Here is a 121,896-nt window from a genome sequence, read left to right as displayed (position 1 = left end):
AACTTTAGCTTAGGTTCATATGAGAGATTAAAGCTATGTTTTAGTTAAGCCTCATTTTTAAAGTGAGTTTGAGGAATGTTTCTTGAGCTTCACAAACTGCGTTGTTTTTTCTCTAAGAAATTATGGGATTTTGATTAAATCAACGACACATTTTTCTTCTTATATTTAATTGGTTTTGAAGCCATTTGGACAGTAACTTCCAGCTTCAGGAGCGTCAGTAGTGCGACTGTGGAGGAAAATATTGATTTATTGGCTGGAAGCGTTTGTGAGGCTTTTCTGCATCAGTCTCCGGTCAGCTGAGCAGCAGCTGTCCCCTCGTGGCTTCCTGCTGCGTGGCTTTGCCCGGTGAGGCTGTGACGGGAGGACGGATCGCTCCATCCACCGGCTGCAGGGATGGCGGACCCGGCAGAGACTACCATCAAGGTGGTGTGTCGTTTCAGGCCGCTGAACAGCTCGGAAGTGGCTCGGGGAGACAAGTACATCCCCAAGTTTCAGGGGGAGGACTGTGTGCAGATCGGGGTGAGTGCGTGTCTTTCATCGATTTTATGGACAAAAATGAACTTTATTAGAAGCCATTCTCTGGAGATGATGGGGACGTGTTGCTCGACTCTGTTCTGGTTTCTAAATTCACAGTTTGAAGTAAAAAAAAAACTTTAGGAGTATGCGCGTCAGTAAGAAACAGTTGGCTCCAGTAAACACGTCAGAAGTAACTGATGTTCATATAAATGTGATTTATTCATTTTCTGAACGCAGAGAAATTTGCGTGATAAAACCAAAAACTTGCATTGGCACAAGCTTCCTCTGTGGACTTCTAAGTCTTCTTTGAATGTATCTGTGAGCTGTTTTGTCTTCTGTTCCATGCAGAGCATTTACAGTAATAGGTCACTTTATCAGGTGGCCTACACCTGCCCAGGGGCTTGTTAATGCGTATATTCAACCAGCCAATCACACGGCAGCATGTAGTCATGTGGACGTGGTGAAAACCTGAAGTTCAAGCTGAGCATCAGAATGAGGAAGAAAGAGGATTTAAGAGACTTTGAACGTGGCATGGTTGCTGGTCTGAGTATTTACTGGGATTTCCACCTACAACCATCTCCAGGGTTTCCAGAGATGGTCTGAAGAAGAGAAAACATCCAGAGCAGCAGTTGTCTGGACCAGGATGCAGCAGAAGACACACCGGGTGCCTCCTGCCAGCTAAGAACAGGAAACTGAGGCTACAATTCACACACACTCACCAACACTGGACAATAGAAGATGGAGAAACGTTGCTGGTCTGATGAGTCTCCATTTCAGCTCCACATTCAGATGCTCGGCTCAGAATCTGCTGGAAACATCATGAAAACATGGATCCATCCTGCCTTGGATCAACGCTTCAGGCTGCTGCTGGTGTAATGGTGGGGGGAGATTTTCTTGGCCCACTTTGGGCCCCTTAGTACCAACGTGGCCTGGTTTAACCACCACAGCCTACCTGAGTATTGTTGCTGACCATGTCCATCCCTTTATGAGCACAGTGGAGCATCTTCTGATGCTACTTCCAGCAGGATAATGCACCATGTCACAAAGCTCAGATCATCTCCACCTGCTTTCTAGAACATGACGATGAGTTCACTGGACTCCAACGGCCTCCACAGCCACCAGATCTCAGTCCAGTAGAGCAGCTTTGGGATGTGGTGGAACGGGAGATTCTCATCATGGATGCAGCCGACAAACCTGTTTAAGTGGTTGAGCTTCTTATTAATATCGTCTCCCTTTTCCCTGAACATCCTGTTTTTCCCCCGAGCGTGGCTCTTAGGAGAATTAATATTGAATGTGCGTCTTTATTCATTTCTGCAAACAGCTTTAATACCTAACGTGGTGTGAAGGGTAATAGTGGATTGTGTACAAATGTCTCACATTTCACATCATTTCCTTGATTTAATCTGGACTGTTGGTGTTGACGTTTCCCGTTTTTCTAGATTTAGTGCGTAAGCCTGGGTCAAAGTTGTTGTAGAGGTAGGAACATTTTCCCGTCAAGCTTGGTTTTTATAAATCCCAAAAGTTGACTAGAACTGGCGTACGTCGGTTTTTGTTCCTACGCCAGTTTTATAAATGATGCCACTGGTCTTAGTGAGGACTGGAGTACTAGGATCTACTTTCCTGGATCTTAGTGAGGACTGGAGTACTAGGATCTACTTTCCTGGATCTTAGTAAGGACTGGAGGTCTAGTATCTACTTTCCTGGTCTTAGAGAGGACTGGAGTACTAGGATCTACTTTCCTGGCCTTAGAGAGGACTGGAGGTCTAGGATCTACTTTCCTGGTCTCAGTGAGGACTGGAGGTCTAGGATCTACTTTCCTGGTCTTAGTGAAGACTGGAGTTCTAGGATCTACTTTCCTGGTCTTAGTTAGAACTGGAGTTCTAGGATCTACTTTCCTGGTCTTAGTGAGGACTGGAGTTCTAGGATCTACTTTCCTGGACTTAGTGAGGACTGGAGTTCTGGGATCTACTTTCCTGGCCTTAGTGAGGACGGGAGTTATAGGATCTACTTTCCTGGTCTTAATGAGGACTGGAGTTCTAGGATCTACTTTCCTGGTCTTAGTGAAGACTAAGACCTGGACTAACTGCGGGTGTCTGATGGACTTTTTAGGGAGACCTGTGAGGACAGCATTACAGTAGTCCAGTCTACTAAAGATAAACGTGGACCAGTTTTTTTAAATCCTGCTGAGTCACCAGTCCTTTAATCCTCCAGATGTTCTTTAAGTGATAACAGTCTGACTTCACAGCTGTCTTAATACAACTGCTAAAATCCAGGTCTGAGTCCAGGACTACTCCCAGTTCTGAGTCCAGGACTACCCCAGGTCTGAGTCCAGGACTACCCCCGGTCTGAGTCCAGGAATACCCCCAGGTCTGAGTCCAGGACTACCCCGGTCTGAGTCCAAGACTACCCCCAGGTTTCTGGCTTGGTTGGTAGTTTTGAACTTTGCTGTTTGTAGCTGAGAACAGACTTTTAATCTTTCTTCCTTTGGCTCCAAAAACTATTATTTCAGTTTAGTGTTCATGTAACTGAAGGAAGTTCTGGCCCATCTGATCTTTAATCTGATCCATGCAGGTGATCAGAGTCTGGATCGGACTGTAGTCTCCTGGTGAGATGGTTATGTAGATGTGTGTGTCATCAGCATAACTGGTAACATGTTTAGTTGTTTATTATTATTATCTCATACGATTATAACTGATGGTTTGATTCTAAACTCAGAGTATGAGAAGATATGAATGGAGAAGGAAAGAAACTAGTGTCTGACTGTAAGTGAACCAAAGGAATAATGTTTTGGAGCATAACATTATTATGAAACACAGGTATGTGTGATGGAGATAATTGGAACCTCAGAGACTACATGCTGGTGGCGGTGGAGTTGGGAGATGGTTAGGATGCGCCTGAGAGCCCAGATAAAGAAGGAGTTCCACACAATCAGTCTGAAAGGCGAAATGATGGGTGTAATATTTAAAGAATGAAGACAGCAAAATGATGGCCTCAGAGGAATCAACTAAAGATATTCAAACTGAGAGGAGTGACATGGGATTGTTTATCTTTACTTCAAAGATCTACTTTTCATATTCAGTCCTCTATGAACTGATGCTGATACGAACTGATCGTATTCTCTATACAACATGCAGTTTTGTGGTGGGAGTGCCTGATACTGTCATATTAATGATGGCTTTTCTTGGACCGCTTTATTAAGAAAGCCACATGAAGAGAGTTTTTGCCTCCGCAGGGCTGGGCGATATGGCCTGAATATAAAATCTCTGATTTTTTTCTAACAAAATCCAATTAACAATTTTAATTGATTTTTTTTCCTTTTCTCTCTTAAAAACATATTAAATTTATTTAAAAATTATATTAAACTTATATCTTTTGCAAGCAAAATGTGTTTATTTATTTATATGAATGAAGAAAGTAAATAACATAACTTTTCCACCAAATAAACTGCTTCTTATCTCGAGATGCAACACAACTGCATCCGTCATCTCTTTCCATCTGGATCCTTATCATACACGATCCCCTGTGGAAATACCTGCCCTGATGTAGGTGGTCTGGTACCGAGAGTTGGTGGCTGAAGGCTTCTGCAGCATCTGTCTCTGCAGTTAAATGCAGTGTGATTGATGTCTCGCTTCACTGCGTTCAGACGAACACCGTTCTGGTGTGGAGGGAAGGCTGAGTTTGCTGCTGACTGCAAAAGCTCCAGGAGAGCGTTTGCTGTGCATATAAGAGGGAAAAGTCCAGATTGTCATAAAAATAAGCTGTCAAAAACGGAAAATGACATTAATCGATGCATTGATTAATCGTCCAGCCCTACTCAGTAGAATAAAACTTCTGGATTTTGTACCTTCCATTAGCTGAATTTTTTTAAATGACGCTCAAAGTCCACACCAAATGGAGTTATTCCTTCTCACTATAGACTGAAAAGCCATGTTTGTAGTCCAGGATTTTCTTCCCTTGCTTGTCCACACTACAGTTTGATTTGGTCAGCAGATGAATGTATTTTGTGCTCTTATTCCACCGTTGTGGCATCAGACACCATTTTCACATGCAGTCGCTGTGGCAGCCACTAGAGGGCGTATGTTCTTTGGACACTAATTTCCTGTGTGATGCCTTCTACTGAACGAATGTCACCCTCTCTGCCACAGAAGCAGAAATCTTACCTAAAATTTCTGAAGACCTGATGCTGAAGTCTTAGCAGACATAAACAACTGGAAGCTCAAACTGGTGTTGATACGACTCATTGCAGGAGTTTTTACATAAAAGCAAGCTGAAAATGTGATGAGGAAAGATGCCATGACAAATGGGCAAGCTGTGATCATTCAAGTCTGTCTCCACCTGATCTGGTGGACTATAAATGATGGTGGACTACATGATCAGAGTAGTTTTGTGTTTAACCTCTAAGATAACTTCTTTGCCTCCTGTGAATCTCAGTCATTCCTGGTGCAGCTTGGGCCTTTTGCTACTCCATCCACAAATCAAGGCTTCTCCAATAATTTTCAATGGCCTTACCATTTGAGAATATGCTCTGTCATGTAAAACATGTGAAATGTAGAAATACCAAAAGCTGAAGCATGTACGTCCTAAAGAAAGTAAATGTTTTGACATCTGACTGGCTTTAAATGGATGAAAGCATGAGCTTAAAATGTAGAAACCTGAAGCTCTATGACGTCCAGTGGTAGTTTTAGAGTTCAAAAGCAAATTGGAAACTAAAGTGAAGATTTGGCAAGTTTTTTCTTATGGGCCCGACCCACATACTCAATTCTGCTGCTCATCCCACAAGCGCATTTTCCATACAAATGTGGCCCCATTTAAAATGGAGATAAACAGGCTTTTCAACAATGTAAGAAATATTGTTGTGTAATCCACCAAATATTCATCTCCTTACTTTTTGTGAAAACACAGGGTTTGGCTTCAGTATTACGAAATACTTGGTTTAAGGTTGGGATGTTTTTTGTGACACTGGGCTGGTGTAATTGCACAGTTTATTTACATTTATAATAGTTTTTGAGAACAATAATGAACCCTCCGTTTTGTATTTTGCAGTATAAGTTGAGTAAAAATGTACCCAGTGTTTCTGTCCCCACCTGCTATCTAGCTGGCTAACATGTAGCTTTGCCTCCTCTTTCACAGGGTAAACCGTACTACTTTGACCGAGTCTTCCAGTCCAACACAACTCAGGTTCAGTTCTACAACGCTGTGGCTCAGAAGATCGTCAAAGGTAAGTTCTGCAGCTCAAACCAGATGTCGTCTCAGTGGCTGCCTCACAAATACCCTGCAGACCCAAGGGAAACAGTTAACTGTGAATATGTTATTTGTTTCATGATGCAGATGTTCTGGAGGGATACAATGGGACAATATTTGCTTATGGGCAGACATCTTCTGGAAAAACACACACAATGGAGGTGACATAACGATCAGCTGTTCCCACCGAATGAAATGCTTAAAACAGTGACTAAAAGCCAGAGCTTCTGTACTGCCTTATACTTTTGTCTTCTTATTATCATCTCCCTAAGGGGAAACTTCATGACCCAGACATGATGGGAATCATTCCTAGAATTGTACAAGATATCTTCAACTACATTTATTCCATGGATGAGAACCTGGAGTTTCACATCAAAGTATGTTACACTGCCTCCTCTCTGTTTGGTGTTCAGCTTCACACATTACACGAAGTCTCACTCAGAGCTTTCTCTTTGCAGGTTTCATACTTTGAGATCTATTTGGACAAAATTAAGGACTTGTTGGATGGTACGTACAGGGGATTCTTGTAGCTTGCCGTTGTTTTATAGACCCCAATACAGACAAAAAAATATGCCGATGTTAATTTTCCTGTGCAGTGTCAAAGGTCAACCTTTCTGTACATGAGGACAAGAACAGGGTGCCCTATGTCAAGGTGAGACATGTGATTTCACAAGTTTATCTCAGCCAGATGTCATGCCTTTATAACTGACAATCAAAAATGAGAAACACAGGGACGCTACATGTACTGTCCCACCCTATTTACAGCTTAGCATTTATATGATCAGATGACAAAGTAAAAACGGATCTTAAGTCAGTTTCTCTTCATGTCTCCCTTTAAGACCATTATTCTGCAGGAATAATAAACCGTCTCCTGAGCTAATAAGTGTTTCTCTGTAAACCGACCCTGCTGTAGGGGAAGTGAACACAGCATTTCCTTGTAATGCACATGTGTCTCCAGGGGTGTACTGAGCGTTTTGTTTGCAGTCCTGAGGAGGTCATGGACGCCATAGACGACGGCAAAAACAACAGACACGTGGCTGTCACAAGTGAGTTTGCACACTGAGCTCCTCTCATGGGCTCAACCTCAGAGTCTTCTGACTGCCACCACACTCCCACCAGTCGAAACGCTGGCTGTGCTCAACACACAACTAAACAAGATTTCTTCAGTATTTTTAATTTAGGGTTCATTGGCAGAAGTTTTTTTAGCGTAGATGATGTTGCTTCAAAGTTCTGTATTTAAAATTTCCTGAATAAAACATCAACATGGTAAAATCTTAGTTTCTTGCAGCAACAGATGATCCAGAATGATTGTGTGGATGTGTTCTATGTGCACGTCAGACATGAACGAGCACAGCTCCAGAAGCCACAGCATCTTCCTCATCAACATCAAGCAGGAAAACACTCAGACTGAGCAGAAACTTACAGGGAAGCTGTACCTCGTTGATCTGGCCGGCAGTGAAAAAGTAGGACTCCACCTCTACGTCTCCCACTCCTCTAGAAGCTCAGAGTCCAGCTTCCTCATGAGAATCTGATGTTTCACAGGTGGGCAAAACTGGAGCAGAGGGCACGGTGCTGGATGAAGCTAAGATGATAAACAAGTCCTTATCTTCGCTGGGAAACGTCATCTCGGCTCTGGCGGAGGGCTCGGTGAGACTCCTTGGTCAAACAGAAGGAAAGGCTCGGGGCCAGTTAACAGTTAACAGGAGCCAATTAAAAATAAAAAACATCATGCAGTGTTTATGATTTACACTCTTAAAAGAATAGAGTGATTAATGTATGTTATCTTATTATGTCATAAGAAAATAACTGATCAGACGCGGAAAAAGTATCTGCTCTTAATAACATGTCAGCATGTCGATACAGCCATAAGCATTGTTTGTTCTTCTATTTACCCTAACCCTAACCCTGACCCTAGCCCTGACCCTAGCCCTAGCCTAACCTAACCTAACCTAACCTAACCTAACCTAACCTAACCTAACCTAACCTAACCTAACCTAGCTGCCTGTTTAACAGTGATTTAGGTGGCATAAGGAAGGCTAAGGGAGCTAACGGTGCTTTGTGTTGATACATTTGTTCTTTGAACAACCTGAAGTCTCAGTTTGTTGCTTCTTCAGCTGCTCAGAAACATTCCTCAAACACGTACTTCATACATTATGTACAAAGAAAAGCCATCAGCAGCTTAGCTTAGCTTCCTGCTGAATCTTTGTTATGGTTGGTCGTCATGCTGTTCTCCTTCAGATTCTGGATGCTAATACTGGAGGGACACATCCACACGTCACCATCACCCCTTTACACCTGACCCCTGAGCAAACCCTTTAGAAATTCAACCAATTAGAGGGCCCTTCTCCCATAAACGTATATTTTCAAAGAGAGTATTTGTTCAGAGAGCGTTCTCTCTTGTGAAATATTTCCATCATATTTGGAGTTATGATGAGTGCAGAGCTTATCTGGAGGTGTCATGGTTACGAAGGAAATGATCCACTTTAACATTAGGGTTGGATATTTAGCGTATCAGAGAGAACGAATCTGATCCAAAGCAGTAAATGCTAATCTCAGAAGAAAATCCGGCTAATTTCTTAACAGTGGCCAGGGACAGAATTTTAATTGTATGTAACATAACATCTCACCAGGCTTACAATTCCTGGTCCCTGTCCTCTGTCAGAGCTACGTACCGTACAGAGACAGTAAGATGACCCGGATCCTGCAGGACTCGCTGGGAGGAAACTGTCGGACAACCATGGTCATCTGCTGCTCCCCTTCCTCTTTCAATGATGCAGAGACCAGGTCTACACTGCTGTTTGGACAGAGGTATGCAGGAGCTTCTCCCCCAGACTATTAAATCACTGCCCATGTCAACATCTGAAAGGCTTTGCCTCTCTGAAATGTTCCTTCTACATCAACTTGAAAATGAGCTCATATTTTCCATCAGATTGTAAAATGTCTCATTTTTAACATCTGATATGTTGTTTATATTCTGTTGGGAATAAAATATGGGTTGATAATTTGTAAATAGCTGAATTCGGTTTTTATTAACATTTTGCACAGTGTCCCAGGTTTCCTGGAATCAGGGTTGTACATGTAGGAGGTCAGGTAGGTGGTAGATAAAGGACTTTGGCTGTAGAAATTTTGTGGTAATTCACTTTGAACTTAAACAAGATCACAATTTTTTCTCTGTCTTTAACTAAGGTCTGAAATCTTGTTAGGGGAATATGCAGCAGTACTTATCATCCACTCATTTGGTCTGTCAGTGACCTACAGCCTGTCAGATCATTCTTCAGTGAAACCTCAAACATCCTTCATTTGGTATTAAAATGAGCTTCTGGCTCTTTTTTCTTTCCTCTTTGTCACCAGAGCAAAGACCATTAAGAACACAGTGACTCTGAATGTGGAGCTGACTGCAGAGCAGTGGAAGAACAAGTGGGAGAAAGAGAAGGAAAAAAACAAGACCCTGAAAAACACCGTGACCCGGCTGGAGAACGAGCTGAACCGCTGGAGGAGTGGTGAGGACCAGATTCATCTGCTCCTTTATGTTCTTCTACAGCAGAGATGAGCAACTCCGGTCCTCAAGGGCTGCAGTCCTGCAGGTTTTAGATGTTTGCCTTCTCCAACACACCTGATTCAAATGAAGTGTCTCTACTTGTTGTGAAACTTCACCCAACCATGTTGACCCATTAAAATGATTAAGGTGTGCTGCAGCAGGAAACATCCAAAACCTGCAGGAACACCGAATCTCTACAAAGACTTTAACCCCATGTACCATGCAAAATACGCACATGTTCCCTTTACTGCCCCCTGCAGGAGAAAGTGTGCCAGTGGATGAGCAGTTTGACAAGGAGAAGGCCAAAGCAGAGGTGCAGGCTTTGGACAGTGCACTGAACAACGACAAGACAGCACCCACACCGGTCCTCAGCACCCTGCCTGGAGTCAAACTCACAGATGCAGAGAAGGAGAAGTGTGAGGCAGAGATGGCCAAACTCTACAAACAGCTGGACGACAAGGTGATGGCACTGCATGCTCTACATGTTGCAACGCAAGCATGCTCAAAAGTCAGATCGGTATCAGAACCCAGTTGATCTGACAGAAATACTGATTTAGTTTGCTTATTGTTCATTTGCTTTGGGCAGGGTTATTCAACTCAGGGCCACTGTCCTGCAGCTTTTAGATGTTTCCCTGCTCCATTAATTTGAGTCAGGTGTGTTGGGCCCCTGACTAAGACCAAGACTATGGGCATCAATAGACTGAGTTGAATAGCCCTGGTTTAGGGATACATGAGGCCTTCTTGGTGTCCTCCTTACATGTAGTACTTCTTTGGAACAACAGATGGCCCCACCTGCTTCTGTTCAGTGTTATTCTCAGCTTGTGAAAATGAAAAGTGATTTTTATATTTCTCTCTTCCTGCCATCCTCACCTTCCTCCAGGATGAAGAGATCAACCAACAATCTCAGCTGGTGGAGACGCTGAAGCAGCAGATGCTGGACCAGGAGGAGGTGACAGTACTCTCCCCCTGCCCCATGCTTCCCCCAGTCTTTCCTTCCTCAAACACCTCAGGGCTCCACAGAAATCAGTTTTGGTTGCCTTTCTGTACACCTTCTTATCTCCTTCTAAACTTGGATACATTTGACTGAGGAGCATTTTGTTTAATCTTCCTTTAGTTGTTAGGTTCTTCTCGCCGTGACCACGACACCCTTCAGACCGAGCTGAACCGGCTCCTGGCCGAGAACGAAGCCTCCAAAGAGGAGGTGAAGGAGGTGCTGCAGGCACTGGAGGAGCTGGCCGTCAACTACGACCAGAAGAGCCAGGAAGTGGAGGTCAAAACTAAGGAGTTTGAGGCTCTGAGTGAGGAGCTGAACCAGAAGTCTGTAAGCTACTAAAAACTTGATGTGTTTCTGAGACTGTTCAAGGTGATGCCACTCTGAGTCCTTTGGTAATGAGTTCTGTCATCCAACCAGAGCTCCTTGGCGTCTATCGACTCTGAGCTTCAGAAGCTGAAGGAGATGACCAACCACCAGAAGAAGAGGGTCACTGAGATGATGTCGTCTTTACTTAAAGACCTGGCTGAGATTGGCATTGCTGTGGGCAGCAATGACATCAAGGTTACTGTTTCTTTGTTTTTTTGCCATGTGGAGAAAAGGGTCGACATCCTGTTCAGCCCAAACCTACCTGCTCATCAGTGGAACTTCTCCCTGTCGATCTGGTCATGTATAAAATGTTGAAAAAGACTTGAGCTTTTGGGTTATGAAGATAAAAGCAACAGGTTGAACCAAGAGAAGAAAAAAACATCTGTACACAGAAAACAAAACATCATGCCTCTTACATAAAACACTCGAATGGTAGTCTTATTAATAATTTTCTAATATTTCCTAAAACAAATTAAACACTCACTACTCTGTCCCTCAGTCCAGTCTCTCTAATCATGGAGAACAAGACTAGAGAGTAATGACAATGAAAATAATAATTAATAAAAAATAATAATAAAACTTCTTTTTCAGGTGGACTTGGGTCTGGACGACCTGGATTTGCCTACTGTGGACCTCCTAGATTTCATCAGTTTGGACGATATTACCTGAAAGATTAAAAAGACTAGAAACAATAGAAGCGACAGAATTTCGGGGAACCAAACAGAAATGAAATGAAGGAGATTTTGGCTCATCCAGGACATAATGTCAGAAAGACGTTGAGGTTTGAGGCTGTCTGGGATCTGTAGGGTTTTATCAGCACATTGAAGGTCATTAGCATGAATGTTTGTACTAGCTTGTTAAACTAGCACCAGAGGGGTATTGCACGAAACCAAGATAAGGGATTAAGCCGGGATATGTTGGTTATCCTGGCTGAATTTAGCCCTAAGTCGGTTGCATGAAAGCAGCTCAAACTAAACCCGGCCAAGTTACTGTGGTGATTTATCCGCTGCAGCTAGCCTGCTCCAGACCAGGCTAACTGCTCAGGCTAAGATTAATCCTAGCGAGTCACCTGCATGTCCAACGTCAATTCTGTGAGGAATTAATGTGTTTTACAGCATGTCCATGGTCTTCCTAAGTATGGCGCGTCATTTTAATCATCCAGTATTAAAATATTACATATACAGTCACTGTACATTTAATCCAAATCTGTTCGTAATCGCAGCAGCCTTTTTATATGGATTCGAGTTGCAGTATTATTACTCAGGCCAAGTGTTATATTGCTATGCTAATGAAGACTGCTCGTCAAAGTGCTGTCAGAGGTTTTATAAATATGTGTTTTATTGCATTAATTGAGATTACAAAACACAGCGGATGAGGTTACAAAGGTTGAAATCTGTGACGAGGGCAATGTAGAATATATAGGTCCAACTCCCCTTCACCTGTTCCCTCTTCATAATGGCTTGCCCTTTTTCGGAGGATGTGCTGGACGAGGAAGCCCGCATCCTCAGAAGAGCATTCAGACGTGAACGAGTCTTCAGGGACACTATATTATATTTGATTGTGTTCCATGTGCAGTAGAATTGCAGTACTTTGTGTACCTTGTATGAAGCGGACAGTTTCTGTGGCTGGGACAGAGTCAGTTATTGTCCCTCCCTGGATCCCCTCCATCACTGGCCTCCCTTTATTTAAATGGAGGCCAGTTCCTCTGCTGGAGTCACATCCTGGCTTGGTGGGTCGCCCCCTGTGCCAGTTTATAGGCCTTTTTTTAACTGCTACAATCATACAGACATTGAACATGTCAGCAGACACCTCATCTATTCACCTCATTTGTTCACGGTTTTCTACTTTGGAGTCACTTACCAGCCTGCAAAATGTTCTTATTTAATTTTTACTTGCTGCCAGGTCCTTTTATGGCCAGACAGGTTTGTCCTTTATGAAGGACAGAAAGATAAAATAGATAAAAACGTTACATGAGGAAAATAGATTAAATGACACATTGTGGATAATTGTTTGAACCTAATCATACTCTACATTTCCTGAGTAACATGCACCTGCTTGTCACTCTTAAAGTATACAACAGTTAGTGGATTTGAAAAGTAACTCCTTTAATTGTAGCCTAATTATGACAGTTCCAGTGGAGCACTGTTTATTAATTGTACAGTTTTTGACCACTTACGCATTGAGCCGGTCGGCTATTGTCTGCCAGGCTCTCTCGCGTTCTTTACTTATGGCATTGGTATTGCCTTTTTTCCTTATAATATCCTTAACTTCGTCAGAGAACTCCGTCAGGAGCTGTTGTTCAGCGGCCGTGACGTAGGACGCGCGACTTTTATCCATTTCCCCATCGGTGATTCTGTGAGCGATCGCGAGGTCTGCTTCAGTATGCCGTGCACACGCACTTATCCCAACTATCTTCACCTGGCTTAACCTAGCCGCACCTTCTCATCCTGGCTCAGCAAACGTGCAACCAATTAAGCCAGGATAGGCCGCGCAAGCTAGGTCAAGCTGGGCTTGTTTAATTATCCTGGGTTTCTTTATTCTGGTTTCGTGCAATACCCCTCTGGTCCATCAAAATTTCAAAACAAGGTCCTCAAACAGAAGTAGTCCACTAAACAAGAAGAGTTACATAAAACAGACAAGCTGAAGGAGCAGAGACTCGCGCTTTTAGGAATATTACAGTCAGAATAAGCAGGCTTCATCAGAAAACGCTGGGATAAGCAGCGCATGTTGCATCACAGCTGACCTAGACTTAAAAACAAAGGCGACGGCACCAACAGAGCTAAACTCAGTAGAAAAGGAAAACACAGCTGTGGTACAGGGTCAGCAGCAGTTTAGTTGGATTAATGTCTGACTCCCAAAACCTGAAATATAAAACAGAAACAGATATAAAACCATAAAAAGATGTTAACTGGTGGGCCAAACATAATCTGATATGTTGCTGTATGATTGAACACTTGTTTTCTTGTAATGCATCAGCAGGAAAGCAGCGGTCTGATTGATGAAGAGTTCACCGTGGCCCGACTCTACATCAGCAAGATGAAGTCGGAGGTGAAGACCATGGTGAAGCGCAGCAAACAGCTGGAGAGCACGCAGGCCGAGAGCGCACAGAAGCTGGATGAGGCCGAGGGGGAGCTGACTGCCTGCCGGCTCCGCATCTCCCAGGTAACCCTGCTGAAGACACCGGATGCTGTCGCCATAGCAACAGTGTAACAGTCAGCTAAAATGTCTGATCAGCATTTTAGGAGTTTTTTTGCAGATCAGACAAGCTGTCATGGAGTTTGTGGGTCTGATCTTTCCTTTTGGTGTCCAGCATGAAGCTAAAATCAAGTCCCTGACAGACTGCCTGCAGAATGTGGAGCAGAAGAAAAGACAACTGGAGGAAAATGTGGACTCTTTAAATGAGGAGATAGTAAGGATCAAAGCTCAAGGTGAGCACTGCTCTCTTTTGCTGCCTGACATGTGAAACAAACTAAATTTTCTTAAAGGTCCTATATTATCCAAAACTCACTTTCTAAATGTTTTCTAACATCATGTGTCCTCATAGCCTGTATGAGGCCCAGAAAGGAGAAAATTCAGTTTCTTCTCTCACTTGATCCACTTTTCAGCAAATGTGTGCTCAAACAGGTGAGTCTGACATCTTTCCCTTTGTGACCTCATGAAGGGAAATATCCACTCCCCCAGTAGTGGATACTGCCATTGACACGCCCCCCGGCTAGCTGCGCCTGCTACTTTTGGAATGACTGAAATTAAGGACCAAGGCTGAATTTGGGGTGATACACTTTGAAAACAATGTAGCTGGACCTCTGAATCCCTTATGTTATTGAAAAAATATAAAATAAGAACGGGTTGGGGGAGGTAGTTGCACTGGGGGCCGGAAACCAGAGCAGCTGTGCTGATGGGGGGGCTGCTGATCTTGGGGGATGCCTGGTCAGCCGCATCTGGGTGAGAGGTGATGAAGGTGGCTGGGGACGGCAGTGGGGGCTGGATCTGGGAATCGCTGTTCTCTGGTCCGTCGGGGACACCTCCCACAGGGCATGGTGGGAGGGAGGGGGGGCTGGGGAGTGAGATTGGGAGGTTTGTATGCTGCATTTGTGTTTATACTGTGTGTGTGTGTGTGTGTGGGTGAGGGCGTGTGTGTGTTAGGATGAGCGGGAATGTGATGTGTGTTTCTGTGTGTGTGTGGGGGGGGGGGTCAAGTGCACCTGTGGGGGGGGCCTGGGCAGGCCTGCCGTGGGTCTGGGCTCTGCCACTGTCCTCCTCCCCATCCTGTCATTCCCAGTTAGGCATGTGTGGGGTTGGTACCTTCTAGGGTTGGTGGTGGCTCGTTTGCTGCAGTACCTGTATGGCCCGGTCGTGGGGGGCGGCCTCTCCTGGCCTGTCTTGCCCTGGGGGACCTCCCGGGGAGCGGGGGTGCCTAATGCCACTAGAGGCATCCAGAGGGAGGTTCGCTTCCCTCTGGACTTACATCCCCAGACCCCTCGTCTTTCCTGCTCTCTCTGTCTCACACACACACACACACACACACACACACACACACCCACACACACACACACACACACACACACACACATATGGATTTGGGAGGCGTGCATGCCATGCAGGGGGAGCGGAAGGGGGCCATTCAGTGGTCTCCTCGGGTACACCCCATGGCGGCTCACCTCTCAATTTTAATTACACTTAGACACCAAAACACAAGAAACACAACACACAAACAACTCCTGGGGGGCGTGTCATGCGGTGCATGTCGGGCAGGGCCACTTAGGTGGCCCCGCTCCTGGCTCATTGAGCTTGAGGCTCGCTGTTCTCTGGTCCACCTGGGACGTCCCCCACAGGGCATGGTGGGTGGGTTATGTGTGATGTGACTGTGTGATGGTGAGTGCTTGTGGGTACGGCCCAGGGGAGGGTGTGAATGTGGGGTTATATGGGGTGCAGATTGGAGTAGGTGGGGGTGGGGGAGGGGGTCGATGGCGCCCTGGTTCCCGGGGTGTGTGGCTAGAACATCGGGGTGTGTGCTGGCTCACGCTGGGTTGTTGTCTCGGGGGGCCTGGTTCTCCTAGGCATGGTGCGGGCCGTCTACCTTTGGGGGGTGGGGGGGCCACCTCTGGGTTTGTTGTAACTGATACTTTTTGATGCCTCTTGGGCAGGACTTCCTTCCAAAAGAGGTTTTTAATCTCAATGGGACTTTCCTGGTTAGATAAAAGTTAAATGAATAAAAGGAACACCCTGGACAGGTCAGCCAGTTAAATGGTAGCGACTCAGTACATTTAAGGCCTGTTTATACTCTATGCAAGACGAATATGGAGCATTTCATCCATCTTCTGCACCATTTATGTGAGTAGTTTGGTCCATTTTCAGTGCCCTTGTGGATGTAGTGCTAAACCACCATCTAACTTACACATGAAAGTATGAAAGTGACGTTTGAAATTTCATACCTATGTACAGAAAGGGAGTATAAATAGGCCTTAAGTCATGTGGACGTGGTGAAAACCTGAAGTTCACACAAGCTGAGCATCAGAATGAGGAAGAAAGAGGATTTAAGAGACCTTGAACGTGGCATGGTTGCTGGTCTGAGCAGCAGTTGTCTGGACCAGGATGCAGCAGAAGACACACTGGGTGCCTCCTGCCAGCTAAGAACAGGAAACTGAGGCTACAATTCACACACACTCACCAACACTGGACAATAGAAGATGGAGAAACGTTGCTGGTCTGATGAGTCTCCATTTCAGCTCCACATTCAGATGCTCGGCTCAGAATCTGCTGGAAACATCATGAAAACATGGATCCATCCTGCCTTGGATCAACGCTTCAGGCTGCTGCTGGTGTAATGGTGGGGGGAGATTTTCTTGGTCCACTTTGGTCCCCTTAGTACCAACGTGGTCTGGTTTAACCAGCACAGCCTACCTGAGTATTGTTGCTGACCATGTCCATCCCTTTATGACCACAGTGGAGCATCTTCTGATGCTACTTCCAGCAGGATAATGCACCATGTCACAAAGCTCAGATCATCTCCACCTGCTTTCTAGAGCATGACGATGAGTTCACTGGACTACAACGGCCTCCACAGCCACCAGATCTCAGTCCAGTAGAGCAGCTTTGGGATGTGGTGGAACGGGAGATTCTCATCATGGATGCAGCCGACAAACCTGCAGCAACTGTGTGATGCTGTCATGTTAATATGGAGAAAACCTCTGAGGAAGGTTTCCACTACCTGCTTCATCTATCACACCAGGAATTGAGGAGGTTCTGGAGGAAAAAGAGGTGCTACTCGGTACTAGACGTTTGTCCTGATAGAGTGGATGGTGGATCTTTAGTTTCACTAACTATTCACCAAATTATTGTCGTCTTATAGTGCAAGACCACCTTAGAAACACTCGCCCTGTGTGTTAGAAGATCTTTATTTACGAGGTAATTACACAGTTATTCAGTTACAGTGTGTGTGTGTGTGTGTAATCACTGCCTTGTAGAAATTAGCTTAAATAGAATTTTCCATGTAAATCACGTTTGGTTTCTGTTTAACAGCTTCATTCATTCTGAGCTCGGCTGTACGCTAATCAATGCTTCACTGGTCATTTCCTGATATTTTCCTGTTATTTACAGTCAGTTTTTTTTCTTTTAGCCACCGAGCACATGATAAATTAATTCACATAAATTATGGAAAGTACTTTCATTTTTTGCACTGTTGTGTTTTTTCTGCGTTCTTGCTACAACAAAATGTTTTACTTTTATAAATGTTTGTATATTTTTTTTTTTTTTTTTCAGTTTTACATTAACGACCATGAGTAAAGCCAAACGTCTTCTCGGCCTGCTGGAGGTTTTTATTGAACTAGCCTTGCTCTGTATGGACGGTCCACGCCTCCATTAATTTATGACACCTGGTGGGATATAATGCCTTACGTTATGTTCTCTGAATTTTAACTGTCTGATAAAGATAGATGAAGGTTTAAACATCCCCTTCACCTGAAACTAACAGTGAGTTCTCTTCAATCAGTAATGTATAAACACACAAAGTAAGGACATTGGTTTGTGTTTGATTATTTCTCTTGTTTTATAAAGCAGCTGGTGTGGTTTTATACATGGCTGGAAACCTTTACACTGAGGTATAACTTGCTTCTGTGGAATGAACAACACAGTTAAACGTGTGCCAAAATCTCCTTCAACATCCTGTTGATAGTCAACCAGTGTGGTTGACCTTCAGCGACCCCTGGTTGAGGATTCCCAACGTGAAATGTGACCGGGTGGGGGACCAGCATGAGGAGCCAACCTTTTATCGCTGTGTATGGATCTTCCACACTACTGAGGTCCTTGACAGTGGAAAACGAATGAGGTGTAAAACTGGTGGATATGTGTTATTTTTTCCTTCAAACTGGGAGAGTGCAGTCAAGAGTGAATCCCAACAGGAGAATATCGGAGGGACATTATTGCCCATTCCACACAGACACGATCCTTACCTGTTCTGGCTCGTAAAGGTGACTAATCAGGCTTTCCACTGACGTGTAATACAACACCATGGTATTAGTAAGGGTGATAAACAAGCAACTAAACACAAATTTCCTTCATTTCTGTGCAAGGTTTATGTAGTTAAAGTTTACTTTGGGGTTCTCCAGGTACAACAGACAGAAATGAGAGTTTTACTTTATCCTGCTCAAAATATATTTAATTTTCTCTGTTATAAGACGTGACATCTTTTATTTAACACAAACATTTTTGTGTGCCTGCAGAGAAAGTGAACACCATGGAAAAGGACAATGAGATCCAGTCTGCTAATGAAGTGAAGGTACTGTGACATGCAGCTGGCGGTTAGGAAGTCTGCTTTCAGGATTCGGCTGACAACACGTTGCTGTGTTTGCTGCGTTCAGGAAGCTGTGGAGAAGCAGATCCAGTCTCACAGAGAGGCCCATCAGAAGCAGATCAGCAACCTGAGAGATGAGCTGGACAGCAAGGAGAAGCTCATCACGGAGCTGCAGGAGTAAGCCGGCACATCTGTAGATACCTGGCTTTTTCTGTGGGGACGTGTGACCCGGTTGTGATTCTGTCTTTGGCGTCTGTGCAGCCTGAACCAGGAGATCACGCTGGAGCAGGAGAGGCTGAAAGTGGAGCACGAAAAGCTCAAGGCTGCCGACCAGGATAAGAGCCGCCAGCTGCAAGAGCTCATGTAAGCGCCCCACGTTTAGTCAGCAGCACAAACTCTTGTCATGGCTGGATGGATGTGCTCATCTTAGCTGTTTGATGCTGCAGGGTGCTGCAGGACAGACGCGAGCAGGCCCGGCAGGACCTGAAAGGACTGGAGGAGACTGTGGTATGCTTTATTTTATGATTACAATTTTAATCAGATTAATCACAGCTTACAAATCAGTTGATCATGATTAATCAACATTGGCAACTATGCCTGAAATACACTCCTTTTTACTGTATTATATCAACAGAAAGAAGCAATGCTCTCTTGGGGTTCAATATTACATAAAATCATGACCTTAAAAATATGTATCTCATCTGTGCCCCCCTTTTCCTGTTTAGTGTGCCACCTGGGTCCCTCTTCCCCCACCTGGGTCCCATCTAGGTCCCACCTGAGTCCCTCTTCTCCCACCTGGGTCCCACCTCCCCCACATAGGTCCCACCTCCCTCACCAGGGTCCCACCTCCCCCACCTAGGTCCCACCTCCCTCACCTGGGTCCCACCTCCCTCACCTGGGTCCCACCTCCCCCACATAGGTCCCACCTCCCCCACCTAGGTCCCGCCTCCCTCACCTGGGTCCCACCTCCCTCACCTGGGTCCCACCTCCCCCACATAGGTCCCGCCTCCCTCGCCTGGGTCCCGCCTCCCCCACCTGGGTCCCACCACATCCTGAAGATGTTTTAATGCTATTTGACCATATTGTGCCAGAAACATGGCATTAAATGATAAAAGGACTGAAAACGTGTCCTGAAAGATTAAACTGTGTTATAGAAGTATGGACTGTGTGATGGCATCAAAACATGTTTTTAACTACAAAAACCTTTCAGAGTGAAGAGGAAAACGGGTTTGTTTCGATCACGTATTTAAAAGATTACATTAAATGTGATGCTGACTAGTGATGGACCACAAGCATCAGGGATTAAGTCTCATCACCACAAAAACCACAAAGCAGCTACAGATCCTTCTGTCCTGGGGATTGACTTATAACCCTTTAACCTTCAGACAGTCACACAGACAGTGTGTGTCTGTGTGTGTCTGTCCACTCTCTTGTTTTTAAAATTACCTCTCAAATGGGATTTCTAATTTTGTCCTGCAGGCTCGGGAGCTGCAGACCCTTCACAACCTGCGGAGGCTCTTTGTCCAGGATTTAGCCACAAGGGTCAAAAAGGTAAAAAAATACTCTTACACTGGAAAAAAAAATGTAATATTACAGTTGCTTTCCTGTATTATTTCACCGTTTTTCCCTGTATTTTCAAAATATGGCGAAATACAATTAAAAAACAGACTGTCGATTTACTTTAATGTAAAATAACACGAAAAACCTGTAACTGTGAAAAAACATAAAATATTTAAAAGGAAATAGAATTTAACATAAAAAGATTTGTAAACAAATTTATAGTTAATTCAATAAAATTTCATTTAAAAATATTTTAATTCAAGTTTAATCCAGTTAATACTTTTTGTTGTTTTACTATTAATGTATTTATACAGTTAATTTATGTATATTATGTGTACGTATCGAGTACATGCAGTGTTGGCCTAAAGGTTTAGTGGTGAACTTGGGACTAGAGTACCTGGCGTGGCAACAAAGGTGAATCACTGTGGGCCCTTGAGCAAGGCCCTTAACCCCCAACGTCTCCCCGGGCACCAGGCATCCCACTGCTCCCAAAAATAACTAGAGATGGGTTAAATGCAAAGGACGAGTTTCCCAACTGGGCTCAATAAAGTATATTTTATATCAAATGTTTTGTTAGTGATATCATTTTATTGCATTAAACACTGACTAAACACAAGAACATTTTATAAAATTGTATCAATAAACCAACTAATAATAGTAATCATGTATTTTGTATTTTATTTAAGGGTAATTTAATTATTATTCATGCTAACGTCTTCCCTTAAACATTAAAATGCTCTGAGATCAGCTGACCAGATGCTTTTACTGCCAGACGGCTCCTCGTCTTCTTGTTTTTAAGTCTCATTTAAAAGCACTTTTACTCTTTGGCTTTAGAGCAAGTGAGTTGTTTACCCTTCGTGTACTTGTGTTATTTTAAATTTCTTATAGCTCCTATGTGGTCATTTATAGGCTTATTTGCACTTTGATTCCTGTTCTTTGTTTTTAATCAGTTTTTATGCTTTTTTTATTTATTGTACTTTGGTCAGGTGTTATGTTGTTTTTAAAGTGCTTTAGAAATAAAATTGTAAGTTAAAAGTAAAGAAATAAACTGCATTGTAATAAGTTTACCGTGATTATAAATCCCTGTCCTGTTTTTTACAGTATTTTTCTGGCTGCTGGAATATTCAGGTTGTTTTTTATTAGTCATATGCTTATTACAAACACAGCAAGGATGTTTGGATGCCAAACAACAAGGTAGAAATAGATGAATCAGACCATAAACTCATTCCAGGGTGAAGAAGAACCTGCAGATGACCGATGATCATTTTGGACGTTAATGTAAAAGACCGAAGCTCGATCGCTCGGACACAAACTCCCTCCTTCCCAGTTCTTCTGTATGGCTGAAGGAGCAGATCCAGTCAAACATCAGTTTGCTCCTAAGTCCCGGAGGTGCATTATCAGTGTAATCAGCATCATTTAATGTGTTTTGTGTAGGGTTTAGTCTGCTGTCTGATGTGTTATCACTAGAGCTCTGAGCCACAGCGTGTACTTGGAAAGAGACAAACATCTCCATATTTTTGCGCTTGCTGCACTCCATTTAATTTGCTCTGAGATAAAATTTTAATGAATCCAGGGAACGCAACAGACAGTGTCTGTGATAAGTAGGCCACCTGATTCTTCAGAGCTGTAAACGAGAGGCCCGAGGCCTCGGCGTGCCGTTCGTCTCCAGCCTTCAGCCTGGGAATGACGAGGTAAACAAAGGGAGACGGTACTTTTCCTGAAAGACAGAAAATCTGACCTGCTGTTACTCATCCATTCTGCTGCTTATTAGCTCATTCAGACACATATGAGATGCTTGTCACCACGGCTCGACACCAAGCTGCAACTACTGCAAATTAAATCAGCTGCACACAGTGAAAGTGATAAACGAATGCTGGAGGGAAGTGTGTTCATATATCAGCTTCAGCTCTCTGCTTTGCATGGACAGAATGCTCAAGACTCCGATGACACAGAGGGCAGCGCTGGCCAGAAACAGAAGATCTTCTTCCTGGAGAGCAATCTGGAGCAGCTAACCAAAGTTCACAAGCAGGTACAGCTGAGTGCAAACATGCCAGCATCTCTTAGTATGTCATGAGTAGAAGGGATCCATGTTTCTCCTTCTGTCTGAAGCTGGTGCGAGACAATGCTGACCTTCGCTGTGAGATCCCGAAACTAGAGAAACGCCTGCGAGCCACAGCTGAGCGGGTCAAAGCCCTGGAGGCTGCTCTGAAGGAAGCTAAAGAAAATGCAGCCCGCGACCGGAAGCAATACCAACAAGAGGTGGAGCGCATTAAGGATGCCGTCAAGCCCAAAAACATGGGCAGGAGACCATCTGCAGTCATAGGTAGGTGAAAACTACTGGACACCTGGGATCAAACTGAAGGTAGAGCGGGGTTGACTGTACACTGAAGTAAAGGAGATGCTAACCAAACACTAAACCTGAGCAAGACAAAAACAATAAATGTAGGAAAAGCTAAAATACCCAACAAAACAGAATCACTCAGGATCCACAGAAACCAAATCCTACCAACACAACAAAGAAACAGGTCCAGCAGTAACCGCTGGAGGCTGGATGTGGACAGAACCTTCTCTGTTTCCACCGAGGTCCTGCTGCTTCACCAGTTTACCACCCGACAATGTCATCAACCACTAAACAGAAAGCAGATAAATGGATTTTTCAATCTAAAACAAGGTGCAAAATGCAAATAGAACAATAGAATTCAATGATTTGCAAACCTCATCATCCCATATTCTTTCGTAACGATCAGATGTTGAAACGGAGACATTTTTAAAGTTTTCTGGAAAATATTGTGAATCTGATGCAGCAACACGTCTGGAAAAAGTAGTTCCAGGGTGATGTTCGGCATGGTGGAAAAAGTAGTTCCAGGGTAATGTTCGGTGTAAAAAGTAGTTCCAGGGTGATGTTCGGCATGGTGGAAAAAGTAGTTCCAGGGTGATGTTCGGCATGGTGGAAAAAGTAGTTCCAGGGTGACGTTCAGCACGGTATGAAAAGTAGTTCCAGGGTGACGTTCGGCACGGTGTAAAAAGTAGTTCCAGGGTGATGTGCGGTGTAAAAAGTAGTTCCAGGGTGATGTTCAGCACGGTATAAAAAGTAGTTCCAGGGTGACGTTCGGCACGGTGTAAAAAGTAGTTCCAGGGTGACGTTCGGTGTAAAAAGTAGTTCCAGGGTGATGTTCAGTACGGTGTAAAAAGTAGTTCCAGGGTGATGTTCAGCACAGTGTAAAAAGTAGTTCCAGGGTGACGTTCGGTGTAAAAAGTAGTTCCAGGGTGATGTTCGGTGTAAAAAGTAGTTCCAGGGTGATGTTCAGCACGGTGTAAAAAGTAGTTCCAGGGTGATGTTCAGCACGGTGTAAAAAGTAGTTCCAGGGTGATGTTCAGCACGGTGTAAAAAGTAGTTCCAGGGTGATGTTCGGCACGGTGTAAAAAGTAGTTCCAGGGTGGTGTTCAGCATGGTGTAAAAAGTAGTTCCAGGGTGACGTTCGGTGTAAAAAGTAGTTCCAGGGTGATGTTCGGTGTAAAAAGTAGTTCCAGGGTGATGTTCAGCATGGTGTAAAAAGTAGTTCCAGGGTGATGTTCGGTGTAAAAAGTAGTTCCAGGGTGATGTTCGGCATGGTGTAAAAAGTAGTTCCAGGGTGGTGTTCGGCATGGTGTAAAAAGTAGTTCCAGGGTGATGTTCAGCACGGTGTAAAAAGTAGTTCCAGGGTGATGTTCGGTGTAAAAAGTAGTTCCAGGGTGATGTTCAGCATGGTGTAAAAAGTAGTTCCAGGGTGATGTTCGGTGTAAAAAGTAGTTCCAGGGTGATGTTCGGCATGGTGTAAAAAGTAGTTCCAGGGTGGTGTTCGGCATGGTGTAAAAAGTAGTTCCAGGGTAATGTTCGGTGTAAAAAGTAGTTCCAGGGTGATGTTCGGCATGGTGGAAAAAGTAGTTCCAGGGTGATGTTCGGCATGGTGGAAAAAGTAGTTCCAGGGTGACGTTCAGCACGGTATAAAAAGTAGTTCCAGGGTGACGTTCGGCACGGTGTAAAAAGTAGTTCCAGGGTGATGTGCGGTGTAAAAAGTAGTTCCAGGGTGATGTTCAGCACGGTATAAAAAGTAGTTCCAGGGTGACGTTCGGCACGGTGTAAAAAGTAGTTCCAGGGTGACGTTCGGTGTAAAAAGTAGTTCCAGGGTGATGTTCAGTACGGTGTAAAAAGTAGTTCCAGGGTGATGTTCAGCACAGTGTAAAAAGTAGTTCCAGGGTGACGTTCGGTGTAAAAAGTAGTTCCAGGGTGATGTTCGGTGTAAAAAGTAGTTCCAGGGTGATGTTCAGCACGGTGTAAAAAGTAGTTCCAGGGTGATGTTCAGCACGGTGTAAAAAGTAGTTCCAGGGTGATGTTCAGCACGGTGTAAAAAGTAGTTCCAGGGTGATGTTCGGCACGGTGTAAAAAGTAGTTCCAGGGTGGTGTTCAGCATGGTGTAAAAAGTAGTTCCAGGGTGACGTTCGGTGTAAAAAGTAGTTCCAGGGTGATGTTCGGTGTAAAAAGTAGTTCCAGGGTGATGTTCAGCATGGTGTAAAAAGTAGTTCCAGGGTGATGTTCGGTGTAAAAAGTAGTTCCAGGGTGATGTTCGGCATGGTGTAAAAAGTAGTTCCAGGGTGGTGTTCGGCATGGTGTAAAAAGTAGTTCCAGGGTGATGTTCAGCACGGTGTAAAAAGTAGTTCCAGGGTGATGTTCGGTGTAAAAAGTAGTTCCAGGGTGATGTTCAGCATGGTGTAAAAAGTAGTTCCAGGGCGATGTTCGGTGTAAAAAGTAGTTCCAGGGTGATGTTCGGCATGGTGTAAAAAGTAGTTCCAGGGTGGTGTTCGGCATGGTGTAAAAAGTAGTTCCAGGGTAATGTTCGGTGTAAAAAGTAGTTCCAGGGTGATGTTCGGCATGGTGGAAAAAGTAGTTCCAGGGTGATGTTCGGCATGGTGGAAAAAGTAGTTCCAGGGTGACGTTCAGCACGGTATAAAAAGTAGTTCCAGGGTGACGTTTGGCACGGTGTAAAAAGTAGTTCCAGGGTGATGTGCGGTGTAAAAAGTAGTTCCAGGGTGATGTTCAGCACGGTATAAAAAGTAGTTCCAGGGTGACGTTCGGCACGGTGTAAAAAGTAGTTCCAGGGTGACGTTCGGTGTAAAAAGTAGTTCCAGGGTGATGTTCAGTACGGTGTAAAAAGTAGTTCCAGGGTGATGTTCAGCACAGTGTAAAAAGTAGTTCCAGGGTGACGTTCGGTGTAAAAAGTAGTTCCAGGGTGATGTTCGGTGTAAAAAGTAGTTCCAGGGTGATGTTCAGCACGGTGTAAAAAGTAGTTCCAGGGTGATGTTCAGCACGGTGTAAAAAGTAGTTCCAGGGTGATGTTCGGCACGGTGTAAAAAGTAGTTCCAGGGTGGTGTTCAGCATGGTGTAAAAAAGTAGTTCCAGGGTGACGTTCGGTGTAAAAAGTAGTTCCAGGGTGATGTTCGGTGTAAAAAGTAGTTCCAGGGTGATGTTCAGCATGGTGTAAAAAGTAGTTCCAGGGTGATGTTCGGTGTAAAAAGTAGTTCCAGGGTGATGTTCGGCATGGTGTAAAAAGTAGTTCCAGGGTGGTGTTCGGCATGGTGTAAAAAGTAGTTCCAGGGTGATGTTCAGCACGGTGTAAAAAGTAGTTCCAGGGTGATGTTCGGTGTAAAAAGTAGTTCCAGGGTGATGTTCAGCATGGTGTAAAAAGTAGTTCCAGGGTGATGTTCGGTGTAAAAAGTAGTTCCAGGGTGATGTTCGGCATGGTGTAAAAAGTAGTTCCAGGGTGGTGTTCGGCATGGTGTAAAAAGTAGTTCCAGGGTGATGTTCTGCATGGTGTAGAATCTCTTCTTCTAACATGTCTGGAAACATCTGGGAAGTGAGGAGACCAGTTGCTGGAGTTTTAGGAGAGGAATGTTGCCCCATTCTGGTCTGATGCAGGATTCTAGCTGCTCTACAGTCCTGGACCCTGGTTGCTGGATTTGTGCTTCCATCATGCTCCAGATGTTGTGTACTGGTGAAAAGTCTGGACTGCAGGCAGGCCAGTTCAGCAGCCGGACTCTTCTCCTGTGAAGCCATGCTGCTGTGATGAATGCAGGATGTGGTTCAGCATCGTCTTGGTCCAGAGAAAACGGCGCTGGTTCTGGATCCTGTTCACATCTGGCTTCTTCTCTGCATGATGGAGCTTTAACCTGCATTCATGGGTTTCAGGGTGAACTGTGTTCACAGACAGTGGTTTCTGGAAGTCTTCCTGAGTCCATGCAGTGGTTTCCAGTAGAGGATCAGGTCTGCTTTTAATAAAGATCACACCACACACAGAGATTCCTCCTGATTCCCTGAATCTTTTCATGATGTAGTATACTGTAGATGGTGGGATCTTCAGTCTTCACAATTTGGTGTTGAGGAACAAAATTTTAAATTGTTCCATGATTTTTACACTTGCTTTGTCTCAGATTGGTGAAGCTCTGTCCATCTTTACATCTGAGAGACTCTGCCTCTCTGAAATGCTCTTTTTATCCCCAGTCATGTTCCTGACCTGTTGCCAACTAATTTAATTAGCTGTCAAATGCTCCTCCAGTTACTTTTGGCTTGTAGCTGTTGCTTTTGCAGCCTCTTGTTGGCCCTGTTCCAGCTTTTTACAGCTGCCATCAGATTCACTATCAGCTCGTATTTTCCATGAAATTATAAAATATTTACAAAACTATACTTACTGCTGTAGTGATAGCAAGTTTCAGATGCTGGGAGTCTGTGTCATGAGAGGCAGAGACTTGTAGATGTGAAACTGATTTCTGTGCAGTTTGACCCCCCAAACAGACCGTTCTGCTGGTTTTGTTGGAGCAGTTTCTGATAATCACAAGGTTCTTCTCTCTGTCCGTACAGAGGAGCTCAGACTGAGCTGCAGACATCTTACAGATGGTGTTCTGTGTGTGAGTTTTTATAGACAACTTACATGTTTTTGTACAGACAGAATAAACTGGGTCCACTTTTCTAACCCTGCATGCAGCGTCCTCGGTGAAAGCATTCACGTCGATGCTGATGCAGAACCAAACACTGATTAAACATTTGCCATCGCCTGTCTTTCTGAACCAGCCAAACCCATCAGACCCGGACAGCTGCCGGGAGCTTCTCCACTGATCGGCCTCAACAGGTCCAACCTTATCCAGTCCATTAGAGGAGGAGGAGGAGGGGATGAAAGGTAAGAGAACAATTCACTTTGTTTTATTTCAGGTGAACTTGACACAGAAAGACTTTCCTGAATTCTGTTTTCAACAACTTGCAGCTGTGAATTATTTCTCTTTGTCTTCTCACTAACAGCAGTTAAGGATGCTGACAGACACCCAAACATGTAGCCAAGGCCCCCGATCAGCACCTGCTCCGGAGCTCCACCTGGAATCACAGAACAAATCTTCTGATGTCCAGAGCTGTATATTCTGTATATAAGCTGCAGCTAAAGCCGTGCATCTCCTCTCTAAGTAAACAAAACGAGTGGCTGTGTGTTTTTTTGCTGTTGTTTTTTTGCTGTCAGCAGCTTAGAAAGATGCTTTTATCAGACCTTGATGGAACAACCAAAGCTAGCCTCTGAAAACAAGGCTGAACTGTGGCCTTGATGTTCTAATCTCTGTTTCCCAGAAGACTCCTGGTTGACTGGTCAAAATACAAACCCAGTTACAAAAATGTTGGGACACTGTGTAAAATGCAAAAAATAATTAACATAAACAGCATCTCAGAGGTTGAAACTGAGACATTTCATTAAAAATATGAGCTCATTTAGAATCTGATTGCAGCAACACATCTCTAAAATGTTGAAACAGGAGCAGCAAAAAGCTGGAAAAGTAACTGGTACAAACCAGAAACACCTGGAGGAGCATCTGACTACTAACCAGGTTACCTGGCAGCAGGTCAGAGAGGCAGAGTCTCTTAGATGGAAAGATGGACAGAGTTTCACCAATCTGAGACAAACTGGCTCTAAACATTGTGGAACATTCATTTTCTATAGTGCCTAGTCCAGTTCAGGAGAAGCTGGAGCCTATCCAGCATTTAGCAGGTGAGAGGCGGGGTCACCCTGGACAGGTCACCAGTCCATCGCAGGGCCGACAGAGAAAGAAACAACCACATACGTCATCAGATTCACGATCAGCTCATATTTTCCATGAAATGATAAATTGTCTCAGTTCTAACATCTGATATGTTGGTTATGTTCTACTGGGAATGAAATATGGGTTGATGAGATTTTAAAACCATTGCATTCCATTTTATTTACGTTTTACAGCCCGTTTAAAATCAGGGTTGTATGAGTTTACAAAAATATGCTAAATGAAAAAAATACTGAACGAATCTTTGTTAAACTGTCCACGCTAACAGCAAAAATCTGTTCCATTACTGCAACTGTGCACCAACATTTGTACACATCTGTTTGTGATGTATTTATTTGCAACTCAATTGTTATTTTTTTCTTTTTTTAATCATTTAAGCTGCAGCGTGCTGCTTGAAATGTCTGTGCTTATGATGCTGCTGTCAGCTTCTGCTTATCTGCTGGCTTCTTCATCAAATCTGTTCCAGACATCTTCATTTAAAACATAAAAATAAACTTTATAAACATAAAATGTGTGAGATCATACTGAAAACGCCATCTCTGTGTGAGGGCTCAGACCAGGAACAGCAGGCAAGTGTAAATGAACTTTTTTAAAGAGTTCGTAGGTGCTCCTGAACTGATTTTCAAAGAGAATCTGCTGTAAAAAGTAAAGCAATTTTTCTAAAAGCACCTCAGTGAAAATGTATGAAAGCTGCATTATGATATGATGATCGAGAACTTGGTAATGTTGCTGTAGAACACTAATAGAAGTACATTACATGCTGCATTCACTTGCACTTGGACATCTGAGGTTTACCCAGGTGAGAGACGGTTTACGCTAATTACTTGTCTGAATTTGATTGCTCTTGGGGGGCGGGCCTGTCAGATTTTAGGCTGTCCCGTGACATCCCAGGCCTTGCTCTTGTTGGACTGACTGGAGAACCGAACTGAGGTATTGGACCAGGTAGTGTCCACAAACCACAAGGTTTCAGATGCCATCTATCAGCACCCAGTCTGACAGGGTGGGACAGAGATGGACCGCCATGTGCTGAGTTAAAGACCAAACCGGCATCAAGCTGCAGGAAGTGTACGAGTTTCCACTGGAGTGTACTTTCAACATACCAGTCCAGAAACGTAGATTTGACAAACTGTTGTAGAATCTATGTACTTTCTTCTTTTCCAGTGTCAAAGCAGGTGATATTCATTAATATAACCTTAAAATGTATAAACTTTCTGTTTTAATAAGATTCACCAGTTCATAACCAGACTCACCTCTCAGGCCTCTCCCATTAACCTCTAGTGTACTCCAGGGATCTGCCCTGGGGCCCCTTCCTTTCATTATCTACTGCCATTGCCTTGGCAATATTGTCTGTAAACATACTTTCCTCTGCTCTGATGACACCCAGCTCTGTCTCTCCAGTTACCTCAGTTCCACCTGCCCACCTTCTTCCCTGACCCACTGCTTCAGTCAACTAAAATCCTGCTTCTCCTCAAATTTTCTTAAACCTATCACTCGGTCTGCATATTTCCATCAGTGTATTATTAACAATTTCCTCCCCTCCCCTCCTTTACCCCCAGACCACCGCTGTACTTGTTCATTGTTCTGTAACTTCCTGGACCACTTCCTGTTCCCTTTTATTTGGTCTCCCTTACACGTCCCTCCATGAGCTTCTATTAGTCTAGAATTCTTCTGCCTGTATGATCACCCAAACTCCTTCTATTCATCACTGGCTCCCTGTAAAATTTCCGACTGTTTCAAAGTCCTACTGTAGGCCTACATGCTTAAGACTTTCCATCACCACTCCCCTCCCTGTCTGACCTTGTCACCTTGTCCTATCTCAGTTTCAAGGTACTTGAATATGGATTAGTGTGTGGTTGGTAGTGATGGGAAGTCCAGCTCTTTTCAGAGATTGGCTTCTTTTGGCTCGAGTCTCTTAGAAGAGGCGCATCTTTCAGCTTTCAAATAGCTCATTTAATATTGCTCATAGATTCTAATTAAGCTCAATTTAACAATTCTGAATAATTCTTTGCTGGTAAGCATTTTTTATGTTGGTGGTTTCCTAAAAACCTCATTTCAATTCATATTTTAATTAAAAATCACTATTTAATATTTCCAACATTTAAATGAACAACCAAACATAGAACCACAACAAACAAACAAATATATATATATATAATATAATATATTCTTCCATAGCGGAAGAAAATGGATGGATGGATGGATAATATAAATATATATATAAATTTTATTATATCGCTTTAGATTCTCTATTTTCTTTACTTTTCCAGACACACTTGTATTTTAATCGGGCTTCTGTCACATAATAGTCTTTTTTTTACTCGTGATTGGCTGTTTTTCCCATCAAAAGAAAGCCTGCTGCTTCTGAAGATGCTGCTCCCAGCTGGAGTTGATTCTTCCCGTTCAAAGAACCGGTTCTTAGAACTGACTTGACTAAGAATCTGTGAAACTGTAATCTCATTCCAACACCCCAACATGAGGAAAATACCTGAGAGTAGGGCTGGGCGATATGGCCTAAAAATAAAGTCTCTGATTTTTTATAACCAAATCCGATTTCCGATTTTAATCGATTTTTTTTTCTTTTCTTTTACAAAACATAAATAAACTTATTAAAAACATTCATTTGTTTATATAGATGAATGCTAGCAAAAATAAAGCATATAATGTCATAGCTCTTCCACCATATAAACGACTTCATATCTTACATTGAAATATGCGACACAGTGCATCCGTGATCTCTTTCCATCTGGATCCTTATCATACAGGATCCACTGCAGAAATAATTCCCCTGATGAAGGTTGTCTCTTAACCAGGGTTTGTGGGTTAAGCTGATTTCTGCATCTCGTAGAGAGCAGCATTTCTCACTGCAGTTATACGCACAGCTAAATCCCAGGCGTGAGTGAAGGGTCACTTCACTGAAAACCTGTCAGACAAACACCGTTCTGGTGTGGAGGGAGGGCGAAGTCTGCTGCCAACTAACTATGGAAAAAAATCCAGATTTTCAAAAAAATTAATCTCCAGAAATGGAAAATTCGATTTATCGATTTTATCGATTAATCGCCCAGCCCTACCTGAGAGCTTAGAGTTTTCCATTTTCTGGTGGCTTACTTTCAAAGTTCAGTGGTGCCAAACATTTATAAATAAATTAAACCCACGCAGAGAATCAAATTCAGCTCAGAGCGCAGTAAGAGCCGGCTCTGGGGAAATGGTAGTATAAAGAAAACAGTGTGTTCAACAGAGAAAATGCTCCAGTTACCGCTCGTTTAAAAGTGTGAGGCCCCGGTTTTACTCTGACAGCGGACACCGGAAGTGCCCCGCGCTTCCACCTGACCTGACGGCGCGCGGAGAGGCGGGGGGTTGAAGAGACTGGAGGTCTCTGCAGCGGACACAGAGAGGTGGGAAGTTTTTCTGGACGGCCTCTGCGGTGGACGCGGAGCACCAACTCAGCGGTTTACTGAGACGGTAAGTGCGCTTCGCCGTGGCGACGCCGCGCGCGCGGAGGTGAGGATGTCGCTTTTCTACTTTGTTGCTATGCAGGCTGCTGCAGAGCGGAGGACTCGCACTGAACCTGCGCCGCTTTTGTCCGCACGAAGCCTCTGGACTGCCCACAGAAGCAGCACCGTCATGTTTTAGTCTGTTCTCGCGCCAGCTGGGGAGGTAATTAAACATCGCGCGTGACAGCATCACTGTGAGGCGTACACCTCCGGATCTGATGATCCTGTACCTCCCGGTGCGTTTGGGCGTTTGTCCCGGTTCAGGGGTGGGGGCGGAGGAGGGGAGGTGGGGGTTCCTCCGGCGGGCCGCCCTGCCCTCGCTCCTGAATCCTCGGTGATGTCGGGTTTAGGCTCTTTGTTATGAACGCACATGGATTAAACTCCTTTGTGTTCCTGCAGCCTGCGTGGGGCTGAAGGGACCCTGCCCCCCACATATGTCCCCTTCCCTCCAGCCTCTCTCCGCCCTGATCTTCCAGCCCATTCGGACTGCTTGTTAGTGTTTTCACGCTTCTGCGCTCAGGCCGCCGCATGTTGGAGCGATGCTGCGTCTGCTCTGAATGAAACCGGGACAAAGGCAGATCCACGGCTAGTGGCTTCTCTGCAGATGCGTGCAGACACAAGTCCAGGCTGGGGTCTCTGTTTTAATCTGTAGAGTAGCTTTTTCTGACTTCTTCCATCCAGATCACAGCAGAGCCTCCTCCGTGGAGGATTCCTTCTGACTGACATCCAGCTCTGCTCACATTTTCTGTGCTGGAATCTCAGAAACGAGCTGGAGTCATGTCTTAGCTGTGTTTTGATCTACGGACAGCTTCTGTCTCTTTCTCAGGGTTTGATTTTTGCTTTCATCAGATTTCTTTCCAGTTTTGAAATCAGCTGTTTATGCTGGTGATACCTGTTGGAAGCCTCCATCTTTTGGATAAAAGTCTCCAGATACTTTAATCTTAGACAAACTCCTGCTGTGACAATATTACATCCTTGATGTGAGTTCGCCCAGTTAATGGAATTTCCTTCTGCCTAGCAGTGATAGTGAACTCCCCGTGAGCAGGTCAGGACAGTGGAGAACACCACCATAGGCCTGATATTGTGTGTGACTTCGTTTCTGTCACCTGGTGGTGTGAAGGCTCTGTGGAGTTGGAGATTTACTCTGAAAACTGGGTCGGGTGACATCCTGGCTGCAGCTTCAGTTGGACGAGCCTGGACAGGAGACACATGCAGAAACTATGGAAGATGCAAGTATGATGGTAACTATAACAATAGTTATAATAATGGAAACTTATGCCCACATTTCCATAAACTTTTATTTCACTGAATACAATATAAACCACTGATTTTTTTAGCTTAATATTCGTCCATTTTTCATGCTTGATTTTCATCAGACCTGCAACACATACCAAAAAAAAGGTGGATCAGTAAATTTCTTTCCTTCTAACACTTAAGAGGTTCTAACATCGAGGATACAATCTGTTCTTTCTGAAAACACATTTAAGCTGTTGTGAACAGGTCGGGACTGCAGGCTGCCAGTCCAGTACCCTCTTCTTCCTCAGCTTGATGTAGTAATGCTGCAGAATCTGGTTTTGCACTGTGTTGTTGAAAAATACGTGGACGTTTCTGGAAAAGATGTGGTCTTTTCCAGGAAAAGGCATCAATATTGGTCCATCCCAGATGCCTCCGAGCACAGAGAAGTTGACACTGACTCTGGAACTCTGGACCAGGTCAACATGCGGCATCTTTTCAGCACAGCTAGACGAAGGTTCACAGAGTAATCTCCTCTTCTTGTGGCTCTATCAGCTTTTGTTGGCTTCCTATTTGTCCTTTACAGACTGACATTCCTCCAGACTGCTGGTCTGGTTTAATGATGTTTGCTCCGTGGAGGCAGAAACATGTAAATCCCTTCCAATCTCTCTTTGAGGAACATTGTTTTTAAACTTTTTCTTTCCTCCTCAAAGACTCAGTCTTTCTCAGATGCTGCTTTTTGGGTCAAATCATGATTGTTTACATATTTTTGCCTCTGAGCTGCTCCCGTATCGACTTTTTAAAAACATGTTGCAGCCTATTACCAGTGGGATGAAACATGAACTATCTGGTCTGCGTTCTGTCTGCATACAGATAAAAGTGAAAGCAGACGCACATAATCGTCTTCGTCCACAGTGTCCCAACCTTTTCTTTTTTGGGCTTGTCTGGAGGCTCATCGTGAGCATCTGTTGTGAAGTCAGACGCCTCTCAGCGCTGTAAATCTATTCAGGGCTCGTAGCTGTCGGTCCGAGCTGCATGCATGTTCCTCTACACGAGGACGAGCCATGCAGTTCAGCAGCATGTTCTCACGGCTCGCTAAAAGCACCTGCTTTTACCGCCTGCACTTCCAGGATGTCAGTCCTTGCCCACTGCTATTTTAGGACGGAAGAGAGAGAATTTGATATGAGGGACCGGCGGCTCAGTGGCCTTGGTGTTTATTTAGGTTAACCGATGAAGGGATGCTCTCTGACAGACGGATCAATGACAGGCCTCGTCCCAAAACAAACCCTGCAGGAAAGGCGAGGGGCCCAGCTGCCTCCTGACTCAGTGTGAATGACATAGCAGGAAGATTACCTCCAGCTTTTAAAGGTTCCTGACTGCGTCTTGTCTGCATTAATGGCTCCAGACCGCAGAGGAGGACTGTAATAAAGTGACAAACGTTATTTTTGGATGCAGACTCGGAGGAAATGTAGCCTCCAGGGAGTCATTGTAGTCTGTGGATGGCGGGGTCATGCTATCCTCACCCACAGCTCTACAGAGGAGGATCAGGTTCCCAGCCTGGATGTCCTCAGCGATCATATCAGTTACCAGACCATCCGTGTTGGCTGATGTTTGGTAACTAGGGGGAGGAGCTTCCCTGCAGGGCCCTGTACCGACTCACTGATGGAGCGTGGCAGCATGTCATGCCATGTGAGTGCGTTTAGTTGTAGTGCTTTGTGGTTGTGGTAATAAGGTGAGTAGGAAGGAGGTTTAGACAGGCTGGTAAACGGTGAGTTCGATGTGATCCAGCTTGTTGAACGTTACTTTAAAAAATAGCCTGTGTTTTGCGTCTTTGGTCCACACCCACATCTCTCTGCCCACATTATTCTTTAGAAACCTTCACTATATTTTTAGTAAGTTGATTTGGAGAAATAAAAACTCCAGATTGAAGCTTCTGAAAGAGGAGAGCTACCATTCCTGAATCTGAACCGTTTTTTTGGTCTGTTCAGCCGGAAGAATTGAGCAGGCATCAATTAACCTCCCAATCAAACTGTAATTTTATTTTTCTGATTTGAAGTAGAAGTAGTAGAAGTAGTTCCCTTAGTGCAGTCATCGCTGCACCGGGGCCACTGGATCCACACTACTGAGCCTCCTCTGACGGAGGGGGTCGATGGCACCCTGGTTCCCGGGGTGTGCGGCTGGAACATGGGGGTGTGTGTTGGCTCACTCCGGGTGGTTGTCTGGGGGGGCCTGGTTCTCCTAGGCATTGTGTGGGCCCTCTGCCTTTGTGGGGGGGCTGGCTCTGGGCTCCTGGGGCCCTGGGCCCTTCGCTTGGGCTGGAGGTTACCGGCCACCACTGGGACCTGTGCCCCAAGGCCGTGGGGGGCTCTTGCTGGGGCTCTCCTCTGCCGCCCTTCGGGTGGGGCTGGAGTCGTCTTCGTGGTGGGGTGGCTTTGGTTGGTGCTCCGGGGCTGCTGCTGAGGACCCGGGCCTCTGGCCCTGGTCTGCCTCTGACCTTCGTAGAGGCGTGGTCGCATTTACACGATCTCACTCACCACTCTTCATCACTGATCACTCCTCTTCCTCATGCTCTGCATGCTGACAGTCACTGAGTTGTCCAGTGGGTTTTAATACTAAGAGATACAGCAACCAGATTATCATTCTGCTGCTATGATGCTGGTCAGGACAGGTTTAAAAAAGCAAAAGAAATGACAATATCTTTACGTCAGACAACACTGTCCCTTTAAAATCTGGGCAGACAGAAATTAAACGTCTTTACATGAATGTTAGTTTTTTAACATCAATGATTTATGTCAGGCCAGGTTCCAAACATAAACATTTCTTTAAATATAACATATTTTATACGACCCAAACACAGAAATATAACCCCATCCCATTAACACATACAGAAAGTCTTTCTATTTTATTCTATTCTATTCTATTCGACAGTCATTTAGCAGACGCTTTTATCCAAAGCGACTTACATTTGAGAGGAAGAACAACACAAGCAAGAATTCAAACAAGATGGACGTCATCATTAAGGGGACAGTGAATCAGCCCTGAACATAAAATTCTCAAAGCTCATAAACAATTATTAAAAGAATGGTCATGTTACAGAACAAGAACCTATATAACCTACGGCTGCTCGATTGTGGAAAAAAATCATAATGGTGATTATTTAAATGTTGAAATTGAGATTATAACACGAGAAGTTTTGTCACCGAGGCAGGGTGTAACACAAGCTTAAGGCTTCCTGTTTTTTAGAAGTTAGGGTTGGAACTCTACCAGAGTCTTTAGCTGAGGTTCTCACCATCATGCTGATACGCTTCATGTCAGGATTGCGGCTTCCTGGTGTGTGCACATATCTCATGCTCAGCCCCAGCTGACAGATAACATCCATGTTGTCTTTTCTCCTGCAGCCCAGCAGAGTTTCAGACATGAGGATCTCCTGAAGCCGGGGTTCCAGCAGTAGTTCCAGCAGTCATGGCTGACAGAGAGGGGCTGCCCATCGTACCGGGCCAAGTCTACGTAGAGGTGGAGTACGACTACGAGTACAAGGCCAAAGACAGGATGGTGACCATTCGTCAGGGCGAGTGCTACCTGCTGGCGAAGAAGACCAACGAAGACTGGTGGCAGGTGAGGAGGGAGGAAGGAGCGAAGGCCTTTTATGTGCCAGCTCAGTATGTCAGGGAGGTGCGGAGGGCGCTCATGCCCCCTCAGAAACCCGCCCTGAAGGCCAAGCCGACTGTGTTGGATATCTGCCGAGAGCCCAACGATAACCTCAACAGACCTCAGCCAGAAATGTCCAGCTTCGGGCGCCCGTCCCCTTCCTCCACCCCGTCGCCATCCTCCGACCGGGTCACGCCACCCGTCCTGCCCAAGGATGCTAACCAGAATGTGGGGAGTCCCCATCACTGCAAGCTGGTAGCAGAACTGGTGCTGCTTCACAACAACAACAACCATCACCACAGCAACAATTCTTCGTTGCCACGGATACGGGCTGATTCGCCGCCACTCAAAGCCGGGAACAACCCCAGCAGAAGTCCAGATGGTGAGAAGAGCTCCATCCTGAGCGAGCCCCCCGGAGACGGGCTGAACAAACCCCGGAACGACTCGGAGTCTGGAGACGAGCTGAGCAGCAGCTCCACGGAGCACATGCAGGTGAGTCAGCGCCTACCTGCTGCTTGTGTTCACAGGTTCCCTAAAGGAGCCGCTCATAAAATCCTCCGTTGTAAACCACTGAAAGGCCGTTCTCAGCCTGCTGCCACCCAAACAGAAGTTTTTATCTTAGGAGCCTTACTAAACCAGGTCTCCCTGGTTTCTCTTCATTTTTTTATCTGGGCCAACTCAGACCTTGTTTTATTTCTTTTTGCTATTTAAAGCATTTCCAGTCCTGAAAAAAAGGTGAATGGTTGCACATGCTGTTTTTGTCTGGCTTTAAAAGGTGGATGTTTTTCCAGGCAGCTGTTGCAGTTGGTCATTAAAGGCTGAATGATGCGTTCACAGTTTTGCCGTGAGAATGGGAAATTCTGGTACTGAGCTCTTCTGGTACATTTAGTAAAAGGAAATACCAAACACAACCATGTGGGTTTTCTCTGCTTTTTAAACCTGTCATAAAACCCCAGTTCTAAAAAAAGTTGGGACTCTGTGTAAAATGTAAATAAAAACAGATTTATAAATCCTGCATCAGACCAGAATGGGACAACATTCCTCTCCTAAAACTCCAGAAACTGGTCTCCTCACTTCCCAGACGTTTCCAGACATGTTAGAAGAAGAGATGCTACACCATGCTGAACACCACCCTGGAACTACTTTTTACACCATGCTGAACACCACCCTGGAACTACTTTTTACACCGTGCTGAACACCACCCTGGAACTACTTTTTACACCATGCTGAACATCACCCTAGAACTACTTTTTACACCATGCTGAACATCACCCTAGAACTACTTTTTACACCATGCTGAACACCACCCTGGAACTACTTTTTACACCGTGCTGAACACCACCCTGGAACTACTTTTTACACCATGCTGAACATCACCCTGGAACTACTTTTTACACCATGCTGAACACCACCCTAGAACTACTTTTTACACCATGCTGAACATCACCCTAGAACTACTTTTTACACCATGCTGAACACCACCCTGGAACTACTTTTTACACCATGCTGAACACCACCCTGGAACTACTTTTTACACCATGCTGAACATCACCCTAGAACTACTTTTTACACCATGCTGAACATCACCCTAGAACTACTTTTTACACCATGCTGAACACCACCCTAGAACTACTTTTTACACCGTGCCGAACGTCACCCTGGACCTATAACTATATAACATGCATTTAGTTTTATTTAAGTTTACACAGAGTTCCAGCTTTTTTGGAACGCTGCACAGGAAGGTGTGGATTGTTTTATTACACCCAAGGCTTGAGCTTTCAGACAGATAAACATAGAATTTATTTCCTCTGTCAGCTTGTCCTTGCAGACTGATAACACAGGCCTCCTTTCATCTGCAGCAGAGGTAGATCAAAGCAGCAGGAGGAGGAGATCTCAGGTCATTGGGAGTGTCGGTGTTGCTGCCTTCATGAGCCATTTTTGGGGCGGCTGTATCTGGGCAAGGTCAGCATGCTTCAAGGCTCCAAGTGCCGTTTGTGCCCTTTGTTCCTCGAGCTGCAGCAGCCTCCTCCACCACAGTGAACAAAGAAATGGGCTTGAATAGAAAGTAGGTCGTATCTGCCAAGAATCGGCCTGTACCCCCCCCCCCCCCCCCCCCCCCCCCGGTGGCCCCACCGCTGTGTGAGAAAGCATCTCACAGTTTGCTGCTTGAGTCTCAGATGAATGACGGTCAGCAGTTTGTGGGATCGGCATGTGTTGGGGCAGGAAAGCTTGTTTTCTCTGCTGCGTCCTGCCTTCAGTAAGCTTACATCAGCGTGGAGACTTTTGGAGAGCCAGAACCAACCAGAACCTTCAGATGAGTTTAGCACTGGCCAGTGGGCAGGTGAAGTCCACAGCCTGTTAGGGCCTCCATGGACCAGTTTTATTTGGTCCTGTCTGGTCTGTTGCCAGGCGAGTGAATGAGCCTGGAGAAAATCCAGTTCTTTTCAGACCCCAGCTTCCACTGCTTCCTGTCATCACCCGGGTGCAGCAAACTGGCTCAGCTGGAGCGGGCTGGAGGGCTGGGCGGTTCTGTTGTGTTGTTGGGTAAAGATTTATCCAGGCGGTCAGATGCTACCTTCTCTATAGAGATGCAGATTTAAGACATTTTATTCTTTGCTATTTTTGGTTTGCCTAGTTTTTTATTATTTATTTTATCCTGTAAAACTGCTTGTAAGCTCGACCCTTTTCAGCCGTCAACATCCAGACATTCCCTCCAACGGCCACCCCCGCCATCCCAAGAAGGTAAATTTAATTTTATATTCTATATATATCTAAACTAAACACGTCGTTTATCTCCTCTACATCACTCATTTCTTATCTCCGAGGAGTGGGTGTCTGGTTTATTTCCTGAAACAAGTTGTTGAAATACGCCGTCTTCCAGCATCATGTCTTGTTTCAGTGAAATTTCCTGGAGAGCCTCTCTGCAGACGCCTTCAGCTGCAGAGACACGAGCGGCATGTAAATGCATCTGCAGCTGAGTGGAGGCCGGCGCTTTCCTTCTGCCTGCCGTGTGGTCCTGCTGCTGGCAGCGCCTGCAGGATGAGGAGGGGAAGACTGGGACTGGGGGGAGGTTTGTGGGCCCTGATGGAGCTGCTCCTAGCCTGCTGTGGCATGCTGAGGGGATGGATGGTTTCACGTTTGGGTGAATCTGGAGATTAGTTGCGACTCGTGAGCCGTGAACTTTCGAACGGCTGCCACAGCAAGATGAATGACCTGCACAGAGCAACATTACAAGGTCATCGTTAAAGATGGAGGACGGCTTTAAAGCTGGACAGAGTTCTCTGTTTGCTGACTTGTGCAACAGGACAAAGGCTGCTGGTGTGTCTGGGCTGAGCAGTGGGGTGAAAATGCATTCACTCCCAGAAAGGTTTGACCAATTTACCGCTGCTGTTTTGGTGCAATGAATCAGATCTTTTTTGCCATATGACGTCAGTTTTCTCCCACGTGAAACTAAATGAATGTATTGTTCATGTAAAGGACATTGTTGTGGCTGCAGAGAAAGCCTTTTTGTCCCACACGAAGCTTCTGGAGCCTCCTGGCTTTACTGTACAGAAAGGATCTGTTCCTAAACAGTGGGGGCTGCAGAACTCTGCTAATCACACATGTTTCAGAGCAGAGTCTGAAGTTTCCTGCTTTACAGCCACCGTCCCAATCAGCTGTGATCTATTGAAGCACTTTAAGAAAGTGAACTGGTGAATCCCAGCAGACTGGCTGCAACTTCTCTCCCGTTCGACAGCAGGATCTGCTGAAAAGGAGGCCCCAGCTTGTTTTCCAGTGCATACTTTACATTCCTACCTTGAATCCTACACACAGACACACATAAAGGCAATGGGGCAGCTCAGTAGCGTCTGCTTTTGCCTCCCATGTGAGGCTGTGGAGGTTTGGGTATTCTCATATTAAACTTGAACAAACAGCATCAGCTGTGGTCATGTGACAGTCTGGCTCTTTGTCTGCCTGCATCCTTTCTGCTTCTCTTTCCTCTTGTCTGGGCTTCGTAGTTTGTCTCTGCAGCTTCCTGCCGAGGTGTCGGCCTCTGTTTTTATTTTCCTCTCTCCCACAGCTGTTCTGATTGCGATACAACAGGACGATTAAAGCCCACCGGACCCGCAGGACTAGCAGAGATCTGATGCTGACATCAGGTTCTGTGTTGAAGACCATCAGGTTTTTATTATTTCAGAAGCTGCTGGGATATCTAGGGTTTCCAGTACTAGCACGGTGGACCTTGTAAGGCGCCCAGTGAATGTATATTCCTCTGGTAATAACAGTAATTCAGTGTTGATGCATTAAAACAGTTTCTTCTATTCTCACACCAACTAAATGATTGTTGCATCTAACAACCTGCAGGGAATAAAGAAACTCTCCCAGGCAACGTTAGTTTGTCTGTGCAGCACATTTCATGTAGAAGACCGTTCAGAGTGCTTTACATGAAACATTAACAGCATCACAGCAGGAAGCATTAAAAGAAACTTTAGAAAGAAATAAAAGAAATAAAGATCTACAATAAAGTAAATAAAATGCAAGAAAGAAGTTCCAGTGTGAGGAATGAAGTTGTTTTAATAAAAGATAGAAAAGTTTTTAATCCTGAAGTTCCGTTCATATCCAGCAGGTTTTACCTGCAGCATGTCGACATGAAGCGGGTTTAAATCTTTTTTTCTCTTCCAGACGTTTGCCAGGTTCCTTTGTTCAGCTCACTGTGGTGTCCAAGGAACCAATAATCATCATTTCTTTCGACCTTTTATTGGATGCAGAGATTAAATTTCTCTTTTTAAATGAAGGTCCGAACCGACAGCAGCGAGATGTTTCAGATGTTTTCTATTGATCACGGTTCCGGTTAAAACCCATCCGGACGTGTATATGGAACTGGATCCAGGGCTCTCATTCTTACAATAATCCCTCTTTATTTTCCTCGTTCTTTATTCTTGTCTTTATCGATCACTCTGTACCACATCCCTAAAAACGAGGTCACATGAGTGAACGCGGACGCTGACAATGATGGACAGCACTGCTGCGTGCAGGTTGTCGGCCATGTTCCTGCGGGACCCGCTGACCACAGCGCCTGCTGTGATTAGACTGGAGGTGACCTGCCCCCCCTCTGGTTGTCATGGAGCTGTTTGTGTACGTTATGATGACGGGCTACATCAGCTGTTTAATGGTCTCGCTCCTCTGCTCGCTGTGGTTCACTCAGCCCTTCGCATGCTGCTTGCTGCTGTGAGGACGGCATGTTCCCAGTGAAGGTGGGAGCATCCTGCTGGGATGGGTACGCCTGCTCTTTTCGTTACTGAGCCTCCCTTCTCCTCCCAGTTCTGGGTCTGTCCTCCTGACTGGTTCCAGTGTGGTTACTGTGGAAGCCCCTGCTCCCTCTGGGGTGTTTCACCTTGAATCCTTCACATGGACAGGGCCAGCTGCTGTGTGTGCTATCGTGTTTGATTTGAGCATGTGTGGGTGGTGGTGTGTGGGATTTGTTCTGCAGGGCCACTCCACAGGTCTGTTTTTGTGTACAAGTGATGCTGCTCAGGGCGCTAGGTTACGTAACCGAGCAGATCCTTTTGACAGCTGCTGGTAATGTGCCCCCGAGCAGCAGCCCCAGCCCCGGTTGGGTCGACCGGTCGTGTTGTGTTGAGACGTTCGGGAACCCTTTTCCTTTACATCACTTTGCTGCTCTTTGGCTTGTTGAACTCTGTGTGTTTCAGTGCAGATCTGCAGCTTTTTGCTGCAGATCCGAGACGATATTTGCAGCTGTCTGCTCTTTGTGTTCTCCCTGCACTCCTCAGGCGAGCTGCAGCTGGATGGCAGCGAGTGGGAGGACTGCTAGATGCATCAGAGCGTAGGAGTCTTCAAGCATGAAGGGACAGCTGTTGCTCCAGTCATGGGCCTTTGCTGTCATTAATGATGTGGTGGCTGGGCTGTGAGTCTTCCAGAGCCCAGGGAGTCTGCAAACCTTGGTGATTGTTAGGACTGAAGCCGTGTCCACACAGAGGTGTATCTGCTGAGCTGTCTTCTCAGTTAGACATGTCGTACACAAACTTTTGAAACCAGGTCCTTAAGATTTTTTCTTCACTATTTTGCTCATGGCGCATGTCTGAGAAACGTCTGAGAGGCTTAATGTTGACAGTTACCTGAGCTTTGGTTGTTGGTAAAGGACAAGACTTGGTCATTAGCTAGTTAGTGAGAAGCCAGCTAACCTAGATGAAGTCACCCTCGTTGGATTTCTTTGTTTATAGAAAAAATGACCAAGGTGTGATTGTGGAGGACTGCTCACCAGCCGGTAAAACATGCCATAAAAAGGAGGAATAACATCAGATGTGTTTCACTGCAGCCTTGTGATGGACAGGCGTCTCGTCCAGGGGAGAGCAGAGGGATTTAGTTGGAATGAGACTTCTTTAATAAAACCTAAATACCTATGAGGAGTGTTCATGGGATTTTACATATTAATAGTGTTGTGAAATGAACGCATGATAATCTTTTTTCCCCTCTAACCACCTGGTATCCGTGGTGCTGACGAGCATCACCCGGTGCCTCTCCCGTTGTTGGTTTGGTTGTATTTCGCTTGTGTCGTCATGGACGAGCTGCTGGAAAGTCATTCATTGCTGAATCGACTTTCCAGAAACTGTTTTTGTCCTCAGAACTTTCCAGCAGCAGCTAGTGCTGAACAGAGGTGCTACCGATAAAACACAAAGGACACGGAGCATGCACACTGCAGCACTGTGCAGCCGTCTGGGTCTTTCTCCCAGCTCTGCAGTGCTGCACCAGTCATCTCTGCAAACCCGACACCCGTCCTGCGGTTGCCTCTCAGCTCAGCGGGGAGCTTGAACTCAGCGGTTTGGAGATGCAGGGCTGGGCTGATAATCAGCTTCCTGCTATGAAGCCTGCAGCCTTTCACTGTGTTTGACTGGCAGAGAGGCAGAGGTGGTATCCATTAGTGAAATGGATATGGAGTAATAAAGGATGCAGCAGAGCTCCCTCCATGATCTGCTCTCCTCTTTGTGCAGATGACTGGCAGCTCGTAGATTATTCTGCTGCAGAGTTTCATCCATTAACATAACGAGGTGAAAGCTTTTATAGAAAGAGGAAAGTTCAGCAAGCTGCCACGAAGTCCTGTCCAGGGTTTAGTCTTTACCTTAGTCTAAACTTTTACTGGAACCGGTTTAACTTTATCCCCACAGGCTGCTTTTTACAGCCTGACCTGTTTTCTCTCTCTGCTTTGATGGACCTCGGTCATGTCCGAGTCATCTGCTCTGAAAATATGCAAACGAGCGTATTAGGGACCACAAATCCTTCCATGTTGTTTCCCCTGATCCCTTCGTGCTGCGTTTAGACACCCCGTAACTACAGCTGCTCTTCTCTTCACGGAGTTTGATTTGGTGTATTTAGAATATAGAAAAACAAAAATGATGGTATACACTCACCGTCCACTTTATCAGCTCCACCTGTTTAACTGCTTGTCAGCATATCTAACCAGCCAATCACGTGGCAGCATGTAGACGTGGTGAAAACCTGAAGTTCAAGCTGAGCATCAGAATGAGGAAGAACGAGGATTTAAGAGACTTTGAACGTGGCATGGTTGCTGGTCTGAGTATTCAGCTCCACATTCAGATGCTCGGCTCAGAATCTGCTGGAAACATCATGAAAACATGGATCCATCCTGCCTTGGATCAACGCTTCAGGCTGCTGCTGGTGTAATGGTGGGGGGAGATTTTCTTGGTCCACTTTGTGCCCCTTAGTACCAACGTGGTCTGGTTTAACCAGCACAGCCTACCTGAGTATTGTTGCTGACCATGTCCATCCCTTTAGGACCACAGTGGAGCATCTTCTGATGGCAAACCTGCAGCAACTGTGTGATGCGATCCTGGTAAAATGGAGTAAAATGTCTGAAGAAAGTTTCCAACTCATTTTTGAATCAATGCCACCAAGAATTAAGGGGGTTATGAAGGAAAAAGGGGGTCCGGTATTAGAAGGAAGACCTGATAAAGTGGAAGAAAATTCTCCCTCGACATGGATGCATGTATAAAGAGGATTAATGCTGCAGGTGGTCTTCTGTTTGACATCATGCTGTTTAGGTGCATCAGGGATTTAATCTGTAGATAATTCCCGATGACTGGTCCTCTGAAGTGTGTTTGAATGTTTTCCCAATAAAAGAAATGGAACTGGAACGTTGTTTTCCTGGATTACAGAGAGTCAACATAATCATCTGAAAGGTGGTACAAGCTTCACTTGATAAGCCTCATGCACCAGCAGCTGTGGGATGAGGGGGCTTACAGGTCGGGTGGAAATGCCCCACCACACACACGCACACACACATACACACACACATTAAAATACAATCTTCTTACATTTCTGGATTAAGGGGGTTATGTACAGTATATTCCTTGGTTAAACCCCAACCCCCCATTCACCAGTCATTGTCCTGATCTGATTCAACACACACACACACACACAGACATGTTAATGAATTCAACCACTGAGCATGGTTTCCTGACAGTGAGTGTTCGCAGCTAAGAAGGTGGCCCTAGAAAGTTCTGGACCTCCGTCATTGACTGGACAGAAAGTTCTGGACCGCCGTCATTGACTGGACAGAAAGTTCTGGACCTCCGTCATTGACTGGACAGAAAGTTCTGGACCGCCGTCATTGACTGGACAGAAAGTTCTGGACCGCCGTCATTGACTGGACAGAAAGTTCTGGACCTCCGTCATTGACTGGACAGAAAGTTCTGGACCGCCGTCATTGACTGGACAGAAAGTTCTGGACCTCCGTCATTGACTGGACAGAAAGTTCTGGACCGCCGTCATTGACTGGACAGAAAGTTCTGGACCGCAGTCCAAACCTGGTCTTTTATGATGCGATGAACAGCACAAATCAGGCCTGGGCCACTTTTACCAGAACGGATACACGTCCAACGTTTGTCAAAGCGACCTCAGTCCGAACGTCACGTTGCTTCTCATCAGACATACGACATGATTCTGTGCTGGAGGAGGCGGGACAACCTGAGCGAATGAAAACATTAAACAGAACAATGTTGTTATATTTCTGTCGCCTCTGATTGCACAACAACTTTGAAACTGATGCACAAACTCTGGTTTGTGTAGCATCCAGATTTACCTTCACACACAGCTTCTGCACACGTGCGTGACTTCAGGGTTGTCGGCTGTTCACGCTGCAGTCTGATGGAAGCCATGTTAAATTTTAATCAGAGCTCTGCAAAATAAAAAATAAAGGAAATTAGACTAAAATGAGAAGGACACCATGTGCTGTCTTTTTCCTCTTTATAACGTTTGACCAGGATGGACTGGAGGCCGCGTTGCTGGGTCTCCTCCAGCAGCAGCACCTCGCCGGCTGCCAGGCCCGGTGCGTCTTGTTGACGGCTCGTGGAGAATTCGGCTGACAGCCGCGTGGACGTGTCCTCGATGTTCGAACAAAGGCATCATTCTCGTTAACGTGGCTGAACTTGCCCGGTGAAAATTGAATTGCTTTCTATAGAAGCAGCTCTATGACAGTCGATTAACCTACCAGGACCCTCTCATGGGTCACACAGAGGACGGACAAGACGGCGTCCTCTGCTTGGACACTGTGGGACACTGAGCGTCTTCTGTACAGGAATTACAGTGAGAGGCTGGTGTGTGTGTCGATGATGCAAGTGGTTTTGTAAAGAGGCAGAGCATGTGACGCGAGATGACCAGGCAGTCCTCTCTGTGGAACGACTGTACACAACAATGGCTTTATAGTGGTTCCCCTGCTGGATGCAGCGATGGACCGCGGGGGGCGCGGCGGGGCGGGGGGGGGCTTGGAGTCTCTAGGATGTGGTCTGACTGACCTCTGACCCGACACAAAGCATCTTTCTGTTGGAGCATCTCCACCCCCCAACACACACACAGCTGAGCAGTCTGAGTCATGGTATGTGGACCAAGGATTTAAACATGCTCTTTCATTTACTCGTGTGTGTGTGTGTGTGTGCGCGCGCGCGCCATTGCCCATGTAACCACAGACTGCAGTGACCATGACTAACTAATCTATAAAGATTGATTAGTGGTCTGATCAGCAGTGAGGGTCCTAGTTTTAAACAGAAAAACCCTCCGGCTTGCCGTCTTCTCATTTTTTTTTTTACCTCGCTCTCTTTTTCTTCTCGCTCGTGTTCTTCTGCTTGAACTTCTTGCTTTTGATCTTTTCGTTCTTCTTCTTGCTCTTCTTTCCCTCGCTCTGCTCGCTCTTCTTCCTTTTCTTCTGGTTCCTCCTCCTTTGTTTTTTAGTGAGTGAATCATCTTTCTTAATAAAACCACGCAGCAGCAGCAGGACACGTTCAGTCTGTCGAATGTGGTGAAACGTCAGATCATTAAAAGGAGAACCTGTTGCAGTTTTGCTCTTAGACAGCCGAAGCACAACACACACTTCCTGCCCGTGTTTGTAGGTTTTGTGCGTGCGTTGGCCTTTTGAAGCTAGCCGCCATCGCGTGGATTCAGGGAGAATCTGCAGAGTGATAAAAGCAGTGGTGCTTCAGCTCTGTGGGTCAGATCCCAGAACGACGTGTCGAGCTGGTATTTCTAAAGAAAGACGGCGTGCACACGCGTTTTCAGAGCAGCTGAAATGAGACGGAAGCAGAGAAACAGGTCTGCTGTGGACGAGCTCGGGTGAATATTTCCGTGATTTTCTGCTGTAGATCATCTCCCGTCTCTGCTGCAGACGTGATGTCCTGATTTCTTTAGTGACTGATGTTGTTTTCATTGATGTTTCGTTATGTCTGTAGCTTGTGGTGTGAATGTTGTCCTCATATTTAAATGAAAATCGGTGCATCCATTCATGGCTGAAACGGAGTGGAAATCCGGTTTATGCAGGTTCATCAGCTGATGCTGAATTAGGTTCTGCTCGATAACAGCAACCCTCGCTGTGTGTTTGATTTTCAATTAACCCTATTCTCTGGGGTAAATGCCCTGATGTGGCGCTCCCACTCTTAATGACTGATCGTTTGTTGGCTGTCCTGTAGAGACGCTCAGTGCTTCATTTTTCTGCAGTGATGGCTGAGAACTGAGACGATAATGACTCTAAATGAGATTCGTCTCTCATCTGCTGCTCAGTCTCGTTATGACCTCTGTGTCTAGGGATAAAAAGGTCATTAACAAACCGGGCCGGAGTCAACTTAAACGGCATAACAAAAATATTTATTACAATAAACTAAAATCAAAATACAATTTCCTATAAACTTAAATACAAAACGGGTTCAACATCAAAATACTTAATTACCTACAATAAACAATAAATGTAACGAAAGGCTTCCTTTATAACGTGCTGGGACTTTTCTACTAATAAACCAGATTAACTCTATTCACAAAAAAACTCCTCCTAATGAGGTATAATGGTATTACCGATCCCAAATCCAAATCACCTATAAACAAGATTTACCAAAACATTGCGAGGATGTTTCTCTAGACCAAAATGATGTCACAGAAAGCTCTTACAGTTTCACTCAGTTATCAACAAACCCACACAGGGTGTGCAAAGAGATCCAAACCGGTGAACTGTGTGCCCACGGTACACAGCTGCCTCCAATGGCGCTGATGCGGGGCTTTTATGGCCGAGGCGTCCCTGCCGAGCAGCCTCTTCGGGAGATTCCGGACCATCGGGCGACCAATCCCGGCAAAGGAGGGCGGAGTCGAAGAGCAGCTCCTGCTGCCAATCTTCCCGAGGCAAAAGGCCACAGCTGTTCCAGCAATGGCCTCAGGCTGCTGTCAGATATGCCAGGCAGGGTCCGGTTCAGTCCACTTTTAAGGGATCTGTGGTCTTACTTTATCTTAAAGAACAAAACAAGATATTTAGTTTAAATGAAGTCAACAGAGTAGCTGGAAATATTAATTTGGTGGAGCAGTAGTTAGTTTGGGTCAGAAGGCTGATTCTTTCAGGGTTTTCACTTCATTTATTTTCCATTTTTACTCTTTATATTGATCCTGTTAATCGTTAAACACCACAGACTTGTAATCGTGTGAGATGTGCTCTCTGTGACAGAAATGAACCTTTTAGTCGTGATGTTCTGCAGCTGAACTCAGAGCTGTTTGAGTTTCTAACAGCTGCAGCTGACAGAGGAGAGAGATGCTTCCAAACCGAGCAACACGTTTGCAGTGAAAGCAGTTAATGAGCACATTTAACCTCCATAGACTCAGTAGCCACTCCATCAGCTCCACCTTCAGGTACCTGGTCGTCCTCTTCATCGGCTCCACCTTCAGATTCCTGTTCGTCCTCTTCATCACCTCCACCTTCAGGTACCTGGTCGTCCTCTTCATCGGCTCCACCTTAAGGTTCCTGTTCGTCCTCTTCATCACCTCTACCTTCAGGTACCTGGTCGTCCTCTTCATCGACTCCACCTTCAGGTACCTGGTCGTCCTCTTCATCGGGTCCACCTTCAGTTACCTGGTCGTCCTCTTCATCGGCTCCACCTTCAGGTACATGGTCGTCCTCTTCATTGGCTCCACCTTCAGGTTCCTGTTCGTCCTCTTCATCACCTCCACCTTCAGGTACCTGGTCGTCCTCTTCATCAGGTCCACCTTCAGGTACCTGGTCGTCCTCTTAATCGGCTCCACCTTCAGGTTCCTGTTCGTCCTCTTCATCACCTCCACCTTCAGGTACCTGGTCGTCCTCTTCATCGGGTCCACCTTCAGGTACCTGGTCATCCTCTTTATCGGCTCCACCTTCAGGTACATGGTCGTCCTCTTCATCGGCTCCACCTTCAGGTTCCTGTTCGTCCTCTTCATCGGCTCCACCTTCAGGTACCTGGTCGTCCTCTTCATCGGGTCCACCATTAAGTACTTGGCCATCCTCTTCATCGGCTCCACCTTCAGGTACCTGGTCGTCCTCTTCATCGGCTCCACCTTCAGGTTCCTGTTCGTCCTCTTCATCACCTCCACCTTCAGGTTCCTGTTCGTCCTCTTCATCACCTCCACCTTCAGGTTCCTGTTCGTCCTCTTCATCACCTCCACCTTCAGGTACCTGGTCGTCCTCTTCATCGGTTCCACCATTAAGTACTTAGCCATCCTCTTCATCGGCTCCACCTTCAGGTACCTGGTCGTCCTCTTCATCGGCTCCACCTTTAGGTACCTGGTCATCCTCTTCATCAGGTCCACCTTCTAGTACCGGGTCGTCCTCTTCATCAGGTCCACCTTCTGGTACCTGGTCGTCCTCTTCATCACCTCCACCTTCAGGTACCTGGTCGTCCTCTTCATCAGGTCCACCTTCAGGTACCTGGTCGTCCTCTTCATCGGCTCCACCTTTAGGTTCCTGTTCGTCCTCTTCATCACCTCCACCTTCAGGTACCTGGTCGTCCTCTTCATCAGGTCCACCTTCAGGTACCTGGTCGTCCTCTTCATCACCTCCACCTTCAGGTACCTGGTCGTCCTCTTCATCAGGTCCACCTTCAGGTACCTGGTCGTCCTCTTCATCAGGTCCACCTTCAGGTACCTGGTCGTCCTCTTCATCGGCTCCACCTTCAGGTTCCTGTTTGTCCTCTTCATCACCTCCACCTTCAGGTACCTGGTCGTCCTCTTCATCAGGTCCACCTTCTGGTACATGGTCGTCCTCTTCATCACCTCCACCTTCAGGTTCCTGTTTGTCCTCTTCATCACCTCCACCTTCAGGTACCTGGTCGTCCTCTTCATCAGGTCCACCTTCTGGTACATGGTCGTCCTCTTCATCACCTCCACCTTCAGGTACCTGGTCGTCCTCTTCATCACCTCCACCTTCAGGTACCTGGTCGTCCTCTTCATCGGCTCCACCTTAAGGTTCCTGTTCGTCCTCTTCATCACCTCTACCTTCAGGTACCTGGTCGTCCTCTTCATCGACTCCACCTTCAGGTACCTGGTCGTCCTCTTCATCGGGTCCACCTTCAGGTACCTGGTCGTCCTCTTCATCGGCTCCACCTTAAGGTTCCTGTTCGTCCTCTTCATCGGCTCCACCTTCAGGTACCTGGTCGTCCTCTTCATCGGCTCCACCTTCAGGTACCTGGTCGTCCTCTTCATCGACTCCACCTTCAGGTACCTGGTCATCCTCTTCATCGGGTCCACCATTAAGTACTTGGCCATCCTCTTCATGGCTCCACCTTCAGCTACATGGTCGTCCTCTTCATCGGCTCCACCTTCAGGTTCCTGTTCGTCCTCTTCATCACCTCCACCTTCAGGTTCCTGTTCGTCCTCTTCATCACCTCACCTTCAGGTACCTGGTCGTCCTCTTCATCAGGTCCACCTTCAGGTACCTGGTCGTCCTCTTCATCGGCTCCACCTTCAGGTTCCTGTTCGTCCTCTTCATCACCTCCACCTTCAGGTACCTGGTCGTCCTCTTCATCGGCTCCACCTTAAGGTTCCTGTTCGTCCTCTTCATCACCTCTACCTTCAGGTACCTGGTCGTCCTCTTCATCGACTCCACCTTCAGGTACCTGGTCGTCCTCTTCATCGGGTCCACCTTCAGGTACCTGGTCGTCCTCTTCATCGGGTCCACCTTCAGGTACCTGGTCGTCCTCTTCATCGGGTCCACCTTCAGGTACCTGGTCGTCCTCTTCATCGGCTCCACCTTAAGGTTCCTGTTCGTCCTCTTCATCGGCTCCACCTTCAGGTACCTGGTCGTCCTCTTCATCGACTCCACCTTCAGGTACCTGGTCGTCCTCTACATCGGGTCCACCATTAAGTACTTGGCCATCCTCTTCATCGGCTCCACCTTCAGGTACCATGGTCGTCCTCTTCATCGGCTCCACCTTAAGGTTCCTGTTCGTCCTCTTCATCGGCTCCACCTTCAGGTACCTGGTCGTCCTCTTCATCGGGTCCACCTTCAGGTACCTGGTCGTCCTCTAAATCGGGTCCACCATAAGTACTTGGCCATCCTCTTCATCGGCTCCACCTTCAGGTACATGGGCGTCCTCTTCATCGGCTCCACCTTCAGGTTCCTGTTCGTCCTCTTCATCACCTCCACCTTCAGGTTCCTGTTCGTCCTCTTCAATCACCTCCACCTTCAGGTACCTGGTCGTCCTCTTCATCGGTTCCACCATTAAGTACTTAGCCATCCTCTTCATCGGCTCCACCTTCAGGTACCTGGTCCTCCTCTTCATCGGCTCCACATTTAGGTTCCTGTTCGTCCTCTTCATCACTTCCCCCTTCAGGTACCTGGTCGTCCTCTTCATCGGCTCCACCTTCAGGTACCTGGTCGTCCTCTTCATCGGCTCCACCTTCAGGTACCTGGTCGTCCTCTTCATCGGCTCCACCTTTAGGTACCTGGTCATCCTCTTCATCAGGTCCACCTTCTAGTACCGGGTCGTCCTCTTCATCAGGTCCACCTTCTAGTACCGGTTCGTCCTCTTCATCAGGTCCACCTTCTAGTACTGGGTCGTCCTCTTCATCGGCTCCACCTTCAGGTTCCTGTTCATCCTCTTCATCGGCTCCACCTTCAGGTACCTGGTCGTCCTCTTCATCAGGTCCACCTTCTAGTACCGGGTCGTCCTCTTCATCAGGTCCACCTTTCTAGTACCGGGTCGGACCTTTTTTAATCCTGCGTGTGATAGATGAAGCAGGTGGTGGAAACCTTCCTCAGAGGTTTTTCTCCATATTAACATGACAGCACACACAGTTGCTTCAGGTTTGTCAGCTGCATCCATGATGAGAATCTCCCGTTCCACCACATCCCAAAGCTGTTCTACTGGACTGAGATCTGGTGGCTGTGGAGGCCGTTGGAGTCCAGTGAACTCATCGTCATGTTCTAGAAAGCAGGTGGAGATGATCTGAGCTTTGTGACATGGTGCATTATCCTGCTGGAAGTAGCATCAGAAGATGCTCCACTGTGCTCATAAAGGGATGGACATGGTCAGCAAAGGTACTTGGTACCAGCTGATGGTGGTTTAAACTCCTCAGCCTACCTGAGGGGCCCAAAGTGTGTCAGTACATTTTCTTTATACAGCACTTCTACAGACCTCAGAAAATGCTTCACATGAAAAAGCAAAAGAAGCAATCAACCAGACGCTCCGTGATGAGAAACCCAACCAAAGAAAGGGGCAATGGGCTGCATTTTTAAGGTTTTGTTGGTCTTTAGTCCAACAGGAGAGGGCTCCAGAGTTTAATATGTCACCTTCTTCTTCTTCAGTTGAGATGGAGGAAAAACCAACAGAGCCTGATAACAGGAGCTCAGAGATCTGCTGCTGTTGCAGAACATGTTGGGCTCCCGGAGACCTTCTGGATATGTTCATTAGCAGCTGCATCCTGGACCTTATTCAGCTGGTTCACGTAGAATGACATGACAGTTAGACAATCCTTCCCATCTTTGTTGAAGTTTCAGTAATGCAGATACTGGGAATAATAATCAGCTGATTTAAATCAGGAAGGAGCTGAGGTGTTTCCATCCTGATCCAGCTTCCAGTCCTGTGATCGTTAGAAGCAGTGAGGCTGCACAGACCAACGCCGCTGTATATCTGCGTTCAAACATAGCCTGTGTGAGATCTTTTCTAGATTTCATGGCATCACTGAAATGTCGTTGGGCTTAAAGACAGTTTATCTGTTTATGCTTGTTGTACCTGGTGTCACGTTCACGCCTGTGGATTTTAACCTACGCTAAACACTACAGCACTGACACTCTGAATGAGTGTGTCAGTCATCTGAACTCCTCCCACCAGTCTGCCACCCTACCTAACCAGGAAGATAACACCTCTAATCTGTCCATCATCCTGGCCTGTTGTGACCTCTCCATTCAGAGTGTGTGAGGAAACGTTGAAGGGGTGTCAGCATCAGACTCAACAAGCCTCCAAAAGCTAATCCGGATGAGTAACTAGAGTTCTAGAATGCGCCGCTAGGTGGCAGCAGCAATTGTAGTAGCTCTGTTTTTAACTTATGATTTTTTTGCAATATAGCCGTCTTTTTTAAGACATCAGCTGTCAATCTGTGTCTGTTCGGGTTGATTTTTCACGCTGGTCAGAGGCTGTGCTATACGGGAGATTTTTCTGAATATTTTTCTGTTTTTGCAAGACTTGTTATTGTGAGTCTCCATGGCAACCGAGACTTGTTTACCATCGGGATCAACTGATAAAACTCTCCAAACTCAAGATTATCAGTGAAAACAACACTTCAAATCCCAACGGAGTTGAAAAGAAAGAGAAGAGGATGCAGGGCAGGAGCGAGGCAGAGAGAAAAACGGTGGCGATTCAAACCGTTTCTTCCAACGGTTGTTATGGGAAACGTGAGATCGCTAGCTAACAAAATTGATGAACTTCAGGTGCTAACCAGGTCTCTTAAAGAATACAGAGAGTGCAGTATTATGTGCTTCACCGAGACATGGCTGCATGAACACATCCCAGACTGTAATGCGTCTGTACACGGCTTCAGGACGGTCCGTGCAGACCGCAATAAACAACTCAGCGGGAAGCTGAAGGGAGGATGGAATTGCGGTGCTGGTAAACCAGCGCTGGTGTCATCCTGAACATGTCACTGTTAAAGAGAAGATCTGCACAAGAGACATTGAACTGCTAGCTGTGAGTCTCCGCCCGTATTATTTACCCAGAGAGTTCACATGCGTTATTCTGGTAGCGGTATATATATTACCTGGGTACCGCTCCAGACGCAGCCTGTGATGTCATTAACTCTGTAGTGGCCAGGCTTCAAACACAACATCCAAACGCATTTGTGGCTATCTCTGGAGATTTTAACAACATCTCCCTCTCTGCAACTTACCAACTTTCCAACAGTTTGTCAGCTGCTCCACCAGAGAAAACAAAACGTTGGACTTATTTTATGCAATATTAAAAATGCATACAGCTCCTTTGCCCTGCCACCTTTAGGAAGATCAGACCATAACCTAGTTCTTCTCTCCTCCTCCTACAAGCCCATCGTTCAGCAACAACCAGTCATTAGAAAGGCTATTAGAACCTGGTCTAATGAAGCTGAAGATGCTCTGAGAGGATGCTTCGAGGCTACAGACTGGAACGTCCTATGTGAACCTCATGGAGATGACATCAACGCCTTGACTGAGTGTGTGACAGATTATATTAACTTCTGTGTGGACAGCACCGTTCCAACAAGAACAGTGAGGTGCTTCCCCAATAACAAACCCTGGATTCACCAGTGACCTGAAAAAGCTGCTGAACATCAAAAAGAAAGCTTTTAGGGATGGAGACAGGGAGTTATTGAAGTCCACACAAAAACAACTTTAAAACACAAATGAAGAAGTGCAAGGAGGACTACAGGAAGAAGTTGGAAAGTAAGCTTCAGAAAAACAATGTGAGGGATGTCGTGGTCAGGAATGAAGAAGATCACTGGCTTCGGGATAAAAGGAGGATCAGACCGATGGAGGTCTGGACAGAGCGAATGAACTGAACATGTTCTTCAATAGGTTTAGCTCATCTCCTGCTTCAACCCCAACTAGCCACACACCCTCCATGATGCGCCACAGCTTTCCTGTCACACCTCCACTCTGTCACCCTGCAGCTCAGTCAAGGACCTGGACACAACCTCATCTCCCTCCACATCAGGACTTCCTGAAACCTCCTCTGCCTCCACCTCCACTCTGTCTGTCTCCTGTAACCAAGTCATGCAACAACTGGTGAAACTGAACCAGAACAAGGCTGCAGGTCCAGATGGTGTCAAGTCCCAGAGTTCTCAAGACCTGCTCAAAACAGCTATGTCCGATTCTCCAGCACCTGTTCAACACCAGCCTGAGTCAGAGAAGAATCCCGGTGCTGTGGAAAACATCCTGCCTTGTTCCAGTGCCTAAAAAACCACAACCAGCTGAACCAAAAGACTACAGACCAGTCGCCCTGACATCTCACGTCATGAAAGTCCTGGAGAGACTCTTACTGGCTCACCTCAGCAAGCAGGTGAACACCTTTCAGGACCCATTACAGTTTGCATACCGTAATGGCTTGGGGTTGAAGATGCCATCATATACCTGCTTCAGAGAGCCCACTTCATCTGGACCAGTCAGGCAGCACTTTGAGGGTCATGTTCTTTGATTTCTCAAGTGCTTTTAATACGATTCAGCCTGCTCTGCTGTGTGAGAAGCTGCAGGAAATTCCAGGTGGATCCCTCCACAACCACCTGGATTTACGAATACCTCCACAAACAGACCACAGTTTGTGAGACTGAAAGGTTTGGTGTCTGAGATGGTGGTCAGCAGCACTGGAAACACCACAAGGGACTGTACTTTCACCATTTCTGTTCACGCTGTACACCTCAGACTTCCAGTACAACTCGAGTTCTGTCATCTGCAGAAATACTCTGATGACTCAGCAGTTGTTGGGTGTATCAGTGATGGACAAGAAGCAGAGTACAGAGAACTGGTCGGTCAGTTTGTGAAATGGTGCGGTGACAATCATCTCATCTGAATACCAAGAAAACAAAGGAGATGATTGTTGACTTCAGGAGGAACAAGAAACACACATAGAAGTGTTTCCATCATGGGAGAGGAGGTGGAGGTGGTGGAGGAATACAAGTACCTTGGAGTTCAGCTGGACAACAGACTTGAGTGGAAAAGCAACACTGAGTACATTTACAAGAAAGGTCAGAGCAGACTCTACTTCTTAAGGAAGCTGAGATCTTTTAACGTCTGCACACAAAATGTTGCAAATGTTCTACAGGTCTGTTGTTGAAAGTGCAATCAGCTTTGCAGCAATCTGCTGGGGCAGCGGCATCAGAACCCAGGAGACTTGAAAAGAATTAACAAACTGATCAAGAAGCTGGATCTGTGCTTGGAGTAACTCTGGAGCCGCTGGAGTTGATCATCAAAAAAAGAATTCTGTACAAGCTGACGAAGATAATGGAAGATTCCTTCACACCCTCTACACAACGCCGTGACGAAAACAACAGAGTGTGTTCATTGGGAGGCTTGTTCAAGTCCGATGCAAGACAGAGAGATACAGAAGATCCTTCCTTCCAGCAGCTATCAGGCTGGAAGAACAAAGCCCTTAATTAATTAATTGTGATTGTTTAAAAAAAAAAAAAAAAAAAAAAAAAAAAAAATTACTACTACTACAATATTGAATTTCCCTTTGGGATTAATAAAGTATTTTTCATTTCATTCATTTCATAACAGTTGAACAAAGTGGCTTTCAGTTGGTTTTTCTGGGTTGCTGTTAGAACAGCTTTCAGCATCTGTCCCTGTTAGCGGACCGTGTGAACCACAGACTTTAATGACCCTGGGATCCTGAACCTTGACCTTTTTATGGCCTTTGAAGAACCCCTCTGTGACTTTTCCATCTGAAGCAGTATTTTCTGCAACTCTTCCTTCGTCCCTGCTGAAAGGTTCAGGTCATTCAGCTAACGAGTGTTTCTATTTACGGTGGAGCTCTAAATAGATCCTCAGATCCTTTAATCGGCCACCAAGGCCTCCTCCTGTACTGTGTGACGGCAGTGTGGATGCAGCGAGTCTGTAGCTACCACCTGTTTGGGACATCCTCTCCCAACCCCGGTTGGATCATCTCCTCTTTTTTGGACCATGTTTTCACACCCGAGGAGCCCCAACTACATTGTAAGTTGATGCGTTGGAGCCGTTAGCCGGTTCATGTGACTCTCCAGTGATGAACGTGGAACAGCCCCAACCCCCAGCCCAGCTTCATTCATGATGAGTGTACTGTTATTGTTTCTCTTGTAACGTGGGAGCTGTTTTACCTACAATGTGAGGCTCTTCTTCACACTGAACCTTTATCAGAACCCGGGACCAGATCGGATTGGTAGACCATAGGACCGTTCTGACACGTTTGTGATCCACCTTCATCTTCTCATTGGTTGAGTTCCTCTTCTTTTAGGGATAATCATGCAGAAGACGTAGAAATTAGGCGTATTTTAGCCTAAAGGGTTTAAAAAGGCATGTCCAAAGTAAATTTAAAGCTGGTCTTGAGCCGTTTGGAGTGCAGGGATGGTTTTGGTTGTGTTTGGGATGGAGGGAAAGGAGTCTGAATACACTCAAAAAGAAGGATTTTTATATTTGCCTTATCTTTTCCTCCCAAATCACTGTAAACCACGACGGCACCACAGCCAGAAGTCTCAACCTATTTCTACTTCAGATTTGAAATTAAAACAACAGAACGGGGGGGTTAGGGTTCCTCCAGTTTGCTTTGCCATGACTTTTAACAGGGAAAAGAGAGGAAACAAAGGAATTGTAGCACTGCGTGCTATCAGTAACGAGCATAGCTTGGTTGTTTTAGGAAGTAGCTCCCGCTAACAGCCGGCAGGTTGCTGGTTTCACAATCTCATCAGCCATTCATCACTGGTAAAATTCGAGCTTGGTTATGCATGCAAGCTAACTAGTTTTGTGCTCCAGAATGTGTAAAAAATAAGCGTATCTAGTGGGAAAATTTCAAAGCGGCGGACAATGTCTTTATGGATGTAGTTGTTGTGGGTTACTGTTTTCCTGCACTGCACAAACTGGACTGTTTTGGATCATTTTAGTTGGAGTTTGATCGGTTTTGGGAACACAGTGAGCTGTAATTGATGAGTTGCATAAATATTGTGTTTGAGACTGGTCCAAGTCTTTACTATTTCTACAGGTATGATTGTATCCCGAACAGTCCTAGCTCTCCAGTGGCGTATAGCGTGTAGGCTCATAGAACGAGGATGCCGGGAAAAATTTGTTTAGAAAGTCTGAATGAAAAATTGAGATAAGTATTCGTCACAGTTATTTCTATGATAAAGAATCAACAACTACAGTGAACCAGGTGGGTCTCTGTGTGTGTTAGTTGTTGTGCTGCTTCTCCTTCATCTCTTTGTTACCATGGTGATGCCAGTCTGTTCAGAGACCTTCAACCAAAAAGATGGAGCTCTGAGGCTGGGCAGCTCTTTCTCTGGGTCTGTTTTGATGGTTGTTCCTCTCTGAGAATCAGAGTCTGGAGCTGATTTTGGAGACAAACTGAGGATGTGACCTTCCTCAGCAGCAGAGTAAATGCTGATGAGGATGGACTCTGTCAGCGAACACGGTTGATGTTGTGAGATGTGACAGTGCCTTCAGGTTGCAGCCTCTCAGCTCCATCACAGATACACAGAGGAGGATGTGCCGACGCCTAATTTATTCTCTGATAGCAGCAACAGGAGCTTAACACCCATCCTCCCCCACTTCTCCACACTGATCGCAGCTGTCACTTCCGCCTCCTGACACTTCCCGTCTCCCCTTCCAGCCCTCGTTGGAGAAGCTTGTGAACCATGTGATGTTTTACTCCTCTCTCTCCTCTTCTGGACTGGTCGGTTGTAGCTCATATGTAAAAGTACAGTGAGAGTATGTAACAGGTGAATACGGGTCCACCCTCATATGTGGCCAGTGCTGAACTCCCTGTTTGGTGTGTGAGGAGGAACAACAGCAGATTAACAAGGAGGAACTTACTAAAATTTGTGAAGCGTTCATAATCTTCTGTTTGTCCTCCACCTCCACCTCCTCCCATCACTGTCGGCTGCTCAGCCTCATTGTTCTCTGTACCAAGAGCCCTTGTTTCCCGAGCTGTCTCTGCTCTTCATTGTAGTCAGCATCATCACCTCATGTCCTGCTGCCACCAGGCAGACACTGGTCAGCGCCTATCAGTCTGCAGGCCACAGACTTGATACTCAGTTTTATCTGCGCGCCACCCTAGTGGTCATGTCTGGAAATGATTTTATGTGAAAGATTTTAGCCAGCAAAAACAGTCATGTTTTTAACGTTCAAACAAGGTTGACAAGAACATGTCTGAGGTTGCTGAGTGTTGATGAAGTTTAGCAGCTTAGAAATGTCATGATAAACCCTGATTGCTAACACAGTTAGCATCAGTGGCAACACACAAGATGAAGGCTTCATGAAGTTGTTCAGAACTAAAAGATTCCAACTGGACCAGATTTCACTGACGAAGTCAGGCTTGTAATCAGAGCCAAGCAATAAATGTTGAATATATTTTGATGTGATATGAAAGCAATGAACCCTCCAAGAAATATTTCCCCTTCAGTTTCAGATGAGAAGCCTCAGAAAATGGCATCTTCATCTGGTTAGTCTTAATACGATTTTACTTTTTCCAGGCTGCAGAGAACTGGATGGCAGCGGCAGCTGGGAATTAGCTTCTGTTAGCCTCGTCCTGTTGGAAATGTACAGCAGGCTGTTTCTGTTTGAAAGGTTGGATTAAATTGTTGTCATGCTTGATGGTTTGAGCATACATTTTATTGGCTGGTAAAGTCTTAAAACCAAATATTAGCATCAGCCAAAATTCAGAACTAACATGCTAATGAAGTCAAATCTGGACCTGATGGTTAATTTCAGGATGGTTGCTGGGAAAGACTCATCCACAGTTAATAACCGGCCACCTGCAGGTGATCAGTGCATCTTTTTTCACACGTTTGTGGATGTTTTTTCCTGAATGATGACCCACACATCTGTGATTACTCTAGTGAAAAATAAATGATGAATCTTGAGCAGACTGTAAAGAGCATGAAACACATTCAGGGTTTTAACGGCAGGGATGCTGTGTAATGTATAAATAAAAACAAAATGCGATTTCCAAATCCCATGAACTCAGATTTTGTTCCCTGTCAAACATAAAACAAGAAATTGAAACGGAGACATTTTGCCATTTCATTGAAAATATGAGCCGAATGTGAATCTGATGGCAGCAACATGCCTGCAAAAAGCTGCAAAAGTAATCGGCAAGAACCAGAAACACCTGGAGGAGCATTGGACAACTAATCAGGTTATCTGGCAATGGGTCAGTAACATGACTGGGTATAAAAGGAGCATTTCAGAGAGCAGAGTCTCTCAGATGGTAAGATGGACAGAGGTTCAGCAGTCTGTGTCTAAACCTCTTTGGAAGAGAACCTCCTGCCTCGCTCTGTCGAACAGCCTGAATAGTCTACCTGGAATGGCTGCACATGCTAATTTAAACACATCAGATTTTTGTCCTTTTTAAGTCCACATTCATTCTGGCTTCAGAAGATATTTTTTTCATTCCAACAGCCTATTTTTTTTCTAGCAGCTGTCGGGTCATTAAAGGTTAAATGTTGCGTTTACAGCTTTGCTTTCGAATGGGAGATTCTGGTACTGAGATTTGTTTGGTACATTTAGTAAAAGCAAATACCAAACAGAACCATGTGGACCTAAATATTTTCTCTGCTTTTTAAACCTATTGTACAGCCCCAGTTCCTGTGTGAAATACGAACTAAAACAGAATGCAAGGATGGACAAAAAGTAGTTCCAGGGTGGTGTTCAGCATTGTGTAAAACGTAGTTCCAGGATGATGTTCAGCACGGTGTAAAAAGTAGTTCCAGGATGATGTTCAGCACGGTTGTAAAAAGTAAGTTCCAGGGTGATGTTCAGCACGGTATAAAAAGTAGTTACAGGGTGATGTTCAGCACGGTGTAAAAGTAGTTCCAGGGTGGTGTTCAGCACGGTATAAAAAGTAGTTCCAGGGTGATGTTCAGCACGGTGTAAAAAGTAGTTCCAGGGTGGTGTTCAGCACGGTTATAAAAAGTAGTTCCAGTGGTGATGTTCAGCACGGTATAAAAAGTAGTTCCAGGGTGATGTTCAGCACGGTGTAAAAAAGTAGTTCCAGGATGATGTTCAGCACGGTTTGTAAAAAGTAGTTCCAGGATGATGTTCAGCACGGTGGTAAAAAGTAGTTCCAGGGTGTGATGTTCAGCATGGTGTAGCATCTCTTCTTCTAACATGTCTGGAAACGTCTGGGACGTGAGGAGACCAGTTGCTGGAGTTTTAGGAGAGGAATTTTGTCCTATTCTGGTGTGATGCAGGATTCTAGCTGCTCTACAGTCCTGGACCTTGGTTGCTGGATTTCTTCTTCCATGATGCTCCAGATGTTGTGTATTGGTGAAAGGTCTGGACTGCAGGCAGGCCCAGTTCAGCCGCCGGACTCTTCTCCTGTTTTTTCTGTTGATTGTAAAGTGATGTTGATCATCAGGGATATCAGAGAGGGTGAGCACTAACAAGTAATCACCCAATATGATTTTCTACGTTATTGATCTCAGTCTTGATCATGACTTTGAGTTTGTTAAATTCTAAGTTTTCTTAGAATGGCAGCAGGGGGCATATTGCTGTGGATATGAAGCTGCTGTTGTAATCTTGATCTGTTTTTAATGCACATCATATATTGAAATGATGCATTTCTGGTTTCAATGCAGGAACCACTGCAATGAGTCGCATCAATCCACATTTTCTTGCATTCTGCACACAGTGATGCAGCGCTGAGGTGCTTTTGTTTGGTTTGTGTGGTATGATAGGATTCGACATGGATTTTGTCAGCTGGATTTTGTGACCACACACAGCTTGCACAGGAAACCAGAGCCTGGACATACTGGAGGGATTATGTTTCCCCTCTGGTTAGGAAAACCCTCAGGATTCCCCAAACAAATAAAGGAAAAAAGATAGAAGGTGGAAGTAAAATATGAAAAGGTCTTCAGCCTGGACCTGCAGCTTCGTTTTGACTCCACAACACGATCACATTCATATCTTTTTTTTTTTAACATTTTTGCTACGTGTAGGCCTATCACGATAAGAAATTTTGCTGGCCGATAAATTTTCTCAGAAATTATCGCGATAACCGATAATATTGCACATAGCGATAATGTTTTGACCATTTTCGACTAATATAATGACAATGCAATAATAATGTAAGTACACCCTTTCAAAGATCAATAAACTTTCATTTCTAAAGAACATTTTACACTGGAACTGGAAGAAATTTCAAATAACAAAACAAAAACAATAAATAAAATGTACTCTGCCTCATTAACAATGAATGAAAACCAAACACAACCACCCACAATAAGTATGATAGATAATAAAGTCTTTGTACTGATGTTGTAGGCTACATGTGTGTGTTCTGCTTACATGTGGGGAGCAGTGAAACAATAAATGAGGAAGTGCTCGCAGCTATTTTTTCTCCATTCGAATAAAATAAAAATTATCGCGGCCAGCAAACATATCGCGCTCATTTTTGCTTACTGTGCAATTAATTGACTTATTGCTTATCGCGACAGGCCTGGCTACATGTGACCATGTAATTAAAGCCAATAATAATCATAGACTACTTTTCTGTCTGGTGATAATCATATCTTTGGGTGAAACCCTACTGCTCTGCCCAGCCAGCCACTCGGCACCCAGAGAGCTGGGCCAGTGTAATTAGCTTGGACCAATCACACTGAAGGTATTAAAGCAGGATTAGTCATTAACTGGAGGCTAGCTGTCAGCCACAGTGGAACGCTGCTAATCCTCCGCTTCATCCCTCTGCCTTCTGCAAGCAAAACATAAAGAGAAAACATAAAAATCTCTTGTGAGACACAGCTGGCTGCTGTTAATGAGCAGAACTGTTAACATGTCGCCTGGCTGACATTCTCCTCACAGATGTGGTAGTCTGCATAAATAATCCGTCTGAGGTTTTCATGGTGAAACTTGCTGAGTGGGGTCAGAAACCGCTGCTGGTTAGACCTAATGTGAGAGTTTGAACACGACCAACACAGAGTCGGTTATAAAGAGAAGTTTGGTTCCAGTGAGGAAATGGAGTTATCCTACAGTGCCTCATCAATAGTTCCCCTCTCAGACCCGCCTGCAGCTAAACAGAAGAAATAGATGCTGGCAGCCTGTGCGACTCCTGCAGCCAGAATTCATTTATCCGACCTCTCCCTGTTCTCAGGAGTACACCCGCAACCCATCACATCCTCCTCTGTTACTGCACAGTCGCGAGGTTTGGATTGGAAGCAGGAGGAGGAGAGGAGCTCCCAGACTGGAGTTAAACATCCGTCCCATCACCTGAACCTCTCAGTCCTGCAGCTGCTTCACTGTCCTGTCTTGGAAGGGGAGTTCATCGTCCATCATACCACCACAGGTCTACTAGGGTCCAGTTCCCTACCCAGCACAGAACTTCCTTTGTTACCAGTTTGTCCAGACAGTGCTGCTCCCCCAGCACACAGCAGCACACTGGTCATAAGAGCACTGCAGACTCTGAAGGACCTGAGGAGGAAAAGGCGACTCCGTCCCTTCCTGCTTGCTGTGTCTATGTTGGAAGACCACTCCAGCTTCTCCAGCTCCATCTTCTTAGAGCAGTGGTTCTTTTAACGTCATGCACCACCTATATGACTGACATTAGAGCAGAAAAAGGAAACGACTGACATTTAACACGCGTTTATTTACAATGATATAAAAACAAAATAAATACAGTAGAAAATAGGAACAAAAGATTATTATATAAAGAAAATTTCATTAATTACATAAGAACAAATAAAAAAGAATTTGCTAAATACTTTGAGACTATTTTAGTTTGAATACTTTTTTCATTTATATACCACATAAAGTTCAGAATGCTCATGTTTGTTTGTTTCAGACTTTTCCTAAAGGATCTAATCGCTTTTTTATTTTAACCTGCTTATTATCAAATTGTACTTAAAAATTATTCATCAAATCTGAATTGTGGTACAATTCAAGTAGAATTTATTTATTATTTATATTTTTTCTATTAGTAAAAAGCATCCGTGGTCCATCAGATGACCTGGGGAGCGTTTCCGATCTCGACCTTTGGATGAAATGGACTGCAGATCTCCAGGTCGGCTCGTTTTTATGATGCTGTGATCCGATCATGTCGGTAAACGCAGTCTCAGCCTCTCACTGACGAACAGTTTACTGAAAAATCATGTTAAAGTTGACCAGTAGGTGTTGCCGGTCAGCCTGGAGAGAAGGATGCTCCTACAGCTCTGTGGTACCTGATCAGATGTAAGCTTCCATCTGGGATCTGTCGCCTCCCAAACAGAAGCCAAACTCTGATATACTGGCTGTGAACTGACCACCAACATGCTGCCCCGAACTGGAAATGTTTGATTCTCTTTATATCCTGGTGCATCTTCTATATCCACATGAGAGCGAACATAGCTGCAGGCTTCTCCACCCTCACATCCACCCTCTACCTCATTAGCATTTGACCAGGAAAAGACAGCATGAGATGCAGGAAAACCCCCTTCTGTTCCTCACAAAGCAGGCAGATATTTCAGAACAAGTTTGTGTCTGAAGTCACATAAAAGCTCCAAATAATCAGCTGCTGGTTTCTGCACAGCTAACTGCTGTAAAGCTTCTTTTGTCTGCAGTATCCAAGCAGCAGCAGCATTATTGGCTCCGTTACGCTCCACCCAGCTTCCAGTGCTGCATCAGGACCAAGATGCATTTCTGCAGACATTACCTGACATTTAGCTCAGGACCGGAAGGTTAACTGCTTTACAGTTCTGTCAGCATGTTCTCTAAGCCATGAAATGAAAGTAGCCGTCATCCCCTTGAGGACTAAAACATGCTGACTCACTACCGTCTCAGGCCGTCTCTGCTGTCTGCACCTGTGTGTCGCTGGACTTCCATGAGGGGTTTTCCTTGTGGACGTTTTCCAGCTTTTCATGTTCTGAGCATGTGTTTCTGCTGCAGGTCAGGAGGGGTTGGCTTGTGAAAGGTTACAAATTTGATGATGAGGGATCTGGTGAATGTGGTCTGACTGATACTCAGTGATGTGGAAATGTAGGTTAATCTGGTCATATTGCTGCAAGCATCATCATCACCATCATACCTCCAGGAAAGGGGGCGCAGTAGGGCGTTGGCTGGGGGAGGTCAAAGCTGCATATTCTGGGGAAAAGGATGGAGTGTTTTCTGTGTGAGCCGAGGAAGGTGGACATGAGCTGGAGATGAAGGCTGTGTGGGGGCGGTGGGGTCAGCGGAGGAAGATGAGAGGGATGAGGACAAAAGAACTGAGGATTGATGTGGTTCTCCCTCACCCTCCCCACCTCTAACCCCTGCAGCTTTGCTTCAAACACTCCTCTGCAGGAGCACCCGATTGGCTGGCCGTCTCCATGGTGACAGACAAAACTTCCTCTGTCACCATGCTGCCCCAGCACACTTCTTTACCTGCTTTCATCTAATGCAACTGTACAGTCACATTATGTAACACAGGGATTCACACACGCACACACACACACACACACACACACACACACACACACACACACACACACACACAGAGGTCTGATGAGAGCAGGAGCGTTCAGTGTGTATAATTATTATGATTTATGCGTCACTCATGAGTGTGTGCAGTCTTTGACCGCATTCGTCGGTCATGCTTGCTGAGGGGTGATGATGATGCTGCAGCCTTCATCGGGCTGACCAGAACTGAGTTACTTTACTGGCCGATCTTGTTTGGGCAGCAGCTTCATGACTGTTTTAAAGGAGGTGTCTAAAAATAAACACATACAGACAAGAGAGACGTGTTTTAATAATCTGACTTCCTGTGGATCAGGAAGTCAGATTGAAGAGCGTGAGGATGATGATGATGATGTAGACAGCTGTTGCCGTGTGAGCGCTGCCTGGCAGCAGCGCTGCTGGAGACGGAGATCTTGTGAATGCACTGAACACCCAGCAGTGATGGAGAAGCTGCAGGGTGGGTTGCCATGTGATGGAGGCCCCTCCCCCTCATGCTACTCTCCTCATGGCCAGATACCCACCCTCTTCTAGCCCCCTGTCCTCCCTCACAAGGTGAGGGTGGCATCTAGTGGAGACGGTGTGTAACTGGGGTCTCCCACCTCCTGCCCCCTCACTGCCCTGCACGCCTTTGCACTCAGAATTATTTATGGGATCATTTCCAGTGCGGTGGCAGCAGGACACGAGTCTGATCGAGATGGAGGGAGTTGTGACGAACCCACGGCCTGCAGCGAGCTGTGACCAGCTCGAGTTTCTCAGTTCCTTTGTTTTCGCTGTTCTCGTCTGCATTCTCCAACAGTCCTCAGAGTTAATGACACATTTCCTCGCTGGCTGAGCCTACACACTCTCCTGTCTGCATAATTATCTGTATTGCAATTTGGTGAGGTTGCTGCACTGGAACCAGCCCGTAGTATGAAACTGGTTTATCATGGCCCTGCAGACACGCTGCTGCAGGCCTCTCTGCATTTAGCAGCACGTCTCTGCCTGGCTCGTCATCCTTTCTCCTCCATCTCTTTCTCTCCATCCAACATTTCTAGAGCTCCTCAGATCCTCTCCATCTTAATTTCCCCATCCCAGGTCTGACACGTCTCAGTCTTCATGCATGCTGAGCAGAGATGGACGGTCAGACCAGTTGCAGTGAAGCGTTTATTCATCACTGATGTGAATATCTAGTCATTTCAGCTTTATTTATACTGCACCAATTCACAACACAGTCATCTCAAGGCACTTTTATGTCACATTTAATCTATTTCATTTTACTCCATTTATAGTCCAGTTAAATCAGATTTATAAGATCCACATTAGTCTCATTCGTAATAACTGTGGAAGGAAGAAAAAGAGAAACACAAGAATAAATGGCAACAATGTAATTTATTTATACACAAAGATGAAAGAGAGGAGCCCAGTGCATCATGGGATGTAGCCCAGCTGGCTACACTTATCTGTCATCTGTAGCTGGAGGAGATCGGTGGTGTTTCTGGCTGGGTGTCAACCTCCGTCTGCCCCGCCGATGGAGCCGAAGGTCGGTAGGGTGCCAGGCGATCTCTGTGGAGGACCACTGACCAATGTCTCTGGGGTAGCTGCACCCAGTAGACCACCTCTGATAGCTTTTCCAAAACAGTGCCGGGGCCCATACGGTGGCTGTCCAGTTTTGGGGAACAACCCTTCTTCCTCACTGGATTGTAAACCCAAACCTGAGCACCACTTGTAAAGTCCTGTCCTCAACAGCTGAGGTCATATGCTCTCTTCTGATGCACCCTAGCCTCGGTCAAGGACTGCCTGGCCAGATAATAATCCATCCCACTTTCTCCTCTCACCTCTGGCTCAGTTGGGGCCCCAAAGGCCGTGTCCAGCGGGGTACGTAGCACGTGGCCAAACATGAGTGCTGCTGGGGTACGTTTGGTGGATACCTGAACTGCAGTCCTGTAGGACCACAGGACCATAGGCAGATAGCTGTCTCAGTCTCGCTGGCAGTGGTCAGTGAGGATGGCTAACTGGGTGGACAGGGTACGAATAAACCCCTCCACTAGGCCATCATTCTGTGGGTGCAACGGAGTGGTTCTGGTCTTCCTCACACCAAGGTGCCGGCATACCTCCTGGAAGACCCTGGACTCAAAATTCCGCCCCTGATCACTGTGAAGCTCCTCCGGCACTCCAAACCAACAGAATCTCTCATTGATCAGCTTCTCTGCAATGGTTGATCCATCCCGAAGGTGGTCGTCCATTTAAACCAGGCAAGATTCCTGGGCGGATGAGAGATGGTGGACCCTGTGTCCACCAGGGCTCGACATGGGGTTTTTTTCAAGAACACAATCCAAATTAAGTCCATGTACCTGGCCAAGGCTTCCAAGTCTCTGTGTTGTAAGGCTGGAGGTAGTCTCAGCTACAGCGGATGGCAGTCTTTCCTCAGTGCCACCCAGCTTTAGTTTAACTGCTCCGAGGGCTGTTGGTCTTTGGGTGCTGGAGCTGGGGAGTAGCGGGCAATGTGGCCAGGTAATCCAACCTGTAGCATTCCTTAGTGGATCTTTTCCTGGGACTGCTACGTCGCCTTGGTGAAGTGGTAGCTTGGCGGGTCACCTCATCTCTGTACTCAAAGGTGACCTGGTTCACCCGGCAGCCGCTATGTTGACGGGGGCCTTCAGGACACAGCACATGCTCCACCCTTTCTGCCTCTGCCAGGGCTGAAGCTGAGGTGGTGGGAATGTGCAGGCGAGGGTGCTCTTGTAAACGTTCTTGCTGGAGCCCACAGAGGAAGGACTGGACTGTAAGCTCCTCCTGAACCTCATCACTGAGTGTACACACGGACAAAATTGTTGGTACCCTTCGGTTAACTAAAGTAAAACTCACAGTGGCCACAGAAATAACTTGAATCTGACAAAAGTAATAATAATAAAAATTCTATGAAATTTAACCAATGAAAGTCAGACGTTGCTTTTCAACCATGTTTCAACAGAAGAAAATAAACTCATGAAACAGGCCTGGACAAAAACGATGGTACCCTTAACTTAATATTTAGTTGAACAAGCTTTTGAGGCAACCACTGCAATCCAATGATTCCTGTAAGTTAATGAGACTTCTGCACCTCTCAGCAGGTATTTTGATCCACTCCTCATAAACAAACTGCTCCAGTTGTCACAGGTTTGAAGGAGCCTTTTCCAGACGCCATGTTTCAGCTCCTTCCAAAGATGCTCAATAGGATTTAGTTCAGGGCTCATAGAAGCCACTTTAGAATAGTCCATGTTTTCCTCTTAGCCATTCTTGGTGTTTTTAGCTGTGTTTTGGGTCTTTGTCCTGTTGTAAGACCCATGACCTGCGACTGAGACCAAGCTTTCTGACACTGGCCAGCACATTTCTCTCTAGAATCCTTGATAGTCTTGAGATTTCATTGTACCTGCACAGATTCAAGACACCCTGTACCAGATGCAGCAAAGCAGCCCAGAACATAACTGAAGCGGTGGCACTTTATTTGTAGTGCCCGCTACTGTATTTCACTGGTTTGAGGCGGTACAGTATGGCTTAATTCCGGTTAGAGAATTAGGACTGGAGAAGGAGGCCTTTAAGATTCTTTATTGAACATGCTGGGGTTTATAGCTGAATATGTGTTGTGTGGGTTCATGTGGTCGTGTGTGTTCGTGTGATGTTTCCGTGGCTGTAATGACAAACAGAGTAAACAATAATGAATATGTGTACATAGTTGTTGTAAACAATTACAATAAACAGGTAAGTATTTAGCAGTCATATGTAAACACACAGACATATGGTATATGCAACAATACTGCTGTTCGGCTACATAAAGCGTATCAAGAGCACAAAACAATAAAGAGCACAAATATAAATTGGCTCGGCAAGTATATGAGGTCTACTATGCGGCGACCGAAACACGTGCAAAAACGTAGCAATAAACACATTATAATTAGCAAATACAACAGCATAATATAAGTAGAGCACACTCGGGAACATATCACTCACTTTATCGTCCTTTACGCACGGAAAACATGTTCATTCGGCTTTAATGCTCCGCTCCGCTGAAGCACCGAGCTGTCATGCACGCACCGCGTGCTCACGTGGGGGAGAAAGGAAAAAGGAGCTGGCGGTATGGAGCAACAGAAAGCCGGTCGCTGGCGGGCGCCTTCTGCTTGGCTTTCTTACACAGCCGCCCCGAATGTCAGATGTGACATTTGTAATCAGTTAGAAAGGCCAGCAGAAGAGTCCTGATCCTCTTCAGTGCACTTGGGGAGCGGGATCAGCCGGGCAACAGGACGGATGTAGGTCTTACCTTTGACCTTTATGGCCGCAGTGCGAACACGTCCGTCTGGTCCTTTAAAGGTCTCCATAACAGTGCCCACAGGCCAGAGGGCCCGTGGCAGCTGAGGGTCCACAATGAGCACGACTTGCTCTGTGTCGAGTTCCTTGCCATCAGTCCGCCACTTTTGGCGCTCCTGGAGACTGGGCAGGTACTGTCGGATAAAGGTGGTCCAAAAGTTGTCGGCTAAGATCTGACTATGTCTCCATCTCCTCCTTCCCAGCAGGTTATGCGAGTCGTAATACACCTGGGGTAGTGAAGAGTCCCTACGTCCCATAAGAAGGAGATTCGGTGTTATGGGGTCAGGGTCGGCGATGTCCGAAGAAACATAACCAAGTGGCTTAGCATTCAGTATCCCTTCAGTTTCCACAAGGAGGGTGTGAAGGACAGGTTCTGGCACAGACCGCTCTTTCAGAATTACTTTTAGGGCTGTCTTCACGGATTTCACCTCTCGCTCCCACGTTCCTCCGAAGTGAGGGGCGCTAGGTGGATTGAATCGGAAGTGGATCCTTTGGCTAGCCAACTGCTCCTGTAACTGCGGGCCCATGTCGGAAAAGGCTTCTTGCAACTCCCGATCGGCTCCGACAAAATTAGTGCCGTTGTCACAAAGCAGCTCGTATGGTTTGCCTCGTCTTGAGATGAAGCGTCGGACAGATAATAAGAAGGCATCCGAATCTAGGCTTTCCAGAAGATCTAAATGCACGCACCTGGTGGTCATACACTTGTACAATATCCCCCATCTTTTCTCCTGTCTGCGTCCAACCTTGACCAGGAATGGGCCGAAACAGTCTACGCCAGTAGAATAGAATGGAGGCTTGTAAAGGCGTAATCGGCTTGGGCGGTAGGTCGGCCATCTTGGGAATATTGGGCTTGGCCCGCCAAAGTTGGCAGTCTCGGCAGTTGTGCTGGAGCTTCTTGATAGCCTCTCGTCCGCGAAGCACCCAGTACTGGCGTCGCATCTCGGCCAGAACACGTTCAGGACCTGGGTGGAGAAGCTGTTGGTCAAATTTCTGAATGAGTAGACGTGTAGCTGGATGACCCGGGTCCAGAACAATGGGGTAAATGGCCTCAGGCTCAAGATTTTCTGCTCGTCGTAGTCTGCCACCAACTCTTACCAGACCTGTGACCTCATCAAACTCTGGGGCAAGGGATGCTAAGCGACTGTCAGCAGGAATGCGCTTGCCTGCTTTGAGTGCTTTGGTCTCGGCTGGAAACGATTCTAGCTGTGACTGGGCTAGAACTGACTTCTCTGCAGCTATAACATCTGCTGCATCATAGGGACTGTCGGTACTTGCGTCGGCCGCCCCATTAAGGCCCCTGATAGTGGCGGTGACGAGGTCTTGCCAGGACTGGAATTGAGAGGCGTCTGGGAGCTGAGCGTTGGCATTGACTGTAGTAACTCCAATGAATGCTGATTTCTTCAGCTCACAGGTATCAGGCTCTCCTAATGGGACCACAGGTACTGGCCATTCATCAGGTTGCTGATATAGAAAGGTCGGACCAGAGCTCCATCGATGTGGTTGTGTCAGGGCTGCTAGGTTCAGACCCCGAGTAAGGTCGTCAGCTGGGTTTTGATTAGTGTCCACGTACCTCCAGTCGGTCACATTCGTCAGGCTCTGAATCTCTGCTACTCTAGTTCCGACAAAAACCTTGTAACGGCAAGATTCAGATAGTAGCCAGTGCAGTACAGTTGTGGAGTCTGACCACAGGAAGACCTTACTGAAGAGTATGGTTAACTCTGTTTGGATCGCTTTGGCCATCTGAGCGCCAGTGAGGGCTGCGCTTAATTCTAAGCGGGGTACTGACAGCTTCTTGCGTGGTGCCACCCGGGACCTGGCCCAAACAAAGGCAACGTAGATCTTTCCTGTCTCATCAATGGTGCGAATGTAGGCCACTGCCCCGTACGCCCTCTCCGATGCATCACTGAAGATGTGTAGTTCCCTAGTGGAAGATGGCGTATCGGCGCAGGCAGGGGAGTAGGGTCGTGGAAAGTACAGGTTTGGGAGATTAGACAGTTCCTCTTCCCACGACAGCCATTCCTCACGCAGATGTTCAGGTTCGATTGGATCATCCCAGCCAGTGTCCTGTTTCCAAAGATCTTGAATGAGGACCTTAGCACGGGTTGTAAATGGGATCATGAAGCCCAGCGGGTCGTATTGGCTGGCTAACTTCCTGTACAGAGTGCGAAGCGTGGGGGGCATAGGTTCAGTGGAGCGGTGTTTGAATCCCAAAGTATCTGTGAGACAGTTCCACTGCATGCCGAGTGTCAGCTCTTGAAGGTCAGAACTGCTCTTTGACAACCAGAGCTCGCTGGCTGTTGACCTGGCTTCAGGAGGAAGATGCTCAATAACAGCTGGGAGATTGCATGCCCACTGCCTTAACTCAAATCCTCCTTCTGCAAGCATTCGGCAAAGGCTGTCCACTAAGGTTTTTGCCTCGTCTGGAGTAGAGGTGCTGTGGAGACAGTTGTCCACGTAGAAGGACTGTTCTATAGTCTCGGACACTGGGTGACCTTTGCTAATGCTCTCTTTGATTTGGCGCTGAAGCACGTAGACAGCACAGCACGGACTGCATGTAGTTCCGAAGGGCAGGACCTGCCACTGAAAGATGGATGGTTCTTCCTCTCTGTGCATATCTCTCCACAAGAAACGTAGCAGTGGTTGGTCAGATGGCAAGAGGCGCACTTGGTGAAACATTCCTTTAATGTCCCCACTCACTGCTACAGTGTGCTGGCGAAATCTTAGCAGGACACCTAGGAGGGATGGCCCGAGTGTAGGCCCTGGCAGCAACTGATCATTTAGGGACTGTCCTTGGTGCTGAAATGAACAGTTAAAGACTATCCTGTCTTTACCGTTATGGTGTACCATATGGTGTGGAATAAACCACGATTCTTCAGACATGTCAGCTTGTTCTGCAGTGATTCGAGCCACATAGCCTGCCTTCTCAAGCTTGCGGATCTCGTTACAGTAGGACTCGGCTCTCTTGGGGTCTCTAATGAGTCTGCGCTCTGTGTTACGCAGGTTAGGCAGCACTGCCTCCTTTTGGGCATGAAGCTTAACTACGGGAGTGCGACGTAGTAATGGTGTAGCGTAGCGTTGTACCCCCTGTACCTTGACTCTTGTAGTAGCGGACTGCAACAGGTCGTAGGCTTGTTGGTCTTGCTTGGACCTGGTGTACACTTTCTCGCTCTGGGGCAGGCTGTCTAGTTGCCATAAGCGCTCTACATGACGAACGAGCTCATGGCGATCCTCCACAGTGGCGAGGTGCAAACACTGTTGTTCACGCTGAGGGCCTTGAAAAGGACTCATTGGGCCCTGCAGGGTCCATCCGAGCAATGTGCATACAGCGATTGGTCCACCGTTTGGTCCTTGACGTATTGGCTGAATAGGGGTTAATAAGTGAGGTGCATCTGATCCGATCAGAAGCAACGGCTGCACATGACTCAGCGGGTGTAGAGGGAGCCCTTTAAGGTGCTGATAACGCTGCTGCAGAGCTTGGACGGGGTATGTAACTTCGGAGAGGCTGAGCTCCTTAGCAGTGAAAGCGTTACTAATGCGGTACCTCTCTGATGGCTTCTCTGTGGTTGAGATGTCAAAGGAAACAGATGAGCCGGCGAGGTGCTTCACGCTTTGGTGCACTGTGCGTAGGGCTAAATTCTCTGAGCTACCTTTAATCTCCAGGTGTTGTACCACTGGGGGGAGGACGACCGTTCTTTCCGAACCATCGTCGAGGAACAGCGTTACGCTTCCATTGACTGGTCACCGTTGTGTATTAGGACACGGACCACTCTTCAACATAATTCTCTGGGATCTGTTTTGGGGCGATCGAAATAGACCCTGTGTGAGGGGATGTTGACCATGAGAACAGCTCCGGATGTGCCTGGACTGAGTCGTGAAGAACAGTGAGGTGTGTCTCCTTGCAGACCTTACATGTGCGCTCCAGTTGCAGTTGGCTGCTGCCTGATCACGGTCCGCATCTCCAACATCTTTTCCCACTCTGTATCCAGGCTATTATCTGGTTTGTGCTGAGTTTCTTGAACTTCATTGCAGGAAGTTGAGATAATGGTTCTGTGTTGTTACAGTGTGGGCAGTAGGGCTTGGGCTTAGCAATTAGCCCTAGGGGAGTGGTTGGTGGTGGCTTACCACTGAGTGTCAGCAGAACCGGTGTGGACTTGTCTTTAGGTTGTCCGGTCCTGTTTGTCTTTCGTGGGCTTGCAGGATTCAGCATAGAATAGTGTGGCACGCGCGGCTGGAGATTCGCTTTGCCTGTGACTTAACTTGTAGCCACGAAGCGTAGGTCTGGAAGCGTATATGTCCTGTCTGTACCCGGTCTGCAGTATGCCACGACTTAGACAATGTTCAACAAAGCTGTCACGTAGGTTGTGACGGCATCTTGCTGAGGAGGCGGTCTACGTGTGAGCCGCCACATTATTCGTAGCCGTTTTTGACCCTCAAGTGTCCTCAGCATGCCCACTAGTGTCTGAACGGCGAGAGCAAAGGCATCGAATGCAGCGGCGGTCTCCTGGCTTGAATGCTGGCATGCTTAAGATGGCGCCGAGTTCAGACTGGACTAGCTGTCTTGACTGACCGTACTTGTCTTGGAGTGCCCGAAGTGCAGCAGTGTAGGGCTGAGGATGATACATGTGTGCTTTGGCTAATTGCATAGCGCTAGGAAGCTTTAGCTGGCCGAGCAACACCTGGTACTTGTACTGCTCACTGAGATGACTGTGGCTACTCAGGAGGTTGTCGAGAGCCATCTTAAGTAAAGCAAAGTCACTCTCACGTCCACTTTCGAATAAAGGCAATGAGGGTCTGGGAATGCCGTATGCTGAGGCAATCAGTAGATCAGCTCCGGGTGGTGGTACTGGACCAGGCTGGGGAACTGTATGTACTGTGGCAGCTGGATACGACGAAGGGGGGTAAACCTGCGGTGCATAATTAGTTTCGGGTGGAGCTTGGACTGGGTATGTCTGCAGTTCGGAGGTTGCTAGAGGCTCGACTGGCCAAGTGGTGCTGGAGACGCTTGCTGTCATTACCGGGGGGTGGTATCACCCTTGGCTGTGTAGCTATGACTGCAGCTGGAGCTGGAGCAGGCTGATAGGTGTAATGAGGCTGTCCATATGGTACATAGGCCCCAGATACTGTGATAAGGAGGGGGAGTCCTTTAACGTCCGGGGACACTTGGAGAAGACCTCGGTGTTGCCAAGGCAGCAGATGAAGTTATTGGAGGGGTAGGAGGTTGAGCAGCAACATTGCGGTGGACGTGTTAGGTACAGTGGCCCGCTGCATATTATACTAGGTTGTTGAGTGGAACGCTGGTGGGTTACTCACTCCTGGTTGAGGTGGTGGGATGTAGCTGTCAGGAGTCAACAGTGGCTCGGGTGCAGCTCTGTCCACATCAGTAGTAAGCAGTGAGGTCACCAGTTTAGCCATCTTAGTTTTTTCTCTGCTTCCTTTAAACGCCGGCTCCTGTCCTGCTGTTTAGATAAAGCCTCTTTAGCCTGGAGTGCTTCCTCTTGTGCACGCTGAGCTTCCTTAACTTTAATCTGCAGACATTGATATTCCAAATCAGCTGTGGTGTCCTCGGCTAATTGCTGCTTGAGGTCGTCTAGCTCAATTTGCCTTATCCCTTCCTCCAGAAGAGCAGCCTGCACACTGTCGAGAGCTTCATCAGGATAGTGGGCCGATAGAAGAAACTGTCGCCCTCTTGCTAGATTTTAGATGTTGGAGCTAGCTTTACTACTGACTGTTTTCCTAGCTTGGCTTCGACGATGGCTGCTGGAGCGGGATGAAGCGGCTGTAGGATGAGGCAGTAGTGGTCTATATCCAACATCATATCTTCTAGGTATGAGGCAGGCGGCGGTCTCTGCGTGCCCTTTCCTGGGCTCGGATATGTCGTCTGCTGCTTCTGCCATGCTGTATACTGGGGAGCTCTCATCCGGCTCGAAGGACCAAATGAAGCGGTGGCACTTTATTTGTAGTGCCCGCTACTGTATTTCACTGGTTTGAGGCGGTACAGTATGGCTTAATTCCGGTTAGAGAATTAGGACTGGAGAAGGAGGCCTTTAAGATTCTTTATTGAACATGCTGGGGTTTATAGCTGAATATGTGTTGTGTGGGTTCATGTGGTCGTGTGTGTCGTGTGATGTTTCCGTGGCTGTAATGACAAACAGAGTAACAATAATGAATATGTGTACATCGTTGTTGTAAACAATTACATAAACAGGTAAGTATTTAGCAGTCATATGTAAACACACAGACATATGGTATATGCGACAATACTGCTGTTCGGCTACATAAAGCGTATCAAGAGCACAAAACAATAAAGAGCACAAATATAAATGGCTCGGCAAGTATATGAGGTCTACTATGCGGCGACCGAAACACGTGCAAAAACGTAGCAATAAACACATTATAATTAGCAAATACAACAGCATAATATAAGTAGAGCACACTCGGGAACATATCACTCACTTTATCGTCCTTTACGCACGGAAAACATGTTCATTCGGCTTTAATGCTCCGCTCCGCTGAAGCACCGAGCTGTCATGCACTCACCGCGTGCTCACGTGGGGGAGAAAGGAAAAAGGAGCTGGCGGTATGGAGCAACAGAAAGCCGGTCGCTGGCGGGCGCCTTCTGCTTGGCTTTCTTACAATAACAGAACCTCCTCCATGTTCCACAGTAGGGACGGTGTTCTTTTCTTCATATGCTTCATTTCTCCGTCTGGAAACATAGAGCTGATGGTAAAAAGTTCCATCTTTGTCTCATCTGTCTATAGGACATTCTCCCAGAAGCTTTGTGGCTTGTCAGCATGTAGTTTGGCTTTTTTTATGGTTTGTTTTTAACAATGGTTCCTCCTTGGTCGTCTCCATTAAGTCCACTTTGGCTCAAACAACGATGGATGCTGTGATCTGACACTGATGTTCCTTCAGCTTGAAGTTCACCTTTAATCTCTTTAGAAGTTTTTCTGGGCTCTTTTGTTACCGTTCGTATTATCCGTCTCTTTGGTTTGTCATCAGTTTTCCTCCTGCGGCCACGTCCAGGGAGGTTGGCTACAGTCCCATGGATCTTACATTTCTGAATAATATGAGCAGCTGTAGCCACAGGAACATCAAGCTGCTTGGAGATGGTCTTATAGTCTTTACCTTTAACATGCTGGTCTATAATTTTCTTTCTAACCTCCTGAGACAACTCTTTCCTTTGCTTCCTCTGGTCCATGTTGAGTGTGGAACACACCATGTCACCAAACAGCACAGTGACTACCTGTAGCCTATATATAGGCCCACTGACTGGTTACAAGCTTGTAGACACCTGTGATGCTAATTAGTGGACACACCTTGGATTAACACGTCCCTTTGGTCACATTATTTTCAGTCTTTTCTAGGGGGACCATCATTTTTGTCTAGGACTGTTTCATGAGTTTATTTTTTAAATAATTCTGTTGAAACATGGTTGAAAAGCAACGTCTGACTTTCATTGGTTAAATTTCATAGAATTATTATATATTTTTTCTTTTGTCATATTCAAGTTATTTCTGTCACCATTTTGAGTTTTTTTTCACTGACCGGAGGGAACCAACAATTTTGTGCACGTGTATGTGCGTAGATTAGCAGCATACGCTCCTAGGCTCTCATTGGTTTCTCTCCGACTCCCTGTGAGCTGGTCCCTGACACCATCTGCATAGACCTGGTGGCGAAATCGACGCCGGGGGACAGCCTTCAGCGCCACCCAATCCTGGCGCTTCTCTGGTTTAAGATCAGTAAGTACTTAAAAAGCCCTGTCCTCCAGAGAGAGGGCGACATGAACTGCTGTTTCGTCCGATGTCCAAGAGTTTAGTTGTGCAGCAAGCTGGACCTGGACAAGTTAGGTGTCTGCTGACTTAACAGGGATTCGCTGGGCCCCACCCTGTGATGCTGCAGCTCCCTCTCCGTTGTTTTGGCCAGAGGCAGCAGTATCAACCAGGCTCTGTCCAGCAAGAACAGGTGTTGTGACTGTTAGCGCTGCCCATGCTGCTAAAAATAATCAAGGGCTATTCCTGTTAAGACATGCCTACCCATGAGCCTTTGCGGCTGAGTTAGCACAGAACACTACAGTGTACATATATATATATATATTATATATATATATATATATATATATATATATATATATATATATATTATATATATGTTTGTGTGTGTGTAAGTGTGTGTGTAAGCATACAAACAAAAACTTTACCTGAGCTTTCTTTGTGCTTTGATGAGCTCTAAATAATTTTTGAAGAATTTTAGATGTAAAGGGAAGGTAGGATTGGACGTGTATATTTCGCTAACAGATCAGCAGGTTTTTTAGGGGTTGATTACAGCAACAGTAAAAGCTCGTCAGCAGACAGATATTAATCAAACCCAAAAAAGGAGAAACCTTCCTCACCAAGTTCATGTTTTCTCTGCTTTGGTTCAGAATCAAAAAAGGGAACATGTGGTCTGTTCCAACAGGTCTTTGCATTAAAATGAAGGAAAATAGTGTGTTACCATGCAGGCATAACAACTGGTAAATATCTCTAAATAATCCGAATTACTGACAGTAAACTGTCAGTAAGCAACAAACCCACCTCGCTCATCGTTTCAGCATCGTTGGAGTCTGTGAAGGTGGTACAGGAGTTAACAGTGAGCCGATCTGCAGGATGTTACCAAACGTGTCGCAACACTTTCAGGAAATGTTGATATTCAGTAAGTTTCCTTCCAGAGATTAAACTAAGACGTTAGACCAGGTCTCCCCTTTTCACCATCTCCACACCTGATTCCTTCATTAGTTACAGTCTGTGAGCAGGTTAATCTCAGAGCAGCCTGTCAGCCTCCGTTGACTCAAACAGAAACTCTGACGGTCGACGTGTTTCAGACGTTTCCTGTGGCGTCCGGAGTGTGTGAGGTAGACACATCCTGTTCCCCTTCACCCTGTTTTATCAGGCCTCGAGGTTCCTCCCACCTTCAGCCAGTAACAGAAGCAGAGAGAGAGACAACACCAGTGTGTGTGTGTGTGTGTGTGTGTGTGTGTGTGTGTGTATATGTGTGTGCGTGCATGCGTGTGTGTTGGGGAAGTCGAACCTCAGCGGGTGTCCTGCTTCTTTTAATGGCCGCCGATCGTCGCCATGCGTCGTGCTTTCAGTGTGTTCAGAGGTTACAGGAGAGCCGGGGAGGATGATGATGATGATGTGTTTGTGTGCAGTGCAGGAAACAAGGTGAGATGAACTCTGGATGTGTGTGTGCTCTGCTGGTCTTAGAGGGTGATATTTTCAGCGCCAGTGAGGCTCGTATAGATCAGAGCTGCCGCTTTGCCAGCACAGATGGATTTCATGTCCCGTCAGTAAGGTTCTCTGTCCTGTTCTACAAACTGGAGAACTTTCCATCAGCTCTGTTCCCTACGGTGTGTTAAATTCTCTTCCAGGTAGCATTTATAGCATCCTGACTGCAGGCTGCCAAGGAAACACAAACACTTGGAAAAGTTCCTCAGTGTTCCTCAGCCGTCCGTTTCCTAAAACGAAGCGCCTGCTGGCCTGATTGAAGATTTTACTTTCAGCCAAGCGGCTTGTCGTCTCTTTTTTCTGTGCTTTACGTTCATCAGGCATTAATGTATTAAAGTAGTGAATAAATGTGTATTTTAAGTGTGTCAGATGCTTGAAATGAGACGTGGAAACAGTTTTGTGACATTTGGATGAAAATCCAGCACAAAGATCCAGAGCAGCAGCCACACCAGTATAGCTGTTCATAGCAGCTGGTTTCAGGAGGCGCAGGGGTCCTCTCCTCCTCTCTTCCTCTCCTCCTCTCTTCCTCTCCTCCTCTCCTCCTTTCTTTATCATATGAACCTGAGAGCCCAGACTGGCTTGCACCGCCCTGATGGAATATACCCGACAACCTTTTCCAGGCTGCACCACCGTTTGGTCCTGTGTTGGCTCTTTGTGTAGTTTTGTGTCGGTGCTGGTGGGCGTGGTTTCTTTGTGAGGAGGTGACAAAGATGACGCTGATGTTGATCTTGTAATTCCCTCCCTCCTCTGTGTTGGCTCAGCAGCTACAGCTTCCTTTTCCCTCTTCTGGCTCCGGGGCAGACTGGTTCTGTTGGTGATCCTGGAGCTCCAGCCATACAAAGTACAACCTTTTTCAGTCTCTGCACTTCTGGTTGGCCTTTTGGTCTTTTTTATGTCCAGGAACTCCGTGTGCAACAGAAAATAGAGGGTTTGATTATACTGCCATGTGATTTCTGTCACGTGGAAAAGGGTTAGAATCTCTGAATTTGAAAGTGGAGTCGGTTCTAATGTGGGTGTGATCTGTTACTCCCACCAGTTTAATGCTACATGGCCGACGGCCCCGAGTTTTATTGCAGATGTTGTCAACAATTTTACAGGAGTGGTGGTGTGTATCTCTGTGGGGTAAATGTGATGGATAGCTACTCTTTAGCTGATCTACGGAAGTTTTCCAGCATTTCTATCCCGTCCAGGAGGTTTACAATCCAGCCACTAAATGTAGTTTTATTCAGAGACTCTATCTGGTAAATCCACAATGATCCATGATAACAGCATTATTTATCACATTTCATCATAAAAACATCACCATCACTACTATGTTGCTAAGAGACCTCTATTTAGACCTGGACATGATGATGAAGCCACTTCCTGTCAAACTTTCCACCAATCAGAGAGCTTAGATTGACGGTAACGTCCAATCAGGAGCAGCCAAAGATCAACCAGTGAGCAGAAAGTTCTATGTGTGTGTGAAAAGAAGAAAAATAATGCTCCTCTATGGCTGGAATAAAGCCAAGAAGACGTTTCTGATGCACGGTGGCGCCACAAAGCAGCTGAGCTGGAGTTGGTTTAGTGAGGATAGCAGGTAAATAGTAGCAGGAATAACTGGAAATGAGGAAAAAGTGGAAACATGGAAATAGTTTCTGTTGTGTGTTTGTTTCAATAACAATATTTTTTCTCCTGAAAGCCAAGACTTGAGAGAACGATGAGATGAGAAAAGGTTTGGTCACTGTTGGTCTGTGTGTTATTTCTACAAAGTTCTGTTAGTAATAAATTCTGCTTTCTTCTTCTGGTCGACCTTTATGCTGCTACATCTATTCATACGTTCATTTTACATCATTTTACCTCCCAGTCTGACAACACGCTGCTGTAAGAGGCAGCAGCTGAACTTGAAGCAGGACCTCGGTTGAAACTTTTGCTCCGATCTGGCATGTGTGGAGGATGTTGGCTCATAATTTCTATGAAAAATATTCCTGTTATTCCCAGCAGGAAGTCCCACCTGCATCCGGATAGTGTTTCAGATCTTTGAGCAGTGACGGCAGTGGAGCCTCCCATTCACACAAGGCTGCCATCAGCCAATACACACTCAAAACGTTAAATGCTCTGAGCTGTTGCCATGGAAACTCAGCTTTCTGCCTCTCGTGAAGCGACCTTCTGCAGTTTTAAAAGTCCTCTTTTGCAGGGTGAGATGATGTTTCTGTTTCTGTGTAACGTGGTGCTACCGGACTGTTGCTTAACTTCTTAGCTGTCTTTTTATTTCACTTATCTCTTCCTCTTGTCTTTGCTAATGTTTGTCCTGTTTTTAACCAGCGTTTATGTTGCACAACTTTGAGCAACATTTACAGCAGCATGGTTGCCAAGGAGATTGTTTGTTGTGGAATCCGATGAATTTACTGTTTAGTGCGAGGCTCTTCATCTCCTCGAGGGCTGCAGGTTTTAGGTGCTTCCTGCTCCAGCACACTTGGTCCAAATGAAAGGGATCCAGCATCTTGTTGAGTTCTGCACGGTGACCCATTAATCAGAGTCGGATGTGTTGTCCAGAACTGGCAGGACGTGGCCCTTGAGAACTGGAGTTAAATAGCCCTAGTTAAATAAAAAAACATACCAAATGTTGGGGTAAGATTTCACGCAGAGCTAAACGCTCTCTTTAAAATCCTCTATCTCGACTACTTCTTCTCAGTCATCCAGGCCATCGTAACCATAAAAGCTTGAATGGAAAGCAACTGGACGTCTTTTTGTTTCTCCTCTCATCCAAAAGGCTTCTTCCTTCCTAAACTGGCTGGTGGGGGTTCCAGCTGAATGTTTGGCCACTGACCCCCCCCACCCATCCTCCTGGCTGTTAGGATCGCTGTCCCCGGAGTTGCTCACCTGCCTGACCAGCAGGTGATGTGTTGTGGTTACAGGAGTCGAGGTGTAAATTTATTTATTTTTATTTATTTTTTATTTAACCAGGAAAAACCTCATTGAGACTAAAAATCTCATTTACAAGAGTGTCCTGGTCCAAGACAGCAAACCAAGTTACAAATCAGTCAAAGCCACCACTAAAATTACATATAAAATCACAAACATACATCAACACTTCAAGTTACAAAATATTAGTCAAAACATTCACAACCTAAAGACTCGTCATTTAATGCTCTTAACTTACTTTTAAAAAGGTGTAAGGAGACCGGCTCCCCAGACACAGCTGATCCTGCAGCAAACTCCAAGCTGTTGGAGCATTTCAAATCTAACTTTGGGTACAGAGAGCAAAAATACATCCTGAGTCACAGAACGAAGATTGTAGCTTCTGTTTCTTTTAGATTGGACAGCATACATAAGTATGAGGGAAGCAGATTTAATATTGCCTTTTAAATAAAGATGTGCCAATGGTTTAGTCTCCGAATACGCAGCGAATGGTTTGGCAACCGGCTGGGAAGCAGCGTCGAGGCTGTACTGATAAAAGCTGAAGCGGCCTCCGTTTCCGCCAGATAGTGCAGAGTTAAGACCTGAAGTTTCTTCCTGCAAAAAGAACCTGTGTTAGACTGACAGAACTCTAGAAATGAATTACTATTCCATTACCTTTTAAAAAAAAACTTCAAAGATCTTCCCTTTAACAGAATTTGAAAATTCATCTGCATGTTTATATATTAATAATAAAACTGAACATTAGGTCTGACTAATGATAGAAATGGAAATGCAATGGTTTAAATGAATAACATTAATAAAATGTCCTCCTCAGGTTGTACCTGATCCAGCCACCATGAAAGAAACCTGGTTTCAGGCCACGACCAACATTTCTCACAACGTTCTCGTCTTTTCTCTGCGAGTGAAAACTGACGTCTGTGGCTCCAGATTAAAACTCTGTTTTCTCTGGACTCGCCATCCGCTCCTTTACCGCCAGCCGGGCGGTGACCCGGGGAGAAGCGGGTCCGCCAGCCGGGCGGTGACCCGGGGAGAAGCGGGTCCGCCAGCCGGGCGGTGACCCGGGGAGAAGCGGGTCCGCTCTTTTACCGCCAGCCGGGCGGTGACCTGGGGAGAAGCAGGTCCGCCAGCCGAGCCGGGCGGTGACCCGGGGAGAAGCGGGTCCGCCAGCCGAGCCGGGCGGTGACCCGGGGAGAAGCGGGTCCGCCAGCCGGGCGGTGACCCGGGGAGAATTGATGACGAGTGGCAGGGGAGCAGTTTGCCGTTTAAATGGAGGGGAAATCGTTTGCTGGTGGAAAGAGGCTTTACCAAAACAAAAAAGGCATCAATATTTTAGGGCAAAATTGATAAAATAATAAAGATAATAAAAAGTTAATAATTAAAGCATAATTGTGTCCACATTTCTTTCCGGTTGAAGTCAGCAAAGTGAAGCAGTGTCCTTTGGAGGACACCCAGCTTATAGGGAGAATTAGTTGGACTGGAACAGAACTTTGCTTCCTTGATCAGCTGAAAAGAATCATAAAATCAGAAGTTGTTTGAGGAATCATTTTAATGTGCCTTAAGGTATCTACTGAAAAATAAAGAAGAAGTGTTGGAAGAGTCAGCACTGGTCTGTGTGTGTTGGTTTCCAGTCCACCTCAGCGTTCAGAATTACATCATTTTAGTGAAGATGGAAGTCTTCACCAACAGGGAGAGTCAGAAACACATTTTTAAAGGTCAGAAAGTTGCATAGCGCAGCTTTAACAACTGGAGGAATTATATGATCAGAGTCTGTGTTTAGCCGAGTCGCTGGACTTTAATGTTTTGTAAAGTCCTTTCATCTGACAGATGAGATCAGGTGGGTGGAGCGAGTTGGGTTCATCTGCTCTGAGGACTAAGATTTGGACTCGTATGGTTTTAAAGTGTCTGTCGACCACATGTGGCAGCGGATGTGAATTGGAGGCTTGGTCCTGTCCCGCAGACCGTCCTCATCCTCACCTTCAGCCTCACAAACATCTGCTCTGATAGCGTTCGTGTTTGCTAGTGTTAGTGTCATCTCATACTTGTGTGATGTTGTTGTGGTCACCTTTGCTGTGGAATTCCTGGAATATCAAAGAATCCTCAGAAGGAATTCAGGACACTCTCGAGCCCCTCGGGACTCAAAGCTGAAATATAGGGAAAAAATAAATATCCAGACAGACCATGAAGTAAAAACATTGGAATTCCTCACCTGTGAGTCTTGTTCCTCCCTTCCACCTCCAGACTACATCACCCATGAGTCAGGGCCGGTCCGTCTCACCGGTCTACACCAACCTCCAGGAGCTGAAGATTTCTCAGTCCAGCCTGCCACCCGTCCCCTCAGGCTCCCCTCTCCACATCCTGGGTGACTGGGAAACCCATAAAGACCTGACGGGGAGACATTTCTACTACAACCGGGCCACCGGGGAGCGGACATGGAAGCCCCCGCGCACGAGGGACCCCCTCAGCAGCACCAGCAGTGTCCGAGGAGACAGCCAGGGCACAGCGGAGAGTGAGGTAAGCCGTAAGGACGCTCCAGTTCATCCATGTAGCTGGGAGTGCTTCAGATTATGCTCATCAGTATAGAAACCTCAGCAGAGTTTAACAAACAGAGGCCTCCATGTCACATGATCAGGCTGTGGTACACCTCAAACCACCTGTGAAATGCTGCTGGAGGGTCTTTGATGTGAGGAAGTTATGGTTTCTAGTCAGGTTGTTTTTTTCTGCTGAACCTTACAATACTGCCCTCGTGTGGTGGTCTCTGGCATTGCACTTACATTAAAGGGATGGGAAGTTTACAAACTGCTATGAGGCTATGAGTAAACTACCTGTTTTCAATGATACCCACTAAACCATCCTCCAGCTGGTTTAAGTCACTGGACTCACATATATCTAAATTTTTATGGAAAAATAAGCAATCACGTATCAGTCTAAAAACTTTACAACAGACTAAAGATAGAGGCGGATTGGAGCTACCCGACTTTAATCATGTTTTCTTAGCTAACAAGCTGCAGTATATCTCCAAATGGCTTAAACCTAGCAGTCTGGATGAATCATGGTTAGATGTAGAGCAAGCATTGTGTGAGGATGTGTTTATCTCTGACCTGCCATTCATCAGCTCAACCATCAAAACACATAAGTGTTTTAAAAGCATCAATATCAGTTCCTCTTTAGTGGCTTGGTGGGATTTTCTAAAAATAACCAAATCCTCACTTTTTCCATGTAAGTTTACACCCCTCTGGAACAACCCTGACATCCTGCAAAACAAAAAGCTGATTAATTTCACTCAATGGAAAAATAAAGGAATAAAACTGTTAGAACATATAATAGAAAATGGAAACTTCTTATCATTTAATATTCTCACTTCACAATATGGAATCAGTAGCAAAACATTTTTAGAATATCACCAGCTTAAATCTATTATATGTAAAAAATATACCATTTATCAATTAAACTTACAGCTACCTATTAGGGTGGCAGAATTCATGAATCTCAATGCCCCAAAGCTATTATCAAAAACATATAGACTATTATCCAACTAGAAGACTCAATCTGTCTTCCAACTTCAAAATGGGAGGGTGACTTATCCAGTAACTTTAATAAAGATAAATGGTCACAAATATGTTTAAACACCTTTAAAATGACTAAGAATTCAAATATGCAACTAATACAATTCAAAATTCTGCATAGAACTCATTATACAGGACAAAGGATGTTCAGAATGGGTCTGTCACAATCAAACATCTGCACACACTGCAATGAAAACACACCTGACAACTACCTCCATGCCTTGTGGTCCTGCACACATGTCCGCAGGTTCTGGCATCAGGTATGTGTGGACATGTCAACGTGGTTTAAATGTAATATTCCTGCAAACCCTGCACTATGTCTACTAGGTGACTTGGGTGACATTAATATGGCAATTAACTCTGCACACATGATACGCACAGCATTATGCATCGCAAAGAAAACTATCACTGTGAACTGGAAAAACAAAAATAATCTGTGTATTCAGCAGTTTAGGAATCTCTTAGTAGACCACATCAGTAGTGAGACAATGTCTGCCTCCTCAAAGAACTATTCGGCTGAATCTCATTCCCTCTGGTCCCCTGTGCTTAGTTCCATCACTTAGTGTAGGTGGAGGACTGTGACCTCGTTGCTGTGGGGGTTTGGTAAATGGCTGGGAGTGACTGGTGGTTGCGGGTTCTTTGTGGTTGCCCGTGGTGCGGGACCGGGCTGCTCTGCGATGGGGGTGGCTCTGGGTCTGGCCTCGTTGGGGGCTGTGGGGGCCAGCGGTTGGAGTCGCCTCGTGGCAGGGGGTGAGGCCACTGGTGGCACCTGGGTTGGTGGGCGTCGGTCTTGGGCTGGGCGGCCGGGCTATCCCAGGGCGGGCTGGGCGGGGGTTCTGGGCTCTGGTGCCTGGGGGTGGTCCTCCTCCCTCCGGGGTGGTGGGCTCCGTATGTGCCGGGGGTCTGGGCCTGCCCGGATGTGCTGCCGTGGTGTGGGTTGGTGCATGCCCTGGTGTCTGGTTGACGCCCTGGGACCCAGGGTATGGCCTGGGGACAGGGGGGGTGTAGGGGTTTGAAGGAGGGCTGAGTGGGATTCGGGGGGTTATAGGGGGAGTTGCTGGGGTCTGAGACAGGGATGCTTGTATGTTGTGTGTGTGTGTGTCTGTACTTTGGATGATGTTTGTGTGGATGTGGGGGTATGTTTGTGTGCGTGTGTATGCATGTGTTAGGATGAGTGGGGGTGTGTCTGGGGAGTGAGAGTGGGAGGGTTGGATGCTGTGTGAGTGTTTATATTGTGTGGGTGGGGCTGAGAGGGCATATATGAGTTAGGATGAGCGTGAGTGTGCAAGGAAATAGGTGTGTGCATGTGTTTCTGTGTGTGGTTGGGGTGGGGTTAAGTGCACTTGTGGGGGGGGCCTGGGCGGGCCTGGGGGGTGGTGGGCCGTGGGTCTGCCGCTGTCCCCATCCTCTCATTCTTTGTTGAGGCTCATCATCCAGAGGGAAGTTTGGTGGGTGGGTTGTGTGTGGCGTGACTGCGTGGTAGTGAGTGCTTGTGGGTACGGCGCGGGGGAGGGTGTGAGTGTGGGGTTATATGGGGTGTAGTTTGGAGTAGGTGGGGAGTGGGGGGAGGGGACTGATAGCACCCTGGCTCCCGGGGTGTGCGGCTGGGACATCGGGGTGTGTGCTGGCCTACGCCGGGTGGCTGTCTGGGGGGGCCTGGTCCTCCAGGTGCAGGCCCTCTGCCTTTGGGGGGTGGGACTGCCGCCTCTGGGCTCCTGGGGCCCTGGGCCCTTCGCTTAGGCTGCCCTGGGTGGCCGGTCCCTGGCTGGGCCGGCGGCTGCTGATCTTGGCCCACTGGGACCTGTGCCCCGGGACCGTGGGGGGCTCTTGCTGGGGCTCTCCTCTGCCGCCCTTCGGGTGGGGCTGGAGTCGTCTTCGTGGTGGGGTGGCTTGGGTTGGTGCTCCGGGTCTGCTGCTGAGGACCCGGGCCTCTGGCCCTGGTCTGCCTCTGGCCTTCGTGGAGGCGAGGTCGCATTTACATGATCTCACTCACCACTCTTCATCACTGATCACTCCTCTTCCTCATGCTCTGCATGCTGACACAGTCACTGAGTTGTCCAGTGGGTTTTAATACTAAGAGATAATTCTTCTTTTCATTTTTCCTGTGAGTTAGTATCTGGTCGCTGTTATGTCTTTTTGATTTGGTTATTATTTAAAAACTCTTAATGACTGGCAGCCCTGTTTTTTCTGTGTGTGTGTTTCTGCTTTTGTAAAAGTTGTAGGAAATGTTCTGGTGTGTTCATGTACAGGTGTAACAGTTTGTTGTCTGGTGATGGTGTGGATTGAAGGGTCGTTTCCTTCTGTCTGTGATCTTTTTGTCTCCTTTCTTCTTTCCCTTTTGCTCTTTTTGCTATTTTCCATCTTTTTCTGTCCCCTCCGGTCAGGTCCAGCAAGGTTACATAGATTCCGTGATTCAAAGTAAATAAATAAATAAATTAATCACATTATCAATAGGAGCCTTACCATAGGCCCCCCCTTGGCAGAGCAAATTTGTTCGGCATGATACAGCAACCAGATTATCATTTTGCTGCTATGATGCTGGACAGGACAAGTTAAAAAAAAAAAAAAAAAAAAAACTGCTATGAGGCAAGACCGAGTACAGCCTGGATAGGCCAGCAGTCCATAATGGGGCTGATTTACCCCACGAAAGATTAATTTCTTTATTCATTTATATATTTTAAGATGATTCAGGGTGCATGAACGTGACAAAAATCTTACAAATACCAGAATGTTGCAGACTGGAACCAGTGCAGACAGAAGGAGTCAACATTTCTAATCTGCCTTTTTTAATCCAAAACCTTCTGAATAAATGAGGCAGAAGTTGTAAATGTGAAGCAAAGTGGTTGCTGCTTGATGAATATTTTCTAGTGGCTCTGATGTTTGAGCTTTCTGCATCATATCGACTCTTCTCTCCAAGGTTAAAGGAACAAATGTGGAAAGGAACTAGAACCAGTGGATAAATGCACTTGCGGTGATCCTGCTGGAACAAAACACAATATATTCTTTTTTCAGTCTAATTCAGATAAACAGCCAAACTTTCTGTGTGTTTCTCTTTTTTTATAGAACAAACTCATTTCAGCAACAGTTGGGACACTGTGTGGAAAGTAAATAGAAACGGGGTGGTAGGAATTCCAAATCCCATCAACCCGTTTCTATTCCCAGGAGAACATAAACGACGTATCAGAAGTTGAAACTGAGACATTTTACCATTTCATGGAGAATATGAGCTCATTTCGAAACTGATGGCAGCAACATGTCTGTAAAACGTTGGACCTAAAGGCTGAAAAAGCAAAAGCTCCAAATCCAAAATAACTGCAGGAGCATTTCTAGACTGATTAAGTTAGCTGGTAACAGGCCAGTAAAACCAGCATAAAAGGAGCATTTCAGAGAGGCAGAGTCTCTCAGGTGTCAATGGACAGAGGTTCACTAATCTGAGACAAACTAAAGATGGACGGCTGGATGGATGGATGGGTAGCACACAGAGAAAACAGCAATACAACGAAATAAAAAGAAGAAAAGCCTCTACATATTAAAGCCATGTAAGATGTAATATAGAAATGTAAAGATAAGCTGGTGGTGGTCCAAATAAATCTGTGGTGCAGTGAACATATAAATAAGGCGAACATATAAATACAGTGAACATATAAATAAGGCGAACATATAAATACAGTGAACATATAAATATGGCGACCATATAAATACAGTGAACATATAAATAAGGCGAACATATAAATACAGTGAACATATAAATAAGGCGAACATATAAATACGGTGAACATATAAATACGGCGAACATATAAATACGGTGAACATATAAATACGGCGAACATATAAATACGGTGAACATATAAATACGGCGAACATATAAATACAGTGAACAAATAAATACGGCGAACATATAAATACGGCGAACATATAAATACGGCGAACATATAAATAAGGCGAACATATAAATACAGTGAACATATAAATAAGGCGAACATATAAATACGGCGAACATGTAAATACAGTGAACAAATAAATACGGCGAACATATAGTGAACATATAAATACGGCGAACATGTAAATACAGTGAACAAATAAATACGGCGAACATATAGTGAACATATAAATACGGCGAACATGTAAATACAGTGAACATATAAATACGGTGAACATATAAATACGGCGAACATATAAATACGGTGAACATATAAATACAGTGAACAAATAAATACGGCGAACATATAAATACGGTGAACATATAAATACGGTGAACATATAAATACAGTGAACATATAAATACGGTGAACATATAAATACAGTGAACATATAAATACGGCGAACATATAAATACGGTGAACATATAAATACAGTGAACAAATAAATACGGCGAACATATAGTGAACATATAAATACGGCGAACATGTAAATACAGTGAACATATAAATACGGTGAACATATAAATACGGCGAACATATAAATACGGTGAACATATAAATACAGTGAACAAATAAATACGGCGAACATATAAATACGGTGAACATATAAATACGGTGAACATATAAATACAGTGAACATATAAATACGGTGAACATATAAATACGGTGAACATATAAATACAGTGAACATATAAATACGGCGAACATATAAATACGGTGAACATATAAATACGGCGAACATATAAATACGGCGAACATATAAATACGGTGAACATATAAATACAGTGAACAAATAAATACGGCGAACATATAAATACGGCGAACATATAAATACGGTGAACATATAAATACGGTGAACATATAAATACGGCGAACATATAAATACGGTGAACATATAAATACGGTGAACATATAAATACAGTGAACATATAAATAAGGCGAACATATAAATACGGCGAACATGTAAATACAGTGAACAAATAAATACGGCGAACATATAGTGAACATATAAATACGGCGAACATGTAAATACAGTGAACAAATAAATACGGCGAACATACAGTGAACAAATAAATACGGCGAACATATAGTGAACATATAAATACGGCGAACATGTAAATACAGTGAACATATAAATACGGTGAACATATAAATACGGCGAACATATAAATACGGTGAACATATAAATACAGTGAACAAATAAATACGGCGAACATATAAATACGGTGAACATATAAATACGGTGAACATATAAATACAGTGAACATATAAATACGGTGAACATATAAATACGGTGAACATATAAATACAGTGAACATATAAATACGGCGAACATATAAATACGGTGAACATATAAATACGGCGAACATATAAATACGGCGAACATATAAATACGGTGAACATATAAATACAGTGAACAAATAAATACGGCGAACATATAAATACGGCGAACATATAAATACGGCGAACATATAAATACGGTGAACATATAAATACGGCGAACATATAAATACGGTGAACATATAAATACGGTGAACATATAAATACAGTGAACATATAAATACGGCGAACATATAAATACAGTGAACATATAAATACGGCGAACATGTAAATACAGTGAACAAATAAATACGGCGAACATGTAAATACAGTGAACAAATAAATACGGTGAACATATAAATACAGTGAACATATAAATACGGTGAACATATAAATACGGTGAACATATAAATACGGTGAACATATAAATACGGTGAACATATAAATACGGCGAACATATAAATACGGCGAACATATAAATACGGCGAACATATAAATACGGCGAACATATAAATACGGCGAACATATAAATACGGCGAACAAATAAATACGGCGAACATATAAATACGGCGAACATATAAATACGGCGAACATATAAATACGGCGAACATATAAATACGGCGAACATATAAATACGGTGAACATATAAATACAGTGAACATATAAATACGGCGAACATGTAAATACAGTGAACAAATAAATACGGCGAACATGTAAATACAGTGAACAAATAAATACGGCGAACATGTAAATACAGTGAACAAATAAATACGGTGAACATATAAATACAGTGAACATATAAATACGGTGAACATATAAATACAGTGAACATATAAATACAGTGAACATATAAATACAGTGAACAGTGTGTATAAAAGTGAGTTCTGACCAGAGTATCAGCTGTTATTGTGCAGGACAGATTTCCTCTATCTGTCTTTTCCACAGCGGCGCTGCAGCAGCCTGTGTCAGAAGGAGCTCTGCTGTCTGTCTAATGTGTGATGGAGAGGATGATTGTCCGTGATGGATAAGAGTCCATCCAGCATTCTCCTCTCCACCACGGTCTCTAAAGACGGCGGCATGAGACCCAGCACAGAGCCAGGTCAGGTCTGTTAGTGTCGCTGGTAAAACATGCCCGACATTCTGCTGCCACCATGACGGATCTCAGCTTCTTCAGGTGTCTGCTCATCCCCTTCTTGTACACAGCCTCCACGTTAGATTTCCAGTCCAGTCTGTTGTCCATCACCACTCCCAGGTATCTGTAGTCCTCCACCTCCTCCACCACTTCCACCTGATCCCTAGTGGCTGTGAAGGCGTCTTCTTCCTCCTGAAGTCGATCACTATCTCTCTGGTCTTGTTTATGTTCAGCCTCAGGTGATTCTGTTCAGACCACCAGTGTCCTGTACTCACCCTCCTCTCCTTCTCTTTTACAACCGACAACAAACAATAAACAGAATTCTGAAACATTAAATCAGGGCTACTCAATTCGGTCCTACGAGGGCCGCAATCCAGCAGGTTTTCCATGTATCCCTGCACCAACACACCTGAGTCAAATTAATGAGTCATTGTGTAGAACCTGATTGGCTGTTAGAGCCACCTAATTTGACTCAGGTGTGTTGGTGCAGGGATACATGGAAACCTGCTGGATTGCGGCCCTCGTAGGACCGAATTGAGTAGCCCTGCGTTAAATGTTTCTTAACTTAAAATGATTAAAACTTTAGTGAAGATCCCATCATCCACAGTAAATAACGTAAAATGATTTAGAGAATCAGGAGGAATCTCTGTGCACATGGGACAAGGCTGAAGGTCAAACTGGGTGCTGGCGATCTTGTGGTCTGAACACACTACACCTTTAAATCTACAAATGCAGGTTAAAGCCCATCATCGATAAGGATCCAGAACCAGCAACATCTGCTCCCATGCTCCCTGCTGAACTTGCCTGCCTGCAGTCCAGACCAGTACACAACACCTGGAGCTTCATGGAAGCAGAAATCCAGCAACCAAGGTCCAGGACTGTAGAGCAGCTAGAATCCTGCATCAGACCAGAATGGGACAACATTCCTCTCCTAAAACTCCAGAAACTGGTCTCCTCGCTTCCCAGACGTTTCCAGACATGTTAGAAGAAGAGATGCTACACCATGCTGAACACCACCCTGGAACTACTTTTTACACCGTGCTGACCACCACCCTGGAACTACTTTTTACACTGTGCTGAACATCACCCTGGAACGACTTTTTACACCGTGCCGAACATCACCCTGGAACTACTTTTTACTCCATGCCGAACATCACCCTGGATCTACTTTTTACTCCATGCCGAACATCACCCTGGAACTACTTTTTACACCATGCCGAACATCACCCTGGAACTACTTTTTATACCGTGCCGAACATCACCCTGGAACTACTTGTTACACCGTGCCGAACATCACCCTGGAACTACTTTTCACACCGTGCCGAACATCACCCTGGAACTACTTGTTACACCGTGCCGAACATCACCCTGGAACTACTTTTTACACCGTGCCGAACATCACCCTGGAACTACTTTTTACACCATGCTGAACATCACCCTGGAACTACTTTTTACACCATGATGAACATCACCCTGGAACTACTTTTTACACCATGCCGAACATCACCCTGGAACTACTTTTTCCATCATGCTGAACATCACCCTGAAACTACTTTTTACACCATGCTGAACATCACCCTGGAACTACTTTTTACACCATGATGAACATCACCCTGGAACTACTTTTTACACCATGCCGAACATCACCCTGGAACTACTTTTTACACCATGGTGAACATCACCCTGGAACTACTTTTTACACCATGCTGAACATCACCCTGGAACTACTTTTTACACCATGGTGAATATCACCCTGGAACTACTTTTTACACCATGATGAACATCACCCTGGAACTACTTTTTACACCATGCCGAACATCACCCTGGAACTACTTTTTACACCATGGTGAACATCACCCTGGAACTACTTTTTACACCATGCCGAACATCACCCTGGAACTACTTTTTACACCATGGTGAACATCACCCTGGAACTACTTTTTCCATCATGCTGAACATCACCCTGAAACTACTTTTTACACCATGCTGAACATCACCCTGGAACTACTTTTTACACCATGATGAACATCACCCTGGAACTACTTTTTACACCATGCCGAACATCACCCTGGAACTACTTTTTACACCATGGTGAACATCACCCTGGAACTACTTTTTACACCATGCTGAACATCACCCTGGAACTACTTTTTCCATCATGCTGAACATCACCCTGAAACTACTTTTTACACCATGCTGAACATCACCCTGGAACTACTTTTTACACCATGATGAACATCACCCTGGAACTACTTTTTACACCATGCCGAACATCACCCTGGAACTACTTTTTACACCATGGTGAACATCACCCTGGAACTACTTTTTACACCATGCTGAACATCACCCTGGAACTACTTTTTACACCATGATGAACATCACCCTGGAACTACTTTTTACACCATGCTGAACATCACCCTGGAACTACTTTTTACACCATGATGAACATCACCCTGGAACTACTTGTTACACCGTGCCGAACATCACCCTGAAACTACTTTTTACACCATGGTGAATATCACCCTGGAACTACTTTTTACACCATGATGAACATCACCCTGGAACTACTTTTTACACCATGATGAACATCACCCTGGAACTACTTTTTACACCATGCCGAACATCACCCTGGAACTACTTTTTACACCATGCCGAACATCACCCTGGAACTACTTTTTAAACCATGCTGAACGTCACCCTGGAACTACTTTTTACACCATGCTGAACATCACCCTGGAACTACTTTTTAAACCATGCTGAACATCACCCTGGAACTACTTTTTAAACCATGCTGAACATCACCCTGGAACTACTTTTTACACCGTGCTGAACATCACCCTGGAACTACTTTTTACACCATGCTGAACATCACCCTGGAACTACTTTTTAAACCATGCTGAACATCACCCTGGAACTACTTTTTTGACGGTGTGGCAGTGAAGCCTATTTTGCTGCCAAAATGGCGTCACCCAGCTCAGACGTGTCACTTGGTCTCAGCACATCATGCAAAGTAAATGCTACAAATAACAGTACCAATGATACAGAACTTCTTAAAAAAGCTGCTGGTATTATTACTGACCTTGAGGAGGACAATCGGCGTCTCAAAGCTGAGCTGAAGAAAAAAGAAGCACTCCTCCACAAACTTATGGACGTGGCCTGTGGACAATCCAAGCGTCTTGCCTCACTCAGCGCTGCTCTTCAGGACACTGCTCCGTGGGATCCATCCATCTGCCCACGGCCCTCTTTCTGTTCAACTCCCAGGCCAGGGTTGATATCAGATGAAGAGGTATTTGTCCTCAGTCCAAAGAGGATATCAGAAAATACGTCCCGATCGCCGCCCCTGAGCCTGTCGAACAGATACGCGGCCCTGGCTATCGACTCCCCAGCGCCCCTTCGTACTAGCAGAACGGCACAGGTCCCTCCAGACCTGGAGTCCTCTCTTGACTTCCCTGCGCTCCGGAGGAGTACCCCAGATTGTGCTGCTTTGCTGTGTGATGGGCTGGCTGATGCTGCTCCAGTTCTGGTGGAGCCCGAGACTCGTCCATCTCCTGGCCCAGTGTCCGAACACCACCGGATCCCTCAGCGTTCCACATCCCGGCCTATGTCTTCGGCCTCCCGCCGCCGCAGGCTCCTCAAGGAGGCTGTGCTCCGGCGCTCCGGGGGTGTTTTTCCTTCTTCCACACCACCTCTGGCAACGCAATGCGCGGGGCTCGAGTCTGTTGTCCCACAGCCTGTCTCCGACATGAGAAAATACAATCCAGTTGAAATATCTTCACAACCCCAGGACATCCTACATTCGTCCCCACCAAGGCCACTCTTCTCTCCTACTACGGTGATAGTTGGAGATTCAATCATAAAACACATCCGATTTTTCAATGCAGTTACACACTGTTTTCCTGGTGCTTCAGTCTCCGATATTTTAAGTAAACTCCCGGTCATCCTGCAGTCAGCTCCTGTCACAGTCCACAGGCTCATAATTCACGTGGGGACTAATGATACAGCACACGAGCATTCAGAAATCACTAAAAAACACTTCATTGAGCTTCTCACTTTCCTCGACTCTGTAAGACTGAGTGTCTTCATTTCAGGCCCCATTCCCACGTTGTCCCGCGGCGCTGGCCGGTTCAGCAGAATACTTGGACTTAATACTTGGCTCCACTCAATCTTCAGCTCCCATAATGTTAGTTTTATTGACAATTTTAATTTATTTTGGAACCGTGCCTCACTGTTTTGTGGAGATGGCCTTCATCCGAACAGGTCGGGTTGCCGCATACTTGCGGCTAATATGCAACACGCGGTGCAAACTTGCACACGTGCATGACTGTTTACATTTACATCAAACGCCCCCACTGTGACCTCTGCCTCTTCTTCTCCGATGACTGCACATTCCACCGCCGCTGAGGTCGCCTCCTGCTGGCCACTGCAGTATGAACCCTCAGATTTATGCCTACACCTCCATCCTGACCTGGCTGTCTTTCCCCGGCGGAGAACCATTCACCGGGGTTCCCGGCGGAACTACCACTCGGACAACTCCAAACAGATAAAGTCCATTTGGTCCACATCCAGGCGCCCTCATCGGAACACCAGTCGTGCTGCTGATCACAGTGTGCTAGCCCACCTAGCTAGGTCGGCTACCAACTCTGACACCACCGTAAACTTCAGTCTTCTGAATATCCGCTCACTAACTGACAAGGAACATCTCGTCCAGGATCTTCTCGTCGACCGTGAGTTGGATTTTTTATGTTTGACTGAAACTTGGCAGCAGCCAAATGACTACACTTGCCTAAATGGAGCTAACCCGCCTGGGTTTGTTTACTATTGCAAACCACGTGACTCCGGCCGTGGAGGTGGTCTCGCGCTGTTTGCCCGTGAGAAGTGGAGAGTCTCACAGGTCTCTGCCCCTTCCGCTCCCTCGTTTGAATCAATGGTCCTACTGCTGCCTGGTCCTGTTCCAACCTTCATCGCCACAGTTTACCGTCCACCCAAGCCCAATAAGGACTTTTTAAATGACTTCTCTGCATTTCTGGCTGATCTCTCCTCACGATCGCCCAACATAATAATTCTTGGAGATTTTAACATCCATATGGACAATGTAAATAATATTCTCACCAGGGATTTTATGTCTTGTCTTAACAGTTTTGGTCTCCAGCAGTTTATTACTGCTCCAACTCATTCAAAAGGTCATATTCTTGACTTAGTTTGCTGTTCAGGTTTAATTCCCACTGGTTGCAAAACAGATGTGCTCCCCTTCTCTGACCATATGATCATTTCTTTTTCTGTCAGTCTGGTTCTTGCAAAAAACAAGCGCTCACGTGACATATCCTTCCGTAACATTAAGGACATTAACTTGGACACTCTCTCTACTGCCATTAACGCTCTACCCCACCCTGACAGTTTCTCTAGCCCTGATGATCTTGTCTCACATTACAATAACAGTCTTCAGAATCTGCTCAATAACTTGGCCCCTCTAAAAACTAGATCAGTCACTTTCAACTGCTCTTCACCCTGGTTTACCCCTGCTCTCAGAAAACTCAAAACCAAAGGACGTCAACTGGAGCGACTCTACAGGAAAACTGGTTTAACTATCCACCAGGAAATGTATCAAAACCACATCACTTACTATAGGGACTGCTGCAAACTTGCCAAATCCACCTATTATTCTAGTTTAATTAATTCTAATGAAGGTAACACAAAGGCTCTATTTTCTCTCTTGAACAATATTACACAACCTCCTGACTCCCTTCCACCTCACATGGCCTCATCTGCTTTCTGTAACAGTCTAATCTCATTCTTCACATCCAAAATCCAGAATATTCATCAACATCTCGCTCCAAATGTTTCTTATAATCCTTCTCCATTACCTCCCCTTCTGCCTCCTTCCATCTCTCTTTCTGCATTTACTCTCCCCCCTATCACTGCCATCACTGAATTAATAAGGAAATCAAAATCATCCACCTGTCGACTAGACCCCATCCCAACCTTCCTAGTAAAAGCATCTGCTTCCTCACTGGCGCCGCTCATTACTTGCATCATACACTCCTCCCTCACCACTGGTCTGGTCCCCCCATTGTTAAAAACTGCTGCCATCACCCCAATACTTAAAAAACCCGGCTTGGACCCTAACAACCTTAATAACTTTCGTCCCATCTCCAATCTGCCGTTTATTTCAAAACTACTGGAAAAAATAGTTTCCTCACAACTCCGAGCCCATCTATCCATTAACAATCTATATGAAGAATTTCAATCTGGTTTCCGTCCACTCCACAGCACTGAAACAGCATTACTAAAAGTCACCAATGATCTCCTTCTAGCAGCTGACTCTGGTTTATTATCCATTCTTATCCTTCTCGATCTGAGTGCGGCCTTCGATACTATTTCCCACTCCATCCTTCTGATTAGACTCTCCTCTATTGGCATTACCCACACCCCTCTTAACTGGTTCAAATCATACCTTTCTGGCCGCACTCAGTTCGTACAGCTGAAATCATCCCATTCCCAGTCACTCCCAGTCACCACAGGTGTGCCCCAGGGCTCAGTCCTGGGGCCCCTGTTGTTCATCATCTACCTCCTCCCCCTTGGTCATATCTTCAGAAAACACCACATACATTTCCATTGTTATGCGGATGACACCCAGCTCTATCTCTCCACAAAGCCAAACTCCACTCTCCCACCTACCTCACTCACAGATTGTCTTCATGACATTAAGTCCTGGTTCACTTCAAACTTTCTCAAATTAAACAGCAGTAAAACCGAAATGTTACTAGTTGGCACCAAATCCACCCTCTCTAAATCTGATAGTTTCTGCATTCCCATTGATGACTCTTCCATCTCTCCCTCCCCTCAGGTAAAGAGTCTGGGTGTCATCCTCGACAGCACTCTGTCTTTCACATCACACATTAATAACATAACACGGTCCGCATACTTCCATCTCCGCAATATCAACCGCCTACGCCCCTCTCTCACCCCTCACACCACCGCCATACTTGTACACAGCCTGGTCACATCACGCTTGGATTACTGCAACTCCCTTCTGTTTGGTCTTCCCCAGAAATCAATTCATAAACTTCAGCTGGTACAGAATGCAGCAGCCAGAATCATCACTAGAACCCCATCCATCCATCATATCACCCCCATCTTACAGCAGCTCCACTGGCTCCCCATCACCCATCGCATTCACTATAAAATTTTGCTGTTAACCTTTAAGGCCATACACAACCTCGCCCCTCCATATTTTTCTGATCTCCTCCGTGTTGTCAAACCGGTCCGTTCCCTCAGATCCTCCTCTGCAATTCACCTCATCTTCACCCCCGCTCGCCTTGTCACCATGGGGAGTAGAGCTTTCAGCTGCTCTGCTCCTCATCTGTGGAACTCACTCCCCCCTGACCTCCGCAACTCTGATTCTATTCATCTGTTCAAATCCAAATTGAAAACACATCTGTTTAAACTGGCTTACTCATTATAATATGTACATTGTTGCAATCACTGTTTTATGTTTTTCTTGTATTTTATTTGGATTTATTCATTGTTGTGTTTTATTGTACGGTGACCTTGAGTGTGAGAAAGGCGCCTTTATAAATAAAATGTATTATTATTATTATTATTATTATTAAACCATGCTGAACATCACCCTGGAACTACTTTTTACACCGTGCTGAACATCACCCTGGAACTACTTTTTACACCATGCTGAACATCACCCTGGAACTACTTTTTAAACCATGCTGAACATCACCCTGGAACTACTTTTTACACTGTGCCGAACATCACCCTGGAACTACTTGTTACACCGTGCCGAACATCACCCTGGAACTACTTGTTATACCGTGCCGAACATCACCCTGGAACTACTTGTTATACCGTGCCGAACATCACCCTGGAACTACTTGTTATACCGTGCCGAACATCACCCTGGAACTACTTGTTACACCGTGCCGAACATCACCCTGGAACTACTTTTTCCACCGTGCCGAACATCACCCTGGAACTATTTTTTCCACCGTGCCGAACATCACCCTGGAACTAGTGTACTTCACTATCAGTTCAGTTTTTCCTTCACGTGGTAAAAAGTTTGAGTTTCAGCATCTGACATGTTGTTTATGCTCTACTGGGAATAAAAGATGGGTCGATGAGATTTTGAAATCATCATAATCTGTTTTAATTTACAACTCCAGCTTTATGTGGTTGGGATTATGCTTTGAAAGCTTTAAGAGGACCAACCATTGACGTGTTTAGATGAATGAAAAGGAAATGTGTTGCATGATCCACAAACAGCCTGCAGGAGGTACTTTTTGCTGCATGTGTGTCCAGTTGATTCTTCACTGTTATCTTAACCTTGGTCGTACACAGCCGCTGTCCTCCGAGGAAACCTGCCACAGCACCCACTCCAGTCAGTCTGACAGCCAGTACGGATCGCCCCCTAGAGGCTGGTCGGAGGAACTGGACGAGCATGGGCACACCCTCTACGTGTCTGAGTACACGCAGGAGAAGGTGGAGTGTGTCTGCTGTACTGTTGCCGTTACTGCTGGTGTTTCTGTTAGTTTGATGCAGATTTCTGTCTTTACAGTGGATAAAACACGTAGATGAACAAGGACGACCTTATTATTACAGCGCCGACGGATCCAGGTCGGAGTGGGAGCTGCCAAAGGTGAGATGACCTTGTTACATCAGTCCTGTCTGTGAAAATGGAAAATGTTGTGACGTTTCCACGCTGTAGCACACTCCTCCTCCTGCTGGCATCTATTCTTAAGTTGTAAGGGGATGAAAAGGTCAGAGTCGGTGTTGGACTGTTAGTGGCTCTCCTCTTCCTAATCTGGAGGCTTTAAAGCAGAATAAACTCTCCTTTCTCACGGTGAATGAACAGAAGTGTTGTGTAGACACTGAGACAATCAGTGGTCTTTAGTGGTGACTGGACAACAATGTTCAGTGTCTCTGTCTAATGGTGCTGTGGGCAGTAAAAGGAGAGGTGAGGGTGGAGGAAGGGGCTGAATCAGCCTGAATGACGCCGTGGATTATTAAATCGATCTCTTTGCTTTGTGTCTGCAGTACAACATCTCTCCTCAGTCCGGAGAGGCTCCGAAGAGTCGCAGCTTAGAGAGGAAGCAGCAGGATCCCATCGTCCTCACCAAGTGGAGGCACAGCACCTACGTCTTGGACCTCAATGACAAGGTGAGATGGAGACCAGACCGGGTCTGAGTCTGAGGTGAAACGGAGGGGTGGGCTCCGAGGAACGGCCTTCGGATCACAGAGGAAACCTTTCTGTTTATTACGAGAAAAGAAGGCGGTCCTCATGAGCTGGTTAGGAGCAGGTTGATGCTAAACAGTAAATTATTTGGAAAATAATTTCATGCCAAGTTTCCTAAAATCTCTAAAAAGTTGAATGTGTATCAGTAAAATCATTTTCACTGACCAACAGGAACAAATGTAGGATCTGCTGCAGCACCGCTCGGTGGAAGGTCTCAGTCGTGTTTCCGAGTTACTGTTGCTGGTTTTCTAAGGAATCTGTTGAATCTGATTCTCCTCATCATGATGTTCCCTACGTTGCTTTAGTGGCAGCACTCGGCGTGCTTGAAGCCGGGTTGTTGGATGTCCTGCAGAACGAGGTCTGACTTTGTCCTGGTTGGTTGTAGCATGTCTACCTCTGAATCAGTGGTAGCTTCACACAGATGAAGTCCTCCATGGACACTGATGGTCCTCCATACCGTCACAGCTTTCCCTGATGACCGTCCTGTCCGGCTGAGATGAGCTGAGAGTTCACATTTGGCTTCCTCACTGTGTAATCCAGTTTCATGTTCTGGATCCAGTGGTGGCCTGTGTTGAGTGAAATTGGTTTTCTGAAGTCTTCCTGAGCCCATGTGTCTGTATTGATGGCGTTATTTCCGGTGGTTTCTGTCCTTGCCTGTAACTCTAACAGTCTGCTCTGTAAATGCTGTAAATTCTGCATTTGTTTCTATTTTCGAAAGACAATAAAGTTGTTTAAAGGGCCAATAAGTGAAATCGTTTCACCACAAGGTGCCACACCTCCCTGCACCTCGTCCCCGACTCGTCTTCACAAAGAGCAAAACAGCATTTAGTGAAACATGTCGAAGTAACTTACAACATGTATGTTGTTACTGTCCAGGAGAAGAGCTAGCTTCCAGTCAAACTGTAGCTTCAAGGCCGATGTTGATCCGGGTTTTCCGGGTTTCTCTATCTGACAACTTCTTCGCCAACGACGTTGTCTTTTTTTTTAGGTAATATCAGTTTCTGGTCATCTTCCAGTCGATGTTTTGTTCTGCTCTCCGCCATTTTGCTTTGAAAATATGCACAGCCATTGGCTGAAGCCTTTTACAGGGAGGGAGGGCCGAGGGCTCGGAGAGAAGGGAGGAGGCGGAGCTTCACTTGAACGTACATGAACGCTCGGCCGGACCAGCTGGGTAACGCGGGGCTGGAGATCAACGTAGAGAGACGGTGTGTGATGTCAGGCTATCCTCCAGGTGGAATCACACCTGTAGTTCTTCACACAGCATTTTTTCTAGAAATGATGAATTCCTGCTTATCGCCCCTTTAAAGAAACTGAAAATCATGTCGTTGGACTTTGAGTCAAATAAAGGTTTAAACTAAATAATTACAGACTTACAGTAAAGGAAGCTAACAGGAGGAGGATGGCGCTGAGCTTGGCTGCAGCGTGTGATCTCTCAGTGGATCAATCAGTCTGGATGCAGAACTGCTGAACTCCCAGACATCTGTAGTGGCGTCTGCATGTAGGTCTGCTCTACATGTACCTGGAGAACAGGTGGAGAGTAAGAAGACTGTGAAGAAGCATTTTCTCACTCTCGTGGTTCATTTCCGTCCGTTTAATGTCCAGGTTCCTGCTAAGGTGTGATGCTGCTACCGCGTGTTAGTATGACAGCTTAACTCTGTGGCGGTTTTGTTGCAGTTCTCCTTCAGACTGTGGCGATTGGCTTCCAAGCCACGCAGGAGCAGAGTCCGTCAGAAAGTTGGTACCTACAGAACCTGTCCAATCAGCAGCTCTCCCTGATTCTCTGTCAGCCTGCAGAATAAAGTCAGAGCCAATCAGACGTGATTATTGCACTGTGTCCTTAAGCTGGATAAACAAAGATTAGGCCTCTCTCTGAATTAACTCTGATCTGAGACCTGTTTGCCACTCACACCCTAACCTCCGGTTTCCTGCCATTAACAGTGACACTTGCCCGTGGTCCTCTTGTCCTTCCAGACTTCATGTATCTTCTTGTAGTTAGCTGCTAGTTCATGTTGTTCATGTTGTGCTCACCATGTTGTGCCTCTTGTTGGTAGGAGTGTGCTTCGGCGCCTAAGCAGAGCTCTCCAGACTCTGACTCCTGCCCGTCATCTCCTAAGCACCCCTCAACCGTTAGTATCCCTGCTCACACTGCAACACACTCACCGTGCTCTTGCTTCTATCACCAGCCGAATTTAACACCTTTAAAACAATCCATCTGCTGCATGCTGCACCCACCATCCTCCACCTTTACTCAACATCTGACTGCACACAGGTCTACATTAGTGTTAGGGCTCCATCTGCTGGTGATATCTGGCCATAGCATGAAGACACAGCAGCTGTTCACCTCCAGCACTGACTGTGTGTGTGTGTTTGTGTGTGTTTTCACACAGCCCTCAGAGAAGTGTGGAGTCCTCAACGTCACCAAAATCACAGAGAACGGGAAGAAAGTCAGGTTGGTGTCAACTTTTTAAAGCTTCGTTACTTTTTATTAGGGGTTGGACTTTAACGCAATAATTAAAAAAAATGTCTGGTTCATCGATTACACGGACGTGCACGTCAGAGCTCGGCTAACTTAGCGACTTTAGCATATATTTAGAGAGTTTTCAGACCTCTCTAGTGACGTTTTTAAGCCACTGCTTCAGCTGTTAGTGGAGACCGCTCAGCAAAGTCCTTCTAACCCTGAGACTGAGACTGTTTTGGTTTTGCTTTTATAAACCTCATAAAAAGAAAAAGATTAATGTAATTTTTAGCCTAAATGATCAGATCAGTATTTCTTTCACTTGAACCTGCTTTATTAACATATTTTGACCCCCAAAACGTGCAAAAATCATTAAATTCAAATAGAAAAATGTACAAATCATTACAAACTAATTGATCTGAAAAATATGTGGTTACTTCAGAATCCTGTTAAAGTTGACCAGAAGGTTCGTGAGAAACTGCTACCTGGTGAGAAGGATGCTCCTGATCCCTGTAGATGTTCGCTTCAGTCCCAGATCAGCTCTCCGTCCATCCTTCTGGCTGATAAAGAGGCGATATGGTCACCTGGAGCTGCTTTCAGCTTCACTGGAAAGGGCAAAATGTTTGAGTTTCACAATGACCGACCATGTTAAACCAAATTTAGATTAGTCTGAATTCAAAAGGACAAAACATGTATCTGTAATTACGAGATTAGCATTATTTGTAAACTGGTTGATTTTGGGACTTTCCTCCACACACATATTTGTATATTCCCCTGTTCTTTAGTACAAATAAGTACAAGTACGCTATCAGAATGTTTACATGTGGAGCAGGTTCAGGTTTTTTCATTTCTGGGACCTAGGGATCCACAGTATTGGATGTTTGGCCGGTATCCCACATGTCATGTTGGCCTGTTGGCAAATGCAGGCGTAAAAAAGCCGAATAATAAAGTTCAGCCTTGTTCAAAGTTAGAAAAAATATTTCAGCTTGCTTCCTGTTCGTGTTAAAGCTGGTTCTGGTCCTCGGTGCTGCGGTTTGATATTTTCTAAACGTGCTTTCTGAACATGTTTTTATCTTGATTGACAGGAAGAACTGGACCTCCTCATGGACCGTGCTGCAGGGCTCCTCCCTCCTCTTTGCCAAAGGTCAGGGGGGCAGCACCTCCTGGGTACGTCTCCCTGAGCCCAGAGAGCCTCAGCTCTCGGTTCCCTTCCATTCATCTCTGTCTCGTCTTTATTTCTGCCAAAATCACCTGTTTTCAAGAGCTGTGTGTCATCGTTTCTTTGCTCCTTTCCACTCCTCCTTTTCTCCTCCTCTCCTCTCTGAAGCCATACTACCACAGCACCTCCATCCCAGAGCTGCTCCTCAGTCTCCTCAGCAGCTGGAAGCGCTCAGTAAAGCCTCGTCCTGCCGTCTCCTATGTGACCTGTAGACCTGCTGTACGTCCTCTCTCTGCATGTTGTCGCCTTCTGCTCACCTCCTCTCTCCTCTTTCACCGACTGTTAGCTTATAAAGATGGAAGCAGCTCTTCGGAGCTTCTAACTAGTCAGTGAACTCGTACCTGAGTGGGACATTTTGGATTCTTCATACCTTGCTGCTGGTTCATGCATCTGTCGGAAGAAGCCAAACCAAAGACTGTTCCGATTAATATGCACATGACATAATTAACAAGAACTACCAGAGGTTTAGTTTTTCTTCTAACAGCACTGATGTGTGTGTTTAAAAGTGACGTTTCAGTATGTAAGAGTTAACTCGAGTCACTCCAGGATCCAGTTGCAGGTGTTTTAACCCGACTAAAAGCAGCATGTCCTGTTCCCGTCACATCTCTGCCAAGACGTCCACTTTCATTCTGCATCTTTATTCCAGAAGTTTGGCAGCAACCAGTCGAAGCCCGAGTTCACCGTGGACGTTCGGGGGGCGTTGGTGGAGTGGGCCTCCAAGGAAAAGTCCAGCAAGAAACACGTCATCGAGGTATCGCATCCTGCTGCTCAGGTTGGTCCACACGTTCACCAAGACATGTCTGACCTGTCATGGTTTCCCTCCACCAGCTGAGGACGCGTCAGGGCACGGAGCTGCTGATCCAGTCGGAGATCGACAGTGTCATCAATGACTGGTTCCGGGCCCTCACAGAGGCCGTTAACACACACGTGAGTGTTGGTTACCATCAGCAGATTTACCCACCAAGGAGCCCTGTCAGAACCCTGGGATGGTGTGATGGGACGTTGGAGAAATTTCTGACTAAAGCTGATGATGAATACGTCTCTTCTGGGCCAGGTGTGGGAGTCAGACGAGGCCATTGAGGAGGACATGCCCGAGTCTCCAGGAGCAGAGAAACAGGACAAGGAGAAGGACCACCGAGACTCGAAGAAGAACAGAGGTGAGACGAGCCTGAGTGGGTCATGTGAAATCCACACTTGGACCTGTCGTAATAAAACCTTACCCATGTCTCACCAGCTAGTAAATGCATCTTCATGTTACATCCAGCTTTTATTTAACCAAACTCGGCTGGACCACGTGATCGATGAGACCCTCCTTTAGCAGCAATAACTATAATTTAGATGTCATGAGCCTCTCGAATCGATGGGGAGGAATTCAGTCCACTCTGCTGTGTGGGCAGTGGTCCATTCACAGCATCCTGACACGGCGTCTTAGTTCAGGTTCAGATCTGGACTTTAATGTGGGACGGTTGTCCTGCTGCATGTCAGGTCAGTCTCTTGCTGCCAGGAAACAGATGTAATGTCGCCTTTTGGCTCATCCAGGCAATATTTACATTGATATGTTCTTCAAAATACACAGAATCTGTCAAATGAATTAAATTAGAAAAAAAGTGCTGTCATGAACTTTAAATGTGCTGACTGATGTCTTTCCTCCTGGGTAAAAAACACATCTGAATGCTGCAGACCAGCAAACGGCCAAAACGTCTGCTTTTATTCCTGCAGCTTCCTGATGATCCGTTAATGAAGTGCATTTAAATAAGCAGACAGGATGCTACCTGCCCTCTTAACTTCCATAATACCAGCATAACATTCACCAATATCTTCTTAGGAATCTTCTTAAATGTGAAGTTTTTTTTAGGAAAACCCTGCGTCAGGTTCACAGACGTGTCCGTGGACCTGTTTGTATCTTAGATTGGTGAAAACCACCCTCTCTGTTAGTTAAAAGGACCAAAGCTTTCAGGCCGTGTGCCAGCGGACTCAGACGGAAGAAAAATAACAGACAAAAAGATGAATGAAACCACAAACTAATTAAGATGTCCACTGAAACCTGGTTTTCCTCATTTTAAAGTCATACACATGATTATAAAAACAACACAGCGAGATTTGAGTAAAAGCAGATTTATGTACGATCGGTTATTAAAAACTGCGCAGACAGCACCCTGCAGGCCCGGGAACGCTTCGGGAACGCTTCGGGAACGCTTCGGGAACGCTTCGGGAAGCAGGTCCTCGTGGCGTCGGGGCTGGAATATGTGTCCTTTACAGCTACTGTAAAGCAAACTGTTTCCTGCTGCAGCATCCTCTAAAGACTGGAAGCTGGTCAGGACATCTGCTAATAAAACTTCTCAGTACTATAAATAAAGTAAAAGTAGTACATTTTGGTTATTAGCGGCCACATTCAGCAGCTGGCTCTGGGAGTCACAGGCGACCTGTTCAGTCTGTGGTTCAGTCCGTCTTGGCTGCGACTTGTTCTTAAATGAATGAAAACTAGTTTAATTTTCTCCGGAGGGGGATTATGTTCATGCCTGATCTGCAGTTCCCTGCTAATTATTTAAAAATAAAATGTTTTGTAAATTGACTAAAATATCTCGCCGTTCATCTGACGTTGTATTGATTTACTTTAGGAGCTGGTAGAGATCAAAGATTCTTTTTAATGTCTGACATGTAAAACGTTTTATTTCTAGAAGATTTGCTGACTTCGTGTCTTCTTTCAGTGATGAAGACTTCAGTGAGCATGGACTCATCAGACCAGAAGAAAACCAGGATGAAGCTGAAGAAGTTCCTGACACGGCGACCCACGTATCAGGCTGTCAGAGACAAAGGCTACATCAAAGGTAAAAGTCCAGGATCCAGCAGAGTCTGCAGACCACAAGCTAGACCGATGCAGCAGAGTCAGGATCTGAAGAAGTTAAAGTGTGTTTGTCTGATCTCAGATCAGGTGTTCGGCTGCAGTCTGACCAGTCTGTGCCAGCGGGAGAACACATCAGTGCCCACCTTTGTAAGAATGTGTATGGACCATGTGGAGAACACAGGTAAGATCAGCACACCTGATCCTGAAAGATGCTTTTAAAATGAATTTCCAGGCTTCATAAAGGACACACGGGTTCATTTCTCCTGCTCACGTGCTTTGTTCTTCATGTTTGTACATGTATGCGTCTTTTCGAGCGAACTTTCCTCCACAGAATAACTTGTTTTCCCCTCAGTTCATACAGGTTGTTTTCACCTCCATTTCAGTGTATTTAAGCCTGTTTGCTCTGCAGCTGTGTGCTAGTTGTAGCGCCTCCTGTGGTTAAATTGATCACTTCATGATTGTTTCTTCAGTAAAATCTTCCTCATGGAGGAGTTTTTATTAAAACTGTTGAATGTTATGCACTCAGTCATCAGCTGGCTCCTCTGCCTCCAGCAGGACCGGATCAGGACATTCGCCAGCATCTCTGAATGTCGGCTATCAGCTGGTTTTGTCTCTTGTTCCCTGCAGGTCTTAATGTTGACGGCTTGTACAGAGTGAGTGGGAACCTGGCGGTGATCCAGAAGCTCCGCTTCGCCGTTAATCATGGTAGGCTTCCGCCTTACCCAGAGACAGCCCGTTCATGCCTTCACAGAGGCGTCCGTCTGCATGCTTCTCCGTATGGTTTCAGCTCCAACGTTCAGACCTCCAGAAGTCGCTTCAGATATGATGCTGCACAGATCTAAAGCCCAGCCTTCATCGTTTGCCCTTAGTTTCAGTCCAGAGTCCTCATTTATCAACCAAAACTGTCCTAAACTCCGTCCTACTGTGAAAGAAATTTTGCTGTATATGGTAATCACTCATATATACTCATAATAATCACAAGTTTATTTAGTTTTCTTTATTAATTTATTATTGTTAATCCATTCACTTTTACATTTCTTCTTTCTGACAGATTTCAGATCCTTAGTTTGCTTGATTAAAACACAGATCAGGCCTTCAGTGTTGATTCTTAAAAGTAAAATAACACGTATTTTTCTTCTTTTATATATGTTTGAGACCTTGATCTCAAAGAGCCATGTTATCTATTTTAATTTACCAATGAGCCATGACGGATCAATACCAAAGAAAATCCTTCCAGTATATGTGGATGTGGCTGCTAATGACCCCTAAATGCAGCATGTTATGTTCACACATGAGACCACGAGTCAAAGTTCTTATGCAGCCTTTTTAAGAGCAAAATGAAGCTGTTTCAGGTTTATTATAAATTCTAGATACCAAGATATTTAAACCTTAACTTAAACCAACTGTAAGCAAAAATAAAATAATCAGGATCCAGAGACACACGAGCAGCTTTGGTGCAGATTTTTACCATATTTACTACTCATACAACTCATAAAGTAAAATTACTTATAAAATCAAATAATTCTGTGAGGAGCTGCTGCTTAGAGTCTATGTTGCCCATTTTTACCACAAAATGGGGGGGGATCCCCTTACAGTCCTGAACATCTTCACGGACTACCAACGAAATGTAAAATGTCCAGTCGTTGCACGTTCGCAAGTAATCAGCTGTTTCTAGATCCCACATGTTCTAAATCACCTGCTTACATCCTTTATGGTGAAGTACATCAGAAACCTCACTTTCCCAGACGGTGACGTCCCGTTCGAAGTCGCATGGAAATGTTCCTCCTCGGAGTGATGGAGAGGACGAAGAACCCGTCTCTTTTCGAAGCCAGCCCGACATCTGTTTCGTTTATCCAGGTTCAGTTCAAATCAGACTTTATTTATAGAGCACCTTTCACGCACAAGGCAACACAGAGTACACAATACAAACAAATCATGCATATTCAATACAAGATTTAAAAGCTTTCACATCAAAATTATGACAAAAAATAAAAAGGCACACCCCATAATTACACACACAGTCGCACACAAACTCACACACATACAAACCAAGCGTCATGCACACTGGCCCCGCCCACCCAGACCCCATTCTGCACCAACATGAACTCCCATCGCTGATAACTGGCTCTGAACTTAAAGTAAGTTTAAAAGTATAAAAAGTATAAAGGAGTTCAGGAAAAATATAAAATAAGATGAAAAAAAACATAAAATGAGATCAAATAAAAGTGTTTATAAAAACTACTTCGGTAAAAAAGATAAACGGTAAAACAAAACAGAAAGCCAAATAAAGTAGTAAAAAAATAAGAATATATGATTAAAAAGCAAAATTCTAAACAACAGCAAATAAAATTCAGCTATAAGAAATAAAAAGGACTTGTTTTTAAAAACATGATCCCTGGCCGGCTGGTCCAGTCCAGGCCTGGAGTGGTGGACTAAAATGCCAGTACCAGAGGACCTGAAACGCACGGGGAGCCGATGCAGCGATCCTAAACCTGGTGTGATCCCTCTGGTCCTCGTCGGAAATCGTCAAAACTTACTAAAAGAAATAGATTCAAAGCTCACTTGTGACAGTTAAATACGATCCATACAGTTTCTGAGACCTTTTGCATCATTTTATGGTCAAATCTTTGCTCGAAGCCCTGTTGTACGCGGTCTGATACTTGTCTTCTGCCCCCTAGTGGAAGCAGGAATATTACAACAAGGCACTACAGTAACACAGGGTAGTTAACAGTAAATACACAAAATTATTTTTTAATATTTTGTTAAAGGGCCAAATAAAGACTTTTCTCCACATTTTATCCTGGTCAGGCTTTAAAGGGCTGGAGATAAATATGATCTAACAATCCTGAGAGACTAAAAACAAACTGATGAATAAACTTTGCAGAAAAAGGGGAGTCCAGCAAACGGTTGGAGGTTGAGGAGATGTCTTTCAGGTTTCTAAGAGACAGCGCTTTTAAATCCAACTTTTAGAAAAAGAAGGCCAGAACCCTGCAGAACTTCCACATCTGGACGTTTTCTTTCTGGTTGCTTGTAAATGTAGAGATGAGATGTGATCTGATGCAACTTGAACGCCTTCCCAGCATCATTGCAGATCTTTTTCATTTTATTTTAGTTTGGAGTTGGATTTGTAGAGAAATAAAAGTCATTTTGGCCCAGAAAAGACCGGATCCAGCATGGACGCTGTGATCCAGCTCAGCGATGGTCCAGCCTGTAGGTCACCTGGATGTTCATCCAGCACAGAGCAGATCAGAAGTATTGATCAGAAGTCATTCTGTGATGTCACTGATCAGATCAGCTGTTTGATGACGAGTGTGTGGAAATGTTCTCACACTCTAAATACAGGATCTATGTGATGGGTAATAAATCTGTAAACTCGGGGTGAGCTGAGCAGGTTTCGGCCTCCAGGTGACGGCAGCAGGTTGTAGAAGGTGAAGCTGTGAGTGCATGACGCTGCTTTGTTGTGTTAATGTCTCCTCCATCTCCCTGTCTGGTGCTGCTCCGGTCAGATGAGAAGCTGGATCTTAACGACAGTAAATGGGAGGACATTCACGTCACCACTGGAGCTCTCAAGATGTTCTTCAGAGAACTTCCGGAGCCCCTCTTCAGCTACGCATCCTTCGGCGACTTCGTGAACGCCATCAGTGAGTGCCTTCCTGGCTCGTCTGAGATCTGAAGGACAGCATTAAAATGTTTCAGTTCCTGGTGCATCCACTAGATGTCGCTGTGCACTCGTTCATTTACTGTTTCTCTGCTGCAGAATCCTCAGACTACAAACAGAGAGTGAACTCCATCAAAGACCTGATCAAGAAGCTGCCAAAACCCAACCAGGACACAATGCAGGCCCTCTTCAAACACCTGCACAGGTAACAGGAGTTTTAATTAATTAAGTTTAACTGCTCCCCAACCTAAAGGTGGATTCACCTTCAGATTAGAGGAGATCTGCTCAGGCAGTCACGTCCTGATCTAACAAGCCTCCGTCCCGGAGTCCCGGTTAGCTCTCTCACTGCTATAGAAATGGAAAATAAACTTAGCTTAGAATGAAGGAAATTTGTGTTTGGTCCTTTATTTCTCTCCTTTAATAACGCTAGCTGGTGTATTATACCTGGTTAAAAGCCAGATTAGCCACCTGGTTCTCCTGTGGATGGAGTAACAGCGTCACTGGGAAGGAAAGCATGTGCCATGCTGTTGATCTAAAGTTGGTGAACCTTACTTACGTTGAAAAAAAGAGAATCACAGAACCAACTTTAATGAGTTGTTTCTGTAACCAGTGATGAATTAAGTTTATCCATATTCATTTATTAAATTAGTTCAGTTCATCAGAACTTCTCAAATCATTTAGTACCAGTTGTGCAGCCAGCAAAGGCTCATGGGAAGTTCACGCTCAGCAGGAATTTAGTATTTTGTGATTGTTAACCCCTAAATGTTGCTGTTATGTTTCCATTCAGGCAAAGCTGTTGGAATATGAGTGAAATGAAACTGAGTCAGAGTGATTCAGATTCTTTAAAAGAAATGAATTTGTTTTCGTAAGTCTGACTCTAACCTATCAAGCTGAATTAACCTGATAACTGAACTTGGATAAACGTAATTTAATCAGTTGAAACAATGCATTTAACTCTTCTCCTTTTACAGTGGAAACTTGTGGGCAGTTTCCCTAAAAATGTGCTAAAATCCCCTGAAATATTCTAGTTGTGAGATTCCAGCGCTGCCAGGCACAGGTGCATGACTGACACCTGAAGGCACCTTATTGATAGACAAACATATCAGAATGATCCCATATCTCCAGGTTGTGAGTCCTAACTCCCTCCTCCAGGATGACGACGTGCCCCTCCACAGGGGAGTGAAAACCAGCGGGAATATTACAGGTTTCTGGCACTTTTCTGGAGCACTACGTAGTAAAGATGTCCAGAACAAGACCAGACGATGTTGTTAAACGGGAGAAAGAACGAAGCAAACACAAGTTAGCAGACATTTACTGTTTCCACCTGAAACCTCCCAGAGAAACAGAGTTGAAACTCTTGACCATACGAGCACTAACTCAGGTGGATTGTTTGAACCATCTGAACCGGTCTGAACCAGCACGGATCCTCAGCCCAACGCGGCCAGCGGCGGCTTCGCAGGCTCACGCTGACATTTGCAGAGCGTTCCTATTTGCATTTATATGGCGCTGTGTTTGCTGTAATTCAGTACCTATGAAGTGGTGTTTCTTGAGGAAATTTATAGCGTGACATTCAGCGTATGGAGGTTTACGTACATCAGCAGGCGGATTTAATCTTCCTTTTTCCTCCGTTCCATGAATATGTTATTGTTTTGTGCATCTGCATGCGAGGATGTAGATTCTATTTAAAAAGGCTATTATGCTGCAGCCTGGAGGCTCTGCAGCCTTCCTCTGCGTGTCTCTCATCTTGTTTTCCTTCATGAAACCTCAAACTGCTCTGAAAGCAAACGATTGTCAGACACAGGAACCTGAAACCCATCTGAGCTCTGATCCTTGTCCCGCCCCTCCCCTCAGGGTGATCGACCACGGAGAGGCCAACCGCATGACGACTCAGAGCGTGGCCATCGTGTTCGGACCCACGCTGCTGCGGCCTGAGACCGAGACGGGGAACATCGCTGTCCACATGGTCTACCAGAACCAGATAGTGGAGCTCATTCTGATGGAGTACGAGAGCGTTTTTGGGAGGTAGAGGAGAAGGAGGACTCTGAGTGGTCATTGTGTGGACCAAGCAGTGCATTCATTGGCCGCTAAGTGTTGCACTTACAGAGTTTAGAGGACCGGGGGGGTTCAGTCGCTGTGGGCCAGCTTTTTACGGACAGAGTGGTGGCGTGATGATGCGTGCTCGTCCATGTGAGCTTTCAGGGGTTTCCACAGGTCCTGGATCCTCCCAGACTGAACCCACCACCTGGCAGAAGGGGCGGGACCAGAACCGGGGCGGGTTTTCTGTGGTGGAGCTGTGTGTCTGTGATGTGTAGGCTCTGTGTAATTTTTGGATCAGCTGGTGACCCCCTCCTCAGCAGTGTTGGTGTCGCCCCCCCGTCCCGCCCTCCTGTGTGTGAATGAACTGTCCTGAAGTGATGGAAGCTGTGTGCTGCCGTGGTCGAAGCCGGGGATGCGGTGCTGATGCTGCTGGAAGCCTCTCAGTCGTACAGAAACTCATTGGGTGATGGAGGCTTCGAAGGTGAACCTTTGACAGATTTTGGTTTTGTATATTTGACTTTAAACACACAGAATGTGAAAAAAAATAAATAAAAAGCAACACATGATGGACTGTTACCTGTCTGCAGGTACGTTAGCATGGTCAGCTGCACATTTTGAATGTAATTTTCAGGCTAACTGCTGTTTGTGAACTTGCTATGGCTAATAAAAAAATAAACTGTTGTTTTTCCTCCTGTTCAACCTTCAGATCTAGAGCTCCATCCCCCTCGACTTTAATTACATAATTGAATTAATCTGCTCAACACGGACATCCTACTTATGGAATCGACTGATGAAGCTTTCACGTCTCAATCAATTACACCCCTACCTGTTAATTATGAAATGAGCCGAGCTGCGTTTGTAGAGATTTCTCTAACGCAGCTTAACCTCTGCTGCTCGGCCGCCATTAATCTGCTGTCCCAGTCCGTCCACGGCGGTTTGTCGTGACTCTGCAGGTCAAACGTGGCTGCAGACCTGAAGGGTGTGGATTAATTCATGTCTAATTAGATAATTGCCACAGTTTTGATGAAGAAGCGGAGGCGGAGTGAGAGCTGAAGCTGCTGCTGGAGCCAGGCGGAAGGTTTCAGCTCCATCCTGCTGGAGAGTCGCCGTCAGATTGAGGCCACGTCTGATGTTTGAAATGTTTGGATTAATGAAGACTTTCTAATTAGCTGTAGTGACACCATGGGAAGTTTTTCCTCCTGTGATCAGCTTCCAGTTTTTCCATGTCAGGTTTTACTTTGACTCTAAAATCTTCTGACCTGTGGGTGAACTGGACTTTCTCGCATGATTATGTTGCAAGTCAGTTTTATCTGTGCACCTCAGACAAAGTGATCTTTTTACTGTCCCATTCAACTCATTTATAATCCAATAAAAACAAATGACCCACATTTGTCCAGTTTATAATAACAGCTTTCACATAAACCAGTTTCTGAGCTAAGGAAACCAGCAGATTCTCTTTGATTTAATCCTCCGTCCTGAGCTGCACGAGAGACAGTGGAGAGGAAAACCTCCGTCAGAACCAGGAAGGACGGACATCTGCCTGGACCAGTTGGGGGTGGAGAGAACAGGAAAGAGAGGTCTTAAATCACCGTAACCCTAAACCAGTATACCTGAGAAAGAGAAACAAATTAATGACAACAAGGTCAGAGAGGAGCCCAGTGCATCATGGGATGTCTCCCAGTAGCAGCTGAACTAAAGGGGTGGATAAGGGTCACCAAGCCAGATCTAACTACAAGATGCATCAGAAAAGAGCATTTGAAGCCTGATCTGAAAGGTAGACCTGAGGCCACACTGGGAGCTGCTCCCACAGAGGAAGGTCTGATAACTGAAGCTTCAGTGCTCCGCTGGGAATCTATGAAACTACGAGAACTTTAAGATCCGATGGAGCTTTCTGTGTGAGGAGAATTTAAATCCCATCTTGATTTTACAGGATGCCAAAGAGGAGCAGCTCTGCCGATGATTCTCATGAGAGCCCTGACTGAACCAGCTGGAGGCACACAGAAGCCGTTTGGGGACGTTACAAAGGTGAAAGAGGATGGTTCTAGAAACCTGTTTTATATATGAGTCAGAGGACAAATCCTGGCCAAAAAAACTCAGTTTCCTCACTGCAGGACTGGAAGGTAATCCAGAGTAGTCACATAGCGAGTCTCCCTGAGGTTCTCAGGTCCAAAGACAACAACCTCAGCCTGAATTTAGGAGAGAATTCATGCAGGTCTTCATGTCTTTAAGACATCTTTGTAATCTGACCATGCTGTCCAGTAAGAAGTCCATGTCTCAGTCTGCTGAGGGAAGACCTATCGTTTGCATGGACAAACTGGAGCCGATCATAAAGATGACTTAAAGCAGCCCAGTGTGGTCTCTTTAATCCCAGTAACATCCAGTTCAGGCTGTTTCTGTTCGATGCTGCAGGGTTGCTTTTTTCACACTTTTCCTGGACGTTTTCTCCATATTTCAGGTTATTTAAGCATCCTGGCTCGTTCCATGTTTGGGTGAGTGGGTGCTGCCCTCATTGCTGATTGGATGTGGGGACCTTTGCTCAGCTTTTCTTTTGTATCTGACGGTCCTGTTAATTTCAGATGTTTTCCATTTCAGTTTTTTTGCTGCTTGGCCTGAAGTAAAAGGTGATGCTCTTTCCCTCCTCACAGGAACGCATTAGGCTTGTTCTGCATACGGACTAGAAAAACACGTTTTAAAAAGTCCTTTTCTCTACGATGGCGTTTAGCCTCTTTCATTAGCAGCTCTTTGTATTAATCAGATAAAAAATAATGAATCAGAACTAAAAAAAACCCTCATCCTCTTTATGACCCCCTTCTACTCCAGAAAGCATCAATCTGAGGAAAAAAGTTCAAAAATCTTCTGCACATCTAAAAGTGTCTTAAATCAGAGATGAAGCTTCTCTTTGCATGATGGTATAAACTGTGTGGTTATCCTGTTAACGAAGTTATTCTCCAGGAAATGAAGCTTTCTCCAGTCTGTTGTTAACCGTCATGATGAGAGCTGCTCTTTAACACCCCCCCACCTCCCCTCCTGGCTCTGGCTCTGTTTTGACAGGACAGACCACCTTGGATTCAACAGACGTGTTGGAGGTGGGCAGCACTGAATCATGTGACCCCCACCCCCACCTGGAAACCTCAGGCTGTAAAGCTGGGACACGGAGAGAGGGGCCCAGTATTTCCAAATGAGAAAACAATTAGATCATTTCTATAATTCATGGGTGCTACCACAGCTCCGGGCCCGCCGGGCTTTCAGGTCTTTGAAGTGCTCCATATGCTTGCAGCGGTTTTTCTAGCCTGACCTGCTCAGCTCTGGCTCGGCCCGCTCCGTGGAGGCCGAGGTGTGGGCAGGTAATGTGAGCAAGCCATTATGGAGCATGAAAGATTTATGGATCTGCAGCATCCCCGGCGTCATGAGCAGGTGGGCTGCCGGCAGAGAGGCTGCGTGAGAACCGCAGTGCATGGGAGAAGCTTTTAAGTTCTGAAGGTACCAGCACTTCGGCAGCTCGGTGAGCTGATAATCAAACAGTGAACCAGCAGGTTTGCCTTCAACATCATCTGCTGTAAAAACCCTGCAGACAGGAGGAAGGCAGCTCCTCAGATTGAAACTGGAGGCGACTTTAAGGTTTGAAATGCACTGAATTTATTGATCCCCACTTACTGAAGGGGTGCTGAATGTTATTCCACCGTTTCCACCATCTGTACGGTAAGTCATTCTGAGCTGCATGAGGTGAGAGTGGAGAGGAAAACCTCCCCTTTAACAAGAACAAAACCTCCATCTGAAGCAGAACCAGGGAGGACGGTCATCTGCTGCAACCACCTCTCTTTGCTGCATAGAGGGGTCAACAAGCACCAGAAGGTTACAGCAACTATTTCAGATGTTTCTACATGGAGAGTAAAGAGAAAAACGAAGGAAAGTGCTCTGTGCGTCATGCCCCCAGCAGCCTAACCCATCAGGGATGGCAGCTCTGGTTCTTGTTTGTGGTGAAGCTGGTTGAGAAATCAAATGCAGAATTCACCAGCAGGCAGATGTCAGAACTCAAGCTTTAACACAGCTCAAGTTGCTGAACAGCAGGTTGCAAACCAAAACTCTGGTAAAGGTTAGGATGGTAAACCTGGATGGGATGGACGAGGAAACTACTGAAGGAGCAGGAGAGCCCATCAGAAACACGGGGAATGACGGAATAAAAGATGCTAGAGAAGAAGCCTGGAGAACAGCAGGAATGACACAGTTTGCTTAAATCAAAGGCAACTCAGGACACTGGATGCTTTAATCAGAACATGGAGGTCTTCATACTTCCTCCTTTCTCTTGATCCAAAGCTGAACAAACGTGAGCATCCCTCTGTGTGTGTGAAGAAGAGCCTCTTCCTGTCAGGAATGACTCATTTACCTGCTTGCTGGGATTCAAATCCACTCCTTTCTCTCAATGTGCAGAATGAGGCTGTGTTCTCACATGCAAGCGGATGCTAAGCAAGCGTGTAAGTATTCCAAACGTCATCCCGGCTCATCCTTGTTATTAATGAGCTGCATTCTGCAGGACGGGATCATTTTCCATGGAAATTCAATGCATTTTAAATGGCAGTGGATCAACATTTCAGACTAGGATTTACATAAGGTAATTGCAGGATGCTGAAAGCTGGCAATGGATTTTTTACCTTCCTTACCTTCAGTAATACAATCAGGTCCATTAAGTAGGCAATAAATACAAGGGAAGACTGTATCAGCGCTCCATGACAGATAATGGCCATTCTCTGGAATATCTATTTATTTACCCTCACACAGTTAAAGCTGCTGCTGTGGCAGACACACCCCTCAGCATCCTCTTCCTCTCCTCTGTCAGAGAAATGAGTTTGAAAAGAAAAGTGAGAGAAAATCAGGCCCCATGATGCTCTTGTGGGGGGGTCTGGGGAAATTAATTGCACACGGAAAGAGAACTTGGAGGCAGAAAGGAACTTCCTCCGTGCTCACAGATTAATATCAGACACTCTGTGTGCCTTCATCATCAGAGGAGGAGTGATACGGGCTGGTTCTGTGACATGGCAGCTCATTAGAGAAACAGGCTGGCCTACCTCCCCCCTGGAGACTCCACCCTTGTGTGAGGGCCTGTGTGGGTTTGGGGGCCTGTGAAGTGATTACACCTTGAAAGTGTTCAGTGTATTTCTTCTTAATTAAGAGCAGGGAGGGTTTGTTTGGAAATGGGGGCAGCAGTGAAGTGATCTGGATGGAGATGTGAGGTGGAGGTTGGCTGTGAGGACGACTGACGCAGAGACAAAGAGAGAAATAGGTGCTCTGATTAATGGGGGGGGGGGTTGGTCTCATTAAGACTGTTGGCTGTGGAGGCAGTTAGCTAACATGTATTCCCTGTTGGAGTCGTCTCCACTGAGGCTGTAATTAGGACATTTCATCCACAGCCTTTTTCAACACAGCGGTCTGATTGGTGGAAAGGCCCTGCGTAATTACAGAGGCCCCCGGACCCCCGGCACTGCCAGGCGGGGACCCCCCTGACAAATCACAAACAAGAATTCAATTAAAAGATCAGCATCCTGAGCCAGCAGAGCCTTGACTCTGACCGTTCCTGCTTATGTTTCCCAAGTTTTGCTGCTCCCACCGCAGGTAGACTTTTCCTGAGGGAGGGTCCGACTTGCTTGCCAGCTCTCTCATAAGCTCATTGGATTTGTTCCTGTGCCAACGTCTTACTTAATTAGCCTGCACATTTTTACGGGCATAAATCGCTTTTACATCACTGCCAACCGAGCACATCGCAAAGTGGGTCGATCATATATTACGTTGATCCCCCTTTGGCGCAGTTAAAGCCATACATTACATCTGAATTTGTGGAAGAGCTGAGGGGCCCCTGGCATCAGTCTTTGTTGTGCTGTCAGCACTAATCTCTCCCCAGGGGTCTCAGCATCAGCTTTCTCTTTCTTTCTTGTCACTGCCCCCAGATGAGGATGAGTAAGAGGATGGAAGGATTGAGTTGAGCCAGGAGGGCACCCACACATCTCCATCAGTCTCCACCACCCCTCCCAGCACGTTCAACCTGCCACCTTCACACCTACGTCAGGGTTCAGGATGGAGTCAGCCCTCTGCCATGTTCTCCTGAAGGTTCACTGGTGAAAAGTAGGACTATTGATGTCATCACCAGCTCCATCTTCTCCATGTGTCAGCATTTATCAGTTCCACCTTCTAGTACCACATCCCAAAGCTGCTCTACTGGACTGAGATCTGGTGGCTGTGGAGGCCGTTGGAGTCCAGTGAACTCATCGTCATGTTCTAGAAAGCAGGTGGAGATGATCTGAGCTTTGTGACATGGTGCATTATCCTGCTGGAAGTAGCATCAGAAGATGCTCCACTGTGGTCATAAAGGGATGGACATGGTCAGCAACAATACTCAGGTAGGCTGTGGTGGTTAAACCAGGCCACGTTGGTACTAAGGGGCCCAAAGTGGGCCAAGAAAACCTCCCCCCACCATTACACCAGCAGCAGCCTGAAGCGTTGATCCAAGGCAGGATGGATCCATGTTTTCATGATGTTTCCAGCAGATTCTGAGCCGAGCATCTGAATGTGGAGCTGAAATGGAGACTCATCAGACCAGCAACGTTTCTCCATCTTCTATTGTCCAGTGTTGGTGAGTGTGTGTGAATTGTAGCCTCAGTTTCCTGTTCTTAGCTGGAGGAGGCACCCGGTGTGTCTTCTGCTGCATCCTGGTCCAGACACCTGCTGCTCTGGATGTTTTCTCTTCTTCAGACCATCTCTGGAAACCCTGGAGATGGTTGTGGGTGGAAATCCCAGTAAATACTCAGACCAGCAACCATGCCACGTTCAAAGTCTCGTAAATCCTCTTTCTTCCTCATTCTGATGCTCTGGTTGAACTTCAGGTTTTCACCACGTCCACATGACTACATGCTGCCTTGTGATTGGCTGGTTGGATATTAGTGTAAACAGGAAGTTGAGCAGATGGAGCTGATAAAATGGCTGGAAAGTGTAGGTCTGTGTTGAGAAGATTAATAAACATGGATGACTTGTCCCCTCTCTCAGCTGCTCCGAGGTCAGTCATAAATATTAACTGATGTTCAACATGAATTTTTTTAGGATTGTGTTTATGTGAAGCATGATGTGTTGAATTCAATTAGAATTTGAAAATATAGGAAACTTAACAGATGTGTGTAGGGGGTGAGTCTGCTTCTTGGTCTGTCTGGCACTTTTCTGACCACAGATTTCTGCTTCAAACTTTAGTGGAATTCTGTCCATCCCGCTACCAGCAGGGGGAAGCGAAGAGCACGGATTCACCTTCTTCTTAGCGACCCAGATGCATTCCTGCTCCAGGCTGCGCTGTTTATTCTCTGTGGATTAACTTCCCCAAACAGCCACCCTCCCTCCTCCTCCTCCTCCTCCTCATCTCCCACCTCCACACAGAGAAGGAAAAACAAGTAGAGATGCTTGGCTCTTCAGCTTATGGCAAATCAGCTCTGACTGAGCTCCTAAACACACACAAACACTGACAAAATCAAGCTGAGGTCCCTCTGCATTAGCATGGAAGTCATCCATATTGATGCTGGCTGATTCATGTGCTGCCAGCCTCTTTGTTTGCTTTTTCCTTACCTCCTCGCCCCCTTTACCGAGGCTTTCTGGGGATTGGGAGGGTGATTAAGGCGAAGAGAGATGGAGGAGCGTTCGACCCAGGACCCCATGGTAGTTGGGGGTGGGGTGAGCAGGTTTGTAGCCCCCACCCAGTCCCCCTGGTGATGAGGTGGAGCCTAATTGATTTGTCAATGTGGAGCCATCTGGCACAGAAAGCTGGGGCTCAACCTGTTCTCCTTCCTGAGGTGGGAGGGGGGAGGCAGGTTGGATTACACACATGGCATGTCCCATTTTGGGATTTTATTATCTCAGATTTTTACTTTTTTTCTTCTTCACCAAGTATTTACCAGTATAGTTCGACCATCAGACCCCGTCCCAGCCTGGAACAGGGAGCAACGATCAGGACAGATGCAGGAGGCGGGGTTTTACCCGCCAGAGAGGGAACACAAACATGTCTTCTTCATCACGCAGGGGCCCCGGCGTGGATCAAAAGGTCAGGGCTGCTGGTGGATAGAAACGAGGCCTCTGGTGTCTTAATGAAAAGGGCTGGAGGAAATGGGGACAGACAGAAACAGAAGGAGAGAATGGAGGTTGCCTGCACTGATTAGTATCCCTCCTCATCATCTCATTTTACCCCCACCATCCCTTCTTCCCCTCACTTCCCCCGTCACCCTCTCCTCTGACTGGAAGCCTCATTTCCAGCCTCATTCTGAGGTTCTGATAAGAAAAGCGAACATGATTGATACTCTGAGTGGGGACAGGAGCTGGTGTTGGAAGCATGAAAACGACTCTGACTGAGACATGGAAACCTCTTAATTCATGTTTCTGCTGCTTTTCAAATCAGTTTAAGGAAGCGAGGTGAGACGAGCTCCTTTGGCATCCCTGAGGCGAAGTAAGATGTGTACATGTAAAAAATAAATCTGCAGATTATTTCTAAAACAGACACAAAGAAGTCATCCTGGATGAGGGGGACGTGTAGGTGAAGCAGGACTACACTACTGGTGCTGAACTGAAGCAGAGTTTGAGCTGAAATAAAACATCTTTACATTAATAATCGGGATCACCAAGTGG

At 45.7% G+C, this 121,896-nt stretch overlaps 3 protein-coding genes across 13 annotated transcripts; 2 read left to right on the top strand and 1 right to left on the bottom strand.

The window, feature by feature from the left end:
- The first annotated feature begins 393 nt into the window (after window positions 1-393).
- Window positions 394-27,918, top strand: LOC121629376 (kinesin-1 heavy chain-like). Of its 3 annotated transcripts, none has more exons than XM_041969106.1 (26): window positions 394-519; window positions 5,647-5,734; window positions 5,845-5,918; window positions 6,030-6,134; window positions 6,216-6,264; window positions 6,354-6,409; window positions 6,716-6,803; window positions 7,096-7,220; window positions 7,300-7,404; window positions 8,420-8,565; window positions 9,109-9,257; window positions 9,556-9,755; window positions 10,176-10,244; window positions 10,410-10,616; window positions 10,707-10,850; window positions 13,632-13,817; window positions 13,966-14,083; window positions 18,374-18,429; window positions 18,512-18,621; window positions 18,706-18,807; window positions 18,891-18,951; window positions 19,924-19,995; window positions 21,932-22,033; window positions 22,114-22,327; window positions 27,107-27,212; window positions 27,335-27,918. In XM_041969106.1, exons 1-26 carry the CDS (start codon window positions 394-396, stop codon window positions 27,336-27,338), a joined length of 2,862 nt encoding a protein of 953 aa, XP_041825040.1. In that variant the 3' UTR covers window positions 27,339-27,918. The 3 variants fall into 3 exon arrangements, with proteins under 3 accessions (XP_041825040.1, XP_041825039.1, XP_041825038.1); XM_041969105.1 differs by having other exon boundaries at window positions 13,635-13,817; window positions 27,332-27,917; XM_041969104.1 differs by having other exon boundaries at window positions 27,332-27,917.
- Window positions 27,919-31,442: 3,524 nt separating this feature from the next.
- arhgap12b (Rho GTPase activating protein 12b) lies at window positions 31,443-113,931 on the top strand. 9 transcript variants are annotated; one of them, XM_041967755.1, is made up of 19 exons: window positions 31,443-31,569; window positions 36,233-36,974; window positions 84,099-84,371; window positions 100,142-100,282; window positions 100,359-100,439; window positions 100,838-100,960; window positions 103,088-103,162; window positions 103,424-103,485; window positions 104,577-104,658; window positions 104,819-104,929; window positions 105,360-105,461; window positions 105,539-105,637; window positions 105,765-105,867; window positions 107,419-107,538; window positions 107,638-107,736; window positions 108,183-108,260; window positions 111,062-111,196; window positions 111,313-111,418; window positions 113,065-113,931. In XM_041967755.1, the coding sequence occupies exons 2-19, from the start codon at window positions 36,297-36,299 to the stop codon at window positions 113,237-113,239; spliced, it is 2,643 nt and encodes an 880-aa protein (XP_041823689.1). In that variant the 5' UTR covers window positions 31,443-31,569; window positions 36,233-36,296; the 3' UTR covers window positions 113,240-113,931. The 9 variants fall into 9 exon arrangements, with proteins under 9 accessions (XP_041823689.1, XP_041823686.1, XP_041823690.1 ...); XM_041967752.1 differs by having other exon boundaries at window positions 105,357-105,461; XM_041967754.1 differs by lacking the exon at window positions 31,443-31,569 and adding an exon at window positions 31,747-31,764 and having other exon boundaries at window positions 105,357-105,461.
- On the bottom strand, window positions 69,540-76,318 carry LOC121628636. The gene is made up of 2 exons (XM_041967762.1): window positions 76,291-76,318; window positions 69,540-70,376 (listed from the first exon to the last, which is right to left on the bottom strand). Exon 2 carries the CDS (start codon window positions 70,224-70,226, stop codon window positions 69,561-69,563), a length of 666 nt encoding a protein of 221 aa, XP_041823696.1. The 5' UTR covers window positions 70,227-70,376; window positions 76,291-76,318; the 3' UTR covers window positions 69,540-69,560.
- Window positions 113,932-121,896: the final 7,965 nt, after the last annotated feature.

Source organism: Melanotaenia boesemani, chromosome 18 (assembly GCF_017639745.1).
Source record: "Melanotaenia boesemani isolate fMelBoe1 chromosome 18, fMelBoe1.pri, whole genome shotgun sequence".
Classification (NCBI taxonomy): Eukaryota; Metazoa; Chordata; class Actinopteri; order Atheriniformes; family Melanotaeniidae; genus Melanotaenia; species Melanotaenia boesemani.
Note: the sequence above shows the minus strand (reverse complement) of the source record. Positions and strands in the feature narration are given on the sequence as shown.

Coding starts and splice junctions, on each gene's coding strand:
- LOC121629376 (XM_041969104.1), top strand. CDS start 394: ATGGCGGACCCGGCAGAGACTACCATCAAGGTGGTGTGTCGTTTCAGG. Junction 6,410..6,715: donor ACAGGGTGCCCTATGTCAAG/GTGAGACATGTG, acceptor ATGTGTCTCCAG/GGGTGTACTGAGCGTTTTGT. Junction 14,084..18,373: donor AGTAAGGATCAAAGCTCAAG/GTGAGCACTGCT, acceptor GTGTGCCTGCAG/AGAAAGTGAACACCATGGAA.
- arhgap12b (XM_041967752.1), top strand. CDS start 36,297: ATGGCTGACAGAGAGGGGCTGCCCATCGTACCGGGCCAAGTCTACGTA. Junction 103,163..103,423: donor CTCCTAAGCACCCCTCAACC/GTTAGTATCCCT, acceptor GTTTTCACACAG/CCCTCAGAGAAGTGTGGAGT. Junction 105,462..105,538: donor GCAAGAAACACGTCATCGAG/GTATCGCATCCT, acceptor TCCCTCCACCAG/CTGAGGACGCGTCAGGGCAC.
- LOC121628636 (XM_041967762.1), bottom strand. CDS start 70,226: ATGGGCCCGCAGTTACAGGAGCAGTTGGCTAGCCAAAGGATCCACTTC.